The following is a 121,778-nucleotide window of genomic DNA, read 5'->3' on the forward strand; positions in this document are numbered from 1 at the left end:
CCAGACGTGTCCCCCTGCTTAAGCCAGTACATGTCCAGGCCCGTCTGAAGTTTGCTAGAGTGCATTTGGATGATCCAGAAAAGGATTGGGAGAATGTCATATGGTCAGATGAAACCAAAATAGAACTTTTTGGTAAAAACTCAACTCGTCGTGTTTGGAGGACAAATAATGCTGAGTTGCATCCAAAGAACACCATACCTACTGTGAAGCATGGGGGTGGAAACATCATGCTTTGGGGCTGTTTTTCTGCAAAGGGACCAGGACGACTGATCCGTGTAAAGGAAAGAATGAATGGGGCCATGTATCGTGAGATTTTGAGTGAAAACCTCCTTCCATCAGCAAGGGCATTGAAGATGAAACGTGGCTGGGTCTTTCAGCATGACAATGATCCCAAACACACCGCCCGGGCAACGAAGGAGTGGCTTCGGAAGAAGCATTTCAAGGTCCTGGAGTGGCCTAGCCAGTCTCCAGATCTCAACCCCATAGAAAATCTTTGGAGGGAGTTGAAAGTCCGTGTTGCCCAGCGACAGCCCCAAAACATCACTGCTCTAGAGGAGATCTGCATGGAGGAATGGGCCAAAATACCAGCAACAGTGTGTGAAGACTTACAGAAAACGTTTGACCTGTGTCATTGCCAACAAAGGGTATATAATAGGGGTGTAACGATCCATCTACTACATCGATGTAGCGATTTATATTCTTATGATCCAACTACATCGATCTGTGCTCGGCGAGTTGGCCTTTTGGACAACATATATCAATCTAACATCGTTTTAAAATGTAATAAATCGATTGTATCGATACTAGGAAATAACCCATTGGATTTAAGCACGTCAGACTTTATATGAATGTTTTTTCTTAGCACTTTTAATTATAAAGGCTTTAAACATTACTCGATTCAGTCTGCCTATCCGTGACGTCATCGCCCCGCGCCAGCAGCAGCGCAAAGGCGCAAAGACAACAAAACATAGCATGGCGGACGACAGAGGAGAAGCCGACGAGCGAGAAATTATCAAGCCACCATTGCGGTCCTTACAAGAAACAGGAATCTAGGAAACTTCACCTGCACTGTCCAGTATCCAGGTATTTATTTCAGTCACACTGGTTGAATTTTTGGCTAAAAGGTTACTGAATCGATTTCAAGTCACTGAATCATTTCGGATCGTATCGTTCTAAATGAACCAATATCGTCCTTGAATCGTATCGACAACCACGAATCGTGATACAAATCGAATCGTTGTTAAAACGAATCGTTACACCCCTAGTATATAACAAAGTATTGAGAAACTTTTGTTATTGACCAAATACTTATTTTCCACCATAATTTGCAAATAAATTCATAAAAAATCCTACAATGTGATTTTCTGGATTTTTTTTTCCTCATTTTGTCTGTCATAGTTGACGTGTACCTATGATGAAAATTACAGGCCTCTCTCATCTTTTTAAGTGGGAGAACTTGCACAATTGGTGGCTGACTAAATACTTTTTTTCCCCACTGTATGTGGATATATTGAAGCAACATCTCAAGACATCAGTCAGGAAGTTAAAGCTTGGTCGCAAATGGATCTTACAAATGGACAATGACCCCAAGCATACTTCCAAAGTTGTGGTAAAATGGCTTAAGGACAACAAAGTCAAGGTATTGGAGTGGCCATCACAAAGCCCTGACCTCAATCCTATAGAAAATGTGTGGGCAGAACTGAAAAAGTTTGTGCGAGCAAGGACGCCTACAAACCTGACTCAGTTACATCAGCTCTGTCAGGAGGAATGGGCCAAAATTCACTCAACTTATTGTGGGAAGTAGGCTACAGGGGCCTCATTTATCAAAGGCTCATGTGCACAAAAAATAGGCTTATTGTTTGTTTGGGGAAAATGGGAGGTGTTTGATGCACAGGAATTATAATGATGGTAGGCTAATAAAAATATTCAAACATAGGCCTAATGATAAAACAGATGCATTTGCCATTGGTAAGGAGATTGCATAGCAGCATGTCGTCTGTGTTTATTTTACTTTTATTATATAGGCCGAAATCATAATCATAATGCAGGACGTCTCCTTTTCTGACATAACTGGTTTAAATTATTTGCACTACACAACAAATAGTAGGCTACCATTTATCAATCGCTAATTCAATAGCCAAGCATGTACGAAAGTAAATAGACCGGTAGCCTTGATATGTGACAGTAGGCTATGGGTAGGCTACAGTATTGCAGTGCAATAGGATTAGGAGTGTGACATCATAGCCTACTTAATTTATTGACCTATACCAAGGCAGGAGATAGAAACACAATCATGTATTGATAAAGAAAATATAGCACATTTGAGAGAGTGATGAAAATGCATGCTAGCTGTTCCTGTACACTTCCAGTCATTGCACTAGTTCGCAATGGCTCCAGAAAGTACCTTAAAACTTCCTTCAAACTGCATGCAGAGATATACAAATGGTATCCATGAGTTCATCTGACTTTGGTAAGTAGAAAAAGGGGCTTAGTTACCAAAAAGTTATTACTTACAATCAGGGGCGCAACTTTCAAAGGGGACATGTCCCCCCCACATTCTGAAATTGCATTTTTGTCCCCCCCCCCCAGTTTTATCATTGGAATGTGATACAAAACGAGGCAACTGTGTGCTTTAGGACCATGTGGACGCCTCCGAGCGGTCGGGTAGGCTGTTTGGAGTGTTTATCCGACTGGATAAAAAAAGAATATGTTCCCCCCACTTCTAAAACCAAAGTTGCGCCCAATATACAGATTAGTTTGACTGACTATAATCTAATTAGGAAGGTGTTCCTAATGTTTGGTATACTCAGTGTATCTACAGACTAGATCATATCATGCTTTTCTCTCCATTTGCACAATATATTAATACCCTAAGGGCCGGTTTCCCGGCCCCAGATTAAGCCTACACTAAAAATCACTTTCAATGGGAGATTCTCCATTGTGGACTAGGCTTCATCTGGGTCCAGGAAATTGGGCCCACATAAAGTCCTATATTATTGCACCACAAAAAACATATTGCATAGGATGTAATCTGTTAACCAGCTCCTCATTGCCCAGCCATAATACTGTAATTATAAAATAAACAATAATCTCAACTCAGTGTAAACATAAAATGTTATCAACAACTATACTGCATGAGTAAGCCACTTATTAATGTGGTATAAAGTTGTCATGTCACTGTTTCAGTTACATAGTAAAATATTCTCAAACTTCAATAAATGCACCATGGATAAATTACTTAGGAGGATATGTCTGCAGTTCAACTGGCAGTTTTGTTCAGATATGAAAAGTTGTGGTTGTTTTTTTGCTTTTTTGAGGATTCATTTGAAAGTGTTTCAGAGTACCCAATATGAAGGCATTTTCATTCACCATGGTATAATCTGATGGCAAAGACACACGCTAGCACTCTTGGCTTTTGCTGCACGTAGAGGTGACCCCAGCCTTGGACAGGAACAGCTTTCCGCTGGGACAGACACACACTTCGTAGAGTCCCTGAGCATTTCCAGACACCCCTCCATGTCCCAGGGGGAGACTAGGCAGACGCACCGTCTCGGCATCCAGAATCACCTACACAGACAACACACAAAGGGCGGGGTCAGACGCAGAACACACCACTGCTGAAATACATACATTTACATGCCACTAGGGGACAGCATCACTGCTATTTATAGATATCAAGGCCAGTGAGTAAGTCGAATCAATTTTTATTGGCCACATGCGCCGAATACAACAGGTGTAGACATTACAGTGAAATGCTTACTTACAGCCCTTACCCAACAATGCATGTACTTTTTAATAAAAAAAGTAAAATAAAACGACAACAAAAAAAGTGTAAAATAAAATAACAGTAGGGAGGCTATATATACAGGGGGGTACCGGTGCAGAGTCAATGTGCGGGGGTACCGGTGCAGAGTCAATGTGCGGGGGTACCGGTGCAGAGTCAATGTGCGGGGGCCCTGGCTAGTTGAGGTAATATGTACGTGGGTAGAGTTAAAGTGACTATACATAAATAGATGGGGTGGGGGTGGGGGGGCAGTGCAAATAGTTTGGGTAGCCATGATTAGCTGTTCAGGAGTCTTATGGCTTGGGGGTAGAAGCTGTTGAGAAGTCTTTTGGACCTAGACTTGGCACGCCGGTACCGCTTGCCATGTGGTAGCAGAGAGAACAGTCTATGACTAGGGTGGCTGGAGTCTTTGACAATTTTGAGGGCCTTCCTCTGACACCGCCTGGTATAGAGGTCCTGGATGGCAGGAAGCTTGGCCCCAGTGATGTACTGGGCTGTACGCACTACCCTCTGTAGTGCCTTGCGGTCGGAGGCCGAGCAGTTGCCATACCAGGCGGTGATGCAACCAGTCAGGATGCTCTCGATGGTGCAGCTGTATAATTTTTTTGAGGATCTGAGGACCCATGCCAAATCTTTTCAGTCTCCTGAGGGGGAATAGGCTTTGTCGTGCCCTCTTCACGACTGTCTTGGTGTGTTTGGACCATGATAGTTCGTTGGTGATGTGGACACCAAGGAACTTGAAGCTCTCAACCTGTTCCACTACAGCCCTGTCGATGAGAATGGGGGCGTGCTCAGTCCTCTTTTTTTTCCTGTAGTCCACAATCATCTCCTTTGTCTTGGTCACGTTGAGGGAGAGGTTGTTGTCCTGGCACCACACGGGCAGGTCTCTGACCTCCCCCCTATAGGCGGTCTCATCGTTGTCGGTGATCAGGCCTACCACTATTGTGTCATCGGCAAACTTAATGATGGTGTTGGAATCGTGCCTGGCCATGCAGTCATGAGTGAACAGGGAGTACAGGAGGGGACTGAGCACGCACCCCTGAGGGGCCCCCGTGTTGAGGATCAGTGTGGCAGATGTGTTGTTACCTACCCTTACCACCTGGGGGCGGCCCGTCAGGAAGTCCAGGTTCCAGTTGCAGAGGGAGGTGTTTAGTCCCAGGATCCTTAGCTTAGTGATGAGCTTTGAGGGCACTATGGTGTTGAACGCTGAGCTGTAGTCAATGAATAGCATTCTCACGTAGGTGTTCCTCTTGTCCAGGTGGGAAAGAGCAGTGTAATAGAGATTGCATCATCTGTGGATCTGTTAGGGCGGTATGCAAATTGGAGTGGGTCTAGGGTTTCTGGGATAATGGTGTTGATGTGAGCCTTTCAAAGCACTTCATGGCTACAGACGTCAGTGCTACGGGTCGGTGGTCATTTAGGCAGGTTATCTTAGTGTCCTTGGGCACAGGGACTATGGTGGTCTGCTTGAAACATGTTGGTATTACAGACTCAGTCAGGGACATGTTGAAAATGTCAGTGAAGACACTTGCCAGTTGGTCAGCACATGCTCGGAGTACACGTCCTGGTAATCCGTCTGACCCTGCGGCCTTGTGAATGTTGACCTGCTTAAAAGTCTTACTCACATCGGCTACGGAGAGCGTGATCACATAGTCATCCGGAACAGCTAATGCTCTCATGCATGCTTCAGTGTTGCTTGCCTCGAAGCGAGCATAGAAGTGGTTTAGCTCGTCTGGAAGTCTTGTGTCACTGGGCAGCTCGCGGCTGTGTTTACCTTTGTAGTCTGTAATAGTTTTCAAGCCCTGCCACGTCCGACGAGCGTCAGAGCCGGTGTAGTACGATCCAATCTTAGTCCTGTATTGACTCTTTGCCTGTTTGATGGTTCGTCGGCGGGCATAGCGGGATTTCTCATAACCGTCCGGGTTAGAGTCCCGCTCCTTGAAAGCGGCAGCTCCTCCCTTTAGCTCAGTGCGGATGTTGCCTGTAATCCATGGCTTCTGGTTGGGGTATGTACGTACGGTCACAGTGGGGATGACGTCGTTGATGCACTTATTGATGAAGCCAGTGACTGATGTGGTGTACTCCTCAATGCTATCTGAAGAATCCCGGAACATGTTCCAGTCTGTGCTAGCAAAACAGTCCTGTAGCTTAGCATCTGCGTCCAATGTACATGTCTCTGTCACATGTAGTGTAAAATGTAAGTACAGTACTGTCAGTCAATAGCAAGTAAATCACACATTGCCTCACCAGTCCTTCACTGGAATGCAATAGAACATCCATGTTAGATGCCGCTTCGATGTTCCCGGCCAGTGCCTTGACAAAGACTCCCTTTGGTGCATCCATGCTGAGAGAGCGGGTTGGAGACTCCAGCCTGAAACACACAGGAGAACATCAGTTTGATCAGTTCCACATATGACTGACTGTGATGAAACAACAAGTTGCATGAAATTATGAGTTAATATTTCATATCGGCCTCTTCCAAGAGGTCAGTGATTATTAGATCCAACATCTACCTCAAGTCTTTGAAGGGCTCAGCTTTGATCAGGGGCGTCTCTACAGAGTGTTCAAACAGGGCACCTTCTGGACCTAAATAAAAACCAACACACAAGGTGCTCCTCATTAAGTTGATAGTCAATTACAATGAAACATCATTGGAGATACATATTGTAATATAATATCATATGCCATTTAGCAGACGCTTTTTCCAAAGTGACTTACAGTCATTAAATAGTGTTCTATTTAATTATGCTATGTACTGTGAGTGGTTCTACAGTTCTTGGCAGTCAATGTGGTCCTCTGTAGCTCAGCTGGTAGAGCACGGCGCTTGAAACGCAAAGGTAGTGGGTTCGATCCCCGGGACCACCCATACACAAAAATGTATGCACGCATGACTGTAAGTCGCTTTGGATAAAAGCGTCTGCTAAATGGCATATTATTTATTATTATTTAATAGTTTCCCTAGTTGCTTGTCAACTGGTGTTAGTGAGAGGATGACATATGCACAGGCTCAGAGTCACCTCCCACCACCTGGCTTGAAGGAAAGAGGGAATGTTTGCAGTGCTTTAATCACTGTGGATGACAGCTCCCTTGGCCATCTAATTACATCTTCAATACCATCAACTTTTGCCAATCGTATGTTACCATAGCATGCAAAGCTACTCACTAGACATCACACTATAGAGCCTCACTAGGTCTTAGAGTGCTATTTCAACAGTATACACATCTTTAGCTTTGTTCTGTTGGTGCATGGTTTTCTGGCCAAGGTTGTGTTAACTTCTGCTCAGGATTTCTGCTGTTGCATTATAGAGCTTCAGTGTCTTGCTAAAGTGAAATGACCGTCACCGTCCAGCGGTCCGTCAGGCTCCAGATGACCGAGATATAATGAAGCTATCAACGGGCACTCTCTTCAGCTAATTACCCCACACAGCATGAGGGCACTGACCTCTCATCAATTCTAAAACTGGACACAACTAAGATATTTAAGGAAAATAGGCAACTTGAGCATACAGCATTAGTTAGCTTCAATTTACATTATAAATATACTTTAATTATAAATAAACTTCAATTAAAAAGCAGTGTTTGTCACCTTTCCTGTAATTTCAGATGAATGAGCTTCTGACTTTCAATACCTTTTCAAGAACAACTTTTCTGAAAAAGTCAAACTGATCCAGTCCAGTAATTATGATGTCAAATAAAAAGTAATGACTTTAATATGTAAGAAAAAAACTCAGTGATTCAGCACATTGCTCTCATTCCTTTAAAATTACAAGAAGATTAATGAAAACAATGTTTGTAAAGTGCATTCGGAAAGTATTCAGACCCCTTCACTTTTTCCACTTTGTTACGTTACAGCCTTATTGTAAAATAGATTAAATAAATATAAAATCTTTATCAATCTACACACAATACCCCATAATGACAAAGCGAAAACAGGTTTAGACATTTTTGCAAATGTGTTAAAAACAAAAAAAACGTATTTACATAAGTATTCAGACCCTTTGCTATGAGACTCGCAGTAGAACTCAGGTGCATCCTGTTTCCATTGATCATCCTTGAGATGTTTCTACAACTTGGAGTCCACCTGTGGTAAATTCCATTGATTAGACATGATTTGGAAAGGCACACACACACACACACACACACACACACACACACACACACACACACCTGTCTATATATGGTCCCACAGTTGACAGCGCATGTCAAAAACCAAGCCATGAGGTCGAAGGAATTGTCCGTAGAGCTCCGAGACAGGATTGTGTCGAGGCACAGATCTGGGGAAAGGTACCAAAACATTTCTGCAGCATTGAAGGTCCCCAAGAACACAGTGGCCTCCATCATTCTTAAATAGAAGAAACTTGGAACCACCAAGGCTCTTCCTAGCGCTGGCCGCCCGGCCAAACTGAGCAATCGGGGGAGAATGGCCTTGGTCAGGAATGTGACCAAGAACCCAATGCTCACTCTGACAGATCTCCAGAGTTCCTCTGTGGAGATGGGAGAACTTTCCAGAAGGACAACCATCTCTGCAGCACTTCACCAATCAGGCCTTTATGGTAGAGTGACCAGACAGAAGCCACTCCTCAGTAAAAGGCACATGACAACCCGCTTGGAGTTTGCCAAAAGGCACCTAAAGGACTCAGACCATGAGAAACAACATTCTCTGGTCTGATGAAACCAAGATTGAACTCTTTGGCCTGAAAGCCAAGCGTCACGTCTAGAGGAAACCTGGCACCATCCCTACGGTGAAGCATGGTGGTGGCAGCATCATGCTGTGGGGATGTTTTTCAGTGGCAGGGACTGTGAGACTAGTCAGGATCGAGGGAAAGATGAACGGAGCAAAGTACAGAGAGATCCTTGATGAAAACTTTCTCCAGAGTGCTCAGGACCTCAGACTGGGGCAAAGGTTCACCTTCCAACAGGACAACGACCCTAAGCACACAGCCAAGACAACGCAGAAGTGGCTTCGGGACAAGTCTCTGAATGTCCTTGCTTGTAGCGTCATACCCAAGAAGACTCGAGGCTGTAATTGCTGCCAAAGGTGCTTCAACAAAGTACTGAGGAGAGGCTCTGAATACTTATGTAAATGTGATATTTCCGTTTTTTATTTTTGCAGATATTTCTAAAAACCTGTTTATGCTTTGTCATTATGGGGTATTATGTGTAGATTGAGCAGGAGAAAAAACGATTGAATCAATTTTAGAATAAGGCTGTAACGTAACAAAACGTGGAAAAAAGTCAAGGGGTCTGAATACTTGCCGAATGCACTGTAGGTCCTATCTGGAATGCTGTATACACATGTATGGCTAAGTGGTGTGACACTGAAACTGCAGACATGATTGTACCTGTGACTCGGAGCTTGTCTGTCCCAACAACCACCTCTTTGTCGTCGGCAGAAAACAGCATCTTGGTGTTGGAGCTGATGACAAAATTCTGTGCATTTCCCTGGGCCACATCTGGACCTGAAATGACACCAGGGAGAATTATTAGAAACCAGAAGCAGTCAAAGCAGTGGGACTAGGAGACATAGGCTTAGCATAATTGAGATATCATATGCTGTATCACTAAAACATGTAAACAATGCACGCAGCTTTAACATTTGAATGAATTTTTCCACTTTGTCACCTCTAATAGGAAATAAAGCCAGGGTGCAGGTATACCTACTGTAAAACTGACTCTGGGAAGTGAGATATTTAATACACTTCAATACCATCTTCTTTAGAAGAACAGAACAAGATGTTCTTTCCAAACTACTTACGTCTGAGGGGGAATAGACCAAATAACTGGTCTTTAAAAGCCTTAAACTTCCTTCAGAGAGTCACATAGATAGGTCAATGCCTTTTATGGCATAACAACCAAGAATACATAACAGCCTCGTGAAACACCGTAATTCGTTTAGTCGTTTGTTACCCTTCTAATTATGGCACACTCCTCAACGAACCCCGCTGGACAGCTATAAAAAGGTGCACAAATAGTCGTCTCTGTAGGCCTGAGGGCCTTGGTGTAACAGATAGCCCATTCTGGTACTGATGATAGAAAGCTGTGTTTTGATTAAATGGGGTTTTAACATTGCTAATGTTGTATTACATACAGTACAGCTGCAGGACAAGTCCATGAATGACATTTCTGAAGTCTCCATATATCAGTAGAATAGTGCAATTTATTAACATTGCCAGCATGCTGTTTGTGTGCAAGTGTGTGTTTTCTGTCCTCTTACCTACGGATAGACTTCCTGTGACATCATTATTTTCATTGCGGGCATTGAGGGTGACGTTTTCAGATGAGTGCACCAGGAGAGAGGAGTCCTGGAAAACAATAACTCTTGGATCATCAATGTGTGACGAGTACTGAGTATACGAAGAGGCAGGACGCAGGAATTAACAAGGTCAAGGTTTACTTAACAATGAGAAAGAGAAATAACAAACATAGAATAAACTACACAAAGCTTAACAATCACACACAACATCATCCAGAACAGTCCAGGGCTAAACAGGGGTGGTGATGAGATGATGAGGTGCAGGTGCGCTGGAGGTGATTAGGGTGCGTTGGATTTCCATTCCGGTGTTGCCGAGGTGGTGCGCTCAGACCGGTGGCTCAGTAGACCGGCGAATCAGAGTGCCGGAGGGGAGCAACAGGAGGAGACGTGACACAATGAGCACCCTGTGCACGTCATTATCAGATATCACTGGACAGGACTGTAATTGAACATGGGGCACAATCCAAAATGATGCATTGCCAATAAATGCTACAAAATGTATCGTTATGCTCACAGGTTCAAGTACCTGGTCATCACTCTTACCTTCCAGAAAACATGATTTAGTTACAATGGGCTAAAGAGATGTAGCCTATTTGGCCGACTCGTGAAAAGCAGGTTGTGTATAATGAACACTGAATCTCATTAGAAACTGTTGACTTCAGTGATGAATGTGTCAGTCTATAAATGGTGAATACATTGCCCTTTTAATGAAGCTCATAAAGATAGAGTGAGGGGACACAAAGCACAATGAGGAAAAACCATAACATGTAAACAACTGCTGCAAAGTGTTACCATCTGCTGCTGGATTGCACACCATCAACTGTTTTCCACCACAAATATTCAGGAGGTTAATAAGGAACTCGCTGCACTGTGCATCCACAGGGACTGCCAAAGCTTATTGAGTAAGACACATTTCCCAACTATGCAAGAGAGTGATATCAAAATACACAGTATTTAATGACTATACCTCAGAAAAGTTGTTTTGATGTAATTGCCCAGCGTTCTTAACTGGAACCGCTCAACAAACTTTGATTTCTATGGTTTCCTGACAGTGAGTCAGAGCTTGGGAAGCCATACCACTTTATTCCACACAAACCTATTGGACTGGGTGTGGGTGTTTGAGGAGGAGGAGGAGGATGAGGAAGAGAAGAAGGAAGAGGAGCCTGTTTGCTTACCTCTCTGGAGAGGATCTCTTGGGCGTAGAGAGGAAAGAGGAACTCTGACTCGCCGTCCTCAAGCCTCACTCCGTCCGATGTTACTTTTAGATGTCCCATCCCTTCCTGAAATGACAAGCAGAAATAATTTTCTCAGCAATGCATCAGAGAAAAGGCATTGCACAGGGTATCCTACAAGAAATTAACTCACTAACCATAACCATAGTGTCCCCAAGGATTTTTGTGACATCATGTGTTGTTTCTAATTCTGGAGGGTGAGTGAATCTTTTTAGGTGATGGTCTCTGCTGGGTACAGTGTTGGGAGTTAACCACACTGCAGTGAATATATGATTCATAGCACCCCAGGCAATAGTGACTGATAATGATCCAATAGTATTTACATTTAGATTTTAGTCATTTAGCAGACATTCTTATCCAGAGCGGCTTACAGTTAAGTGAGTGCATACATTTTTTTCATACTGGCCCCCCGTGGGAAACGAACCCACAACCCTGGCGTTGCAAGCGCCATGCTCTACCAACTGAGCTACATGGGGCCGTGAAACAAAAGCAGAATCTCTGATTTCAATTCCATCTAATAACTACTTCTCTCAGGCTATATTCCAAAAGGATGGAGGAATCATGAAAAGTGTATATAACTAAGCTTACCTTGCTAGAGGGCAAATATTGGATTTGATTCATCCAACCAGGCAGCCATTGGATGCCAAGGATAAGAGACATGTGGCTATACCCTCCAGGACTGAGGGTAAACTCAAACTAAAGCAGCAGAGATCGATGTGTTTTCTCTGCCAATGCAGTCACTATATTCCCAGGGTGCGTTGTGTTGTTTCAGTTACTCCTAAGCCCCGTTTATACCTGGTGCTAACATGAGTCCTTTGTCCTGATCTTGTCTACTTTCTGATTGTGCCCACATTTCCAGAAATGTGTCTACACATGGTATTAAAATGTGTCTGTTATACGTCTGCATTGTGACCAGATTTCCTGGTCTCTTCCTATATGTAAATTATTTCACAGCTATTCTTGTAAAATAATATTTATTTATTGTAAGATACATATTGATGTAATCAGTTAATGGTGCCACCTGTCAAGGATTTTAGAGGGTGGAACAATGATGATTTTAATGGTTTCTCTGTCCAGATCTGTCTACACTTGTAAGATATCCAGACACAATGCATGTCTGACTACCTAAGGAGGTGGGCAGGATGATCTGATCACAATCAGATCACAATGTGTCCTTTGATTGTCTACACCTGTCTAAAATGTGGGCACAATCAGAATGTGGACAAGGTCTCATTAACAAACATCTCACATTTTCATTGATGCAGGAAAGATTATATTATGTTTTGTCCATACAAGCACCCAACAATCTGTATGTAGTCTACTGTAAAGGTCAGGCAGCATGTGTTATTAATGAACTAGAGCTAAGTGGTCTTTGGAGAGCGATGTCAATGACCCCACATACTGTGTTAAACCACATGATCTGGAGGATCCATATGGTGAGGGCAAAGTTCACGGTGAGGATGATGATGAGCAGCAGGACAAACAGGTAGAGGCAGCGCTTCCTCCAACCGTAGATCCCGATCTTATAGATGGAGTCAGGGACCGGGGCAGGGACACTGCTGTCCTGGGTGGTGGTGACATTCTGCTCCCTCACCATCTGCTGGGGAATACACAGGGACATGGAAATAGGTAGTTTAGATCAATGGACATGTCTGACATCGACTATACATCAACCTGAAGTGGCAGCTCTTTATAATCACCATCATCATGCTTCATCTTATGGAAATTGCCTCATAGCATTAGCAACCATGTACAGTACAATGCCTGTTCTTATGACTCTAAACACCTCCGTCACTAATGATCTGCTGGATATCTGGCCAGAACACGGATGGAAAACTTTAGTATATTTCCCACATCTACTTAAAGATGGCTAACAGTAAGAGAGAGAAAACTCGTCCTCATTCCACTGGCTTTCGTTTTAAGTCCAGACCAAATAGAACTGAACAGAGCGTGATTCTTGGGTTCTATCGGAATGCATGGTCCTATAAATCAACAGTACCAGAGATCTAAATGGCAAAGGCATTGCTGCTTCTTCATATTTATGTCATATAAGAGCAGAGACAACATGAGTCATATATTTCACAAGGATGCGCTGAGAATATAGGCTGTGAGGGCTGAGCACATAGTCATATAGCTTTTTGCCCTACAGGAATGGAGCCAGAGCTGGTATCATATTTAATTTATTAATCAACATTTATACTTTCATTCAAGTCAATGCCTGAAGAAAATGTATTGAGTTGTAGGCAGTAGCTAAATAAAATGCCTTTCACGAACAATGACAATGAAACAAGCCCTTTCACCAAATAATCTCCACACTGAATCCTAGAATCATGTTCAACGCTCCTTGAGTGTCTGTGTAAAGAATACACAGACAAAATGATTAAATGTGACCAATAAAGGTGATACAAATGAATGAATCTGTTCAATTCATTTAATCTCTGTCGACACCAGTGGAGGCTGGTGAGGGGAGGACAGCTCATAGTAATGGCTGGAATGGAGTAGATGGAATGGAATGAAACACTTCTTTCTATTCCATCTACTCCATCACCAGCCATTACTATGAGCCGTCCTCCCCTCACCAGCCTCCAATGGTCGACACCAATACTGCAAAATGCACACATTTAATCAACAAACCATTCCACACAACATAGTTTCTGTATCATCGAAGTTTCCCCAAGATCTGCTGTTTACTTCATACTGACATCTCAACTTGTTGACAAAAACTAAACAAATGGTAAACTGACTGTCTGGTTGATTTGTTTCATGCCAGTCTGGAATGGAGACATAGCAGCTTGGTAGATTTACATATGGACAGATGCTCTGCCTCATTGCAGGAGTAAACATGGTTTCATCATGTTTAAAGATCAACTTTTCATTGTGGACTATAATTCTATCCTGACATGAACAGATGCTAAGCCAGTACAGCACCTCAGTGTAATTTGGCTGGCTCCCAACCAGTAATGTCCACTGTAGCTCAGTTGGTAGAGCATGGCGCTTGCAACGCCAGGGTTGTGGGTTTGTTTCCCACGGGGGGCCAGTATGAAAATGTATGTACTCACTAACTGTAAGTCGCTCTGGATAAGAGCGTCCGCTAAATGACTAAAATGTAAATGTAATGATAAGGTTTACCTGGAGAGGCTGGGGGAGTTAACTGGTAATGTGTGGTACTATTATAGCTCTTTGTTTTTTATTATAACTCCTCATTTTTGTTTGTTAAGACATTTGGTATAAAAATAAAGTTTTAAAGTTTTCTGTGGAAAATAAAACTCAAAATGTGTAACCTCCCATTCCAAAAAACTTGCCAAAGGCTTTTCAGATAAATGAATGATTAATTAATATCAACATGTTGCTCCCTCAACTGTATATCTTAGTGACTATATCAAAGGTAAATGGATGAATAGTATACATGCTCCCTGCTTGGGTCCGTCCCCTAGGAAGAGATTTTTCAGAGAAGATGATAAACACCTAGTCATTGTGGATTCAAAAAGCTTTTTTCCTGCTTTACATTTTTATATTTTAGCAGATGCTCTTATCCAGAGCGACTTACAGGAGCAATTAGGGTTAAGTGCCTTGCTCAAGGGCACATCGACAGATTTTTCACCTAGTCGGCTCGGGGATTAGAACCAGCGACCTTTCGGTTACTGGCACAACGCTCTTAACCACTAATCTACCTGCCGCTGTTACCATAAACATGTAAACTTGCAAAGGCAGCAAGCGTGTTGGCATAAAGGATACAGAGTATCTCTCCCCACCAGGATCCACCTCTCCCCAGGAACCTGTCACACTGTCTCCACAGCCCAGCAGTGATAAATAGCCCTTATTTCACAACAACACAAATGATGTAACAAAAATACCTAACCAAAGGATCACCTCGACAAGGGAATTGTGGAAGTAAACCTTGTTGTGTGAAATGCTTATTTTGCATACCAATGTTCTTTGTATTATTAATTTGACTGAGTCATCAGGATAAATCATAATGACAAATTGGATTTCAACAGTTCCCAAAATTGGTTTCCTCTTGACCCGTCTTATAGTGAATACAAACTACATCTGACTGAAAATAACCATGTACACAGGGCTTATACCCTTGCTTTAAAAAACGGCCCCATAGAATATAAATGACAGATGTCCATGTAGTGTGTTGGCAGTAAGAATTTAAGAAAGTGCATACATGTTAAAACAATTACATTTACATCATTTAGCAAATTGTTGCATTCAACTTATGATAGCAAGTGGACAACCACTTTTTATTTTTTTTCTTCTTTTTTTATTTTTTATTACACTGTAATAATATTTTGTAGAGTGCCTAAAAGTGCCTAAATGAATAATAAAGGTTGAATAACTCTGAAATGTTAATTGAGGTGTTAATGAATCTTCTCTACCTAATTAATTTAAAGAGAAGCATTAGGATGTCTACTGCTAAAACAACAGAGGGGGAGCAGCCTGGTGGCTGAAGGTTTTCAGGCTCCAGTTTCAGAGTACCAGCCACAGACCAATCCTATCATAGCAACCCAAATAAACATTCCTTAAACAACCTTGCCACTGGACTGCCATGGAAAGAATCCTCCTCAGCTAATGTGCTATAGGAAACAAAATGCTAGTCATGTCACTTTCACAGAACACAAGCCTAGTAGTTGAACGCAATTCTTTATGAAGCCCGATCACATGAAAGGGTTTTTAAACTAATTTCAAAAGTCCAATAGTCCCAAAAGATTTCACTGTCCTCCTGTGATGAAGAGTATTGAGTTCACCTCATTGACGTTTACCGATGCTTTTTTATCTTGGAGCCCTTGTCCATTAACCTCAAACCAGTGATGCTACTTTTACTGCCCTGTTCTGTCTTCACTCATATGAAGCTAAAGGGCTGTAGCAGTACTGTGTATACTGCTGACTGCCTGTCTAAATCACTAGGGTCTGACTCTAATTGAGATTCCAGGCTTCTCTTAGCACCCCACTTTGACCTGATCAGGCACCAGCAGAACTTAATAGTGAGTTACAAATTACTTTCTCAAATTGTTAGCTGGAGGATATTCACTTATAAAGACTGCTGGGGAAAAAACAATACTCAGAGGAGCTCAGATATGAGCTGTCAGAAAGAAGTCAATTGAAAACCAAGCCCTCTCCGTTCTCTGCTAAGTGTTTTGTCTCTGTCTAAGCTGCTGTGTCCATATCTCCCATCTGCTATAATGCTTCCACTTCTAAACATAGGGCATAGCATTGGGTTCTACATTTTAAAAGAGCCACAGGACATAACATGAGCAAAACTAATCAATGAACATAAATTATAAATGACATAAAAAAATGTCTGTCTTTCAATATTCTTGACCATGTATGGTAAAATTATTACCAGCACATGAAACAATAATTCTGGGGAAATAAATACACTTACATTTAAATTGAAGATTCTCTTTCTATGAAAATCACAAATCTAAAATAAAAACAAAGAAGCAAAACAGGACACCAATGTCACCACCAGACACATACAGACATGTCAAAGTTTAGACTGTAAAGACTTGAGTTGAAACACTAGAGCATTCAAAAGCTGCAGATATTCACAGAGCACGGACTCGTACAGTAGCAATGACATTAAGTAGTTAAGAAAGCAGAGCATGTTGCCTACCTTTGTGTGCTGAGACACAGCTTCCTCTCCGGTAGCAAACAGAGCTCCTCTGAAGCAACAGCAGCAAAAGGGGTAGCAGCGGTGGAGCCCTTGCCTCGGATGTGTCAGGCGTTCAACAGCTGCGTGCCATAAATCTAGCCATGGAACTGCCCCAACTAATCACCACGAGACGGCGCTCCCACTTCCTGCATATCCAATGTACCTCTCTCTCTACCTTGGGCTTCCCTTCTGTTGATTATCCTCTCAAATCATGTGTCTCTCTGAGCAGCCACTGCTCATTGATACAGCAGTGTCTGGGACTCTGGGAAATACATTCAAAAGTGTCGACGGGGGAAATCAGTTATCTGGAATCTGATTTGTGCCCGTAGCTTTCATGAATAACAGTGTGTCTGGAAAAGCATGCGCTTGAGTCTAATTTACGAGGCTTCAGTTATAGCTTTGACATGGGAGTTTGGCGGTGGTCTTCTTGACAGCTTCAGTATGACAGGTAGACCTAGTTGATCTTGTGGAGGGCTGTCAGTGACAGAAGAGACAGGCAGACCACATCTTTACAGCATGTATTAAATACTCATGCTAAAATGTTTATTCTATTCTACTACAATTTACATTATGTTACACAGGAGGATGGCGGCACCTTAATTGGGGAGGACGGGCTTGTGGTAATGGTTGGAGCAGTATAAGTGGAATGGTATGAAATACATCAAACACATGGTTTATGTGTGTTTGATGCCATTATATTGGCTCCGTTCCAACCATTATGAGCCATCCTCCCTTCAGCAGCCTCCACTGTCATTATTCTTAACTTGTATTATTGGTGTTGCATTGTCTAGAAGGAACCTGCAAGTAAGCATTTCGTTGGACGATATTTACCATGCGTATCCTGTACAAAAGACTAACAAAACTTGTATTGATAGGGGTGTGTTATTGTAGCAGAAGTTGAAATGGAAGCAGTGTGGGGAAGTTATGCATAGAGCTTTGTATAATTTCACTCAACCTTGATTCATCCTACTGTCATATCTGAAGACATGAGAAATTGCTACCAGTGAATACAAACACACAAATGGCTGGGTGCATGTGCTTATCTGTTTTTAGGTAAAATAGATTAATTTAAATGCATGTTTTGGTAATTTGACAATGTGTAAAAAAAAAAAAAGTGCTCTAGTCCAGAGCTGATGTGGATACTTTTTTTTTTTTTTTTAAACCACCACTCAACACAAAAGTGCCATTTGATCTGATGGTTTAGTTTCAAAATGAACAAATCTGGATAATAAACTAAATGAAAGTTATTCCGGAGTTGGTGAGATAAACAATTACACGTGCATATTGTTACATTTGGCCGCCGTAGCATACATATAGTTATTCATATGAATCAATCACTTATGAAAAGGACTATAATATTTATTTATTTTAAAAGGAAAAATGTTTTTGCTCTCTCCGTGGCAGGATGCCAGAGGACATCATAGTGGCAGATGAGGTTGTGAATCTGTCAGTGTGCGTCCTGCAGCCAGCTCGAGGTAGAGCTGTGCAATGACAAGCGAAAGCATCAATCAGGCTACCCTGCATCTCACACCCTTAGCTTAAGCCCCTAAGCTGAGGCAGACTGCAGAGAAGTTTTAGTTCATACCCTTCAGTTGCCTGTAGCTCTATACATACATCCATTGTTGACTAAAATGGATGAAAGCAGAAACGCATTGGTCCCTTGTTATCTTGGATCCTTGGGACATCCCCGAACCCCCATTGAAGTTGAAATGTAAAAAAGGTTACGGTAGGGTTCCAAGGATCCCGGGTAGCCCTACGAGAAAAGCATTGGAAACAATCCACCTTATATGGAATGCAGGAACATGATCATGGCATGAACTTGGATGTCCTACTGAATTTAATGGGTGACAAAATTAAATACAGCTCAAGTGAAAGCACAAAGGTAGGGTTGGGCAAGTCCCATTACAAAGGGAAGCGTTGATACTAATTGAACACAACACACTAAATGAGGTGTAAACACATCCTCGGCAGGGTGACGCCTCAGCCCGCTCGTCTTCTGTCCCCAAAGCACCATTTTGACAGCGTAATACCACCACAACACTTCAGTTTCATGTTGCACTCCACAGCCCTGTCCTCTCCCACCAGGATGACATTTTCTAACTGATTTGATGTGAGGGCAAGACTGAAAAACAACCAACAGTCAATGGCAGGTTGTGTTATTTGTCCTGGATTTTATTTGCCAATGACAGTCATAATGAAGTTCAAGTGAGTTAGTGTTTTTATGCACAGGCAACATTGTTATGTGATATTGTAACCCCAATTTGTTCAAAGTCAAGGTTTGTAGTCCTGTGTGGATTGAATGGCATTACCTTCTGGATATTGCTAGATCAATTGCTGTGTACATTACAATATATCAATTAGAGTTGTCATGAAACAATATGAATGAATCTCTGCCCTACATCTGGAGCTATAAAGTCTCTTCAAAATTATGAGTACACAGACATCAGTGAGAGTAAGAGAATACTACAAGGGAAATAAAAAAATTAACGGCAAATGTATCTTTTCAGAATTTTATTCACCTTACATCACACATCTGAATGCAGGAATCACAACAGCACAACCTGAAGAAGACAAGATGGTTTTAGATGTGATTCATAGCAGTAGTCCTCCAACCTGGCCTGTTAACATCAGGTAATATCAGCAACAGTGAATTGCAGTGAGGAATCTTCAGTTCTTTTTAATAGAACGTAGGCTAGTTCCATCAGGCCTACTAGCATAACACATACCGGTTTATGCTTTCTCTTCCTTCTCTGCCTTTGCTGCCTTTGCTGCCTTCTCAGGCTTCTCTGGCTTCTCAGGCTTGTCCGGAACCACAACGCCACCCTCCTCCTCAGGACCCTTGGTGTTACGTGTGTAGATCACCTGCGATCTGTGTTTCGACACCAACTTGATCATGCCTAGAGGGGTGGCAGAATGGAACGTGTCAGTTATTTTGTACAGATATTGAAATTCTATGGTTCCACATTACCAACTGACCCACTCACTGCCCTGACAAGTTAAGACAATATCCACAAGACATGATGCTGAAAGAGCAGACATCAAGTTGCAGTGCCAGTCTTGGTAGTCACTGATCAGTGCCAATGTTTACCAAAACGACAGTATCTTCAAAATCAAATTTTATTGGTCACATATTTAGCAGATGTTATTGTGGGTGAAGCGAAATGCTTGTATCTTCTTCCCCTGAAGGAGGACTTCTGCCGACTGGGGTTAGAAGTGATGTTTTAAAGAGAACAGAACTGATGTACATTAGAAAACATGTTCACTTTGTAGTAAGAGTTGTTGAAATGCTGGCTTAACAGCTTTGTAAAAGTATCTACCAGTTGGCTCTGCGGCAGACCCATGAGAGTCCGTGCCTTGTAGACTCAAACTTCGGGTTCACTGTAGCAAAGCTCAAAATTGAACCAGATAATATTGTAGATAGACATGACAGCGCAGTGAACCAGAAAGGAATCCATACAAAAGGGTGCCTGCCTATTCTGACAAACATGTACTATACGCACTTTCACTACGAGTGAACACTGCTTGAGAATCAGAGTAGGGTTCAGAGTTTACCTTTGCTGAGCAGTTCCTGGAGGGCAGCCCTGGCCAGAGAGCCTCTGATCTTTAGCCTCTCAGACACAACTGCTGGTGTGATGAGCTTGTAGTTGGGCACTTCCTTGTTCAATTTTTCGTAGGTGGCCTTGTCGAAGAGGACCAGGTTGTTGAGCTTATCTCTCACCTTTCCCTTGGACCACTTCTGCTCAGGGGAAATGGAGAGGTTGTTGATGTTGCTCACACTCCTGACAGTTTAACCAGTATGACCACAAAGTAATATCTAAACGCCCCCAAAAAGATCAAGATACCAGGACATACCTTCTTTTTGGCTTTGCCTCCAGATTTGTTGGCTGGATCCTTGTCCTTTTTGGACTTCCCGGAATCCTTCCCCTTCCCTTTGGCGTCCTTAGGAGGCTGGAATAATACAGATCGCAGTACCATTATCCAACTAATGCTGACTTAACCAACACACTTTTACCAAAACTAGCTAACGTTAGCTGGAAATGTTTAAGTGCACTAACTTCTTAACAGAAGATAAGAGTAACACGTTGGTTAGCGAATTCAGGTAGCCACGAGTCCCTCAATTGGAATTGAACCAAATAGGATGTTAACCTTGAACATTTTAGTGTGACAAATTTAAAACGTTAGATAAGCCTAAGCTAACTAACTAGGGCCTAGCTACATGTTGAAAGCTAACTTGTTAGTCAACAACCGGCTTCAGTTAGGCCAACAGTGGTCTGCAGAGAACTGGCGTGCAGTTTGCATAATCTGATCAATTGATTCTTTTGTGTGGGAAATGTCGGACTGAGATCTCTACAAAAGGGGCCACGATAGGCAACATGATCTTATGGTCGGCTGATCATGCAGTGCACCATCAGTACTGCCAGCCGCATGTAACGTTAACTACGAAGCATGGCCAACTGGAATATCAAATGGAGTTATTCCATCCATAACCACGGTCAGGACGCTGCGGACGAATAATATTTTCCAACTACGCATCCGGTTCTATCCAGACTGTCATTTTCCGAGTAAAATGTTTTGTTCGCCATCGAATTTAATGAAAAATCACGCTATGCCCTTACCATGATGTCCCACCGTCAAGATGTCGGAGTGAAAGGACCTTCAACCCGTGAACCAGCCTCTAAGAGAACCCGTACATGCGGATGTTGAAGTACGGTACTGGGAAATGTAGTTGTTTTGCTATCCTTTTTTCTATTTATTGGTTTTAGCATGAATAATAAACAGATCTGCAAAATAAATATAGATGCAATCTTTAAACAAAAAATCATACGAATGAACACGCAGGTAAAGTTACCTCTGTTGAAAATTTTACTTGATTTTGACTCAAATATTTCCTGTCACGTGACAATTTTGTCAGCTGTGAAGAAAAAGGCAAAGATGGCGATATTCAGTGTGTACGTTGTAAATAAGGCTGGGGGATTAATTTACCAGTATGACAATTATGTACCGAGAGCAGAAGCAGAGAAAACATTCAGCTATCCTTTAGATTTGGTTTTAAAGATCCACGATGAGAAAGTTGTTGTATCATTTGGTCAACGTGATGGAATCCGAGGTACAGTAGGTTGTCAGCCACAGTCAAGTGATCACATCAAGGCTTACAAAAATTATATAGTGATAACTGGTTGTGAATGTCATGGTTGGAACTCAAATGTTGCATTGTGCATGCTTCTATTTATTGTTAACATTGTGCAAGCATTATTCTATTAATATAGTGGGCCATGCTTTACTGTCCATCAATGGAGTGGATGTCAACGGCAAGTTCACGGCGGACGGGAAGGAGATCGTCGAATACTTGAAAGACTCAACAAACTATCCGGTGTCCATACGGTTCGGAAGGGCTCGTTTGAGTTCCAATGAAAAACTGATGCTGGCTTCAATGTTTCATTCGTAAGTAGTTACAGTTTAAGTGATTACAGCTGTCAGCTTCTAACATTAATAAATCCTTTATGGATGGTGACATTTGCTTTTCCATGATCTTGCTGCATGTTGTGTTGTACTCTTTCCTAGGTTGTTTGCTATTGGTTCACAGCTGTCCCCTGAAGTTGGCAGTTCAGGAATTGAGATGCTGGAGACTGATATGTTTAAACTGCACTGCTTTCAGACACTCACTGGTAAAGCCATGCATTCATACACCGCTATCAGTCACTGTGTGCGATGCCTACATGCAATGCTCTTGGTTTAAAAAACGAAATCTGCCTGTGTCAACTTTTAAAAAATTAGGTGTAAAGTTCATTGTGCTGGCAGACCCCCGTCAGTCTGGCATTGACGCACTCCTCAGGAAGATCTACGAGATCTATTCAGACTTTGCCCTCAAGAACCCCTTCTACTCTCTGGAGATGCCTATCAGGTAACTGTCACATGTCAAATATCTGCTCTCTGTCTCTGTCACAAGTCTTCATCAGTTAGCCAAGTCATTGATGAGCAACCATGGTGAGATATATTTTTTGCCCTCTCTTGTTACAGGTGTGAACTCTTTGATCAGAATTTGAAGGGTGCATTGGAGATAGCAGAGAAAGCTGGTAACTTTGGACCTGGATCTTGAGCAGGAACAAACCTGATAGATGTGTACCAAGGCAAATCCAGAGGATCAATTGCTCCTGTTTTTCTTTTTTTCTTTTTTTAAAAAACCAATCCATTGAATTGTGTTTGTTGTGACTGGGAAGCTACAGTACATTGCATGTCTCCAAGCAGTGCTGATATTTCAGAACTAATGTTGAATAACTTGTATATGAGAAGGATATGCTATACTGGGATACAATGTAAATACTGAATGTTTTGTTTTTGTACATACTTTATGAATAAATACCACTGTAACATTTTCATAATCTCTAGCCTTTCTTTCCAATGCAATCCTTTAAAAGTAACTAAAATCAACCACAACATAAGGTATTTTATTCAAGTCTTGTCTATTCAAACAGATTACACCCATATAAGAAGACGTGTTCAGTGCCATTAAAAAAAAGTGAACAGAACATTTGACCATAAAGTGTCTTGGTTTCAAATGATTAAATTAAAATCAAACTGACACATTTTCAATATGTGAATCTAGGATCTATTTTATGCCATGAGCATTGAAAATAGATTTAAGTAACACAACATGGTTGATGTACTTGCATCTGAACATTGTCTGAATACATCTTCAGTGAAAATAAATAATCCCTCGCTCAACTCCATGTCTCACCATCTCTTAAAACAAGAATATACAGGACCATGTCTCCCGTCAATTCAATTGAGCCTTTTTCAAATCAAAAACACTTCATAAATAAGAATGTACATTCTTATCCTAAATTTCCCACATTGACAGCAGACAGTTATGAGGTGTAGTGCTCAGTCAGCCTTCTTGGGGACGTGACCCATCTTGGTTCTGATGTTCCTCAGCAGGAAAAAGCTGATGGTAGTGACAAGACAGGTGATCTCTGCTACCCAGAAGGCCATTTCCCATCCATGGTGCTTGGCGATGGTGCTGAACGGCAGTCCAGAGCAGAAGCCACCAACTGAAAACAATACAGGGATGTAAATTCGGCTGGTTCTCATAAATAGGATATATGGATTTAGTTGTTGAACTACCTGTCTGGTACTGCTAGTAAATCCAAGACACCAGAATACTTTACAAAAAATTTTGAGAAAAGCATTCATTAGAATTTGAGAGAATTTGGTTGAGATAAACTTACTGTTGGCCATTAGGGCAACGATAGCATGTGACGTTCCACAATAGTTTGAAGGAGCACTCTCATTGGCTATCACGCCAAACAAGGCTATTGGTCCATAAGATGAGAAGCCAAATGTAGCCCCCAAGAAGAGGATCCACATCTGAATTTATAACACAAAAAAGAAAAACATGAACTAACAAACATAGACTAATAGTGTATTGGCTGAAATGAGTTTTGAGGAACATAATGTGCTTACTATACCTTTGGGCTGTCTGGCGTGACAGTGACCCGGAATAGATACATGGAACCAAACATCCCAGCCATCATTGAGATCAAGAGAAAATGACGGGGGTTTCCATGGCTTTTCATGCCTTGCTGTACAAAAAGAAATACGGTACCTTACAAACACTGCATTGATTTGTATAGAGCTCTGAATTAATGTATGATGCCACTGTCAACCTACTAGTGCCACAGCCTTGTCAGAGAAGTATCCTGCAGCTAAACTGCCCAAAAGGCCTCCCACCTCCAGGGCACTCATGTAGGAACTGCCTGTGAAAAAGAGCAGCATTCAGGTAAACTTAACAAGAGGCAGTTATTATTGAGTTATCAACAGTAGGCTATTGCATACTAGTAAAACAGGCAGGTTAGCGTTTTACGTCATGAATCTTGTTCTGTAGGCAGCTATGCAGGTCTTAATGTATCAGACTTCCATACCCATGAGTGTTGACTGGCCCTTGTCCTGGATGAGGAAGAGCTGGCCCCAGTCAGTGCAGGCCGTCTTCACCCCGAACACCACCAGGTAGCCCACAGACAGCAGCCACAGGTAGGGGGACAGGATGAACTCTTTGAAGGTGGTCTCATCAATGGATGAGCCTGGTAAGGGAGAGAGGTTTCAGTCACACTAGCACATCACTTAGAGTGTGCATGATCTTGAACTCGTTCACGCTAGCGTGTGAGGGGCACACTGGGTGCAGAGTCCATTCTCACAGAGTGTCACTGACCTTACACACAATTGCCCATGCAGACAATACACAAAAAGGCATGCGTTCAAACGAAAACCTGTGCACGTCACAGTCGCACACATTTTGCAATGTTTCAACCACAGGACAAGATGAGGTTAGGTCCCAGCTCTGACCTGCTTTGCCCTTGGCCCCCCCAGCGTCGATGTTGGGCAAGCCCACGTCTTTGGGCTCGTTCCTGATCAAAAGCAGGCAGACGAAGGAGACCACACAACAGGAGAGGCCTGAGATGGACAGGGTTGTCCTCCAGCTGTAGCTCTGGGCCATCAACGTTGCAATAATGGGGCCTAAACTCCCAGCCAGGTTCATACTGCAGGACAGAATCGCCCACCAGGTCCCAAACTGAGAGGGCTCAAACCACTGAGGGGCAGAAGGGAATGACATATCATAATATCAGACTAGTGATGTGCTGCATGGCTTGACATGACTGGTGTTGAATGTACAGGGATATACAAAATAGTACACTGACTAACCAATCTTTTAACAGTGCAGGCAGTTGATTGATACGTGTCTGACAGCTTCATATCCTGTGGAGTACAGTGTTACTTTGTGGTCCTACCTTGCGCAACACCCTGCCACATGGGGGCCACCCCAGGCCCTGGCCCAGGCCGTTGAGGAACCAGAGGCCAGAGAAAACGGCCACAGTGGAGGACCAGGAGAAGACCACATTGATGGCACCAACCATGAACAGGCCAATGGAGAAGAGCCAGCGGGCGCTGATCTGATCCGAAAGCACCCCGCTGATGAACTTGCTTATAGCATAGGCCAGAGACTGGCTACTAGTGATCATGCCTGAGGGGTAGTACACACAATACAGAGGCAGAACAATGTTTTATTGATTTCGGTACTAATATCAACATACACAAAGCATTAACTGATATCTCCCCATATGATTGTTGCTGGCTTAGAAATGTGGACAGAGAACGATTAAATTAAACCAATCAGTCAGACCACTATCAGCAGTATCTAAACTTTAGTTGTTAATTGTTGTTAGGGACATGAAAGACAGAAACAGAGTAAAATACAATAGTGAGGCTTCTCTTACCCAGGTCATCTTTGTCCAGCTTGATCTCTTGCATGAGAGAGGGCATCACAAAGGAGAAGGTCTTCCTATTGAAGTAGTACAGTGTATAGCCCACAAACATGGCCAGGAAAATTGTGGTGCGGTAGTATCCATACCCTGCGGTTGCCATGGTTTTTGCAGTTTAGAATAAAAGTGCTAAATAAAATAGGATTATAAAACAAAACTACAGAGGAGGGGAAAGGCTCCTCTTGTTCAAGGGTGTAGTACTTCTGCCACCAGTGACTGAACTTTGGTGTCCACAGTGCAGTACAGAGCTGGTTAGAAGAGGGAGAGAGCTGTAATCAATAGTTGGGGTTAATGGTCAACTTCTCTACTCAAAGACTGATTTCCCCTGCCTTATCCGAGTTCTACAAAGGCCAAAGGGAAGAGGCAAGAATGGAATTGACCTACTCAGATGCTGTTATCTCCAGTAACGCTGCTTGTATTGTCCAACAGTCTGTAAAAAAAAAATTAAGACACACTCCTGATTCCTCTTATATATCTTTCTCCCACCTCTTGCTGATCCCGACTGCCCCTCACCTGCCGGTGTGCCTGGATGTTATTGAGTGTTCTTAGTTAATGATTCATTGGAGAGTCCAATGGTGACTGCAAGCCCAGAGGGTGGATCCTCCTCAGCCCAGGGAGTGTGTGAAGAGAGATGACCATCAGCACAAGACACTACCCCATTATCACTGTGGGTTGTTCTGTGTGAAAATGCATAATTAGTTAGGTTTCCATCCAATTAGCAACAGATTTTCATGCAAATATTCTAAAATCCACATAAATGAAAATATGCGCATTTTCCCACCAGTAGTGTTTCCAAACTGACTTGTTGCAGATACAAATCTGTGCGTGATGACGTAGGGCACACAACATATACTTTTTCGCTTACATTTTCATGTACCGAATAAAAATCTTTAGTTAAATGTGTTTCCGTTGCATTTTCAATAGCAAAATGTGCCTACTCTGGTCTTTGCACGTGCGTTCTAGCCAACAGCTCGCAGATACAGTGCGGGTAGGCTGTGCGGGTAAACTAGTCTACATTATCAGATTATTATAGCGAGAATATTTGTATTTGTCGAACGGCAGTCAAGCATCGATCATCTTCTGGAATAGGCTAGTGAGAATGGGGTCGTAATTTCAATCACTGAATTAAATATTAATAATATGTATATGAACTGAATATGCTTGTCAACAGCCAGTGTTCTTTTTTGTATTTAAAAAAAAAACCTGTTGCCTAATCTGACTGACTGTTACCGTCAATCTAATGCCTTCTAACAATTGATCGTCAGTTGTGATAGAAATTGATTTGCATTGACTCCAGTGATATAGTCATTTCAACATATTTATTGTATCAAATGGTATTTTACAATGGCATAATTAAAGTTATGGAACTCCCTCGCGTGCTTCTATTATGGGAAAAGTCCTCAATTAAACTGACATTAAATGTGGAGAATGATACATTTGCATCTGTTGGCCATCAAGTAGCATCAAAATAAATAAAGTTGCCAATATTATGTTTATATTTTGTAGTTCAATAATTTTTTTGGTTGTCCCGCTTTACCAACCATAGCAACCGTAGGACAGTATGGAGTAGCTAAAGTGAGACAGTCTTATAGGCTTTTCCAATGGAAAATTGAGATCCAGTTTACATTAGGGATCCTGTACTTAGTTACAGTGCATTCAGAAAGTATTCAGACCCCTTCACCTTTTCCACATTTTGTGACGCTACAGCTGTATTCTAAAATTGATAAAATAAATGTTTTTCCTCATCAATCTAACACAATACCCCATAATGACAAAGTGAAAACAGGGTTTTAGAAATTTTTGCAAATGTATAAAAAAACAAAAACAGAAAAACCTTATTTACATAAGTATTCAGACCCTTTGCTATGAGACTCGATATTGAGCTCAGTTGCATCCTGTTTCCATTGATCATCCTTGAGATGTTTCTACACCTTGATTGGAGTCCACCTGTGGTAAATTCAATTGATTGGACATGATTTGGAAAGGCACACACCAGCCTATATAAGGTCCCACAGTTAACAGTGCATGTCAGAGCAAAAACCAAGCCATGAGGTCGAAGGAATTGTCCGTAGAGCTCCGAGACAGGATTGTGTCGAGGCACAGATCTGGGGAAGGGTAACAAAAAATGTATGCAGCATCGAAGGTCCCCAAGAACACAGTGGCCTCCATCATTCTTAAATGGAAGAAGTTTGGAACCACCAAGACTCTTCCTAGAGCTTGCCGCCTGGCCAAACTGAGCAATCGGGGGAGAAGGGCCTTGGTCAGGGAGGTGACCAAGAACCCAATGGTCACTCTGACAGAGCTCAAGAATTCCTCTGAGGCGATGGGAGAACCTTCCAGAAGGACAACCATCTCTGCAGCACTCCAACAATCAGGCCTTTATGGTAGAGTGACCTGATGGAAGCCACTCCTCAGTAAAAGGCACATGACAGCCCACTTGGAGTTTGCCAAAAGGCACCTAAAGGACTCAGTGTCACGATCGTCGGAAGGAGCGGACCAATACGCAGCGCGTGGAGTGAACATGATGACTTTATTAACTTAAAGCAACCACGAAGAAAACAACAAATGACGATACGTGAAGTTCTAAACTGAAATACGACTAACAGCAACAAAGAAACAATAACCCACAAAACAAAGGAGAAAACACACAGAATATATATGGCTCCCAATCAGAGATAACGAGCCGACAGCTGACACTCGTTACCTCCGATTGGGAGTCATCGACCAATCACCACATGACACAAACAAACTGAAACTCACCCATCCCCAACACCACCAAATGAAATACACCCAAACACAAGAAAATGAACAACCCTGGCTCAATATAAACGTCCATAGAGCCAGAGTGTTACAGTACCCCCCTAAAGGTGCGAACTCCGGGCGCACCAACATCAGGACTAGGGGAGGGTCTGGGTGGGCGTCTGTCCATGGTGGCGGCTCTGGCCCCGGTCGTGATCCCCACCCCACCACAGTCACAACCTGCTTCGGTAGCCTCCTCCCAATGACCACCCTCCACCTAACCCCACCTGGACTAAGGGGCAACCCCGGACTAAGGGGCAGCATCGGCCTAAGGGGCAGCACCGGGATAAGGGGCAGCACCGGGATAAGGGGCAGCACCGGGCTAAGGGACAGCACCGGACTAAGGGGCAGCACCGGACTACGGGGCAGTACCGGACTAAAGGGCAGTACAGGACTAAGGGGCAGCACCGGGCTAAGGGGCGGCACCGGACTCAGGGGCAGCACCGGACTAAGGGGCAGCACCTGACTAGATGGCGGATCCTGGCTGGCTGGCTCCGGCGGATCCTGGCGGGACGGCTCTGGCGGATCCTGGCGGGACGGCTCTGGCGGATCCTGGCGGGACGGCTCTGGCGGATCACGGCTGGACGGCTCTGGCGGATCCCGGCTGGACGGCTCTGGCGGATCCCGGCTGGACGGCACTGGCGGATCCCGGCTGGGCGGCTCTGGCGGATCCCGGCTGGATGGCTCTGGCGGATCTCGGCTGGACGGCTCTGGCGGATCCCGGCTGGACGGCTCTGGCGGATCTCGGCTGGACGGCTCTGGCGGATCCCGGCTGGACGGCTCTGGCGGATCTCGGCTGGACGGCTCTGGCGGATCCTGTCTGGCGGAAGGCTCTGGCTGATCCTGTCTGGCGGAAGGCTCTGGCTGATCCTGTCTGGCGGAAGGCTCTGGCTGATCCTGTCTGGCGGAAGGCTCTGGCTGATCCTGTCTGGATGACGGATCTGGCTGCTCATGGCTGGCTGACGGATCTGGCTGCTCATGGCTGGCTGACGGATCTGGCTGCTCATGGCTGGCTGACGGATCTGGCTGCTCGCGGCTGGCTGACGGATCTGGCTGCTCATGGCTGGCTGACGGATCTGGCTGCTCATGGCTGGCTGACGGATCTGGCTGCTCATGGCTGGCTGACGGATCTGGCTGCTCATGGCTGGCTGACGGATCTGGCTGCTCATGGCTGGCTGACGGATCTGGCTGCTCATGGCTGGCTGACGGATCTGGCTGCTCATGGCTGGCTGACGGATCTGGCTGCTCATGGCTGGCTGACGGATCTGGCTGCTCATGGCTGGCTGACGGATCTGGTTGCTCATGGCTGGCTGACGGGTCTGGCTGCTCATGGCTGGCTGACGGATCTGGCTGCTCATGGCTGGCTGACGGATCTGGCTGCTCATGGCTGGCTGACGGATCTGGCTGCTCATGGCTAGCTGACGGATCTGGCTGCTCATGGCTGGCTGACGGATCTGGCTGCTCATGGCTGGCTGACGGATCTGGCTGCTCATGGCTGGCTGACGGGTCTGGCTGCTCATGGCTGGCTGACGGATCTGGCTGCTCATGGCTGGCTAACGGGTCTGGCTGCTCATGGCTGGCTGATGGTGCTGGCTGGGCGGCTAGCGGTGGAGGCGGACCCCAGCCTCGGATTGCAGTCATCACCTCCAGCAGGACGGCTCCCATCCGCATGAGCCGCTCCTGCCGGTCACGAACCCGAGCCTCCAGTCCAGCATAGGCTGCGTCGGCTCCTGCTGATTCCATAGCAGGTGTATGATTCTGTCTGGCGGACGGCTCTGAAGGCTCATGGCAGACGGACGGCTTTGCAGGCTCAGTACAGACGGGCGGCTTATGCAGCGCTTGGCAGACGGGCAGTTCAGACGCCCTAGGGCAGACGGCAGACTCTGGCCGGCTGGCGACGCACATCGTGGACCTGGTGCGTGAGTAGGAACAGACCGGTCCGTACCGGGAACACCCACCACTGGCCTTAACTGGGGATCAAGAACGGACCGGACCAGACTGGGAACACACTTCAGTCTCTCATGCCGTGCCACAACAACTTCCCTCCCTCTACTCGCCAATGGCTCCCGTAATCCGATAGCCTTCTCTCCAGCTCTACCTGTGGCAGCCTCCTGCTGCCCAGGCGCCCAAGCCATGTGCCCCCCCAAAAATTTTTTGGGGAGTAACCACGGGCTTCCAGCCTCGACTCCGCTTCCTCTTCATACCACCTCCTCTCGGCTGCAGCTGCCTCCAGCTCTTCACGAGGGCGGTGATATTCCTCCTCATACCACCTCCTCTCGGCTGCAGCTGCCTCCAGCTCTTCACGAGGGCAGTGATATTCCTCCGGTTGTGCCCAAGGACCCTTTCCAGCCCGAATCTCCTCCCATGTCCAAAAATCCTTAGGAGGCGTCCATAAATCCTGCGTAGGTAGGTCCTGTTGCCGCTTGTTACGCCGCTTGGTCCTCTTGTGGTGGGTTATTCTGTCACGATCGTCGGAAGGAGCGGACCAATACGCAGCGCGTGGAGTGAACATGATGACTTTATTAACTTAAAGCAACCACGAAGAAAACAACAAATGACGATACGTGAAGTTCTAAACTGAAATACGACTAACAGCAACAAAGAAACAATAACCCACAAAACAAAGGAGAAAACACACAGAATATATATGGCTCCCAATCAGAGATAACGAGCCGACAGCTGACACTCGTTACCTCCGATTGGGAGTCATCGACCAATCACCACATGACACAAACAAACTGAAACTCACCCATCCCCAACACCACCAAATGAAATACACCCAAACACAAGAAAATGAACAACCCTGGCTCAATATAAACGTCCATAGAGCCAGAGTGTTACACTCAGACCATGAGAAACAAGACTCTCTGGTCTGATGAAACCAAGATTGAACTTTTTGGCCTGAATACAAAGCCTCACATCTGGAGGAAACCTGGCACCATCCCTACGGTGAAGCATGGTGGTGGCAGTATCATGCTGTGGGGATGTTTTCAGCGGCAGGGACTGGGAGACTAGTCAGGATTGAGGGAAAGATGAACGGAGCAAAGTACAGAGAGATCCTTGATGAAAACCTGCTTCAGAGCGCTCAGGACCTCAGACTGGGGCGAAGGTTCACCTTCCAACAGGACAACGACCCTAAGTACACAGCCAAGAGAACGCAGGAGTGGCTTCGGGACAAGTCTCTGAATGTCCTTGAGTGGCGCAGACAGAACCCGGACTTGAACCCAATCGAACATCTCTGGAGAGACCTGATTTGTTTAACACTTTTTTGGTTACTACATTATTCCATATGTGTTATTTCATAGTTTTGATGTCTTCACTATTATTCTACAATGTAGAAAATAGTAAAAAATAAAGAAAACCCCTTGAATGAGTAGGTGTGTCCAAACCTTTGACTGGTACTGTAAGTATTCAAACCACTGAGTCAATACATGTTAGAATCATCTTTGGCAGCTATTACGGCTGTCTTGGTAAATCTCTAAGACCTAGATTGTACAATATTTGCACATGTTTATTTTGAAAATTCTTCAAGCTTTGTCAAGTTGGTTGTTGATCATTGCTAGACAGACATTTTCAAGTCTTGGCATAGAATTTCAAGCCTATTTAATTAAACTGTAACTAGGCCACTCAGGAACATTTATGTCATCTTGGTAAGCAACTCCAGTGTATATTTGTCATTGTGTTTTAGGTCATTGTCCTGCTGAAAGGTGAATTTGTCTCCCACTGTCTGTTGGAAAGCAGACTGAACCAGGTTTTCCTCTAGGATTTTGCCTGTGCTTAGCTCTATTCCGTTTCTTTTATCCTAACAAACGCCCTTGTCCTTGCCGATGACAAGCATACCCATAACATGATGCAGCCACCATCATGCTTGAAAATATGAAGAGTGGTACTCAGTGACGTATTGTGTTGGATTTGCCCCAAACATAACACTTTGTATTCAGGACATAAAGTTAATTTCTTTGCCACATTTTTAGCAGTTTTACTTTAGTGCCTTGTTGCAAACAGGATGCATGTTTTGGAATATTTGTATTCTGTACAGGCTTCCTTATTTTCACTTTGTCATTTAGGTTAGTATTGTGGAGTAACTACAATGTTGTTGATTCATCCTCAGTTTTCTCCTATCACAGCCATTACATTCTGTAACTGTTTTAAAGTCACCATTGGCCTCATGGTGAAATCCCTGAGCTGTTTCCTTCCTCTCCGGCAACTGAGTTAGGAAGGACATCTGTATCTTTGTAGTGACTGGGTGTACTGATACACCATCCAAAGTATAATTAATAACTTCAACATGCTCAAAGGGATATTCAATGTCTGTTATTTTTTAAATATATTTTCTACACATCTACCAATAGGTGCCCTTCTTTGCGAGGCATTGGAAAACCTCCCTGGTCTTTGTGGATGAATCTGTGTTTGAAATTCACTGCTCTACTGACAGACCTTACAGATAATTGCATGTGTGGGGTACAGAGATTAAGTAGTAATTCAAAAATTGTTAAACACTATTATTGCACACAGAGTGAGTCCTAGCAACTTATGTGACTTGTTAAGCACAGTTTTACTCCTGACCTGAACTTATTTAGGTTTGCCATAACAAAGGGGTTGCATACTTATTGAATCAAGACATTTCAGCTTTTCATTTTTAAATAATTTGTAAAAAATTCTAAAAACATAATTCCACTTTGACATTATGGGGTATTGTGTGTATGCCAGTGACACAAAATCTAAATGTGTGATGAGGTGTAAATGACGGAGTCAGGCGCAGGAGGTAAAAGACCGAAATCCAGAGTTTATTCAGTGTACATGAATAAAGCGCAGCAAGCGTCAAAACGAAACTAGCACAAGGGAAAAATCCACCTTGGCTACATACAAGGAAAAAGTAATAATAATAATATATGCCATTTAGCAGACAAAAAGTCACTCTCACAATGAACAATCACTCACAAAGGACAAGGGGGCAGAGGGAACACTTATACACAGACTAATAAGGGAATGAGTACCGTGTGTATCTTTGGCTCCTGAGTGGCGCAGTGGTCTAAGGCTAACTGTTCCACTAGAGATCCTGGTTCGAATCCAGGCTCTGTCGCAGCCGGCCGCGACCGGGAGACTCATGGGCGGCGCACAATTGGCCCAGCGTCGTCCAGGGTAGGGGAGGGAATGGCCGGCAGGGATGTAGCTCAGTTGATACAGCATGGCGTTTGCAACGCCAGGGTTGTGGGTTTGATTCCCACGGGGGGCCAGTATAAAAAAAAAAAAATATGTATTCACTAACTGTAAGTCGCTCTAGATAAGAGCGTCTGCTAAATGACTAAAATGTAAATGTAAAATGTGTGATTGACAAGACAAGACAAGACAAATGGAGTGATGATAAATGGAGCGGTAATGGCTAGTAAGCCGGTGACGACGAACGCCGAAACCTGCCCGAGCAAGGAGGAGGGGCAGCCTCGGCTGAATTCGTGACAAAATGTAATCTATTTTAAATTCAGGCTGTAACAGAACAAAATGTGGAAAAAGTCAAGCGATGTGAATACATTCTGAAGGCTCTGTACAATACATTTTACTTTTTCCTAAATTGCATGCAGTTTGTTTTCCGCTCTTTACCTCTCTCGTTAGTCAACGTTTCTTGTTAACACAAACTGCCTCCCACTGGGCACACACTGGTTGAATCAACGTTGTTTGCACGTCATTTCAATGACATTACTTGAACCAACATAGGAATAGACGTTGAATTGATTGACGTCTGTGCCCAGTGGGCTATTTCTTTCAATCTCTGTACACCAAGCCCGATATTCAATTCAATAACCACGCCACCACATACATTAACTTTCTATCGAAAATGCCATGAACTACGATTTGTCGTCATGATGGTGTGTTACATAGTTGCTGGGTTGTCTCGTTTACAGAGATTAGGTACTTTGGCGCCACTTAGTGAGCACAAAGTGTGATGCACCACCTCCACCATAGCAACATGCATTGTACATTCTGTATATAATATCGACATGCTGCATGCGTGTATGCACTGAAACCAAACATTGTTGTATCAAATCACCTCTGATTCACCTTGATAGAAAGTATCCAAGACACGAGATGATTCATCTGTCTGTGTCAAGAAGGCAGGCACAGAGGCCACGTGGACTCTCCCTGTTAAAGATGGGGATTTCCATGGATACACAACAACAAAACACCTTATTTTTAGCGATATGCCAAGCACTTCTCCCACAATAAAGACCGAAAAATAGGTAACTAGGGGCTTCACAACCTTGGATATTCGTTGTGTTTTTATAATGGTGACTTTGCTGTCAATATTTATTTTACCTATTTATTTTGGTTGATGACAGTGGACTATTTCTGACGATCATCATGGTAAGTAGAATCGGAGACAGGCCCACAATCTTGCATGACATAAAAATTACATTCATGACAGTCATATGTAGCTACATGCAGCTAGCAATTATTTGCTGGTTTGTACACACTTTAAATTACTGTATAACTCTACCAGTACCAACACTGTTGACTTTCTCGCAGCCACAGAGTGTAGGGTGTTCATCTAGGCTCTCTGGTAGCTCCCATTCATGTCGCTATCGCACCCGGCCCTCACCTCTCATGTGGATGAGAGCCTCTTTGGAACCCCAAAACAGGTGGGCCATATGTCAGCCATTTCTTTGATCTGCATTAGATAAAACACATAGCAGTAAGATGTGACAATTGAACTGTACAAAGTATGTGTGTGTGTGTGTGTGTGAGAGAGAGAGAAATAGAGAATTGGTGTAAATGTATGTTGAATTTGTTCACTCAAGGCACTGTCAGCCTGCGATGTCAAGGACACTGAGATGGGTGGCCATTTCAGACCCTGGTGCCAGTCCAGATCTGCTCCAAGTCAGAAGACTCAGAAACCAGAGACAGTTCGCATAATCACAAAGGACCTCATCCGAGACCTGAACAAGTATCAGTCAATACCTCAATTTCTCATTCGGTTACTTGATGTGATCATCAAGTCTAATGCTTTGTGAACATACCAGTACTACACTTGGCAGTGTTTATTACTGTTTACTTATTATAAAAGAGAATGCTATCCAGTTCCATAAACCGACATTGCACCAATAAACATATCCCACAATCACATTTTACAAGTGGTGGTGAATTACAAAATAAAAACAAATCATGCTGTCATTTTGCCAGGATCCCAAGTAAGGATCCGTCTGGGCTGTCTGTCATCGTCCGCCCAACTGTGATCAAGTGGATCGCAACAGCTTCTTGGGTTTCAACCAAGGAGCAGGAGTCCACGTTGGAAGCCCAGAGGAGGGAGAGAGAAGCAGCTATGGTGAGAAAGGACGAATGTACCTGATGAATTTGTAAGCAACCTTTGCCACATGAAAGCTGGGTGACTAACAGCAGTACAGGGTCCCAGCTACAGCACTACACCCTTGTGGAGATGTAACAGCAATACATCAAACTAACCTCTGCACTGTTCCAATGTTGCTGTTTTTCCTGACCAGGATGCTGCTGAGGATAGGAAGGCCCATATCCGCCAGGCTGACCTGTCTCGTCAGAAGAACCAGGGCCTAAGTGAGCTGGAGGCCGAGGCCAAGGAAAGAGCTCAGTACCTGTGGAGAGGGCCAACACCATGAGGATGGAGTAGGAGGACGAGGTCAAGAAACTCAATGAGGTACAGCAAGAGAATCAACCGGTCACTCTCTCATTGCTCACTCTCTCTTTACTTCACTACTCTTTGTTATTTGTTTTATCTCAGCTTCAGTCCCAACATCACTGCAATATCACACATTTCCCCAGTTATTCTACCCATGCCCTGTCCAGACTCTTCCATCTCTGTGTCCTTGTGCGTGTCGTGTATGGTACCTTATTGTTGTGGCCAGTTGATCCTGGATGCACAGTGCCACGCGGTGAGGGATGCCCAGATCCTGGAGAGGCAGCAGACCCTGGCTGAGCTGCAGGAGGAAGAGAGGCATCTGGATGCCATGATGGAGGTGGACCGCAGGAGAGCCCTGGAGGCCCAGGAGCAGATCGACGAGCTGCGCAAACACCAGAGGATCCAGTGAGGGCACACATGCTCACACACACATACACACCAACACAATGGCCCATTTAAAGCCAAATACACTACATCTCTCTTCCAAACTGTAACGCCTCAGCTGTCTTCCCTGTGTGTGTCTATAGGGGAAAGCAGCTGATTATAAACCAGATTGAGGAGCGTCTGGAGGACAGGATGCTGCAGAATGAGATGAAGGAGCAGGAGGGCCAGCAGATGCTGGAGAACCTGGAGAAGATGCAGATGGATGAGCTGGAGGTATTATTAGTTAGAGACAAGTCTCCTTGTACAGTACAACATTCTTATAGCCAGGCTAATGTATTTCCACTTTGAATTTCAGTTAGAAATTACTCATGAATTAGCCTGGTCTCAGATCTGTTTGTACTCTTGCAACTCTTGCAATATCATTAATGAATGAATCGTAATGCAGTTAGGCATAACGAATAATAAACAACATAATGGTGTGGTTGTGATGAGGTGGTGTTGAAGGTGTCAGGCGTAGGAGGGTAAATCACAGAATAACAGGCTTTAATCGGCAAAATACAGGTTTACGCAGAAATGCGTCAAACACACTCCAGGGCACAAAACAGGCGCACTGGAAAATACAAGGCACACAGGAAATACTCCCTTCGTTACAAAATACACGAGCACCACCGAGCTTCACTAACCTCCACAATAAACAATCACCCACACAGACAAGGAAGTAGAGGGAACACTTATACAATGAGTAATGAGGGAATAAGGACCAGGTGTGTGTGATTGAAGACAAGACAAATTGAGTGATGATAAATGGATCGGCAGTAGCTAGTAAGCCGGTGACGCTGAACGCCGAAATCTGCCCGAACAAGGAGGGGAGGCAGCCTCGGCGGAAGTCATGACAGTAACCCCCCCCCCTTGATGCTGGCCTCGGGAACGGCCAGGAGGACGCGGAGCAGGGCGAGCCGGATGTTGACGGTGGAAATCCCGTAACATGGAGGGATCGAGGATATCCCTCACCGGGACCCAGCACCGTTCCTCCGGACCGTAACCCTCCCACTCCACGAGGTACTGAAGGCCCCCCACCCGACGCCTCGAATCCAGGATGGAACGGACAGAGTACGCCGGAGGCCCCCTCGATGTCCAGAGGAGGTGGAGGGACCTCCCGCACCTCAGACTCCTGGAGCAGACCAGCTACCACCGGCCTGAGGAGAGACACATGAAACGAGGGGTTAATACGGTAATCAAGGGGAAGTAATAACCTATAAGTGACCTCGTTGACTCTCCTCAGGACTTTGAACAGCCCCACAAACCACGGGCTCAGCTTCCGGCAGGGCAGGCGGAGGAGCAGATTCCGGGTCGAGAGCCAGACCCGATCCCCCGGTACAAAGACGGGGGCCTCACTGTGGTGGCGGTCAGCGTTGGCCTTCTGACGACGCACGGTGCGTTGGAGGTGAACGTGGGCAGCATCCCACGTCTCCTCCGCGCACCCGAAACCAGTCATCCACCACAGGAGCCTCGGTCTGGCTCTGGTGCCACGGTGCCAGAACCGGTTGGTAACCTAGAACACACTGGAAAGCCGTTAGGTTAGTGGAGGAGTGGCGGAGAGAGTTCTGGGCATATTCTGCCCATGGCAAGAACACCGACCACTCCCCCAGCCGGTCCTGGCAGTAGGACCGCAGGAACCTACCCACGTCCTGATTTACCCGTTCCACCTGCCCATTACTCTTGGGGTGGAACCCAGAGGTCAGGCTGACCGAGACCCCCAGATGTTCCACTGAAAACACTGCTACTCCTGCTGCTCTCTCCTCGTCTGACCATGTGTTCTCGCATACCCCGAGAGCATCTGGTCAGCGGGGTGGTGGCACAGGAATCCTCATCTCTCCCAAGTGGACATTCTAAATTTTTCCCCTGACCCATCTGTCTATCTCCTCATTTGAATTACATGCTGTCACAGTCACTAGCCCATTTAAGCTTAATATCCTTGTCATCTATCGCCCTCCAGGTTCCCTTGGAGAGTTCATCAATGAGCTTGACGCCTTGATAAGTTCCTTTCCTGAGGATGGCTCACCCCTCACAGTTCTGGGGGATTTCAACCTCCCTACGTCTACATTTGACTCATTTCTCTCTGCCTCCTTCTTTCCACTCCTCTCCTCTTTTGACCTCACCCTCTCACCGTCCCCCCCTACTCACAAGGCAGGCAATACGCTTGACCTCATCTTCACTAGATGCTGTTCTTCTACTAATCTCACTGCAACTCCCCTCCAAGTCTCCGACCACTACTTTGTATCCCTTTCTCTCTCCCTCTCCTCCAACACTACTCACTCTGCCCCTACACAGATGGTAATGCGCCGTCGCAACCTTCGCTCTCTCTCTCCCGCTACTCTCTCCTCTTCCATCCAATCATCTCTTCCCTCTGCTCAATCCTTCTCCCTCCAATCTCCTGATTCTGCCTCCTCAACCCTCCTCTCCTCCCTTTCTGCATCCTTTGACTCTCTATGTCCCCTGTCCTCCCCTCCAGCTCCGTGGCTTGATGACTCATTGCGAGCTCACAGAACAGGGCTCCGGGCAGCCGAGCGGAAATGGAAGAAAACTAGACTCCCTGCGGACCTGGCATTTTTTCACTCCCTCCTCTCTACATTCTCTTCATCTGTTTCTGCTGCTAAGGCCACTTTCTACCACTCTAAATTCCAAGCATCCGCCTCTAACCCTAGGAAGCTCTTTGCCACATTCTCCTCCCTGCTGAATCCCCCCCCCCCCCTCCTCCCTCTCTGTGGATGACTTCGTCAACCATTTTGAAAAGAAGGTTGACGACATCCGATCCTCGTTTGTTAAGTCAAATGACACTGCTGGTCCTGCTCACGCTGCCCTACCCTATGCTTTGACTTCTTTCTCCCCTCTCTCTCCAGATAAAATCTTGCGACTTGTGACGGCAGGCCGCCCAACAACCTGCCCGCTTGACCCTATCCCCTCCTCTCTTCTCCAGACCATCTCCGGTGACCTTCTCCCTTACCTCACCTCGCTGATCAACTCATCCTTGACCGCTGGCTATGTCCCTTCCGTCTTCAAGAGAGCGAGAGTTGCACCCCTTCTCAAAAAACCAACACTCGATCCCTCTGATGTCAACAACTACAGACCAGTATCCCTTCTTTCTTTTCTCTCCAAAACTATTGAGCGTGCCGTCTTTAGCCAACTCTCTTGCTATCTCTCTCAGAATGACCTTCTTGATCCAAACCAGTCAGGTTTCAAGACTGGTCATTCAACTGAGACTGCTCTTCTCTGTGTCACGGAGGCTCTCCGCACTGCTAAAGCTAACTCTCTCTCTTCTGCTCTTGTCCTTCTAGACCTGTCTGCTGCCTTTGATACTGTGAACCATCAGATCCTCCTCTCCACCCTCTCCGAGCTGGGCATCTCCGGCGCGGCTCACTCTTGGATTGCGTCCTACCTGACCGGTCGCTCCTACCAAGTGGCGTGGCGAGAAGCTGTCTCCGCACCACGTGCTCTCACCACTGGTGTCCCCCAGGGCTCAGTTCTAGGCCCTCTTCTATTCTCGCTATACACCAAGTCACTTGGCACTGTCATATCCTCACATGGCCTCTCCTATCATTGCTACGCTGACGACACACAACTAATCTTCTCCTTTCCCCCTTCTGATAACCAGGTGGCGAATCGCATCTCTGCATGTCTGGCAGACATATCAGTATGGATGACGGATCACCACCTCAAGCTGAACCTCGGCAAGACGGAGCTGCTCTTCCTCCCGGGGAAGGACTGCCCGTTCCATGATCTCGCCATCACGGTTGACAACTCCGTTGTGTCCTCGTCCCAGAGTGCGAAGAGCCTTGGCGTGACCCTGGACAACACCCTGTCGTTCTCCGCTAACATCAAGGCGGTGACCCGATCCTGTAGGTTCATGCTCTACAACATTCGGAGAGTACGACCCTGCCTTACACAGGAAGCGGCACAGGTCCTAATCCAGGCACTTGTCATCTCCCGTCTGGATTACTGCAACTCGCTGTTGGCTGGGCTCCCTGCCTGTACCATTAAACCCCTACAACTCATCCAGAATGCCGCAGCCCGTCTGGTGTTCAACCTTCCCAAGTTCTCTCACGTCACCCCGCTCCTCCACACACTCCACTGGCTTCCAGTTGAAGCTCGCATCTGCTACAAGACCATGGTGCTTGCCTACGGAGCTGTGAGGGGAACGGCACCTCCGTACCTTCAGGCTCTGATCAGTCCCTACACCCAAACGAGGGCACTGCGTTCATCCACCTCTGGCCTGCTGGCTCCCTACCTCTGCGGAAGCATAGTTCCCGCTCAGCCCAGTCAAAACTGTTCGCTGCTCTGGCACCCCAATGGTGGAACAAGCTCCCTCACGACGCCAGGACAGCGGAGTCACTCACCACCTTCCGGAGACATTTGAAACCCCACCTCTTTAAGGAATACCTGGGATAGGATAAAGTAATCCTTCTACCCCCACCCCCACCTTTACTCCAACCCCCCCCCCCCCAAAAAAAACAAAAAAACATTGTAAAGTGGTTATCCCACTGGCTATAAGGTGAATGCACCTATTTGTAAGTCGCTCTGGATAAGAGCGTCTGCTAAATGACGTAAATGTAAATGTAATGTTCCATGAACGCCTTCCAGACCTTGGACGTGAACTGGGGACCTCGGTCAGACACTATATCCTCTGGTACCCCGAAGTGCCGGAAGATGTGTGTAAACAGGGCCTCCACAGTTTGTAGAGCCGTGAAGAGACCGGGCAGAGGAAGGAGGCGGCAGGCTTTAGAAAAGCGGTCCACAACGACCAGGATAATGGTGTTACCTTGGGAGAGGGGAAGATCAGTTAGAAAATCAACACTTAGGTGAGACCATGGTCGTTGTGGAACTTGTAAAGGTTGTAACTTACCAGCTGGGAGGTGCCTATGTGCCTTACTCTGGGCGCACACTGAGCAGGAGGAGACATACACCCTCACGTCCTTAGCCAAGGTAGGCCACCAGTATTTTCCGGTCAGGCAGCGCACTCTACGGCCGATACCTGGGTGACCAGAGGAGGGTGACGTGTGTGCCCAGTAGATCAGACGATCATGGATAAGAGCAGGCATGTACTGTAGCCCATCTGGACACTGTGGTGGAGAGGGATCCGTGCATAATGCATAATGCGCCACAATGCAGGAGGCCGGCAGTATGGGGGTGTTGTTGCTGGGCCTCTCCTCTGTGTCATACAGCCGGGACAGTGCGTCTGCCTTCACGTTCTTCGTACCTGGGATGTATGATAGAGTGAAATCAAACCGGGTGAAGAATAGGGCCCGCCTGGCGAGGATTCAGCCTTCTCGCTGCCTGGATGTACTCCAGGTTATGGTGGTCCGTCCAGACGAGGAAAGAGTGTTTGGCCCCCTCGAGCAAATGCCTCCACCCTGTCAAGGCTCGGACAACAGCCAACAGCTTCTGATCACCAACGCCGTAGTTCTGCTCCGCCGGGCTGAGCTTCTTCGAGAAGAACGTACAGGGGCGGAGCTTAGGTGGCTTACCTGAGCGTTGAGACAGGACAGCTCCTATCCCAACCTCGGAAGCATCCACCTCCACTACGAACGGTAGTGATGAATCGGGGTGGGCCAGTACAGTTTGCTGAAGGCCAGGTCAGCCTAAGCAGACCAGCGGAGCCGGGACGGCCCACCCTTCAACAGGGAGGTAATGGGAGCTGCGACCTTGCCAAAAGCCAAGGAAGCACTGCACCTCCTTAACCGTGGTTGTAGTCTGCCAATTACGCACGTCTGAAATGCGATCTCCCTCCATCTCCACACCTGAGGTGGTAATGCGGTATCCGAGGAAGGAGACAGACTGCTGGAAAAACATACACTTCTCTGCCTTAGCATAAAGGTAATCTTCCAACAGTCGGGCCAGCACCTTGCGAACCAGGGACACATGCTCGGCGCGCGTAGCGGAATACACCAGGATGTAATCGATGTAGACCACTACACCGCGACCAAGCATGTCCCGAAACACCTCATTCACAAAGGACTGGCAAAACTGAGGGAGCATTCATCAAACCATAGGACATCACCAGGTATTCATAATGCCCTGTGGTTGTGCTGAATGCGGTCTTCCACTCATCTCCCTCTCGGATACGTACCAGGTTGTACGCACTCCTGAGATCTAATTTGGTGAAGAAGTGCGCCCCATGCATTGATTCAATCACTGAAGGAATGAGGGGGAGAGGATAACTAAATCTTATCGTCTCCCTGTTCAGTGGTCAATAATCAATGCACGGGCGCAGACCTCCGTCCTTCTTCACAAAGAAGAAACTCGAGGAGGCAGGTGAAGTGGAGGGACGTATACATCCGCCTCAATGAGATCAAGGAGAAGAATCTCAGGGAGCTCAAGTAAGTACAGGGACTGGGTGGGGACTAGCTAGTTACAGGGACAAGGTGGTACGTAGAATTGAGGGGAACTGAGAGGATATTACATGAAAGCAACAGTAAACCAGGTGGCTTTGTTTTGGATGGTCAGGTTTAGAGTTTTGTAATTCATGTTTGATCATTTTACTTGTAGGGCTGCTGGACTTCCAGAGAAGTATTGCAATGAAGTGGAGAGAAGGGTGCATGCTCTCCCTGCTCTGGCTCACTAGCATGACTGACATACTACAACACAACCCCTGATCTTTATCAAAGACTTCGCACTTTCTGACAGGGTAGAAAGGAGAAAATAATTGGTACAAGGTAGAAATCTAGTCTAGCGCGTTTGTATTAGTGATCATTAGATAATTTCTGAATAAAGATGACTGTATACATTAAACTATGAAAGTTTTTAATTGTACTGTAGGCGTGACCTGAAGTAGTGCACATGAACTATTCAACAACTGATTGAAGTAAAAATAAAAATTGATTATTTGACTTAAATGTGATGTGAAAATGCAAATTCTGTTATGCCATGTCTTTTTTGTAGGATAAAATAATTGGACTGTGCCTAACAGATTCCAGTCATACAGGACCCAAGATTCCTTTAGCTACAGGATATAATTTCCTCTATATGGCAATGTTGTATTGTTAATATGCATGATAATAGAAAGTTATGTTCAGAGATTAGGATGACACTTTACACACACAGCTCAAAAGCACTTTGGGAATACATCGAGGTAAATACAGGCTTTTATTTCAGACCATTCTTGACAAAGAACTGTATGCTGTAGTACTGAGATCTAATTCGTCATAATAACCATCGAAATACATAACCTACAGGAGTGTTACTGATCTAAACAAGTTGACATTAGGACACCAAAGGAGCACAGACCTGTCCTCCAGTTCTCAGAGCCAATCGCACTGACCGAACCAAACGGGACAGGGCTGTGGAGGAGGACGAGCCCGATCTCCACTTTTTTAAACGATCGTTCTTATGTACACACAAAAATATGGTGACCTACAACACCACAACACCTGGCATACACAGACCTCAGCACAAAGAGGGTGGTGAGTAAATACACACGTACAGGTCTGAAGTCAGCCTTCGATCCCCCTGCACATACACGGACACAGTCTCACACACAAGCACTGTACACAGCACAACAGAAGGTCACCTAGATTAAAACACACGGAGCCAACAAAGGAGGACTAACATCTACTGGGGTTGACTGGAGAGCCAGTATTGGGCGAGGGGGATTAAAATTCTTATTTAGATCATTAGATCACAAACATACACTCACACTCAGATACATACATCTATGCATTTAAAACTCCATAAAGCTACACGCCTGTGCAGAATATACTATTGTTACTTAGTGTTGCTAGCTATAGCCATTGTAGTGGCAATATATGTTCAAATATTATATGTAACCTTTTTTCAGAATATACAATAATGAAATGCATTATACAGACAGACAATGTAAGCTGTTCAGCACATCAAAATTAAGAGTTTCTATTAGTTCCTTCTCACGACAGTGCAAATCAGATGCCCAAACTACTTCAAAAGGTTACTTGCTTCTTTCTAAAGTCCACTTACATAACATAAACCCATTAAAAAAACATCACACACAAAAATCATCATTATAGTAAATGTTCAGTAGTCATAAATATGGAATGTGAAGAGAAAATGGTCAAATTTCTGTTCAAAACAATACAAATAAAAAGTCATTCATTGCAGTTAAGGGAGAGCAGAATAAAAATAATTTAATGAACGCAGGTTTGCTTGATGTTTATTCTGTGAATAGAAGAGCATGGTAAGTTGGTGAGGAACACAAGGAGAGACAAACAGGTGACTCAGGGGTCGGGGGTGGTGGGCGTTCACATGCCGTAGCCAAAGCCAGGCTGGGGAGGCTGGCCATAACCGGCGGGTGCTGCTGGGTAGCCGTAACCTCCGTAGCCAGGCTGGGAGGGCACGGCCTGACCAGGGCCTGAAGTGAGCATGAGCTGGGGCGTGCCTGCAACACAAACACGGAGGACACTAGCATGAGATCATGACAAAACTACTAACACAAACACTCTAAAGGGTTAACATTGCCTATGTGCTAAAACTACAAAGCAAAGCATAATAAGCTCAATTTTAACATATTCAACCAATAGAGGGGCAGGGTTATGTAGAGGTCAGGTCGTCGTACCATAAACAATGGGCTGGGACTCTGTGTTCTGCTCCTCCTGTTTCCTTAGAGACTCGGAGGCATCAAGCTTGTCGACCTGAGAGGCAGGCAGAGAGGTGAGCATGTTAACCACAGACACAACCAGCAAGGGGAGCTCTAATGAGACGCCCTTATAACTGACCTCTGGGTTATTTCACTGGCTGGCCGATGGGACCATTCCTGACAGGCAGAGACGAATAAAGTCAAGATTAAAACAGGCCGCAAGAGGCAGGCCATGCTACGGGTGTGGGAGGGTTTTTTAGTCAGGCACTGTCACTAGTGGCTACTGGTGTTACTAGCTACCAAGCTTGACCAGCATTAGGGTTGTAAATGAGTCTAATTTCAGATTAGATACACACAGCTAGGCCTAAACAAAACATGTATAATGGTCCCACCATCCAGCCACTAGATGCATCTATTTCCATGTGTTTGGACTGTATGTAGAGAACCAAACCCATTTCAACAGCTCTAATATGGGCCAACATCACAGAAACTGAACTACCAGGGATTACAAGCACTACCACAATGCTAACACTAACAATAAACATTCCCTGCCATAAAGTACAACAAACAGATACAATGAATCAACTGGAAACCACAATAATAAAAATGCTCTAAACGGAAAGATTATATTTATATTAAATTGTCAACCAGCAAATATGGCACATCTTTATCATGTCGGTCCTCTTGATTAGTTGTTAAGCATCTCAGAGCAGGAATTGTAAAAGACAAGACTGATAATTCACAGGATCAAGCAAGCAGCATCTTGAATATACAGTGGGGAAAAAAAGTATTTAGTCAGCCACCAATTGTGCAAGTTCTCCCACTTAAAAAGATGAGAGAGGCCTGTACATTTTCATCATAGGTACACGTCAACTATGACAGACAAAATGAGAAGAAAAAAAATCCAGAAAATCACATTGTAGGATTTTTAATGAATTTATTTGCAAATTAAGGTGGAAAATAAGTATTTGGTCAATAACAAAAGTTTCTCAATACTTTGTTATATACCCTTTGTTGGCATTGACACAGATCAAACATTTTCTGTAAGTCTTCACAAGGTTTTCACACACTGTTGCTGGTATTTTGGCCCATTCCTCCATGCAGATCTCCTCTAGAGCAGTGATGTTTTGGGGCTGTCGCTGGGCAACACGGACTTTCAACTCCCTCCAAAGATTTTCTATGGGGTTGAGATCTGGAGACTGGCTAGGCCACTCCAGGACCTTGAAATGCTTCTTACGAAGCCACTCCTTCGTTGCCCGGGCGGTGTGTTTGGGATCATTGTCATGCTGAAAGACCCAGCCACGTTTCATCTTCAATGCCCTTGCTGATGGAAGGAGGTTTTCACTCAAAATCTCACGATACATGGCCCCATTCATTCTTTCCTTTACACGGATCAGTCGTCCTGGTCCCTTTGCAGAAAAAACAGCCCCAAAGCATGATGTTTCCACCCCATGCTTCACAGTAGGTATGGTGTTCTTTGGATGCAACTCAGCATTCTTTGTCCTCCAAACACGACGAGTTGAGTTTTTACCAAAAAGTTATATTTTGGTTTCATCTGACCATATGACATTCTCCCAATCCTCTTCTGGATCATCCAAATGCACTCTAGCAAACTTCAGACGGGCCTGGACATGTACTGGCTTAAGCAGGGGGACACGTCTGGCACTGCAGGATTTGAGTCCCTGGCGGCGTAGTGTGTTACTGATGGTAGGCTTTGTTACTTTGGTCCCAGCTCTCTGCAGGTCATTCACTAGGTCCCCCTGTGTGGTTCTGGGATTTTTGCTCACCGTTCTTGTAATCATTTTGACCCCACGGGGTGAGATCTTGCGTGGAGCCCCAGATCGAGGGAGATTATCAGTGGTTTGTATGTCTTCCATTTCCTAATAATTGCTCCCACAGTTGATTTCTTCAAACAAAGCTGCTTACCTATTGCAGATTCAGTCTTCCCAGCCTGGTGCAGGTCTACAATTTTGTTTCTGGTGTCCTTTGACAGCTCTTTGGTCTTGGCCATAGTGGAGTTTGGAGTGTGACTGTTTGAGGTTGTGGACAGGTGTCTTTTATACTGATAACAAGTTCAAACAGGTGCCATTAATACAGGTAACGAGTGGAGGACAGAGGAGCCTCTTAAAGAAGAAGTTACAGGTCTGTGAGAGCCAGAAATCTTGCTTGTTTGTAGGTGACCAAATACTTATTTTCCACCATAATAAAAAATAAATTCATTAAAAATCCTACAATGTGATTTTCTGGAATTTTTTTCTCTCAATTTGTCTGTCATAGTTGATGTGTACCTATGATGAAAATTACAGGCCTCTCTCATCTTTTTAAGTGGGAGAACTTGCACAATTCGTGGCTGACTAAATACTTTTTTTTACCCACTGTAAGTGAAATACACAACCTATGCATCCTGAAAATTCACAATATCACTTCAACAAAACCATGATAAGTCATCTATGAATTTACTTCTCTCCTGTCAGATCACAACGTAGGGTTCAGTTCTCTACATACTTGCTGTCTGGCAAAACAGAGTCAATACGTTGTTTTAAGATACAGGTAAACAGGCTGTTGGTTCATTGAAGGGGAAAGAGACATGCTGAAGCAGCAGTAAGGTTCATTTCTCTGTTTAGAAGAGTGCATGAGAGAGGCAGAGAGCCACAGTGGAGGGAGTGAGAGGATGGAGGGATGGTTTGTACGGCCAGTCAAGGCGTCCAGAAGCAGGCACAGCCAACAACGATGTCTCCTAGCCTGTCCAAAGTGCTGCTAATGCTATGGAGGGGTAAACACATGCTTGCCCTGAACACTACAAATACGTTACACGCTTTCCACACACAGTACCCTGCTTGTCATTGAAGAGACCACACTTTACAGTTCTGGAATAGCAAAGAAACTACAGTGCAACTACCGTAATTTTCGGACTATAAGCCGCGCCTTTTTCCCAATTTTTCGACCCTGCGGCTTATATAACGGTGCGGCTAATCTATGGATTTTTACAGCTAACGGCCACTAGAAGACCTCCTAAATCTATGGATTTTACAGGTTACAGTCCACCAACTTTAACTCTATAGGCTCTATGACCGGTCCGCGCCCCCCACCTTTAAGCGGCGGGCTCCAGCAGGAAAAGCTGGAGGCCGGAAAAGAGTGAGACAGGTAGCGCGCAAAAGTAAAAGTGGAACCGAGAGTGGTACGAGAGACAGAACGAGAGACCGAACGAGAGCAAGACAGACAGACATTACGAGAGCGAGACAGTTTGTGCAAAGGAAGTTTTCAAGCAGCCATCTCTTTCCCGACAATCCCCTCTGTGCACGAACCCTTACATATGGTAATTAAACATTAAAACACCTGCGGCTTATAGTCCAGTGCGGCTTATATATGTACACATCATTCAATTTAGCTGCTGCGGCTTATACTCCGGTGCGCCTTATAGTGCGGAAAATACGGTAATAACAAATAAAAGGAACACAATTATAATAACATACAAAAAAACATCTATATACATGTTACAATTTGTTGAGGATATTTACTTTGAGAGTTAATTCCGTAAACAGTTACATAAGAAGGAACTCTGAAAAAATTGTCACTTCATCAATTTCCATAAAGAGTATGTTCTATACTCCCACTTTACAGCAGTCTACAGCTGTGCATAGCCCAAATATGAGGCTACATACCTTCACTATAAGGACAACATTGAACAATTCAATGTGGTCCCAGGGCTGTTTTAACATTAATTTCAGTACAAATCAAACCCCATTACCCTACAAAGGTTGACCACTAAATGGCAAGTGGTACAGATTCTCACAGACTCAAGCCAACAGCAGAATGCAGCTCAGTGATATTACAGACAGTGGTAGTTTTCCATTAGTATCTACAGTTCTAAGGGAGAGGATTGTCTGACTACAGTAGGTTATCCAGAGTAGAGCACTCCTTCACTGCTCCTGGACAGTTACTGAGTTTGCTGGTTTATGTGGACAGCCACAATGGAATGGAACTAAACATCCGTCTGTTTGGGTGTTGCTGGGGTGAATGAGTTCCTGAATCCTGATTGGTCAGTCACTGATTCAACCCTGGAACAAAGAACAATAGCTAATAGAGCCATTCCAAACCCCAGCATTCCCAGCAGCTCCCCAGAGGCAGGGTGGGAGAGCCCCACTCCAGACGACTCTGGGTGGGCTATCTAGTCAAGGTGTGGACTCAGAAGCAGCAGTGACATGGGGAGGGGACAGACTCATGCAGTTTCCTCTAGTTTCACTCCTCCGAACTACAGACTACAGGGGGTCAAAAAGAATCACTGGAAATTGATTGGGTTTTCACCTTTTCCTTAATCGCATCAACCTGAAAGGGAATTCAGAGGCAACTTAAGAAGAAAAACAAACTGAAACTCTCCCCCAACAGAGAGAACAAATGTAGAATCATCAGATCAACAGGGAAAACAGAAGACACATCACAGTGAGAGGTAGAAATAAGCCCCTTCTGATACAAATGCAAGCTCTAGTGAAATTGTTGATGTGGTACTTTTAATTTAGAATTACAATATTCACCAAACAAATAGATATTTTATATCAGCAGACTTGTTTCAAAAATATAATTATAGTAAGCATAATACAACATGCATAATTTTGTACAATTGGTTTACTTTGCGGTCTAATTTGTTCTGTTTGTCCTAGATCCCAGTAGACTATAGCCTATACTACCATGTTGTTCTGTTTGTCCTAGATCCCAGTAGACTATAGCCTATACTACCATGTTGTTCTGTTTGTCCTAGATCCCAGTAGACTATAGCCTATACTACCATGTTGTTTTATCACAAGAAGTGATATTTCTGGTATTTCTTGCCATATGACAAATACATATGGCATGGAGAATACTAAGCAGTATGAATCTCCTGACGTTAACATTTGTATGGAAAAGTAGCAGAGATGAAAACCCAAATCAAAAAGGAACACATGATTACCAGTAACATGATCGAGATAAACAGAACAGGATGCGATCGGCTGAAGTTGTGGTCGTTTAAAATATCCTAAAAGAAGGTGACCTCAAATTGCATCACCATGTTAACAGTATCTACTTTTCACTGGAGACACTGATAGCCTAAGCACTAAAAAACCCTTACCAGACTCTGTATAAAATACCCTATGGGTTGAACTGCCATCCGAGTCGTGGCCAACTTAACCCACCTTGGAGAGGTACTCCCTCATGACCTGGATGAAGTAGGGCATGGAGAAGTCCATGATGTTGTGCCTCCAGGCCGTCTCCAGCACCACGTCAGGTCTCAGCAGGTCGTAGCAGGTGAAGAGGCAGGCGGCAAAGCACTCCTTCTTGTCCTCCTCCAGGAACCACGCCAACAACTCCTCAGCCAGCTCGACGTCTTTCGACTCAGATGCGTACTGCATGGCGTCCTACACACAAAAAACACCACAGATATACACATCAAAACAGGGGAGACACAAGGGGAGAGAATTCAGACAGTGACATATCTAAAAGCAATGTTATGACCCACACATTTTACAAAAACAGCAGCAGCATGGGCATCTGTATGAGCTGATGGTCACTGGTCTGTAGACTAAATATGATTTGATATAAAGTTGAGGAGAAGCTGGACCTTGTAGAGTTTGTCCTTCTTGCAGAGTTCCACGCTCTGCTTCCAGCGGTTGTTGCCTTTGAAGAGGTAGGCAGCGATCCTCCTGAACTCAATCAGCTCATGCTTCTCCAGGCCCTGGGCCAGGGTGATGTTGTCAAAGTTATCGTAGGCGTCTATGGAGGCACGCAGGGCCTGGACAGGACAGAGGAATAACAACAAGAGAGAAAGTCATTTCTTTTTCACAAATGGTCATTTCAGTGTTCACAGTTTATTTTCTCCACTGTATGCAAAACAAAGCGTATGTTAAAATATCTTAGTACCGCATAGTCTTCCTCCGTGATGAAGAGGTTGTTAAGTGCTTCGTTGACACCCTTGTTGTTGTGGTTCTGCACTGATCGCAGATACGGCTTGACCAGTGACAGCTGCTTGGTCTGGAGGTGGACAGAGAAAAGTTCAGTCAGTGGACAGTCAAGCAGGTCGTTCTGAATGCCAAATATTGACATACAAGATAGATTGGAAGCTATCAACTACGGACAGAGTAGCGTCCCATTACCTTCATGAAGAAGTTGACTGCGCGGGTGTGGTCGAGTCGTGGTGACAGCACTATGAGCAGGTCGTTCAGTAACAATGGTTTGAACTCCAGGTAGAACTGGATAGCCTTGTAGTATAACTCCACATTGGCCACCTGGAACGACAAAGCATCATACATTCAGCTGCAGGATGTGGATTTCTATTCAGTGACAAATACTTGGTCTAATACAATGACCAAGGAGTACATCTTAACCTTGAGTGACGAACACGAAATGTTTGCAAATCTAAAACATGACATCCAGTCACTGCTGAGCTTGCGTGTTGTTGCAGTCAGTCAGTTACCTTGGTGACAATGTCTTTGAACTGTCCCTCCTTCCAGGCGTCTGAGGGGTGGCTCATCATGGTGATGATGGCGTTGTCAAACTCCTCATACTTGTCATAGAGGAAGACCAGTTCCGCCCACAGGTGGGCCTGCTCTGCAGCCCTCAGGACCTGCAGACACACATTAACATTATCTTCACCCCCCCCAAACAGCACACTAAGATACATTCCCTGAATCACACACACATTGCCGCATTCAAATAACATATGAACAAATATCAAAATAGGAAGACTACGCAGATAATTCTGCATATAAACCTCCTTGCATATAGGCATCTATATGGCAGCGTTCTTCCTCTCCCTCTTACCTTTGGAATGTTGACTCTGGACCAGAAGAGCTCCAGGTGCTCCCTCATCTTCTGGGGTTTGAACTTAGAGTAGAGGATGGCCAGCTCGGTGAACATGCCCATGTGAGCCCGCTCCAGGCCCAGGGCTGCCTCCAGCATGGTGATCAGCTCCTCAAAGTAAGCACGGTCCTAGGGACAAACAGCCAAACACAACCATGGCATCTTCAATCAACACAGGACCATTAAAAACACATTTATCACATGCTATGGTATGATTGGGTTAAAAACTCTTGCCTGGGTAAGGCCATTGCTAGGAGAGTGAATATTGTTATTAATTGAACCAAATGGGCCTTACCTGGTAGTAGTTGATGAGCTCCTCCAGTTCATCAGCATGGACAACGATGTGCAGGCCACACATCTGGGCCAGGCGAAACTCGTTCCCATCCACACAGGCAAAGCACACCTCTTTCCAGGTGCGGGTGCTGTTGGCCTTGCGGGCTCCATCCACGGCAGCCTGGTACTCGCCCAGGTGGACCAGGGTGGACGCTAGCCGCCCGAAGTTGGACACGTTGTTGTAGAGCAGCTTGGCCGCGTCATACATCCTCTCATCATAACACCTGTCACCCACCTGGAATAGAGAAAGACTTAATAAATAAAAGGTATGATACTGGTCAGCAGTGATGGAGAAGGATGTGTCAGGTAAACATGTGTGTGTGCCGGTGTGTGTATATCGTGTTTGGAGCGTACCTGTTGGATGTGGGCGTTGTTGGGTCCATTAATGAACTCCTCCAGTTCAGCCAGGCGGTTGGTCTTGGCCAGGGCGAAGATGAGCTCTGTCTCCACATAGGACTCACGGGACTTCTTACGGGCCATCTGAAGGAACTTCACCAGGTCCTCCCAGTTACCTGAGGATAGTACGGGAACATTTCTATTCACTTCACTAAGCCCTTTTCCCCTAGCCTGGTTGCCATCTCTGTTCAGCTATTACATTCCACTCCTTGTACTCTGTCATTTGCCAGAGACTGGTATTTCTTCAATTCTGAACATTCTATAATTTGAATCAGGATTTGATTGTGATTCAATAAACCTCACTGCTATCCTTATGCAAATATTGGAACTATCACTTTTTTTCTCTCTCAACAGATTGTTTTGGTGTCCGGTTGCTCGGCAACCATTTTGTTTGTCCAGACTAAACCAGTTGGTCAAAAGTTGCTAGCTCACATCTAAATTCTCAAACTAAATACATACTGCAATTCCAACCACAAAACATCTTAGCTTTGATTTTAAGCCTCAAAATAAAACTTGCCTAGCTATCAGTTAAATGTTTGTTTTTGACTGTTTTAAATTCTAATTTCGAGGCTCCACATGTTGTCATGGGAAATATGAATGATTTCCTACAACCAATGAGCAACTTCGCCGGAAATCCAGCTGCATTTTGAACTTTGAGATTGCAGAAAGGCCAGTCTCTTTGGCATATGACACAAGGAGTGGAATGTTACAGAGACTGGTACTCAGACTACTTTTCCTCCAAATTGGATACAGCATGTGAATACCTTCACCTCCAATGGTAAGCCTACATTGAAAAACCCTAATGTTGGTCATATGCTGGACATTACGTGGAAATATGTTGCCTCTTACCGCTCTGAGCTGCAGCCTGACCCACCTCCATGTAGGCAGAGGGGTCGTCAGCCTTGATGTAGGAGTCGATGGCCTCCTTCACCAGACCCTTCTGGAGCTGAGCCTTGGCCAGCTGGCTCCACACTGGAGGCTCATTGCAGCGCTCAGCAAACTCATAGGCCCGGTCCAGGTTCCCAATGTGCTCAATCAGAACCTAAAAACATACAGAAATAACTTTAGTCAAGTTCACCTCTTCATCTGTAGAATTCTGGCAGAACAGTAGCATTGCCCACAATGTGAATTGAACCAGCAACCTTTTGGTCAACGTTCCATTTCCCAGAGCAAAAGACTCAACCACTGACCTGCACGGCAGAGGTGTTAACGTCAAACTTCCTGAAGATGGCGAAGGCCTCCTCGAAGAGCTCATTGCTGATGGCAATGTTAGCGATGTCGGGGGCGTCGTAGTTGTCCAGGCGGTTGATGTACTCCATCACACGGGTACGGTCCGCCTTGATGGCTGTCAGGATCAGCAGGTTCTGAAGGTTTCTGAATAAAAACACAGATGAACTCTGCTCAGCATTGACAAAGTAAAACAACAAACAAGTTTAACGTTCCAAACCTTCCTGGTATTGAAAGAGCAGACACACAATGGACAGCTCAGTCTGCCAGTGAGCACAGGTAGCAGAGCTGCAGTAGCCCTAGTACCTGTGTTCACTGAAGACTGAGTTATCCAGAACGATCTTCTCCAGCAGCTCAATGAGTTCGTTGGGGAGGTCTGCAGTCATGAAGGCCTTGACTGTGACTGACACCTCCTCTGGGTCCTGGGTCTCAGACAGGGCAGTCTGAACAACCTGGATGAAAGATAGACACATAATTAACATTCATTACTCCAGAATGGAGGAAATACAGCCACCATTCTGCAAACTTGGAGCCAAAATGGGTCACAAATAACAATTTAACCATCATGAGAAATACGAGCAAAGTGTAGGTGGGACATCGCGGCAGAGGTTGGGACAATGGCTTTAGTGAGGATGATGTTTGCGTTTCTAACAGGCAGGAAGAGGCCCATACCTGGTCGATGAGGGGTCTTCTGAACGGGTTACTCTCCAGCAGCACGCTAGCCCACAGCTCAGGGTCTTTACGGCGAACCAGGTAGCGAGACAGACTCTTGAACAGAGAGTTCTCATTGCACACCTATACAGGAAATGTAAGATGATCAGTATTTGAGGCAAAACATATGCAAACACTGCTAAATTACCATTTCAATGTACTAGTCAAGTTCAAATGTATTTCTTATTTCCCCACTCACATTAATGAGCTCCTGGTCACACTGTCCTCTCTCGTAGGCCACGCAGGCCAGGTGGGGGTCCCTCTTCTCACAGTACTTGCCCACCACGCGGCTGTCGTAGAAGGTGTTCTCACGCAGGAAGCGCTCTGGGTTGTTGTTGCTGTCGATGTAGATCTTGGCCAGGGCATTGTGGGTAGCTGGCTCCTCACAGCCATCGTGGATACGGGCCTCCAGCCAGGGCAGGAGCAGCTTCAGTCTGGAGACAACACACAGATACATCTTCAAGTTTCAGCGCTCATAAACTCGATATATTTCCACTTTTACCTGGGTCAAACAGCACCACTTCATCCTACTTTCTCTTTCAGAAGTAATGTCACAATTAAATGCACTACTGCTGCAGTTGGGGACAAAAACAAGTCTTCGCAAGACAGGCCACTTTAATATAAAGCCAGTCTGGGCTGAGACCTTCTCCCTGTCCCCATGCTCCTTACCTGTTCCTCTTCTCTACTTCAGCCACCAGTTCATCAGTGGAGAACTGTCCTTTCACCACCAGGATCAGGTTCTTAATCACATCCTCAGCACAGTCCACATCCAGCAGCCCTCCAATCACCACCGGCAGACGGCTGGGGTTCACCTGATACACACATATATATTTTAGTTACAGAAAATTAACATATCGTACACTGGTAGTGACCCTTTAATTCAGTGTGTATAACAAAGCTGTAAAGTTCTACGCAGGTTAATAGGAGGTTGTGTACCTTCTGCACATAGATCTCAATGTATTTCTGCAGGGTGTTGCGGTACAAGTAGAGGACCAGGTCGTGGACAAAGTCGAAGCGGTCACACACGATGATCAGGGGGAGCTGATCAGTCAGCTTAGCTTCCTGTGAAGAGAGGAAAGATTCATATCAGCTCACAGAATCAAACTAACAGCCAGACCTGGCTTTCAGGGTAATTGAACAAATAAAGACTGAAGTAAGCTGAACTGTGATGTCATGTTATAGTATGCCTCCGTTTCTCCCTTACCTTGAGGAAGTTCTTGACTCGTTCGGGGTCGTAGCAGTTGCTCTCTCTGCAGATCCTCTCCACCTCTTTGATCTGTCCCGTCTTACAGGCGGCCTGGATGTACTTGAAGTGGACCTCTGGGTCCTGGCTGAAGTTAACGATGGAACCCAGGAAGTAGAACAGACCTGGAATGAACAGAGACAGAACTTAGTCCCTATACAGATAGAGAGGTAGGAAGAACAACTATGTGGTTGTTGAGACAGTCATGACCATGTTCCATGCAGGTGAGGACAAGACTAGGTGGTTTGCATTAGGTGTATGGTCTGCTTACCTTCAAAGCTCTTGAAGGATTCAAAGAGCTCTGTGAGGGAGTTGGTGGAGAGCTGCTCGTGGTACTTGGAGGCCACCTGGACACAGATTTGCAGGTTCTGACGGATGTTGGCCGACAGCATGGCCCGAAGACACTCCAGAGAGTCCTCCACTGACAGGGAGCCAAAGAAGTTCACCAGCCACTGAAGGACAGAGTCAATACACATCCAGAGTCAGTGCACAGACAGAAGATGCACACATTAGTCAATAAAGGTTATGTTTCTTAAGAGCAAAACACAAAACACACACACACTGCTCTCCAAGACTATGAACATTCTGGTCAAGGACATTCTATTCCATGCAGTGTGTGATTGGGTGTTAGGTAGTGTCCTATACCTCAGGGTTGAGCAGGTGTGTGTGCACCACGGCCCGTTTGATGTCGTACAGGTCGGTGTAGTGCTCCAGTGCCCTCTGCAGCAGGCCAGCCTTCTCACACAGCTGGGCAACGTGGGCACGGTCGTAGTGAGTGAACATCTGGTTGCCCAGGATGGCATCGGCCACCTGAAGAGGAAAAACATCATACATTAATTTAAAATCGAGTCCACGAGTCAGTGGAAGACAGGAAAATAAGAGTGACACTTATGACGATGTTAAATAAAAAAAAATAAAAAAACATAAAATTGCTGTGTAAGTGTTGTGTGAGTATGGGATGTGATGTGTGTGTGTACCTGTGGGGCATGGACCAGGTTCATCTCCAGCAGGCGTGTCTGCAGAGGCCCCTCAGCAGGCCTGTTGTTCTTCAGGGCGTCCAGGAGGAAGGAGGTACACTGCTGGATCAGGTTATACTCCATAAACACGTCAACAATCTGAACAGGGAGACAGACAGACACAATATATCAGCTACCACACATTATTAATGTTACTGTATACAGCCATCATCTGATACAGACACCTTACAGCGCAGCACTGAACCAGGTTTTTTTCCTTCAGAAAATGTAAACATAAGGGAAATAGGACGATAAATGAAGGGTTGAGGTGGTGAAGACGTTTGGCCCTTTGCCCTCTGACCTGTGTGATGTCAGCCAGCGGCTCCTCGTCCTGCACCAGCATCTGGGAGAATTGCAGACCTTGTTCTGGACTGATTCTCATCACGTTCCTCAGCAGGAACATCCAGTCTGGGGTGTAACCCACCTAGAGGAGAAATACGGAAAACACATCGTATAGTTCAAAATTTAACACAATCTAATTTGACCATGTTACAGAATTCCATTTTGTGTCAAGTCAAATGTTATATTGGAAAGGACTAGTAGATAAGAATAGAAACAACACCACTAACCTTTTTGGCATAGAGGACAATTTTCTGGAACTGTCCGGTCTCAGCGAAGCACTGAATTACTTTGTTGGGCACGTTGGCCCTAAGGTAGACGCTGAGGGCCAGAGTGGGGTCCACTGACTTCACCAGGTCCCCCAGCTCCTCTGAACACTCCAGCTGTAGAAAAATACATGCGATGTTCATTCATTGAGACAATTCACAACACGCTACAAGCTGTAAATTCCTAACCAACACTGTTTCTAACCAAGTTCTAACCAGCCCAATAGTTACAGGGATATTTGACCAGAGCAGTGCTATATGTTGAGCAACACATAATTGGAACATAAAACTGTAAAGCTCAATGTTGAACATCCAAACGTAACAACGAACATAGCTATAGTATCAGTTTATTATATTAACTATGGTTTCCTTTCCTTGTCCTCTTTGAGCCATTTCTCCAGCAGCTGCTTGCGTCCCTGCTGTAAGACGGGCCTGCACAGCTCCAGAGACTCAAACTTGTTGAGCTGGCCCTGGTCCAGCAGGATGCCAAAGTACTGCAGCAGGGGAGAGGTCTGGCCCGGCTGGGCCGGCACGCTCTGGAACTTACGGATGGTGTCTGGGGTACGCAGGATACCCTGGAGAGGAGGACAGTTTTTACTTTTAAAAAGTGTGATTATATGATGGATAGAAGACAGTAGTAGGAAAAAACATTATCCACAGGACAGAAATGTGTTTTGCAGCTGAAATATCATCCACAAAACAGTTACCAGATCATGATTCTGTCATCGTTTGGGCGTTTTGGTGCATTGGCAGTACCTTGGGAGCGTTGGCGGCCACCTTGGCAGCCTCGGAGTAGTTCCCTGCAGCGAACAGGGTGTTGAACTTGCGGGCGAACAGCTCCTCGGCCCCGGCCAGGTTGTTGCGCACGGCCATGCGCAGGGCCAGGTCTGGGTTCTGGAGCACGTTGGTGATGTAGGGGATGATGTTCTCCTCCTCCACACACACCGACAACACCTGGACAAACACATTAACACACAGACAGGGTTAGAGTCTCCACTCCTATACAGACATGAATATGTGTAATATTACATTAGTTTATATGTACAGACAATTGTAACAAAATTGGTAAATCATTCCTTTGTTAAACTCACATATTTATTCAGAATTTAATTGAATGTGTAAAAATAATTTGCTGCTAGACTAGAGAATGGCATTTGTGAATTAGGCTTGTCAGATTCCTGAAGTACACAGACAGCCATCCCCATGGAGCAGTGTGTGTGTGTATATATACAGTCATGGCCAAAATTGTTGGCACCCCTGAAATTTTTCCAGAAAATGAAGTATTTCTCACAGAAAAGTATTGAAATTACACATGTTTTGCTATGCACATGTTTATTTCCTTTGTGTGTATTGGAATAACACAAAAAAAAACAGGAAAAAAGCAAATTTGACATAATTTCACACAAAACTAAAAAAATGGGCCGGACAAAGTTATTGGCACCCTTTCAAAATTGTGGATAAATAAGTTTGTTCCAAGCATGTGATGCTCCTTTAAACTCACCTGGGGCAAGTAACAGGTGTGGGCAATCTAAAAATCACACCTGAAAGCAGATAAAAAGGAGAGAAGTTGACTCAGTCTTTGCATTGTGTTTCTGTGTGTGCCACACTAAGCATGGAGAACAGAAAGAGGAAAAGAGAACTGTCTGAGGACTTGAGAACCAAAATTGTGGAAAAATATCAACAATCTCAAGGTTACAAGTCCATCTCCAGAGATCTAGATGTTCCTTTGTCCACAGTGCGCAACATGATCAAGAAGTTTGCAACCCATGGCACTGTAGCTAATCTCCCTGGACGTGGACGGAAGAGAAAAATTGATGAAAGGTTGCAACGCAGGATAGTCCGGATGGTGGATAAGCAGCCCCAAACAAGTTCCAAAGAAATTCAAGCTGTCCTGCAGGCTCAGGGTGCATCAGTGTCAGCGCGAACTATACGTCGAAATTTGAATGAAATGAAACGCTATGGCAGGAGACCCAGGGGGACCCCACTGCTGACACAGAGACATAAAAAAGCAAGACTACAGTTTGCCAAAATGTACATGAGTAAGCCAAATTCCTTCTGGGAGAACGTCTTATGGACAGATGAGACCAAGATAGAGCTTTTTGGTAAAGCACATCGTTCTACTGTTTACCGAAAATGTAATGAAGCCTTCAAAGAAAAGAACACAGTACCTACAGTCAAATATGGTGGAGGTTCAAAGATGTTTTGGGGTTGTTTTGCTGCCTCTGGCACTGGGTGCCTTGACTGTGTGCAAGGCATCATGAAATCTGAGGATTACCAAAGGATTTTGGGTCGCAATGTAGGGCCCAGTGTCAGAAAGCTGGGTTTGCGTCCGAGATCATGGGTCTTCCAGCAGGACAATGACCCCAAACATACTTCAAAAAGCACCCAGAAATGGATGGCAACAAAGCGCTGGAGAGTTCTGAAGTGGCCAGCAATGAGTCCAGATCTTAATCCCATTGAACACCTGTGGAGAGATCTTAAAATTGCTGTTGGGAAAAGGCACCCATCCAATATGAGAGACCTGGAGCAGTTTGCAAAAGAAGAGTGGTCCAAAATTCCGGGTGAGAGGTGTAAGAAGCTTATTGATGGTTATAGGAAGCGACTGATTTCAGTTATTTTTTCCAAAGGGTGTGCAACTAAATATTAAGTTAAGGGTGCCAATCATTTTGTCCGGCCCATTTTTTGAGTTTTGTGTGAAATTATGTCAAATTTGCTTTTTTCCTGTTTTTTTTGTGTTATTCCAATACACACAAAGGAAATAAACATGTGCATAGCAAAACATGTGTAATTTCAATACTTTTCTGTGAGAAATACTTCATTTTCTGGAAAAATTTCAGGGGTGCCAACAATTTTGGCCATGACTGTATGAGAGTGAGTGTGTGTGTGTTTGTATATGAGAGTGAGTGAGTTTCACATGTTGCTCTCTGCTGGAGGCACCGTTAGAGCAGTTATATACAAGGCTTCCCTCAGCAAAGTTCACCAAGTGACACGCACATGTCAATCATACTTCTTAAGAGACAAAAGCACACTGCCACACAAACACACACCCTGTTTAGTAAATGGGACTCTCAAGGCATCATCACACAGGTACAGTATACAGTATTTGTGATTTCTGAGGAGGAGAGCTGGAGCAGTGGGCTCTACAGACATGGATCAGCTTTCCATCCTCCTGAATATTTAATGGCTCTGTGTGTTTTGGACAGGAAACTCATTGATCAGCCCACTGGTATCTGGTTACTCCTGATAAAAGGACTAAAAAACTCCCCTTTACTCCCGGCTACCCAGTGGAGACTTACCTGTCCTTTCCTGTTGACTCCAATGATGCCAGCGGTTGGTTCATGTGGGGCTGTAACAAAGATGGTCTCCCCACTGATCCTGTTCATGTAGATGCAGGTGCCAGTCTCCAGGTCATACAGGTGGATGTAGCCATATTTGGTGATGAGAAAGACAACATCCTGCTTAGAGCTGATCTAGAGGACAGATAGACAAGGCTTCAGTACCTGTGTCATAACGGGTATTAATGCTGAGGGCCTGCATGTCTGTATGGAACAGGTTTGAGTGCTTGTCCATCTACTGTGAAGTGGTTCCAGTACCTGCATGGCTACAGGGAAGTCATTCTGGGCCTCAGGAGGGAAGAACACATCCACTGCCTTTTTTGGAAATGGCTGATTGCCTGTTGGTGGGGTCCCCACTTCAATTATGTGTAACTAGAAAAGGAAAAACATATTCAGAGGAAAAACAACAACAACATCTCCTGGTCTTCTTCTTCCATTTTTCTTTTCCCATTCAATTACAGCCCTTCCTGACTATTCCATGTCCATGCTGAGCAGAGAGTCCTACCTTTCCTCCAGCTTGCCCTCGGACAGCGAAGCAGAACAGTGTGGATTCTTCTGTGTTACCCTCCATTTTGAACTGGGCAAAGCCGGCAGCATGGCCCTCAATGGGCTGGGACACCTTCCTGTCCACAGAGTACAGCTGCATGGCTCCCACCACACGATTTTGCTGAAATGAAGGAATAGACATACTGTATAAGAGCTTGTGCTACAGCAGTCTTTTCCAGTGGTACAATAAGCCTTATCAGGGCAGAACATTCATGATGCTGTTCAAGTTTTAATACAGCCAAAAAACAAGCAATAGGCCTCTATCGGGTCAGCGTATTGCTGTACATTACAGTGTGGACACTCACACGGATGAACTTCTATGACCAACTGATTTAAAAAATAAAAATGCAAGTCACTTTTCAGTGGATTACAGCTAGCGTCAACCAGAAATACATTATAATACTTCTATTTCAGTACCTGTGCTGAAATCCCAATGAGAAGCAGCCATTTCTGTTTGGCGTCGGTGCGGTAGTTGATGATTTGACAGCCTGCAAGGCTGGAGTGTCGGTCAAAGATTTTGACTGGCTGGGAGTCTCCCTCCATGCTCCAATGGTAGACGGCGTTGTCTGTGACCAGTGCTACTGTGTTGAGGGAGATCCACTTCCAGAAAGTGACGTCATCAGTCATGGTGTGAGCCTTCATCTTGCTCTTCATCTCAATGTTGAAGATCTGGAGGGTTTTGGCGGCTGAAAATTCACACAGAAAAAGATATGATGATCTAGCACTGTATCGCCACTAATGTCAATTTATAATCCCCACACACAAACATCAGACTATATGGGAAATGAAAATACTGTAATACCAAATTCTACTTGATTTAGAAATATTGGTAGTCATGGTTCGGTGCGAGTACCACCAAATGAACATACAAAACAGCACTTGCAATGTAGAAAGCAAGACCACAACGGACAACCAATAACATGGTAAGATCTGCATTCATTTATGAAAAGATTCAATACAAAAAGGCAAAAGACATGACCAATCCAGATGAGGCTAATAAGCAGCAACCTCTAGTGACTGGGTGAATTGACAACTAACTTACAAACAAGTGCCTTCAGAAAGTTCATACCCCTTGACTTATTCCAACATTTTGTTGTGTTACAACCTGAACTCAAAACGGGTTAAATAGATTTATCAACCATTTACACACAATACCCCATAATAACGAAGTGAAAACATGTTTTTTGAAATGTTGCAAATTTATTGAAAATGAAATACAGAAAACTCTCTTTTACATAAGTATTCACACTCCTGAGTCAATACTTTGTAGAAGCACCTTTGGCGGCAATTACAGCTTTGAGTTGTCTTGGGTATGTCTATCAGCTTTGCACATCTGGATTTTGGGATTTTCTCCCATTCTTCCTTGCAGATTTTCTCAAGTTCTGTTAAGTTAGATGGGGAGTAGCAGTGAAGAGCAATCTTCAAGTCTATCCACAGATTTTCAATGGGATTCAAGTCTGGGCATTGACTGGGCCACTCAAGGCCTTTCACATTATTGTTCTGAAGCCATTCCAGCGTTGCTTTGGTCGTATGCTTGGTGTCATTGTCCTGTTGGAACATACATCTTGTCACCAGTCTAAAGTTGTTTGTACTCTGAAGCAGGTTCTCATCAGTGACTTGCCTGTATTGGGCTCCATTCATTGCTCCCTCTTTACCAGTCTCCCAGTCCCTGCCGCTGAAAAGCATTCCCATAGCATGATGCTGCACCACCATGCTTCAGGTAGGGATAGTGTTAGATGGGTGATGAGCTGTGCCTGGTTTTCTCCAGACATAGCGCTCTGCATTCAGGCCAGAGGAAAAAAATCTCATTAGACCACAGAATCTTGTGCCGTATGCTCTGTCTTTCACATGCCTTTTTGCAAACTCCAGGCGTGAGGTCATGTGCGTTTTTCTCAGGAGTGGCTTCCATCTGGCCGCGCTCCCTTAAAGCCCAGATTGGTGAAGTGCTGTAGAGACTGTTGTCCTTCTGGCAACTTCTCCCATCTCAGCCAAGGAACTCTGTAGTTCTGTCAGAGTGGTCACTGGGATCTTGGTCACCTCCCTGACCAAGGTCCTTCTTGCCCGGTTGTTCAGTTTGGTCAAACGGCCAGCTCTAGGCAGAGTCTGGGTAGTTCCATATGTTTTTCCATTTCCCAACGATGGAGACCACTGTGCTCTTAGAAACTTTAAAACACTCTAGAAATTGTGTTATACCCTTCCCCAGATATTTGCCTCATCACAATTCTATCTCAGAGATCTACAGACAGTTTCTTGGACTTCATGGAATAGTTTCTGCAATGACATGCACTGTCAACTGTGGGACCTCATATAGACAGGTGTGTTTCTTTCTAAATCATTTCAAAACAATTGAATTTGCCTAAATTCAAGTTGTAGTGACATTTCAAGGCTGATCAAAGGAAATTGGATGCACCTGAACTCAATTTGGAGTGTCATAGCAAAGGGGTGTGAATACTTATGTAAATGAGATATTTCTGTATTTTATTTTCAATCAATTTGCAAGCATTTCTAAAAACATGTTTTCACTGTCATTATGGGGTAGTGTGTGTTGATGGGTGAGAAAAAAAATCAAATTGATTAAATTTGAATTCAGGCTTTAACAACTAACAACAAAAGCCAAGTGGTATGAATACTTTATGAAGGCACTGTATAAGGCCCTTCTATTCAAGTCCTAACATTGTATCTGCCTCGTCATAAGTGAACTTCAGGTGTGTGAATCTGGAGTTCAAGCAGCTCTACAGGATTCCTAACCCAATATTAATCCTGAGATGAATGAGGGAGTTTGGGTTGGGTCTGAATGCAGATTAACGCAAGACCACAAAACACAAACAGATGTGATGAGGTACAAGAAGTGTCCTGGGATCCACTGACTGACACCAATTCCATTTCAGGCTTTCCAATTACATTTTACATTTTAGTCATTTAGCAGACGCTCTTATCCAGAACGACTTACAGTTAGTGAGTGCATACATTATTATTATTATTTATTTTTTCATACTGGCCCCCCGTGGGAATCGAACCCACAACCCTGGCGTTGCAAACGCCATGCTCTACCAACTGAGCTACATCCCTGCCGGCCATTCCCTCCCCTACCCTGGACGACGCTGGGCCAATTGTGCGCCGCCCCATGAGTCTCCCGGTCGTGGCCGGCTACGACAGAGCCTGGATACGAACCAGGATCTCTAGTGGCACAGCTAGCACTGCGATGCAGTGCCTTAGACCACTGCGCCACTCTGGCTTATTATTGGAGCAATGAAAGAGTTTCCTATTCATTCATTTCTTGTGGCTGTAGCCTATGATGAACCAGCTATAGTTTTCAAATTTCACCACTGAAAAGCACAGCCTAAGTCTATAGGCCTACATGTCCTGTTGTGTAATGCTATACACTTGGACTACAAATCACAGAGCAAAACAAATATTCTATCACTTATCTTGCCTGACAAGTAAACAATTCAAATAGAATACATTCTATGCTACATAAAGACCAATACACAGGGGTGGGGGTGTCAATTCAACATTAATTAATCATCACAATTTTTTTGTGTACGGGTGGTCCTCTATAGCTCAGCTGGTAGAGCACGGCGCTTGTAACGCCAAGGTAGTGGGTTCGATCCCCGGGACCACCCGTACACAAAAACATTTATGCACGCATGACTGTAAGTCGCTTTGGATAAAAGCGTCTGCTAAATGGCATATTATTATTATTATTATTATTATCACAAATCTACAAAGGAATTTGGCTACCATAGTCTAGTATTGAAATAAATATTGCATTGCATATCTGATTTTCCTGTAGTCTGATTTTCCTGTAGGATCTGCAATAAATGTGTTCTCTGAATGCAAGTTTCTTACACTGCAGTCAAGGATGCACTGACAAAATCATGCAAACCATGACTACTTCGGCCTATAGGCCAAGACCAGCTCTCAAACTGGATTTAGTCATAATAGGGGCATGAATAATAAATTATCAAAAGTTATCACAAGGATCTTGCTTCAGAGGAATGTTTCACCATCTCAGCCTGTGCAATAGCCTCGATCTCTAGGCCATTGAGACAGTAGTGTGCAATAAGGGGGACTTGTCGACATAAAGGTGCACATTGGCACATGGCATACTCACAGAAGTTTTTACATTTTACATTTACATTTTAGTCATTTAGCAGACGCTCTTATCCAGAGCGACTTACAGTTAGTGAATAATTTTTTTTTTTTTTTATACTGGCCCCCCGTGGGAATCGAACCCACAACCCTGGCGTTGCAAACGCCATGCTCTATCAACTGAGCTACATCCCTGCCGGCCATTCCCTCCCCTACCCTGGACGACGCTGGGCCAATTGTGCGCCGCCCATGAGTCTCCCGGTCGCGGCCGGCTGCGACAGAGCCTGGATTCGAACCAGGATCTCTAGTGGCACAGTTAGCACTGCGATGCAGTGCCTTAGACCACTGCGCCACTCAGGTATTTGTTTCCTTAACCCTTGAGGTCTTGATGAACTTCCTTGTATTTCCATATTCTGTTTGCCATTTATCCTATATCCTGCTGTTTTTTAATCAACCCCTTGTGCATCCATTCTACTTTCAAACACTCCTTCCTATGTAAACATAACATATACAGTACTGGGCAGACATTCCAACACAGTGCAAACATGATTACAACTTCCACAACTCATGATATATAAAAATCCAACTCACCGTCTGCAAACATATAAGAAAGCATTAAGAAACGAAAAGAGCAAAAACAAGCAAAAATAGACAAAGCATTCATGATAGTATGACAATTTTATCAGTGTACAAAGGGGTTCAAGTGTTTCAAATGTAGACTATAAATAGCAAATTACAAGAAATGTTACTGCAGATTTTAACAACAAAATATAAATTATACAGGCCTGTATATGGTCATTAACACGCAAAGCAGAATGTGACAGGTCTAGATCAATAACTTGCTGACAAACACAAATGTACACAAATTGCCTTTTATATTAGGACAGCAACACACAGGGAAATGATGGTCTACAGCAGTCAATAAAGTTGTAGTTAACCACTTAGTTTGGGTGAATTCAGTTGTTAAAAACACAGCCTCTGTACATATTAGTTGAGTCAAAGGAAACAGGTCAGGCTGTTGGGGTCAGTGGAAGTCCTTACCTTTGAGGGCAATAACTTTGCTAGCAGGGTTCATGATGGCGCTATCTGCAGAGATGGGCCTACGGATGGGAGTGTTGGGGTCGGCCATATCAATGATGACCACCTGTGCCTGCTCGCCCACTTTCTCTCTTATACAGATAAACTTATCAGACTCCATAGTAAGGGTGCTGAATCCAATGTTAGCTGGATTGATCCCCAGGTTCTGGAGCTAAAGGAAATGGAATTACATTGTTAGAATGATTTATTGAAAAAACAATTGTTTGTATGACTGTGTTGCAGAGGTGGTTTGGTGAACTACACTTGCATAATGAGAGAGTAATCTTGTCTGAGACCTGAAAACGTGTTGGCTCCTGTCCTGGAACTAATGCCTACGCTTTAGTTCAGTGGGCTAACTGGCTTTAAGGCCCATGCACAGGTTCATTGATTATGATTTTATGTTGATGATGATTCGGGATGTAGTTAGCCATTTGTAAAGACTGAAACGCATTACCCTTTTATCATCTTATGGCGGTATAGCTAGCTACATCAAATTAAATAATACTAACTAGCTAGGTAACGTTAGCTAGCTAGCTATGTTGTTTTGACCATAGAACAACTGTCTGTTAATTAAGCCAATTTAGCTTACTGAACACCTGCGTTACTTGAATGAAGTGTCAAGGTAATCTAAGATCAGTGTCAGACTGACTAGCAGACATAGCAACATGCATCTGGCTGTTATTGAATGGACTGTTACGAAGAAACATTATCTATCTAGTTAAGTAACTAGCCATTACTTAACATGACATCTGTTTGAGTTAGCAGGCCAATAAAAATAAAAATAGTATCTATCATACGAAAGCAGTTTGTTAACGTTACGTTTGATGGCAACCCTAGAAAGTTAACTAGCTAGCTGACTGTCACTGTGGTAGTCTTTTCGCTAGCTAGTTAGCATAACATGACAACGGGGGAGGAGAGGTCATTCATTTCGTTGCGGGTGTTGGACTGCTAGCTACAGTTATCTTAGCTAACTAGTTAGCGACAATCGTCAAGCAGCCGAGAAAGATCTGGAGGTGTGTAACGTTAGTGCGATAGCTACGCTCCCTGGTCACGACTAGTATTTAACTATATTGTTTTCATACCTGCAGGTGCTCCTGGAATCGGATAGGTAGTATTTGAGCCATTGCGGTTATCCTTTGCTTCTACGGAGTCCTGAAATTCTAGCTAAGCAGCTACAGTAACTGGCTAGGTTAGCACTTTGTGCTAGCTACGACTTCCCGATTCGTAAATCTTAGTCAGACAAGTAATATTTACGTCAAATCAAGGTGTTATTTGAAATATTATCTTAGTCGTGATTCCAAAATCTTATGTCAAGTGTAGCCGCCGGATGTTTGTGCGTTTTCTCCACTGCCTGAATGGATGGCAGTGGCTTAAGCACTGATCTCAGTCCAAACCTGCAATGGCGGCGGAAACAGCTCACAATCAGAGACGGAAGCGAGACAGCCCACTCCCTAATTATTTTGTTCATAAACGGTCAATGAACTAAGCCGACAAGACCCAGCTGCTATCGCATTGAGAGCCACCCCTTAAGCAAACCGGAATTGTGACATTTTTTCCCCAAAGGTAAACTGCCTGAGTAAGACATCTTTATTTAGCCACCATCTTTGTCAGAACGTTCTCAATCCGGTAACAGCTGGGAGAGGACATACCAAAATGATCGTTCCACCTGTGATTTCAACTTTGCCTTTGACACGGAACGGTCTAAAACACACCTTAATGTAGAGGCCAAACACTTGACACTTATTTGAAATTGAGTTCACATTTTTGCCACACATTCACCCTTTTACATTCAGTTCCGGATTAATCACGCTTCAGACAGGCAGTTGATTTTGAAAGTGCATATGTCCCCTCTGCATGATGATGTTCATATGTTTCAATATCGTGTCTGTCACAGGGTCTCAGCTCTAGAATGACTGATTTTAGTCATTAAATAAATTCTAAACTCATAGGTGCTGTTCTATCATGCATGCTACTGTCCTGTAGTACTGTCCCATGCATGTCCTGTCTCTGAATCATTGTATAATTTTGTGCATAGCCTACCATTTGACCCCAGAAGATGCTAAGTGGGATCCTACCCTAACCATAGATCTAACCCTGACCATAACCCTTACCTAAACGTTTTAGTTGAGTTGTCCCAAGCATCCCACTTTAACAGCAAAAACGGTTTGATCCTGTACTCTGGAAGGAACATCAACCAGAGAAACATTCCTAAATCCCCAACCCCTATGCTGATGAGTAATATTGAAATACAGTATCAACATTAATACATACATTCTTTCCTATTCAAAATGTTCATAAATGCATGTGCTATTTTTTAAAAATTAAATACATGCACATCATCTTAATTCCATTCAATGCCATGAAAGCCAGAATATCCTGAAAAATATTAAAGTCTTGAAAAGGATTGGAATGAGCTTCAATGGAAAGCCCAAAAAAAGGAGACTCAAGAAGCTGATGCATTACAAGAAGCGGCTGTATTTGACTATAAAGGCATCTCTAATCCAGTGTCTCTACGCTGTTTTATTTATATTTCAGTGTAAAAAGCCTATACTCGATTAGAAAAACAAAAAAAACATAACAGTAACTCAAAATAACATCTCTTGAAAAGAAAACAATCAAAACAATTCCCCATTCACCAGTCATCTCAATTAAAAGAGAAACAGCATTTCATTTTTGCTAGCATCCCCCCCAAAAAAATATATTCTCCAAGGCAGTTGGTCATGGCCAAAAAAACAGTACAGTTTAGGACCACTGCACTGGCAAATGATTAGTGTCTCATTTTGAGCAGAAGGTAAAGATGAGTGTGAGTCGATACTTAGTGGCACACAAAAAACACACTTTCTCCGGGCCAAGTGCAGAAAGAACTAGGATTCCCTCCATAGCACAGAACCACAGCACTCTCCTCTCTCATGGCACGCCGGGCGGTCGTCCATCACATTCCCTTTGCATGTCTCCTCTGACTTCTCCTCCAAGTCTGTAGAATTGAAGTTTGTGTAGGGTCTCTTTTTTAGCCATTGACAGAGCAGTCCACTTGGGAGTGGTAGCCCTTGCTTCAAGGCAGTGGGGCAGTATAAGCTCTTGTGCACCAGGCCTGCAGGGAGCAGTGTGTGCTGTGGATGAAAGACCTCCACCATGGGGTCCCTGCACAATCTGGTAGTTTCCTCCCATCACCACACATTCTCAAGATGGGCCAAGATGACATAGGCCTATCTTTCAAGGGTTATCTAAATGTTTTTATTTGAAGGCAGTGTTTTGAGGTTGAAGCTGTGACAGGTTAAAGAGGATTCTTACAAAAGCCAACCAACCACTCTACCATTACAGTAACAATAATTCATGATCTTCCCTGAATACTGAAGACCCCAGTAAAAACACTGGTCTGTCTGACGAAGGGAGTGAATAGGAGCAGGATTTCTATGGGGTAGATACATGGGGGGAGAGATACAATTGTACATGACAAGGAGTAAGAGCAACAGCAGCCGTGATTATGTGTTCTACAGTGGTTCTCATGAAATTAAAGGAAGAGTTGGATACAAGAAGGGATGAGCGAGGAGAGGTTGTGTCATCACAGCTGGGGTGGTAGCAGGTGATCTAGTCCTGTGTTTGGATGTGGTTGTGAATCGGTTCCCTGGGTTAACATGTACGTGTCGTGTGCAAGTATGTAGGTGTGTGTGAATGTGAGAATGTGTGAAGGAGAGAAAGAAAAATCCCTGGGCTACACTGGAGGGGGAGACGGGGGAGAGCTCCACACAGGGCCATAACCTCCATCCATCCAACCCCCCCTGTTCCTCCCACCACTCTAGCAGAACTATGTGGAGCCCCTCTTCTGTAGCTCCTCAATAAAGGCTGTGGAACAGGAGAGAGACAAGAAACAATCAATACAACATCTGACAAAGAAAAGTAGTGCCTTTGTTCTTTTCCCCCCCACTTAATTTGGACTGTTATACAAATGTCATTGGATAGGTCTCTGTGTGAAACATGGTTGTGGCCCAAAACAAATATCTGCATAGTCTCACCTCCGATTATCTCCTCCTTTACTTTTTGTAACTCCTTCCGCATCTCGTCAAGAATCTCCTACAAGAAGAAACCAAAACCTTCTTTAATTTGCAGTCTTAGTATTGCATATGATTATATGTCTTTACTAGTCTTGGCATTAAAGGTGCTTCAGAAAATAATATTTACCTGTTTAATCCTCTCCATATCAGTCTCTTCACCACCTCCAGCATCATTACTACCACCTGCATGCTTCACCCTGGATGAGTTGTGGAGATGGGGGAAAGAAAGAGAGTGGGTAGGGGAGGCAGAGAGAGAAAGGGAGAGACTGATTAAGATCGAACATTGTACCATCACCGTGACAACCCACGCTGTCAATCCAACCCATCACCATAGCACCCCCAGAGGCCTCCGGAAGCACCACACATACACATTCTGTTGAAAACAGACAACCCAAGGCTAGCTTTCAAAGTTTCAATGACATTTGACCGTTGACCACACCACCAAACGTCCAGAAATTCCAGGCAAAACACACAAAATTCCATTCTATACTACATCAAGGGATATCAATTCACATATTATCAGAACGAAATCCTGCAGATGATAAAGGCTGTCACAGTAGTCATAGCCTTCTGCAGTCCACTAGGTGGTGCTGTTAACAGTACAATGGCCCAGCACCATGATCTGAAGCTGTGCCCCTGTTGACCTGACAGAGAGAAGGGAGGTGGGACAGTATGCTAGGGAGAGCAGGAAAGCATCAGTCCTGTTGTCTTGTCTTGTTAGGACTTTGTACCTGGGACCCTGGGGCAAGGGAGAGGTGGAGTCCATGTTCTTGGAGATTGAGTTATTCCTGTTTGTGAGACACACACACACACTCTGCTCTTAGAATGGGAAGCAACCAATTCATCAACACACACACCCCTCTTTCAATTCTGAGACTGACATCCGTCCACACAGGCTGCTCTTACTTCAGACGCAGAGAGAGTATAGGAAGCTGAAACCTTACCTGGGCATAGTAGCTGATTTCTCCCAAGGTCTTCTTCCAAGAGTGTCTAAAAAGAAGACAGGCATATTTTACAGCAAAACTGTATAAAAGTAAAGTATCAAGCAAATTTGTCTTCCTAGGTACAAACAAAACAGACTGGCACAGACACGCACAGTTCTCACCACTTTGGCCTTGAGACTCTGAGTCATCCTGTAGGGAGAAAGGAAACAGAGTTAGACCAGCCAAACTTGAGTGTTTTCTGACTACATGGAAATTGCTCAATTATGTATTCACGACATAGTTGGCCAATAAATTAACAAATACTTACATTATCTGCTGTCTTAGCAGGTGGCTTAGCCCCACCGTCTGCCATTTTTTTCCTGAACAAGACAGACAAAAGGAGAGTAAGAGTGTGATACAAAACTTAAAGATTCACTAAGCCGGATCAGAGCCATAGAGGGGCATACACAGCGCTCTAGACTGGGGCGTATGGATCTGTTCATTTATAGCAGTGCTCTCTTCAGTGCCACCTACCTCCGTGCCAGGATGGATGCCATCTCACCCATCAGGCCTCCTCCACCACCACCACCACCACCACCGATGGAGGCACTGGTGCGGCTTTGATCAGGCTTGGCAGCCGGTGCTGCAGCAGCAGAAGAAGCAGCAGCAGCAAAAGCACCACTACCACTATCATCCTACAGAGGGCAGTAGAAGACACAGGAGCAGTTAAGAGTATCGACAGAAAGGCTCGGCATTCAAAATGATTGGCATTGAAGTCCAAATCAGAAATGAATGGTGGTTGCATAAATGTGGAGATAGATACAACAGATACAAAACAACTGCTATGCAAATTCTTATCCTGAGGCCACTATTTCTCCTTTCTCTCTCTCACCTTGGCCACTCTGCGGAGCTTGGCCCCGGCTAAGGCTGTCGCCAGGCCCCCATCTCCTCCCGGGGAGGGCAGCGGTGGGGCGGGCGGGGGTCCTGATCCTGCGGTCGGGGGTCCTGGGGGAGGAGGTCCCGGGGGTGGAGGGGGCCCAGACGGAGGAGGTCCGGGGGGTGGAGGAGGGCCCGGAGGTGCTGGGGGGGCCAACGGTGGGGCTGGAGTAGTGGGCACTAAAAATAAAAACGTAAGAGACTGTCACAGTGTACTACGTTCAGAGAATGGGTAAAAATAATACAATAATTGGCTTTGTTCAAAAAGGCAAACGGTATTGCTGTCAGTGTGGCTGTTTGACCCAAGCTGGTGCCTCTGACCTGCTGCAGCTTGTTGTCTCTCTCTCTCCAGTCTCTCCCACTCCTGGCGCTCTCTCTCCTGCTGCTCCAGCCTACAGGGACAAAACTCATGGGGATTAACACAGAGACAAACAAACAGACACGAATACACCCAAACAGTCAACAAATCATATAACAATGTTGTATCTGGTGAAGGGATGAATGGGAAGGTACCACATCCTCCCTGAAAAGGAGGTATCCAGCCAGAGGTGGCCTGGCAGAGAAATTACATTATTTCGACAATAATAACATGGCAAGTGAACTGAACCAAGTGAACTGTACCAGCAATTCTTTCATTAAAGCAACAACCATTTTCAAACAATCCCAGTAGGCACTGTCTAATTGTGACAGCTGGCTCTGGAGCACTGCAAGACTGAAGAGCATATTTGTGATTCAATTGTGCTAACTATGCAGCCATACTGGGTCTGTGAAGGGGCATTTCACAGCTCCTGATTAGCACTGAAATTAAAGTCCACATCTGGCCAAGAAGTCCTAATCCGGGTCGCTCCAGGTCCCCTACCCCAGTACATCTGTCACCCACTGCACTGTTGGTTGACTGAGGGCTGGTGTAGACTTTACCGTGAAATGCTTACTTGATGCAGAGTTTAAAAATACAATTTTAACACAATGGAGATATATACAGGGAGTAACAGTACCAAATCAATGTGCAGAGGTACAAGGTATTTGAGTTTGATACACTACATGACCAAAAGTATGTGGACACCTGCTTGTCGAACATCTCATTCCAAAATCATGGGCATTAATATGGAGTTGGTCCCCCCTTTGCTGCTATAACAGCCTCCACTCTTCTGGGAAAGCTTTCCACTAGATGTTGGAACATTGCTGCGGGGACTTGCTTCCATTCAGCCATTAGTGAGGTCGGGCACTGATGTTGGGCGATTAGGCCTGGCTCGCAGTCGGCATTCCAATTCATCCCAAAGGTGTTCGATGGTGTTGAGGTCAGGGCTCTGTGCAGGCCAGTCAAGTTCTTCCACACCGATCCCGAAAAAACCATTTCTGTATGGACCTCGCTTTGTGCATGGGGGTATTGTCATGCTGAAACAGGAAAGGGCCTTCCCCAAACTGTTGCCACAAAGTTGGAAGCACAGAATCATCTAGAATGTCAATGTATGCTGTAGCATTAAGATTTCCCTTCACTGGAACTAAAGGGGCCTAGCCCGAACCATGAAAAACAGCCCCAGACCATTATTCCTCCTCCACCAAACTTTACAGTTGGCACTATGCATTCAGGCAGGTAGCGTTCTCCTGGCCTCCGCCAAATCCAGATTAGTCCGTCGGATTGTCAGATGGTGAAGTGTGCTTCATCACTCCAGAGAACGCATTTCCACTCACCCAGAGTCCAATGGCGGCGAGCTTAACACCACTCAAGCCGACGCTTGGCATTGTGATCTTAGGCTTGTGTGCGGCTGCTCGGCCATGGAAACCCATTTCATGAAGCTCCCGACGAATAGTTATTGTGCTGACGTTGCTTCCAGAGGCAGTTTGGAACCGAGGACAGACATTTGTTACGTGCTACACGCTTCAGCACTCGGGCAGTCCCGTTCTGTGAGCTTGTGTGGCCTACCACTTCACGGCTGAGCAGTTGTTGCTCCTACATGTTTCCACTTCACAATAACAGCACTTACAGTTGATCGGGGCAGCTCTTTTGATGAACTGACTTGTTGGAAAGGTGGCATCCTATGACGGTGCCACGTTGAAAGTCACTGAGTTCTTCAGTATGGCCATTCTACTGCCAATGTTTGTCTATGGAGATTGCATGGCAGTATGCGTGATTTTGGTGGTGGAAGCATGGTGGTGGCAGCATCATGCTGTGGGGATGTTTTTCAGCGGCAGGGATTGGGAGACTAATCAGGATCGAGGGAAAGATGAACGGAGCAAAGTACAGATGAAAACCTGCTCCAGAGCGCTCAGGACCTCAGGCTGGGGCGAAGGTTCACCTTCCAACAGGACAACCACCCTAAGCACACAGCCAAGACAATGCAAGAGTGGCTTCGGGACAAGTATCTGTATGTCCTTGAGTGGCCCAGCCAGAGCCCGGACTTGAACCCGATCGAACATCTCTGGAGAGACCTGAAAATAGCTGTGCAGCGATGCTCCCCATCCAACCTGACAGAGTTTGAGAGGATCTGCAGAGAACAATGGGAGACTCCCCAAATACAGGTGTGCCAAGCTTGTAGCATCATACCCAAGAAGACTCGAGGCTGTAATCGCTGCCAAAGGTGCTTCAACAAAGTACTGAGTAAAAGGGTCTGAATACTTACGTAAATGTGATATTTCCGTTCTTAATCTTTAATAAATGTGCAAAAATGTATACAAACCTGTTTTTGCTTTGTCATTATGGGGTAGTGTGTATATTGATGAGGGAAAAAAACAATTTAATCAATTTTAGAATAATGCTGTAACGTAACAAAATGTGGAAAAAGTCAAGGGGTCTGAATACTTTCCGAATTCACTGTATAGTCTAGTGAGTGTGTAGAGTCATTGATTATAGAGTCAGTGCAGATAGTTTGGGTACCATTAATTTACTATTTAGCAGTCTTATGGCTAGAAACTGCCTCGAAGCCTGTTGGTCCGAGAGCCGATGCTCCGGTACCGTTTGCTGGACGGTAGCAGAGTGAACAGTCTATGGCTTGGGTGGCTGGAGTCTTTTTTTCAGGCCTTCCTCTGACACCTCCTGATCTAGAGTTCCTGGATGGCAGGGAGCTCGGCCTGTGCGGACTATGTTATGTCCTTAGTGATGTAGTGATGTTGACGCTAAGGAGCTTGAAGCTCTCGACCCGCTCCACAACAGCCCCGTCGATGTGGATGGGGCTGTGCTTTCCCCGCTTTCTACTGTAGTCCACGATCAGCTCCTTTGTCTTGCTGACGTTCAGGGAGAGGTTGTTGGCCTGGAACCACTCTGCTAAGTCTCTGACCTCCTCCCTGTAGGCAGCCTCGTCACTGTTGGTGATCAGGGTTATCGCTGTCGTATCGTCAGCAAACTTGATGATGGTGGACACGCAGTCGTGGGTGAACAGGGAGTACAGGAGGGGACTAAGCACACACCCGAGGGGCCCCTGTGTTAAGGGTCAGCGTGGCGGAGGTGTTGTTGCCTACCCTCACCACCTGGGTCTGGCCAGTCACGAAGTCCAGAATCCAGTTGCAAAGGGAGGGGTTCAGTCCCAGGGTCCCTAGCTTGGTGAGGAGCTTGGAGGGGACTATGGTGTTGAACGCTGTGCTGTATTCTATGAACAGCATTCACATAGTTATTTCCCCTCTTGTCCAGGTGGGAGAGGGCAGTGTGAAGTGCAATTGAGATTGCATCATCTGTGGATCTGTTGGGGCAGTATGCGAATTTGAGTGGGTCTAGGGTGTCTGAAATGATGGTGTTGATGTGTGTCATAACCAGCCTTTCAAAGCACTTCATAATTACAGATGTGAGTGCTACAGGGCAATAGTCATTTAGGCAGGTTACCTTAGAGCTCTTGGGAACAGGGACAATGGTGGTCAGCTTGAAACATGTTGGGATTACAGACTGGGACAAGGAGAGATTGAAAATGTCTGTGAAGACACTTGCCAGCTGGTCTGCGCATTATTTGAGCATGCGCCCTGGTACTCCAACTGGCCCGGTGGCCTTGTGATTGTTAACCTGTTTAAACGTTTTGCTCACATCGGCCACGGAGAGCGAGATCACACAGTCATCTGGAAAACAAGGGCTTTCACGCAAGGACAGTGTGTTATATTCCTCGAAGCGAGCATAAAAGGCATTTAGCTCGTTTGAGAGTTCTGCGTCGCTGGGCAACTCATGGCTGAATTTTCTTTTGTAATCCGTTATTGTCTGCAAGCACTGCCACATACGACGAGCGTTGGAGCCGGTGTAATAGGATTCCACCTTCCTTCTATATTGTCCGTTTGCATGTTTGAGGTCTCGGAGGACGTAGTGGGCTTGTCTGTGTCCCGTTCCTTGTAAACAGTAGCTCTAGCCAAGCGTGGATATTGCCTGTAATCCATGGTTGTTGGTATGGATGTGTTCTTATAGTCACTGTGTGGATGACATCGTCTATATACTTATTGATGAAGCATGTGACTGTTGTGGTAAACTCGTCAATGCTATCGAATGAATCCCGGAACATATCCCAGTCTGTACTAGCAAAACAGTCTTGTAGCCTCGCGTCTACTTCATCCGACTACTTCCGTATTCAGCGCATCACTGCTACTTCCTGTTTGAGTTTTTGTTTGTAAACAGGAAGCAGGAGAATGGAATCATGGTCAGATTTGCCGAAGGGAGGACGAGGGAGGGCCTTGTAAGCGCTTCTGTGGGTAGAATAAAAGTGGTCTAGAGTTTTAGCGCCCCTAGTGGAGCAGCAGACGTGTTGGTAGACGTGAGGTAGGACGGTTTTAAGTCTCCCCGCGTTAAAGTCTCCGCCCACCAGAAACGCTGTCTCTGGGTGAGCGGTTTCTTGTTTGTTTATGGCCCCATACAGTTCGTTGAGTGCCAGAGTGGTGTTGGCTTGTGGAGGGATGTAGACTGCCATGATAATTACAGATGAAAACTCTTGGTAGATAAAATGGTCTGCAATTTACCATGAGGTATTCTATACTGAACAAAAATATAAACGCAGCATGCAACAATTTCAAAGATTTGACTGAGTTACAGGTCATATATTGGACGCACTGCCAAATTCTCTAAAACGACGTTAGAGGCAGCTTATGGTAGAGAAATGAACATTAAATTATCTTGCAACAGCTCTGGTGGACATTCCTGCAATCAGCATGCCAATTGCACGCTCCTTCAAAACTTGAAACATCTGTGGCATTGTGTTGTGTGACAAAACTGCACATTTTAGAGTGGCCTTTTATTATCCCCAGCACAAGGTGCACCTGTGTAATGATCATGCTGTTTAATCAGCTTCTTGATATGCCACACCTGTCAGGTGGATGGTTATCTTGGCAAAGGAGAAATGCATCCTAACTGGGATGTAAACAAATTTGTGCACACAATTTGAGAGAAATAAGCTTTTTGTGCGTATGGAAAATGTTTGTTTGTTTTTATTTCAGCTCATGAAACAATGGACCAACACTTTACATGTTGCGTTTATATTTTTGTTCAGTATATATCAGGTGACCAAAAGCTAGTGATTTCCTTCACACTTGAAGCAGCACACCAGTTGTTATTTATGAAAAAACACTCAATTTCCTTTCAACTTCCTCGAAGCCACTGTCCGATCCTGCCACTGCATGGAGAATCAACCGAGTACTACGTGCATAGCGTCATCATCCAGCCATGTTTCAGTAAGACATAACATTGCAGCTTTTCAAGTCTCTCTGATAAGAGTCATCTTATTCTCAAGTGACTGGACATTTGCCAATAGAACAGACTCCAGCTCGTCTCCCGCGTCTACACCTGCAGTGTTTTGGTAGCCCATGTAACAACGGTAATAGGGTCCGGTATGAACAGTGGAACAGCTGAGTCGGAGTTGAAGTCATATTTGAAGTCGATATCGAGGTTAGTAACTGTCAATCTGATTTCCAGAAGTGCTTGGCGATCATATGTGATAATAGTATGAACTTTCTGTACAAGAAAAGTAAAGAAACACGATAAAAGTCACTATATAGCAAAGGAGTTGGAACTTGTAAGATGTTGCCTTTCTCCGTCGGCGCCATCTTGACAATCATATCTGTGACCATTACTACCACCATTTGACGGACAACCTCACCAGCCTATCCCAGAGCCTCCACAGTGTGTCATATTGCCCATTAGACTAAATTAGATTAGGGGTAAAGCTGGGCGTATCCTTGGCGAGTGTGGGGTCCACAGGAAGAGGAGTTGGTAGGAAAGGATGGGATTTTAAAGAGGAGTTGACCTTCTTTAGCTTTTCAACCTCCGACCTCAAGAGGCTGGCTGAGGGCTAAGCGGCATAAGGCTAATGCTGACAAATCCTCTGAGTCAGTGTGCATGTGTGGTTATGTAAAACTGTGTCAGTTGGACCTCTGGTCATATGAAACTGTCTTGTCTTGACCCTTAATTACAACTCAATCTGGAAGTAAAGGTGAAATCCCACACTTGGTACCTCCGCTGCTGTTCCAGCTCCTCTGGGGAGGGTCCATTTGACACTGGGCGGGGGAGGGTAGCGTAACCTGGGGATAGAGAGGGGAAAGAGATTCTTAGTATGACTTACGAAGAAAGCAAGTCATGCTCATGTTTCCACACATGCATTTCTCTCAATTATTTCTCAGACAGTGCTGTGCCTTTAGGTATTGCAAAGCATGTTGTCATGTATGTTGAGGTTGCATGTAAAATCCATTCTATTAGTACCTGCGTCTGCCAGGGAGTTGAGCACCTCCAGTGCATGGGCCATTCCGTTGGCGAAGAGGGCGGCATCCTCCTTACTGCTGAAGTTGAGCCCCCACACCTGCCGCGCGTCCCGCCACTGGTGGAAGTTGGGCGTGGCCTCGTTGTACTTCAGGCCCTTCACAATCGGACAGTTAATCACCACCTTAGAGAGAAGGGGGTCGGAGTCAAGACATGAGTCATGAATAATAATAAATAATAATATGCCATTTAGCAGACGCTTTTTATCCAAAGCGACTTACAGTCATGCGTGCATACATTTTTTGTGTATGGGTGGTCCCGGGGATCGAACCCACTACCTTGGCGTTACAAGCGCCGTGCTCTACCAGCTGAGCTACAGAGGACCACAAACCATGACACTCCCAACATTGTCATATCATGGATACCACTTCTTTATCAAGAAAAAGGGTGATGCTCTGTACAGTTGAAATGGACAAACTGCAGATTTTAGGTAAGTGAAAGATCCTCACTCAGGTAGTATGGAAATAACTACATTGGTAATTGCAATTGTGACGACCCTCCCACTCTGTCTGCCGTATTCTCTCTTTGCTCTTGTTTCCTTATTAGGATGCCGGTGGGCGGAGTTGGGAGGGTCGTCAGCTACATGGGAAACACCTTGGCCGGGTGTGTCCCAGCATAAATGGAACTCTTCCACAGTCATTGAGGAGACTCTCTCCAGGCAGATACTTTGATTTTGGTTGTGATATTTTTGTGGCCTTTTTTGGGTTGTTTGCTTTGGCACTTATCAACACTTTTCTATATTACATTTATGCAAGCAAACACTCACTTACACTACTGATTACTGATTACACACCCCATTGTTATTTCAGTTAGTTACTTTAATTAATAAATATATACTTTGAGTACTCCTTGTCTCCACGTGTCTCCCTTTTGTTACGAACTTGAGCCGGTTCGTGACAAGTGGGGGCTCGTCTGGGATTTTGAACTGGTTGTGTTTGGGAGAACGTGGAGTTAATGTCCAATGCGGTAGGGTTTTTCTTTGTAAATTTTGTTAGTTTGTTTGAGTTTGATAGGCCAGTATTGGTTGCCTTTGGGTTTTGTACTGCGTTGGAGAGAGTACATTGGTTAGTTTCCAGTCCCTGCCCAGCCTGGAAACTCTTGCTCTACTCGCTGTTGGGACATCGGTCTGAGGTGAGTACAATCGGCTGTGTACCTCAGTGGGAGATTGGGTAGGGTAGTGACATTTGCTACCCGGAGCTATAGCTTTTTCCCCTGATAGGCTTAGTGACGTGTTTTGTTTGGGATACGTTGGGCATGGTTAAATGTTTGTTATTTTTGTGTGGTGTCAGTGGACTGAGCAGTTGTCTCGGGGGCACATCCGTGGCTTGGGGAAATCTACCAGCGTGCTGGGGGTTTAATTCCTTGCCAGCGGGCTACAGTGCGTAATTACCCACCGCGAATCTGCACGAAGACTAGGGTTGAGTTATTGTAGGTTGGGGAAGCTCCATATCCCAGCTCTCTTCTGTGGTGCTCGGTGTGATTGTCATTTCTCTTGTGTCTGGTGTGCTCAGCAGAGGGGTTGAGCAAGATTATTATGATCTATATATATATTTTTTTTTTCTTGATTATGGCGTCTAATGTAGATGAGTTCATTCGCTTTCCATCAGAAGAACTGTTAGAATTATGTACTAAAGAACAGCTGTTGAAGGTTGCTGAACACTACAAGGTTGAAATTAGTGATAAACGCCTAAAAAATTCTATTAGGTTAATATTGAAGGCCAATTTGATGGAGAGTGGTATTCTGGATGTTACCACTGGGGCAGCCTCTGCTGAGGACACGTTGTCTCCCCGATATGTTACAATGACCGCTCCATCGGTTAGTCATGGTGGTCTTCTTTTTGAACAGCAGAAAGAACTGCTTCTGTTACAGCTAGAGCATGAACAAGCTAAAATGGAGCATGATCGTGTAAAATATGAAAGGGAATTGGAATTTAAACAGGATATGGAGCGTGCTAAAATCAAGCTGCAACAAGAGCGACTAGAGTTGGTTAGGGAAGGAAAGCTCTCAGGGGAGAGTTTGCTCTGGGAAGGTGACCCAGAGTTACCTAGGGGTCGTTCCTCTTTTGGTCGTAATCCAGAGACATTTGATGTTGTAGGGAATTTACGGTTGTTGCCCCAGTTTAATGAAAAGGACCCGGAGATATTCTTTTCGTTGTTTGAGCGTGTTGCTGACGCTAGGAGTTGGCCTGATTCTGATCGCACTTTGATGTTGCAGTGTGTGCTGACTGGTAAAGCGCAAGAAGCATATTCAGCTCTTAGCGTAGCAGACAGTGTTAGTTATGAGAAGGTTAAAACGGCTGTGTTACAGAGTTACGAATTGGTCCCTGAGGCTTACCGCCAACGATTTAGAACTTTAAAAGGGATGATCAGCAGACTCATGTTGAGTTTGCGCGAATATTATCTTCACAGTTCAATCGCTGGTGTTCTGCCTCTGCAGTTATGACTTTCCAAGGGCTGTGTGATCTGATTATGTTAGAACAATTTAAGGACACAATCCCTGATCGTATAGCGACGTACATTAACGAACGAAAAATAAAGACTGTTGCTGAAGCTGCGGTTTTGGCAGATGAATATGTGTTGACTCACAAAAATGTTTTTGCAGAACCCCGTATTCGGAGTGAGTGGGGGCGTTCGCAGAGATTTGGGCCTCGCTCGCCGAGATACTTCGGTTCCCGGGCAGAGTTTCATTCAAATAGGGTTGAGCCTGATACCCGTGGTAAAACTGACGTTGGTCAAGAGTGTCACTACTGTCAAGAATTAGGTCATTGGAAAAATGAATGTCCGATTCTTAGGTCTAGGGGTAAATTCAGTACAGGTGCTTATGGTAAATCGAGGCCTGCAGCGTTAGCCGCGCCTGTTCCACATCAGTTCACTCATGACGCATTGTCTCATGCCCGGAGCCAGGTGAAGGGTTATATTGATCCCGACTATTTACCTTTCGTTACGGAGGGTTTTGTGTCTATGGTAGGAAGTAAGAACCTAGTGCCAGTAAAGATCCTAAGAGACACAGGTGCCTCTGAATCATTTGTGTTGGAATCTGTGTTACCCTTCTCTGCGGAGACTGATTCGGGGAATAGTGTTCTAATTAGGGGAATAGGTTTGAACACTCTGTCAGTTCCATTGCATAAACTGATGTTGGATTGTGGACTGGTGAAAGGTGAGGTTGTTGTGGGGGTGCGTCCTTCATTGCCTATTGAGGGTATTGACGTGATCCTTGGAAATAACTTGGCTGGGGAGCGTGTGTGGCCTATCATGTCTCCATCTTTAGTGGTTTCCACTAAGCCGTCAATTGTAGGGATTCCTGATGAGAGTGCGCAGAATTTCCCAGAGGTGTTTTCTGCGTGTGCAGTGACGCGTTCTATGATACAGGACGACCTGGTCACGGAGCTGGCTAACGAGAATACCATAAAGAAGTCTGTTACTGTTTTCCCTGTTATCCCGTTATCTGTATCCCGCTCCGATTTAATCGAGGCGCAACGGACTGACCCTACATTAGAAGAGTTGCGGGACCAAATTGTGTCTGTGGAACAGTTGGGAGATGTCGCACAGGGCTATTTTCTCCAAGAGGAGGTCCTGATGAGAAAGTGGATGTCTCATGGTAGTTGTTTTCTGGGGGAGGCGATTAGTCAGGTTGTGGTACCAGTTAAGCTTCGTGAGTTGGTGCTGACAACTTCTCACAACGACGTTGCTGGGCATATGGGTGTGAGAAAAACCTACAATCGCATATTACGACATTTTTTTGGCCAAGATTAAAGAGGGATGTTTCTGATTTCATCAAAACTTGTCACACCTGTCAATTAACTGGTAAACCTAATCAAGCTATTAAGCCGGTACCACTGTTCCCTATTCCTGTACTCAGTAAACCTTTTGAGTATCTGATTATTGACTGTGTTGGTCCTCTGCCTCGTTCCAGAAAGGGTAGTAATTATTTGTTGACGGTGATGTGTCAGACCACTAGGTTTCCTGCTGCCTATCCTCTCCGGTCTATCACGACTAAGTCTGTGTTAAAAGCTTTGACTCAGTTTTTCTCACTGTTTGGAATCCCTAAGGTCATTCAAAGTGATCAAGGATCTAATTTCACCTCTAATCTCTTTGGACAGGTTCTCCAACAACTCCATATTAAACACAACTTGTCTAGCGCTTATCATGCCCAAAGTCAAGGAGCACTGGAACGTTTCCATCAAACGCTTAAGTCTTTGTTGAGATCTTATTGTACTGAGATGGATAAGGATTGGGAGGAGGGGTTGCCTTGGTTACTGTTAGCTGCTAGGGAGGTTTCACAGGAGAGCACAGGTTTTAGCCCAAATGACCTAGTGTTTGGACATAAGGTGCGTGGGCTTTTATCTGTTCTCCAGGATGACTGGAGGTCTCCCGAGCCTCCTCAGTCCCTGTTATCATATGTGTGTGATTTTCGGCGACGCTTGTATGCCGCTGGTGAAATGGCTAAAGAGAAGCTATCATCTTCACAGGACAGGATGAAGAGCATATATGATCGGCGAGCTGAGCCTCGTCACTTTAGTCCAGGTGATCAGGTTCTGGCTCTGCTGCCAATTGTTGGTTCTTCTTTTCAAGCCAAGTTTCAAGGTCCATATACAGTGGTGCGCCAGTACACTGAGCAAAATTATCTAGTTGCCACTCCAGAACGGAGGAAAGCACACCAACTGTGCCATATAAATTTGTTAAAACCCTATGATGCACGTTCCTCTGAGACTGAACAGGGGGAGTCTACAGAGGACGGTAAGGCTGTTCTTTTGGCTGATACTGTTTATTCCCTGGATTCTGGTCATGCTAGGTCTGTGCAGGAGCAGGAAGATGTTTCTGGTCCCGACGATTGCATACTGCAGGGTAGATTGAAGAATTCAGAGACACTGGAGATTTTAGATAGTCTTCTTACTCATCTACCTGTTGATGGGCGGAAAGAGATGGTGGGTCTGATTCGGAGATTTCCAGGGTTGTTTTCTGATACACCAACATGTACAAATTGTCGGTTTGGGACGCAGGGGCTGGTACGTTGGTCCGGGGTCCTTGTTGGTCCCCGGTCTTATGGGGGGGGGTGTGACGACCCTCCCACTCTGTCTGCCGTATTCTCTCTTTGCTCTTGTTTCCTTATTAGGATGCCGGTGGGCGGAGTTGGGAGGGTCGTCAGCTACATGGGAAACACCTTGGCCGGGTGTGTCCCAGCATAAATGGAACTCTTCCACAGTCATTGAGGAGACTCTCTCCAGGCAGATACTTTGATTTTGGTTGTGATATTTTTGTGGCCTTTTTTGGGTTGTTTGCTTTGGCACTTATCAACACTTTTCTATATTACATTTATGCAAGCAAACACTCACTTACACTACTGATTACTGATTACACACCCCATTGTTATTTCAGTTAGTTACTTTAATTAATAAATATATACTTTGAGTACTCCTTGTCTCCACGTGTCTCCCTTTTGTTACGAACTTGAGCCGGTTCGTGACACAATATTAGACATTTATACAAACACTCAGTGATAAAAATCCATACCGGTATGTGGATCCATATCAGTATACCGGTATTCATGATACAGTGAGGGAAAAAAGTATTTGATCCCCTGCTGATTTTGTACGTTTGCCCACTGACAAAGACATGATCAGTCTATCATTTTAATGGTAGGTTTATTTGAACAGTGAGAGACAGAATAACAACAAAAAAATCAAGAAGAACGCATGTCAAAAATGTTATAAATTGATTTGCATTTTAAAGAGGGAAATAAGTATTTGACCCCTCTGCAAAACATGACTTAGTACTTGGTGGCAAAACCCTTGTTGGCAATCACAGAGGTCAGACGTTTCTTGTAGTTGGCCACCAGGTTTGCACACATCTCAGGAGGGAATTTGTCCCACTCCTCTTTGCAGATCTTCTCCAAATCATTAAGGTTTCGAGGCTGACGTTTGGCAACTCGAACCTTCAGCTCCCTCCACAGATTTTCTATGGGATTAAGGTCTGGAGACTGGCTAGGCCACTCCAGGACCTTAATGTGCTTCTTCTTGAGCCACTCCTTTGTTGCCTTGGCCGTGTGTTTTGGGTCATTGTCATGCTGGAATACCCATCCACGACCCATTTTCAATGCCCTGGCTGAGGGAAGGAGGTTCTCACCAAAGATTTGACGGTACATGGCCCCGTCCATCGTCCCTTTGATGCAGTGAAGTTGTCCTGTCCCCTTAGCAGAAAAACACCCCCAAAGCATAATGTTTCCACCTCCATGTTTGACGGTGGGGATGGTGTTCTTGGGGTCATAGGCAGCAGTCCTCCTCCTCCAAACACGGCGAGTTGAGTTGATGCCAAAGAGCTCCATTTTGGTCTCATCTGACCACAACACTTTCACCCAGTTCTCCTCTGAATCATTCAGATGTTCATTGGCAAACTTCAGACGGGCCTGTATATTTGCTTTCTTGAGCAGGGGGACCTTGCGGGCGCTGCAGGATTTCAGTCCTTCACGGCGTAGTGTGTTACCAATTTTTTTCTTGGTGAGTATGGTCCCAGCTGCCTTGAGATTATTGACAAGATCCTCCCATGTAGATCTGGGCTGATTCCTCACCGTTCTCATGATCATTGCAACTCCACGAGGTGAGATCTTGCATGGAGCCCCAGGCCGAGGGAGATTGACAGTTATTTTGTGTTTCTTCCATTTGCCAATAATCGCACCAACTGTTGTCACCTTCTCACCAAGCTGCTTGGCGATGGTCTTGTAGCCCATTCCAGCCTTGTGTAGGTCTACAATCTTGTCCCTGACATCCTTGGAGAGCTCTTTGGTCTTGGCCATGGTGGAGAGTTTGGAATCTGATTGATTGATTGCTTCTGTGGACAGGTGTCTTTTATACAGGTAAGAAACTGAGATTAGGAGCACTCCCTTTAAGAGTGTGCTCCTAATCTCAGCTCGTTACCTGTATAAAAGACACCTGGGAGCCAGAAATCTTTCTGATTGAGAGGGGGTCAAATACTTATTTCCCTCATTAAAATGCAAATCAATTTATAACATTTTTGACATGCGTTTTTCTGGATTTTTTTGTTTTTATTCTGTCTCTCACTGTTCAAATAAACCTACCATTAAAATTATAGACTGATCATTTCTTTGTCAGTTGGCAAACGTACAAAATCAGCAGGGGATCAAATACTTTTTTTCCCTCACTGTATATCGCCCAGCCCTAAGTGTTAATGTTTAGGGTGCATCACAGTCTAATGTAGCATGGTCTCCTCTCCATCTTCCCTAATTGAAAGCTTTTTCCATATTGCACTCAGCCTGTGCTTTCAGATCAAGGAGAGGAAGCCAGTTTGGACAAGACAAATGCACTCTATGTCTATATCAGCAGTGATGGAAAAAGTACCCAATTGTCATACTTGTGTAAATGTAAATGATACCTTAATAGAAAATTACTCAAGTAAAAGTCACACATTAAAGTACTACTTGAGTAAAAGTCTAAAAGTATTTGGTTTAAAATATACTTAAGTATCAAAAGTAAATGTAATTGCAAAAATATATTTAAGTATCAAAAGTAAAAGTATAATCATTTCATATTGCTTATATTAAGCAAACCAGACGGCACAATTTTCTTGTTGTAAATTGCTTACGGATAGCCAGGCACACACTCCTATACTCAGACATAATTTACAAACGAAGCATTTTCGTTTAGTGAGTCCACCAGATCAGAGGCAGTAGGGATGACCAGGGATGTGAATTGGACCATCTTCCTGTCCTGCTAAGCATTCAAAATGAAACGAGTACTTTGGGTGTCAGGGAAAATGTATTGAGTAAAAAGTACATTATTTTCTTTAGGAATGTAGTGAAGTAGAAGTTGTCAAAAATATAAATAGTAAAGTACAGATACCCCAAAAAACGACTTAAGTAGTACTTTAACCTCTATGGGATCGGTGTCCCGTATACGGGACGGTTGCGCTAACGGACTGTTGTAAGTAACAGCAAACTTTCCAGGACATAGACATGTCTTATATTGGCAGAAAGCTTACATTCTTGTTAATCTAACTGCACTGTCCAATTTACAGTAGCTATTACAGTGAGAAAATACCATGCTATTGTTTGAGGAGAGTGCACAACAACAAAAAACGTATCACGCCAACTAGTTTGATACATTCACCTCTGAAGGTAAATAATGTACTTACATTCAGTAATCTTGCTCTGATTTGTCATCCTAAGGGTCCCAGAGATAAAATGTAGCATAGTTTTGTTTGATAAAATCCATTTTTATATTCAAATGTAGGAACTGGGTTCTACAGTTTGAACCCCGGCCATCTAGATGTGTGGAAGTTAGTGTATAAGCTAATGATCAATCATGTATGACATTCCTGGGAGTGTGTAAACGTACATTTTGTATTACCATATCATTTTTGTATGTTCTCGAAAATGTATCAATTGACCAATTCGGCACATTCGGGCAGACTTGATACAAAATAGTCCAGTATTGCAATGCTTCACTGGATCAATCTGAAACTTTGCACACAACTGCAATATTATATTGTGGCCTTTCTCTTGCATTTCAAAGATGAAAAATAAATAAATAGAAAACACATGTTTTTTTGTTTGTATTATCTTTTACCAGATCTAATGTGTTATATTCTTCTACATTAATTTCAAATTTCCACAAACTTCAAAGTGTTTCCTTTCAAATGGTATCAAGAATATGCATATCCTTGCTTCAGGTCCTGAGCTACAGGCAGTTAGATTTGGGTATGTCATTTTAGGCGAAAATTTAAAAATAGGGTCCGATCCTTAAGAGGTTAAAGTATTTTTACTTAAGTACTTTACACCACTGTATATCAGTCCAGCAGGTGGCACCAGCCTGGTGATTCAATACAGGCCACTGTGATCTGGGTTTGAGTGACTCAGTCTGAATGTGCTGATGCATCGTTTCTCTGTTTGTTTTACAACCCCTGAATTCCACAGAGCGGAGGAGTGAGCGAGTGCCTAAACTCACCGCGCCAAAAGAGTCAGGGAGAGAGAGACGCACACACAGAGGGGACAGAGATACTCAGAGAGAGAGGGGGAAGGCTTCCTTAATTGTCAAAGGAAATGGTTGAGCTGGCCAACTACCTCTCAGGAAACATAATCCACTTTAAGATACGTCTATGGGGAACACTCAGGCGACTGGATGTTTAAAGAGAGAATGGTATGGAGAGAGCAGGAAGAGATAGAGGGGGATGGGGTGGTGAGATACTGTATCTATACTGAACAAAAATATAAATGCAACATGCAACAATTAACGATTTTACTGAGTTACAGTTCATATAAGGAAATCAGTCAATTGAAATAAATTCATTAGGGCCTAATCTATGGATTTCACAGGGCAGGGGTGCAGTCATGGATGGGCCTTGGAGGGCATAGGCCCACCCACTGGGTGTGCTTCAATTATTTATATTTTTTACTTATCCATTTTTTACTTAACACTTAATTTTCTAAAAACTGCATTGTTGATTTGATTTGACTGGGGAGCCAGGCCCAGCCAATCAGAATGAGTTTATTACAGACAGGACTACTCCTCAGTTTCATTAGCTGTCCGGGTGACTGGTCTCAGACGATCCCGCAGGTGAAGAAGCCGGATGTGGAGGTCCTGGGCTGGCGTGGTTACACGTGGTCTGCGGTTGTGAGGCCGGTTGGACGTACTGCCAAATTCTCTAAAACCGAGGCAGCTTATGATAGAGAAATTAACATTAAATTATCTTGCAACAGCTCTGGTGGGCATTCCTGCAGTCAGCATGCCAATTGCACCCTCCCTCAAAACTTGAGATATCTGTGGCATTGTGTTGTGTGACAAAACTACACATTTTAGAGTGGCCTTTTATTGTCCCCAGCACAAGGTGCACCTGTGTAATGATCGTGCTGTTTAATCAGCTTCTTGATATACCACACCTGTCAGGTGGATGGATTATCTTGACAAAGGAGAAATGCTGACTAAACAAATGTGTGCACAAAAGTGGAGCTTTTTGTGCGTATTGAAGATTTCTGGGATCTTATTTATTTATTTTTATTTTTTTTGTCATTTAGCAGATGTTCTTATCCAGAGCGACTTACAGTTAGTGAGTGCATACATTATTTTATTTTTTCATACTGGCCCCCCGTGGGAATCGAACCCACAACCCTGGCGTTGCAAACGCCATGCTCTACCAACTGAGCTACATCCCTGCCGGCCATTCCCTCCCATACCCTGGATGACGCTGGGCCAATTGTGCGCCGCCCCATGGGTCTCCCGGTCGCGGCCGGCTACGACAAAGCCTGGATTTATTTCAGCTCATGAAACATGGGACCAACACTTTACATGTTGCGTTTCTATTTTTGTTCAATATATATTGCTGTTTGTCTTGTTCTATTGTTAGAGCTGTGACAGTACAGGAGGTGTAAGTATTGATAGGCCTCATGTGCTCCGTGCCACCCAGGCCCGTACAAGTCTGCTGGCCCTGATGGGGGAACTATAGGAGACACAACACAGCTCTTTGACCCAGCACAGAGAACCTGGGGTAGGGTTTCTGTGCTTGCATCACAGAGGAGGTTAGTGGGTGTTAGTCTGCCTGCGGATGTCCACTGGTGGAGAAAGAGCTGATTCACAGTTCTACAGCTGGCAGGGCTTGTTGGTACTAGAGGTGTGCAGCTGTTGATGATGTACATCATCACACAAGACCAAACACAAACACATACGAACATGCACACAGACTTAAACCCATTGTCAAAGATTCTGTACATATAGATGCACACACACTACCTGTTGATCTGTCTGCATCTTGCGTCCCACCACTCTGAATGCGTTAGTGGAGGGGTTGTGGTAGATCTGGACCCTGCTGAAGGTCTGAGGCCCCGTTCCTGCTGGGAGCCACATCTTATTCGCATCATCATAGATCATCACCGTGGCCCGAGCCTGGCAGATACTGGATTCACTAAAGGGAGAGTCAGAGAAAGATAATTATTGTACAATGTAATGATTTCTTATGCAAAAAAAGCATATGGAGTTGAATAGATAGAGATAGAGAGCTAGAGAGAGAATGGGGGGCCTGGAAAAGGGGAAGAAGGGATGGTGTTGGGAGAGGAAGGAGGGAACCAGGGGCAAGTATGGTGGAGTACAGCAGGGTAAGAAGTGAGGGAGGGGAGAAGAGGGGACTGGGAGGTTAGAGGGGGAGAGAAAGAATCAGAAAAATGAGCTAGGTCACACGCTGCCATAAACAAGACATGCCTGAGAGTTGAGCCAGTCCATACAGGCCATCGTCCAGTTGCTCTGTTCAAACTCACCCAGCCACTGTCACACTATGGCTGTCAATGGACCCCCGAGCACTGATGCAAGCCAACTCAATACACTCTTAATGAAGGGGGGGAGCAACAGGTAATACACCATATTGAATGGTGTCTCTTCAGCACAACCAACAGGCCATTTATACACCTGTGAGTGTATAGTCTAAGTTTAGGTCCTCCCTTGACATGCATATTATGAGAATATGCACCGATGCTTTTACCAGATGTTCGTGCATGTATGAAAGAGTGAGACATCGTGAGGGAAGAGATGGAAGAAGAGTAGAAGAGACAGACCAGACAGACAAGGATAGAGAAAGAGAGAGAGGGGGAGAAAAAGAGAGCAGGAATGCAGTAGGGTCCTTCCACCAAGTCGGTGCCTTTTGATAAGTGTAACTTGGTCAAAAAATTTATGTTTTAGATAGATTTCACCTAATTTCAACTTCATAGAAAACATGTTTTTCCATCTCAAGAGGTTGAATAATAAATGACTATAGTAAGTGCCTATTAAGTGCCAAATAAAGTAACAGGGTTGACGATTTCATCTTAAATCAGCCATGAATCTTCTTGTGACAGAGGGAATAGAAACTTGCGTGCAACAGGGAGTGGCAATTGAATGCAAGCGTCACAAAAATGTATAAATTGCTGAAACATTTCTAGCCCGTCTATCTATGGGTAATAGGGTTGACGTGTTATACTCGACCCACTGAGTTTTCCACCACAAAACACCAGAAAATGACCAAAAATAATAGAACCAGCGCACCTGCTTTTACACTATGATTTGATCAATAGATGTTCAATGTTTCTTTTGAAAATAATATTTTTAAAAGGAATATTGAACAAGAGTTCAGTTCACGTAACAGGGTTGACCTTAAAATGAGGGACAGACCTAAATGAATCACTAATAACATTCAATAAATAATAATCTTCAGAAATTACTTTGTCAAAACAACAAATTATCTAGGGCTTTACAATGATGGTGAAAACGTTGGGGTTAAGTGGGTTAAAATCTTCCTAGAAGTCACAGAGGATGCATAGTGGGACATGTCAAAATGAAGGATTTTGGCACTTTAGCAAGTCTTTATTCATATTTAAGATCAGATGTATTGAATTCTCCATGTGGTCTATAATAAAATGCACTTCATTTAATATAACAGGCTTTTAAATTCAATATTGGTCCACAATTTCTGCTTAAAATATCAAAAGGGACGCAAAAGGCACTCTTTTCGTGGAACGACCCAATAAATGGCTAATTTAAGGAGAGATTGGTTTGATCCAAAATAAGATGGTTTGGGAACAACAACGGCGGCTGACAAAGACAGGAAGCTCTGCCGTGTTCCGGCTCTGAGAGGAGGCTCTGGAACCTTCCACCTGCACTACATCTCCTCCACACACACACACACACACACACACCCTAGAGATATCCGACTGCCATGTGGGCTCCTGGGGCAGCTTTGCATTAACTCCCACAGAAGAACAACTCAGATAGCAAAATAACACTGGAAATGCAACCTGTTCTTAGGGAATTTTACCAGCTAATAGAAACCTTGGCATTTCGCAGGCCCTGGTCTATAAGAGAAAGTAAACAAACTTTAGAGACTACTAGAAATACAAACCGATCTATAGGAGAGGACTGCAGTGTTATGCAAGTTGGCTTATGTGCAGTGGCACTGACAGACAAGTGTTACTGACTAGAGCCAGGCATGGTGACACTGGCAGACACAGATGGTGAGGGCCTCCCCGATGCCCTGGCTCATATCAAGGCTCACATTCAGGAGAAGTCCCTGATCTTCAGATAAGGCTGAGTGAGTGAGTGAAAGTGACAGAGTCCCTATTCCCACTATGAGAGATGAGTCTGAGAAGCGGAGTGGATAAATACAGTATATTTATCCTTTTCAAATCACATTATATCCTTGCCTTAACTTTCATTGCGGCAGCCAACGCAATAGTCTTATTCCGCAGCTCAATTTGACTGTAAATATAACAGCCACTAAGCATATCTACTTAGCAATCTGAGGAACTTTTCTTCTAAAGCACATTACAATATTAAATAATGCAACCAAACCATATTACACACTCTTGAATAATGCAACAATCCACAAGCATGTGCAGACAATTAAAAGGGTTTATTTTCTACTCCATAGACATTAAATTAGCTGACAATACACAGCTAAATTTGTATTGTCACGTGCACTAGTACAGTGAAATGCCTTTCTTGCTCTTTCCCAACAATGCAGTAGTACTATAAAAAAATTTAAACTATACACACAGGGTCAGTGCCTATACCATATTTACAATGTGCAGGGATACTGGAGTGGTAGGGTTAGATATGTATTGGGGTAAGGTGACTACGCATCAGGATATATGATAAACAGAGTAGCAGCAGTGTGTATGATGATTGTATGTGAGTGTGTTTGCGCGTGTGTGAGCAAATCAAGTGTGTGCATGTGTGGGTGTGTGTTGGTCATGGTGAGTGTGTGAGTGAGTTTGTAGAATGTGCATAGAGACAGTTAAAAAATAAAATAGAAGGGTCAATGCAGATAGTCTGTGTAGCCATTTTATTAGCTATCTAGCGGTCTTATGGCTTGGGGACAGAAGCTGTTCAGGAGACTGATGGTGTCAGGCTTGATTCTCCGGTACCGCTTGCCGTGCGGAAGCAGAGAGAACAGTCTAAGGCTAACAACATGCTTCATGATCAAGTAATGTTAGCATATCAGTAATGAATGTTTACCCCTCCCATACGAATATAAAAAAGTACAGTAATGTTATCATACGATGTCATTCATATTACAATATAGGCTAGGTAAACAAAACACACTGAACAAAAATATAACGCAACAAAAGATAAGCACAAAAAGCTTATTTCTCTCAAATGTTGTGAATACATTTGTTTACATCCCTGTTAGCATTTCTCCATTGCCAAGATAATCAATCCATCCACCTGACAGGTGTGGCATATCAAGAAGCTGATTAAACAGCATGATCATTACACAGGTGCACCTGGTGCTGGGTACAATAAAAGGCCACTCTAAAATGTGCAGTTGTCACACAACACAATGCCACAGATGTCTCAAGTTGAGGGAGTGTGCAATTAGCATGCTGACTGCAGGAATGTCCACCAGAGCTGTTGCCAGATAATTCTGTTTATTTCTCTACCATAAGCAGTCTCCAACATCGTTTTAGAGAATTTGGCAGTACGTCCAACCGGCCTTACAACCGCAGACCAAGGTATCTGTGACCAACAGATGCATATCTGTATTCCCAGTCATGTGAAATCCATAGATTAGAGCCTAATTTATTTATTTCAATTGACTTATTTCCTTATATGAACTGTAACTCAGTCAAATCTTTTAAAATTGTTGCGTTTATATTTTTGTTCAGTGTAATTTCTGCATCCTCACATAAACGTGCTGGCTGTAGCTGAATGCGGACGTTTAGCTGAACAATAGCTATATAGGAGCTCTTAGGCTTACACTAATTACCGTATTAAAAGTTACCTTAGAACAAACCAGGCTTCATTTTATCAATATCACGGAAGTCACTATATGAGGTAAAAGCAAATTGCGAATGAAAACGTGGATAATTCCCTGGTGAGTTGCTTCTTGCCTGGACCTCAGTGGTTCATTGCAGTCAAGCAAATGAAAATGAATTTCAGGTAAAAACTCAATAGAAATAAGTAAAATGTCCGTACATTTCAGCTGTTTCAAAAACATTGCTATGCTATAACAATTTGTACTGTAAGAGTGTTGGCTCAAGGAGCCAATTGTGTTTACACTGCCCTGCTTAGAGAGACGCAACTGTCAGGTAAGTGTCGTGGCTACCTCCGGAGGTAGCGGTCGAGACGTGACAAGTTCACATTGCAGTATATGTCTAGTCACTGAAAACCAGGAAGAGCAAAGGAGAGGGAGCAGACTCTCCTTTTCCTTCTCAATCTCTTTTCCCACTCCTCCTCTCCCTCCATCCATCCCGTGATACAATCTCCCACTTCCTGTGACACAGCTCTGTAGCCACAGCCCACTTCTTGCTCCCAGCAATGCCTAATAAGGGTTGACTCAGTCTGACTAGTGAACACACACACACTCATAGAAACAAACACACACCCTTTCAAGTTTACCCACTCATGTGCTAACTGTTGACCCAAATGTTGTTAGGTAAGGTAGGTGAAGAAAGAAGGAAGTTAATAGAAAGACAAATAAAATAACTAACTAGGGTGGTAAAGAGAAAAGGACTGGGAAACGGATGTATTTTAATATGAGCGAAAGCAGGGGCTCAGGAGGAGTGAATTATTGATACATCTACAGATTAGAGACTCCATGTTATAGCAGGCCGCACACACACACAACACGTGTGTGCAGCATGCTACATGGACGCACGTTTTTCACACGTTAGCATCTGAATGAACCATGGAAAAAAATGCCATAAACAACCTATTCCTGTGACAGTGTCCAAGCAACACATAACGCAGTCCTTGAAGGTTAGCTAAGAGTCTAGACTAGTAGTTAAGCGAAGTGTTAACTAGCTGACCAGTTCATTTAAGAGGTGTTGTACTGTGAGAGCCAATAGGTCACTGGCTGAGCATTAAAATAACTCAACCAGGGAATGGTCATTTTCAGTCTTAATCTGAGGAATTTTCACATACCCTTGAAACATTAGCTGTGTTGGACATGGCTACTGCACCAAGTGCTCTTGCAAAGGTTATGAAAATATCCTGTCTGTCAAGATGAATTATTGGCTTCTAGCAACCTAACTGATAACTTTATGATAATACATTATGATAAGTTTACGGCCTGAATAAAGACAGACAACGCCTACAGGAGAACCAACAAACTAAACTCAAAGACCAAGTTTAGCTGAGAATAAAAAATAAAAAGACAGAAACTCCAAGTTAGCCAACACTGACATTTGGAGCCAGAATGGGAGCCTATAGTTTCTCAGTCAGTGAGGGGTTAACAGGAAACTGCAGTGCATGACTGGGGCACACGCTCTAAGAAATGTCTGTATAAGGCTTTGCTCAGAGCTTGTACTGACAAGTACAGTCAGGTCCAGTGGCCCTCCCACCATGCTTTTCTCCACCCTCCTCATTTTCTTCCTCCCCCTCTCCGTCTCCACATCTGGCCCCCATCGGCCCTCTTAATCCCTCAATCCTCTTCTTCATCTCTGCGTTCATACTTAGGCTACCAGTTAATCAGTCTACCATTTCTTTGGCTCAAGTCCTCTGCCAAACAATTTTAGCAATTTGGCCTTTCCCTCCACTGTTCCACTTTGGCCTTCTATCCCTCTGTTCATCTGGCAGAACATGTTGGACACTCATACACTACATGGCCAAAAGTATGTGGACCCCTGCTCGTCGAACATCTCATTCCAAAAACATGGGCATTAATATGGAGTTGGTCTCCCCTTTGCTGCTATAATAGCCTCCACTCTTCTGGGAAGACTTTCCAATAGATCTTGGAACATTGCTGCAGGGACTTGCTTCCATTCAGCCACAAGAGCATTAGTGAGGTCGGGCACTGATGTTGGGCGATTAGGCCTGGCTCGCAGTCGGCATTCCAATTAATCCCAAAGGTGTTCGTGGGGTTGAGGTCAGGGCTCTGTGCAGGCCAGTCAAGTTCGTCCACACCGACTCGACAAACCATTTCTGCATGGACCTCTTTGCGTACGGGGGCATTGTCACGCTGAAACAGGAAAGGACCTTCCCCAAACTGTTGCCACAAAGTTGGAAGCACAGAATCGTCTAGAATGTCATTGTATGCTGTAGTGTTAAGATTTCCCTTCACTGGAACTAAGGGGCCTAGCACGAACCATGAAAATCAGCCCCAGACCATTATTCCTCCTCCAACAAACTTTACAGTTGGCACTATGCATTCAGGCATGTAGCGTTCTCCTGTCAATGTGCGGGGGTACAGGAAACCCATGGCAGAACTCAGTAGTGAGTGTTGCAACCGAGGACAGACGATATTTACACGCTGTGCTTCAGCACTTGGCGATCCCGTTCTGTGAGCTTTTGTGGCCTACCATTTGTCGGCTGAGCCGTTGTTGCTCCTAGACGTTTCCATTTCACAATTGACTGGGGCAGCTCTAGCAGGGCAAAAATTTACAAACTGACTTGTTGGAAAGGTGGCATCCTATGACAGTGCCACGTTGAAAGTCACTGAGCTCTTCAGTAAGGCCATTCTACTGCCAGTGTTTGTCTATGGAGATTGCATGGCTGTGTGCTCGATTTTATACATCTGTCAGCAACGGGTGTGGCTGAAATAGCCGAATCCACTAATTTGAAGGGGTGTCCACATACACTATCTATACAAAAGTATGTTGAGTGCTTGCCATGTCCTGTCAGTGTGCTCTGATGCCTTGGGGGTCATTCATGCCAGACAAACTGTCCTGTCTAGCACATCACATCAACACATCAATACAACATCTGTACTGCGCTCCAATTTGGTCACAGATACAGTCATGTACAAATCAATAATGGTGCTTGAACTCCAAAAGCTTTTCATTTTTTTGAGTCATATATCATGAGTCATATTCAACATGACTAAAGGGAACGAATAAGAGGCATCACAGTTCAGTTTATTCAGATCTCAGGAGGACTTCATGCCTAGTGGAAATGTGAACAAATGTTATTCCACTCATAGTTCCTCTTTCTTCTCAGCCCACTCTAAAGCGCTTTCCAAATGTCTACTTTGAAATGAGAGCTAAAACAATGAAAAGTAAAGCAACGCTAACTCCCCCACTCAGCCTTGATAAAAATAGAGACCCCAGTTCAATGTCGTGGATGATGATGCAGATACCGATATCACACATTCTTAAAAAAGGCAGAGTAAAAATAACCTGGTCCTGTCTCTCCAGGATACAGCACACAACCTGGGTCTCGCTCTCTAGCACCACAAGGTGAGTACACACACAAACGACAGGGGCATAGGTGACCAACCGTGTGTGACATCTTATCCAGTTTATGTACAAAAACATCAAAACAATTGAATTTGTTTTGTCTCAAAAATTACACTGGACAGTTGAAGTAACCAGTATCATCTGACAGTATTGTCCTCAATGAATGTACCCTCCAGTCAAGTACAGGGCTGTCACAGTGACGTCACAGACTCAGTGATACCCCTGGCCCAAGTGACACTGGCACACAGTGGGACACAGGCCGTAACTGCACTGAATAACAAGTAGTGTTAATCTGTCAAACACAAAAACACATAGCATCCTCTTCAGTGTACAGCCTAAGTAATTGAATGCTGTCCAAATAAACAGTTGTGAAGATGGACAGCATTCCTCAGACCCTTGAAGTACAGGTATTTGTAAGAGGCAAACCATATGGACCGACTGGCTGACTACTGAAGCCCCAGACTAAAGATTGAGGAGGACCAGGGCCTCTGCGGTAATCCTTGGCCTACTGCTGGTAACTTTCCTTCCTCTTTCCTTCTCTCCGTCTCCCTCCCTTCCGCGTGCCTGCCCCTCCTCACACAGGTCCTAGCATGCTGCTTCACAGACTTTAGGCTACTGCTTTTAGTCTCACCCCTGTCAGCCACACAGCATTAGGCACACACGAAGGTTATCTTTCTTTCTGTCTCTCAAAAGGTGTCGGACTCTCATTCTCTGTCTCTAATGTTCTGTCTCAAACGCTTTCATGCACCAACTCTCTCTTTTTCTCTTTCTCAGTCAGGTCCAAACCACTCAGCATTTTTTGTGTGCTGACTCATCGGTGCCTGAGTTTCTCTGGAATAGGTCTCTCCAACGTTGTGGAAACGTTTTCTGGCTGTCTGGGCCAGACCTCTGACACTTGAAAGAGGCTAAGGAGCAAAAGCAGCTCCTGAAGCGCTCTGGGGGGGCCGTGACTGGCACTCACTATGCCCTTATTTGGACCATCGAATCAGCTCTCTCCTCTCTGCGTTCTCTTAATTCCTTTTACATGTCGAAGCGTATTCTGAGGAGGAGGCAAACCCTCTTGGAGAAGATCCCCCTCATGGAGAAAAACTCCCCACTCTCTTCCTCGCTGTTGTCCAGACATGTAACTCTGTCCACATTGAGAGAATATGTTATGGGTATGAAACTGTGCCCGCAGTGCACAAAAGAGGGAGCGAGGAAGGATAGAATCTAAATTGAGTTGATACCTCACTTTTATGGAGGTCTGTGAGTGCTGTATGCCTGTGGCTTGACACTTAGCTATATATACAGTGAGGGAAAAAAGTATTTGATCCCCTGCTGATTTTGTACGTTTGCCCACTGACAAAGACATGATCAGTCTATAATTTTAATGGTAGGTTTATTTGAACCGTGAGAGACAGAATAACAACAACAAAATCCAGAAAAACGCATGTCAAAAATGTTATAAATTGATTTGCATTTTAATGAGGGAAATAAGTATTTGACCCCTCTGCAAAACATGACTTAGTACTTGGTGGCAAAACCCTTGTTGGCAATCACAGAGGTCAGACGTTTCTTGTAGTTGGCCACCAGGTGTGCACACATCTCAGGAGGGATTTTGTCCCACTCCTCTTTACAGATCTTCTCCAAGTCATTAAGGTTTCGAGCCTGACGCTTTGGCAACTCGAACCTTCAGCTCCCCTCCACAGATTTTCTATGGGATTAAGGTCTGGAGACTGGCTAGGCCACTCCAGGACCTTAATGTGCTTCTTCTTGAGCCACTCCTTTGTTGCCTTGGCCGTGTGTTTTGGGTCATTGTCATGCTGGAATACCCATCCACGACCCATTTTCAACGCCCTGGCTGAGGGAAGGAGGTTCTCACCCAAGATTTGACGGTACATGGCCCCGTCCATCGTTCCTTTGATGCGGTGAAGTTGTCCTGTCCCCTTAGCAGAAAAACACCCCCAAAGCATAATGTTTCCACCTCCATGTTTGACAGTGGGGATGGTGTTCTTGGGGTCATAGGCAGCATTCCTCCTCCTCCAAACACGGCGAGTTGAGTTGATGCCAAAGAGCTCCATTTTGGTCTCATCTGACCACAACACTTTCACCCAGTTCTCCTCTGAATCATTCAGATGTTCATTGGCAAACTTCAGACGGGCCTGTATATGTGCTTTCTTGAGCAGGGGGACCTTGCGGGGTGCTGCAGGATTTCAGTCCTTCATGGCGTAGTGTGTTACCAATTGTTTTCTTGGTGACTATGGTCCCAGCTGCCTTGAGATCATTGACAAGATCCTCCCATGTAGTTCTGGGCTGATTCCTCACCGTTCTCATGATCATTGCAACTCCACGAGGTGAGATCTTGCATGGAGCCCCAGGCCGAGGGAGATTGACAGTTCTTTGTGTTTCTTTCATTTGCGAATAATCGCACCAACTGTTGTCACCTTCTCACCAAGCTGCTTGGCGATGGTCTTGTAGCCCATTCCAGCCTTGTGTAGGTCTACAATCTTGTCCCTGACATCCTTGGAGAGCTCTTTGGTCTTGGCCATGGTGGAGAATTTGGAATCTGATTGATTGATTGCTTCTGTGGACAGGTGTCTTTTATACAGGTAACAAACTGAGATTAGGAGCACTCCCTTTAAGAGTGTGCTCCTAATCTCAGCTCGTTACCTGTATAAAAGACACCTGGGAGCCAGAAATCTTTCTGATTGAGAGGGGGTCAAATACTTATTTCCCTCATTAAAATGCAAATCAATTTATAACATTTTTGACATGCGTTTTTCTGGATTTTTGTTGTTGTTATTCTGTCTCTCACTGTTCAAATAAACCTACCATTAAAATTATAGACTGATCATTTCTTTGTCAGTGGGCAAACATACAAAATCAGCAGGGGATCAAATACTTTTTTCCCTCACTGTATATATATAACAAAAATATAAAACACAGCATGTAAAGTGTTGGTACCATGTTTCATGAGCTGAAATAAAATATCCCAGAAATGTTCCATGCGCACAAAAAGCGTATTTCTCTCAAATTTTGTGCACAAATTTGTTTATGTCCCTGTTAGCGAGCATTTCTCATTTGTCAAGGTAATCTATCCACCTGACAGGTGTGGCATATCAAGAAGCTGATTAAACAGCATGATCATTACACAGTTGCACCTTGTGCTGGGGACAATAAAAGGCCACTCTAAAATGTGCAGTTTTGTCACACAACACAATGCCACAGATGTCTCAAGTTGAGGGAGCGTGCAATTGGCATGCTGACTGCAGGAATGTCCACCAGAGCTGTTGCAAGATAATTTAATGTTAATTTCTCTATAATAAGCCGCCTCCAACGTCGTTTTAGAGAATTTGGCAGTACGTCCAACCGGCCTCACAACCGCAGACCACGTGTAACCACTCCAGCCCATGACCTCCACATTCGGCTTCTTCATTTGCGGGATCGTCTGAGACCATCCAACCGGACAGCTGATGAAACTGAGGAGAATGTGTCTGTAATAAAGCCCTTTTGTGGGGTAAAACTTATTCTGATTGGCTGGGCCTGGCGCCCCAAGTGGATTGGGCTGTTCCCTCCCAGGCCCACCCATAGCTACACCCCTGCCCAGTCATGTGAAATCCATAGATTAGGGCCTAATGAATTTATTTCAATTGACGGATTTCCTTATATGAACTGTAACTCAGTAAAATCGATGCATGTGGCGTTAATATTTTTGTTCAGTATAGATGCTGAGTAGTAGTAGTAGTAGAATTTCCTTCATCATTATCCTCAAAAGGGTCAAATTTTATTTAACCAGGTAAGCCAGTTGAGAACACGTTCTCATTTACAACTGCGACCTGGCCAAGATAAAGCAAAGCAGTGCGATAAAAACAACAACACAGAGTTACATATGGGGTAAAACAAAACAAAGTAAAAAAATACAACAGAAAATATATATACAGTGTGTGCAAATGTAGCAAGTTATGGAGGTAAGGCAATAAATAGGCCATAGTGCAAAATAATTACAATTTTGTATTAACACTGGAATGATAGATGTACAAAAGATGATGTGCAAATAGAGATACTGGGGTGCAAATTAGCAAAATAACAATATGGGGATGAGGTAGTTGGGTCGGCTAATTTCAGAATGGCTGTGTACAGGTGCAGTGATCGGTAAGCTGCTCTGACAACTGACGCTTAAAGTTAGTGAGGGAGATAAGAGTCTCCAGCTTCAGAGATTTTTGCAGTTCGTTCCAGTCATTGGCAGCAGAGAACTGGAAGGAATGGCGGCCAAAGGAGGTGTTGGCTTTGGGGATGACCAGTGAGATATACCTGCTGGAGCGCAGACTACGGGTGGGTGTTGCTATGGTGACCAATGAGCTAAGATAAGGCGAGGATTTGCCTAGCAGTGATTTATAGATGACCTGGAGCCAGTGGGTTTGGCGACGAATATGTAGTGAGGGCCAACCAACAAGAGCGTACAGGTCACAATGGTGGGTAGTATATGGGGCTTTGGTGACAAAACGGATGGCACTGTGATAGACTACATCCAATTTGCTGAGTAGAGTGTAGGAGGCTATTTTGTAAATCGCCGAAGTCAAGGATCGGTAGGATAGTCCGTTTTACGAGGGCATGTTTGGCAGCATGAGTGAAGGAGGCTTTGTCTGCGAAATAGGAAGCCGATTCTAGATCTAACTTTTGATTGGAGATGCTTAATGTGAGTCTGGAAGGAGAGTTTACAGTCTAACCAGACACCTAGGTATTTGTAGTTGTCCACATACTCTAGGTCAGACCCGCCGAGAGTAGTGATTCTAGTCGGGTGGGCGGGTGCAAGCAGCGTTCGGTTGAAGAGCAATAAATCAATGCTGGTCAAGACACAGGAAGTCACATTTTCAGCTTAAGTACACAATCAAATAATGGATCTATCAAATATTTCTGTCCTACTCTTTGTTGGTATGCACAGTGTCTTTAAAATGGTTAAACGTGCCTTGTGGTCACTAAGGTTCATGCATGAACATGCTTGTTACTTGAGACTGAAGCAATGGAATGAGGATCAGTAAATCTACCTTTTTAACAAGAAGGTACTTTTTACAGTTATAGCCCATTGTGAACATTCAATGGAGATGATTGATGAATTTACTACCCCATTGAAAATGTATCCAAATTACTAAACCTAGAATTATTCAACACAGATATTATCAGACGGAGAGATCCAACTGGGAGATCTGAAGAGGCAACCAGACCCGCGATAGCACAAAAGCTGATAGTTTCTGTAAACAAGATTACAGTCGCTTCGCTAATCATTCACAAAAATGTCACCCATGCAGGAAATAGTTTGATGTCCAAACAAAAAAACATCCCTATTTAACCCACAGTGGCATCGCTTGAGCCTCGATGTAAATCTTCCAACCAAAATATAGCTTTTATCCAGTCATTGCACTGTCTCAGCATCCTCATATATGGCTGAAGGGGAAAGTCAGTAGACATGACAGAGTGTGTTTGCGATGGCTGACACTATAAAGCAGTTTTCCACAGACACCCATTATGCCCCATTATGGAGTGGCACTCTCCTGAACCTACTCTGTGTGTGTGTTCCCATTAGCAATCTGATTCAGAACAACAGTGAATCACTAGACATTAATCTTTGCCTAGGGAGGAAGAGAGAGTTATGAATGGAGAGAGACAAAGAGGAAGGAGAAATAGCAGTGAAATGGCAGCCATTGCTGACCATGCATTAAATCATTACAGCATGGCTACTGCAACAAGCTCTGGTTTCACCCGCTCAGACCCAGCATGGCAAGCAACCACTCCAGTGACCACTGTTAGAGTATTCAACATAGAGATCCTATTAAATGACTATTCTAGGTCCTAATTCTATGGTATCTAATGCCTAGTGTTTAGTCTCTCACCTACAGCGCCACAGTGACGGTGCAATTTTACACTGTGTAGCTATGCTGAGGCCCTGGGCTTGTTGGGACAAAGCCAACCAAGAACTGGAGCTGTCCAGGGAACCAGAAGGAGAATATGATGACAGTTGCTCCAGACACACAACAGTGGCTCTGTGAAACCACTGTTTCCTCCTGACCTACAGCGTCTATATGGATCAGCTACAGCACTCCATTTCTCACTGATGGGATATAAAGGAGAAACTGGGAGCGTTGGGAATGAGGGATATGAGTGTGTGGAAGGATACTAGCTAGGGTGGAGGGAAGGTACTGAATGGTGTATATGGGAGTGTCAGGCTGAATCCCAAATCACCCCTTCCCCTCGACCATCCATTTGCGCGCGCCTCCGCTATATGCACAAGTGTCCCAAAGCTGAGGGAGTGAAAATGATTGAGGGTGTAGCGGCTAATTAGACCCTCCGATAGCCACTTCGACCGAGCCAGCAAGGCTGCAGGCTCCAGAGCGAAGTGCTACCCCAACACGCACTGCGATGTTTGGCATTTGTGCAATTTCATAGAAAGAATTGAGAGGTGTACCTAATTATATGACACGTGCCTTTGATTCACCGTCAGTGTACCATGGTATAGGAGGGTGGAGAGGATTCTTTTGTCAGTGAACAAAGCCCTACTGTTGCTTCCTGTTTACCATGCCCTACCCACCATTCTGCACCCGCCTAGACTGTATACATTTGAGTGACACCTCTGAACAAGAAGGGGGGATATTGTAATCTAGATGCTTAGTAATAGAAGAAAACCCACAACAACCACCAAGGAAACTGTATTTGTCACTATTGAGACAATAGGAGGTTTTGTACATTGTGCACTGCTTCTAATCCCAAGGCAGGCCCCCACATAAAGGCCTATTTATGTGCCCTAGAACAGGGAGCACCAATGGGGGTAAATCATTATGGGGTAGTGGTGATCAGGTGTTGACATAAAAACTCTGTCATAAGGCCAGTCGCTTTAAATGGGAGAGCTTGTGATGAAGCAAGCCACAGATTGCTCGGCCACAGTGTCATTCAGTGTTAATGTATAAATTATGATGCGCAAAGTATTTTTAGTGAGTACTACCACACACGCAACCACACGGTCTCTCATTGTGGTGCCGGGAGAGTCCCATTGATTTTTGTAAAGGGAACCCACCTGAATGTACTTTAATGAACAAAGGAATTAAGGAAATAGTCTACTTATGGAGACATGAAAATCACCATACCAACATAGACTAAATTATTAGTGATGACAAATTCACAATGATGTTGTGCCATAAAAGTCTTAGCTACAGGATTACAACAATGAATTTTACTAATGACTGTGTCATCAAACAGAGACAAAGTTAGACAAACACCTAAACATCAGCCATAATAGGTCCTGACTCCTCAGCCAGGGGTCATGGGGTCATAAGATCACTGATGATGGTAGAGGGGGAGGAGAGGGTAGCAAGTGGAATACCCTCACTGGGAGTCTACACAAGCCACTGGCTTCCAGTCTGGCCTCCATAGCCCATTTCAATATGGACAGGCAGGCAGACAGACAAAGAATGATGTGAGAGAAATAAAAGGAGACTGTAGGTGAGTCAGAGTCTGTGTTCCTGCTTTTAAGTAGATCAATACTATATGTGCTCAGCATGGAGAGAGTGAAAGGGGAACATTTTAAAAAGTGTTGAGAGCAGCCTTTTATCACTCTAAACACACAAGGCAGCAGGTAGCCTAGCGGTTAAGAGCGTTGGGCCAGTAATCGAGCAAGGCACTTAACCCTAATTGCTCCTGTAAGTCGCTCTGGATAAGAGTGTGTGCTAAATGAATCAAATGTAAAAATAATAAAAAATAATAAAAAATAATAATAATAACATGCTCAGCATGGAGAGAGTGAAAGGGGAAGATTTTAAACTGGCAAGAGCAGCCGTTTATCACCCCAAACACAGTTGCTTGCTAGACACAGTATATCCTGATGCCTAGACACTTAACCCCTGCCTACATGTACATATCTACCTCAATTACCACGTATCCCTGCACATTGATATTGTAATGGTACTCCTTGTATATAGATTTGTTCTTGTGTTTTCTATTCTTCTTTAACTCTGCATCATTGGGAAAGAGCTTGTACCCTACATGACCAAAAGGTATGTGGACACCCTTTGCTTGCTATAACAGTCTCCACTCTTCTGGGAAGGCTTTCCACTAGATGTTGGAACATTGCTGCGGGGACTTCCATTTAGCCACAAGAGCATTCATTAGTGAGGTCGGGCACTGATGTTGGGTGGCTCGCAGACGGCGTTCCAATTCATCCCAAAGGAGTTCGATGGGGTTGAGGTCAGGGCTCTGTGCAGACCAGTCAAGTTCTTCCACACGGATCTCGACAAACCATTTCTGTATGGACCTCGCTTTGTGCACGGGGACATTGTCATGCTGAAACAGGAAAGGGCCTTCCCCAAACTGTTGCCACAAAGTTGGAAGCACAGAATTGTCTAGAATGTCAGTGTATGCTGTAGCGTTAAGATTTCCCTTCACTGGAACTAAGGGGCCTAGCCCAAACCATGAAAAACAAACACATTATTTCTCCTCCTCCAAACTTTACAGTTGGCACTATGCATTGGGGCATGTAGCGTTCTCCGGGCATCCACCAAACCCAGATTTGTCCGTCGGACTGCCAGATGGTGAAGCGTGATTCATCACTCCAGAGAACGCGTTTCCACTGCTCCAGAGTCCAATGGTGGCGAGCTTTACACCACTCCAGCAGACGCTTGGCATTGTGCATGGCGATCTTAGGCTTTGTGTGCAGCTGCTCAGCCATGGAAACCTATTTTACGAAGCTCCAGATTAACAGTTATTGTGCTGACATTGCTTCGAGAGGCAGTTTGGAACTCGGTACTGAGTGTTGCAACCGAGGACAGACAATTTTTTACGAGCTTTGTGCTTCAGCACTCGGCGGTCCCGTTCTGTGAGCTTGTGTGGCCTACTACTTCGTGGCTGAGCTGTTGTTGCTCCTAGACGTTTCCACTTCACAATAACAGCACTTACAGTTAACCGGTGGTGCTCTAGCAGGCAAGAACGTTGACGAACTGACTTGTTGGAAAGGTGGCATCCTATGACGGTGCCACGTTGAACGTCACTGAGCTCTTCAGTAAGGCCATTCTACTGTCAATGTTTCTATGGAGATTGCATGGCTGTGCGCTCAATTTTATACACCTGTCAGCAACGGGTGTGGCTGAAATAGCCTAATTCACTCATTTGAAGAGGTGTCCACATACTTTTGTATATATGGTGTAAGTAACCGGGTTGGGCTCAACTCAAATTGAAGGCAATCAATTCAGGAAGTGATTTGAATTTAAAATTCAGACATTTTTAAACTTTTGAAATAAACAGCTTCTCCTTTTCAGTTTATTGAGAAGTCATTGAAAAGGAAATCCCTTTTTTTGATTATTGAATTGTAATTTTAGTTTACTTCCAGAATTGACTGCCTTCAATTTGAATTGACCCCAACTATGCATGGGAAGTAAGCATTTCACTGTAAGGTCTACCTACACCTGTTGTATTTGGCACATGTGACATAACATTTGATTTCAACACAGCGTATGGAATGACTTGTTAGATCAAATGTGGCATGTTTCACAACCACCTTACACCTGAAGGGTGTCCTGTGTAGGCCTACTATATGCTAGCCCAGCCCAGGGGGTAGTCATTTCGTACCAGACACCGGGAGCGAGTCACAGCAGGCGTCGGTTTGATAACAATGAATCCTCCAGCAGCCATTAAGACTGATGCATTTCCTGTGTGACAGTGTACATACAGTCTGAGATAGAGACACATGGGGGAAACTGGCCAGAAAGGCTCAACTGATTATGACTATAGGGAGTTATAGGGAGAATGTATGCACAGCCAGGGTGGACAGAGAAGATGGTTATCTTTGTGTAACAAACTGCCTTGGATGTATTGACTGAGGTTTGTATTTATTAGATTTGGGTCAGCTCAGGATCTAGGCCTACCTGTATTGGGAGAAACCATGGAACATTTAACCAGTTGGCTGCACTTCTGTGTCAACATTCACATACGGTAGATTATGCTGGAGAACAATGAACTTGATGATGTGACAGACAACATTACATTCCTCACCCATTATGTAAGCAAGGTAAATGACATGACCTCTTTAGGTGGGGCAGGAGCCCATTCATTTAGTAGGCCTAGAGGTCAGTGTTGGCTTTAACAAAGTAATCCAAAGTGACCAGCAACAGGTTAAAAACAATATAAGGCCTTACTTACCCAACTAGGTTTTACAAAAGCAGTGTGAGAGATTCAAGATTGGTTAAATATAAATAACTTGTTGCACAGGTTATGGAAACACTAAAAATATACCTTGTGGATAGAGTCAGAGTATACAAATGTCCATATGCGAGGGGCCATTGTGTTTGAATCAGGGAAAAAAATAACATTCCAGAGAAGGCCTAACCAGCGTCGGCTTCAAAGCTTGTAATTGCCAACTGCACAGGCTTCAACAGGATGTGGAATTTGTCGACTGGAGTGTTCCATGCTCGGCGCAATTTGGTTCCGTGTACAGCCCTGGTTGGCCAACTACCAGAGGGGAAAAATAGGGTCCTTGCATGGATACGTGGTGTTATACCGCAGGCCAGACAGCTCCATGCCTAGCCTACACAACAGCGTTCTCAACCATAGGACACCATTGTAGCCATAGCTATAGCAGTCCCATTTCCCAAATAGGCCACAATATATCTTGATTCCATGATTAACCTAAATCACCATGGGACACAAATTGTCATTCAAGTAAAGTACAAATTACCTGCTCTAATGCCCTCTAGGCCTAATGTGCTGGAATTAGGCCACTTCACAATATGTTCAACTATGACAGAGCAACAGGCTACTACGGTATGACAAGGGGACAGACAGTCATATACATTTTTGACTGACACAGCGCTCGAGCTGGCACTTCTCTGATTCATCTCTCACTCAATCGCTTTCCAAAATTCCACAGGACTACAAAGTGATACATTGTTTCAGGTGCTCTACATTGAAACAAGTTGGTCTAGTCTGGTGGTCACTTTGATAATGACATGTTTAGTCTATCTCGAGTCCAAACTAGACTACCGAAATAGTTCGATATCCATCGGTGTTACAATATGATAAATCATGTGATAGACTCCAAACAAAAACTTGCACCGTCCATGCTCGAGCACTACAAGCGCACAAAAACGATGTTGTATTGTAGTTCCAAAACAAAATGAACACAATGAACAGACCGATCAGATTTGACCCGCTTTACCTCATTGTTAGGCGTGAGTGAAGATCCTGTCCGATGCAGTTTTTTCGGCTTCAGATCTGAGCCCGGGGTTCAAAAGCAAAATAATTAAATAAAAAACGACGATATCTGCGAGATACACATGTATCTACCCGCAAAGGGGTAGCCTACGATCCACAAACAGGATAAAGATAAACACACCTCGACGATTTCCTGGTTTCGGAGAGAGGGGTTGAAAGACTGGATACAGTAGTGGAGCGCGCTTGTCAACTCCAATCAGGATCCGAGACTCATCTCTCCTTTCTAAACAGGCTACCATAAACGAGCGAAGGGGTCACCACAAACCGTGTCAGGACAAACTAAAGCCTCTTTCTTATTTTTTGTCACAGTGGCCACTACTCTTGATCTGTAATGCTGTGAATCTTCTCCAGACCTTCGTCCCGGTCTGCGTAATTTCATTGGTGTTTAAGCTCAACCCGCCGCCAGTTTTTAACTCGAAGTAGGCTTTCATTCATGTTCACCCGCCCCTCCTCTCTGTAGTTAGAAAAAATGTAATTGCTATCTGGGATCCTTGGGACGGGATCCCCGGTTGAAGTGGACATTTTAAAACGGTTTGGGTTTTGGGTAGTGATGTCCATGTCCCAAGTATACCGGATAGCACTAACCTTGGGGAAAATATCCACACCACTCTGCCTTTCCCTAGTGGTTGAAAGGCATAACTCCAATTCGGGTGTTCAATGCAGTTGATGGAAAGTTGGGAACAAACAATTTATAATTATTTAAGAAACATAGGCCTGTTGGACTAAACAAGCCTGCCCTATAATCAACGTTGTGCACATAACGTGAATAGTGGTGAGACAACAAATAGTTTAAGAAACTAGTTGTAGACTCTATGTAGGCATACATACATATATATATATATATATATATATATATATATATCGCCACGGTGAACTGTGTTGTTTTACAAGGTCAGCCATAGTAGTACAGCTCTCCTGGAGCAAATTACGGTTATGTGGCTTGCTCGAGGGCACGTTAACAGATTTTTCACCCTGCCAGCTCAGGTATTCAAACCAGCAACCGTTCGTTTACTGGCCAAACGCTCTAACTGCTAGGCTACCTGCCACCGCTATAGGCCTACTAACTTCATACAAAATGAAGGAGGAAGATAATGGGAAAGACTATAGCGATTTATACAGTGCTGTCACCACCATAAAATATTGCACTGCATTCCTAAAACTTCTTGAGCGATACTGTTGCCTGTTTTCTCCTTATGGGGGAGAGGGAACTGGAGCAGAAGAGGAAGGAATGCATTATGTCTCCATGGCATGTGTAAACATCTGAAGCACTGATAAACCTTAATACACACACACACGACAGCTGACCATTCTACAATCTACTGAGCAACTGTCTGCCTGTCACACAATTTGAGCTCCCCCCATTCAATCTGCTGTCTGCTGGCCACTACTAAAACTGCACCCAAAAAGAGAGTACACATTTTCAAGCAATTATATAAACTCATGTTATTTATATAATCCAATTTTCCACATCCAAGCATGTAATTTTGTGGAAAACTGGGGAGAAAATGAAAATGTGTGTGTGTGTGTGTGTGTCAAAGACAGTCCCTCTACTCCCAGAAAGGGGTTCACCCAGAAGTAGACTGTGCTGTAATGTTAGGAATCTCCCCTCCTGTCCTCTGTACCACAGTGTGACGTCAGCTCTTTCCATAGTTGGCACAGTTTCACATGGGACCTGTTGGACTTGGACACCAGTGATTAGATAATATGAGAGTCAGATTAAGGTGGAGACCAAGGTTATGTTAGAGCGGCTGGACAGTGAGAGATAAGTGGAAGACCCGAGTACATTAGGTGTGTTAGTGTGAGAGTTTTTTTGCCCTCTTTTTAGAGAGGGCATTATGTAAACAGGGAGGGGGGTAAAGAGATCTGGGCTGGTCGCCAGGCCGAGGGAAGCTAAAGAAATGTAGCCCAAATGAGCTGACTAGGTCTCTGACCTCTACTAGGGGAAATTGGGAGGATGACCTAAGGCACGAATATGTAAGTCACAGCACAGTGGAAGAAGATAGGTCTACGTTAAGGAGGATATACAGCTGAAACTCTTCATTTTTTCTTCATGAGGACAATGCTTTATCAAACCTGAGAGGTTTGTCCCTCTTCAACTGTTTGCTAGGTCTGTAGACTGGTGGTGTTTGACAGGCATTGAGTGTTGCTCAGCATTTTGCGCTCATGCAGCCTGCAGTAGTTAAAAAGTTTAAGCACGCCCTCTACTGGGCGGCCAAACAACATACACTACTAATATCCACCGCTAGATGGCGGAAGATACTACCTGTTTTTATTAAGAGGATAATTATTTTATGTGTTCATATTGATAATGAAGTGTAGGCCTACTATTTTGTTTGAGAAAAAAACATTCCAGTCAGGTTGTATGCAGAAAATACATTTATCGCTATGTAGTCTATAATTGCACCGCTATCTGATTGTTAACAGGAAAAAGAACAACACATAGCAGCTCAACACAGCTGGCCTGACCATGTAGCAGTACACACTATCTCCACATTTCCCTTTAGTCTGCCAGTAACATATGTGATGTGTATGTATTAATACTCCTATATGTAGGCCTAATTAAATGAACTAAAAATGATTCAATAATGTTTGTGTATGTCACAGGAGGTTGGTGGCACCTTCATTGGGGAGGACTGGCTTGTGGTAATGGCTGGAGAGGAATGTGTGGTATCAAATATTCCATTCGCTCCGTTCCAGCCATTATTATGAGCCGTCCTCCCTCAACAGCCTCCACTACTGTGTTTACAGAGTTTATACTTTCTATCACTCTCCTCCACATGCCTCGTGGCACTGATACCCTGACCATGGCTCTGCTTGGAAACAAACTGCGGCGGCTCGGGTTACCTGGCACGATCGATGGCGAGTGTGAGCCGCACGCTGGGCGAGGGTGTCGCGTTGCACGGAGGGGAGAGTATCGATGCATGGCCGATCGCTATCATAATCACACTTCCCCTCTTATCGCGCCTTCTGCCACAGCTGCCTACTGAATAAAACATCCCCCTTCCTGCTGAAGAGCCTCACCCCAAAATCTGGAGGGAAATGGACTCAAGAAGTCTCACTCATGCATAAAGACACATGGCACCCTTTTCTATAACTCATTAGGAATTAATGAATAGGTGTGCATGCTTGTAACTAAACAGAACACTCAAAAGATTGAATATACTGTATTATTGGTGATAACATGAACTATTGCAGACAGAGACCGAAAAAAGAGAAATAGGAATGTTTCTCCCATCTCTGATCAGGAAAATAATGAGTTGGCCTACAGATTACAAAGAGAGTTAGTTTGAGTTTATCCAAGTTCGTTTAAAGTTTCTTCTCCCTCTCTCTCTCTCTCTGACACACACATCCCAGAAGGCTTCACCTGAGGGCTGTAAATCAAAGACAGAGCAGGTTCATCCTGTTTCCATTGATCATCCTTGAGATGTTTCTATAACTTGATTAGGCTCCACCTGTGGTAAAATTCAATTGATTGGACATGATTTGGAAAGGCACACACCGGTCTATAAAAGGTCCCACAGTTGACAGTGCATGTCAGCGCAAAAACCAAGCCATGAGGTCGAAGGAATTGTCCATAGTGCTCCGAGACAGGATTGTGTCGAGGCACAGATCTGGGAAAGGGTACTAAACATTTCTGCAGCATTTAAGGTCCCCAAGAACACAGTGGCCTCCATCATTCTTAAATGGAAGAAGTTTGGAACCAACAAGACTCTTCCTAGAGCTGGCCGCCTGGCCAAACTGAGCAATCGGGGGAGAAGGGCCTTGGTCAGGGAGGTGATCAAGGACCCGATGGTCACTCTGACAGTGCTCCAGAGTTCCTCTGTAGAGATGGGAGAACCTTCCAGAAGGACAACCATCTCTGCAGCACTCCACCAATCAGGCCTTTATGGTAGAGTGGCCAGACGGAAGCCACTCCTCAGTAAAAGGCACATGACAGCCCGCTTGGAGTTTGCCAAAAGGCACCTAAATGACTCTCAGACCATGAGAAACAAGATTCTCTGGTCTGATGAAACCAAGATTGAACTCTTTGGCCTGAATGGCAAGCGTCACGTCTGGAGGAAACCTGGCACCATCCCTACGGTGAAGCATGGTGGTGGCAGCATCATGCTGTGGGGATGTTTTTGAGCGGCAGGTACTGGGAGACTAGTCAGGATCGAGGGAAAGATTAACGGAGCAAAGTACGGAGAGATTGATGAAAACCTGCTCCAGAGCACTCAGGACCTCAGACTGGGATGAAGGTTCACCTTCCAACAGCACAACGACCCTTAGCACACAGTCAAGACAATACAGGAGTGGCTTCGGGACAAGTATCTGAATGTCCTTGAGTGGCCCAGCCAGAGCCCGGACTTGAACCCGATCGAACATCTCTGGAGAGGCCTGAACATAGCTATGCAGCGACGCTCCCCATCCAACCTGACAGAGCTTTAGAGGATCTGCAGAGAAGAATGGGAAAAACTCTCCAAATACAGGTGTACCAAGCTTGTATTGTCATACCCAAGACTGTAATCGCTGCCAAAGGTGCTTCAACAAAGTACTGAGTAAAGGGTCTGAATACTTTATTTTTTAATAAACATCCAAAAATTTCTAAACCTGTTTTTGCTTTGTCATTATGGAGTGTTGTGTGCAGATTGACAGATTAAAAAAATAAATAGAATAAGGCTGTAACGTAAGAAAATGTGGAAAAAGTCAAGGGGTCTGAATACTTTCCGAATGCTCTGTACAGTATGCCACTTAAAGGCAAATAACCTTGGGACGGTCACTCAAGCCCCAAGTCAACCACACTGGTTTAAGTGCCAACTGTTTGAGAATAAATAAATATATGCTATTGAGACAATTAGCTAACAAAGTGGTCAGGAGGGGGGGAGCCGCAGCAAGGGACAAGATGATACAGAGAACGCAGAGCGGGGTGTGAAGTGACGGTCTGCACATCTGGTCTCATCTATAATGTATGGGTCTTTAAACGGCAGTTTGTCACATATTGAGCGCTGCCACCTGAAATCAACACTGACACCCAAGCTTCTGTCAGGGGAAACAGGCTAGAGGAGAGTGAGAGGATGGAGAGGAAGAAGGAGAAAGAGAAGTCAAGAGTCAGTTCTGTTCATCCCAACATATCCCTTGCTTTCGAGCCTGAAACTATTTGAGATAGAACATACAGTAAAGAATCCATCTGGCTAAGAGTGTGTAGACATATTCACAACACTGAACACTTTTAGTCTTTTATTATTAAAATGAAAAACTAAATGAGCGCCCTAAACAAAATAGAACGCCAGGAATGATCCTAATCAGCAATCCAAAGTGTGAAGGTATCATTTTCTCACACTAAATTCTAAACACACAGCTCAGCGACCTCTCTGATCCAAAACAAAACCATTTTCACATAATGACAGCCCACCCACTACCTGTCATCATCTCTTTGACAAAGAAAGGTGAAGTGGGCAAATGAACAGTCTATTTCCCTGTGATGAGGGGGTTTCTCAGCACTACAATCACAGAGTCTCCTCTCAGGAACATCTTGGAGATGTAACGGTCCTTGTTTACTGGTTTGGACTTCTTCTTGCCCTTGCCACTCTTGGGAACTTCTGTCCACATCTCCTTCACATTCTCCAGGACCATGTTGCAGTGTCTGCATTGAGAGGGGAATACAAATGTATGCAGTTAACTAAAAAAGCATTATGAATCAAGTCTTTGGGGGGGATATGGGTAACATGTGATGACAAAATGTGTCTATTTGTTGGACATTTGTGATTAACCATTTAACTCCAATGGATGACTTCCCAACTACAGTGGCCTAGCTACATAAATACCTGTCAAATGCCTTGACACGGCCAAGCAGCTTCTTGTTGTTTCGGCAGTTGACGAGGACCTGTGTGTTGTTTTTGACAGACTGGGTGAGCACAGACAGGGGACCAGTATTAAACTCCTCCTCCTCGCGTTTCTGGAGCTCCTCAGCAGTCATCTCCGACTTGGGTTTATTTAACAGGCTCCTTGAAGGATTATTGAGGATACTCATTGTTAACAGAGTTAAACTCCAGTCAATTCAAACATTGTTGATCGACATGATGATTGAGACTTGACACAACTAACGTTAATTCAGACCAACAGTTAGCTGCTAACAAAGTGGAAATAATAATATAATAATAATATGCCATTTAGCAGACGCTTTTATCCAAAGCGATTTACAGTCATCTGTGCATACATTTTTACGTATGGGTGGTCCCGGGGATCGAACCCACTACCCTGGCGTTACAGGCGCCATTTACATTTACATTTTAGTCATTTAGCAGACGCTCTTATCCAGAGCGACTTACAGTTAGTGCATACATTACATTATTATTTTTACTTATATATATATTTTTTTCATATCCCCCGTGGGAATCGAACCCACAACCCTGGCGTTGCAAACGCCATGTTCTACAAACTGAGCTACATCCCCTGCCGGCCATTCCCTCCCCTACGCTAGACGACGCTGGGCCAATTGTGCGCCGCCCCATGGGTCTACCAATTGAGCTACAGAGGACCAGTGTTTCACATGAAGTGGCCAAAGACAATATGTATTAGCTTGCTGGCTGATAACTTCCTATTTTTATTATGATCACCATGGGTCACCTACAATACATGTTAGTTAGCTAGCTAGCTACAGTAGTTACTATTGCTAGTAACGTTAGGTCATCATGACTGGCTATCGTTAGCCAACCAGCTAGCCAAATTTAGCTACACATCTTTCCATAGTGATAAGGCTCTGTTTTACTGTATCTAAACAATGCACACACTGGTAATTTAAAGTACTTACATATTTTCTTCAACGAATGGCGATTTTAGCTGGAAAATTAGCTAGTAAATATGTAAGATTTTTGCCAGTTTCTTTAATCTCTCCAACGCCAAACTCGTGTGTTGTCTGCACAGCTCCTACTTATTCTTCTTCGATGAGGTTTAACGGCGGTTGGCATCCAATTAATGTTACATTACCGCCACCTACTAGACTGGAGGACAACTCCCTTATACTTTGCTTGAAAAAAAAATAATTATATATACCCTACCATCTAACACTACACTCACAAAAATTAAAAAATAAATAAATAAATAACACCACCCTACTCCACTATTTACATATATTTAGTCCTACCTCAGGCCAACAACCTGAAAGGATGGGACACCATCATTTAACACACCCTGTAACTCTGATGTCAAGTCTCGCACACCCAAATACACTACTCTAACCCTGGAAACCTCAACCTGCCTCTCTCGCACCGGACATTTCTGATCCCCAAGCGTTTCGCTACACCCGCAATAACATCTGCCAAATATGTTTATGAGCAATACAATTTGATTTGATGGGCACCCCTACAATTAAGGAGGTGCAATAGTGATACAAAATGCTGCAGACTATGAAAAGGAAATTCTGATACAACTTACTGATGATGAAATTTACAAAAGACTCCCTAAGGACCCTACTAATCAATTCAAGTCTCTGACCCATTATTAATTGTCAACATTTTTGAATGAAGGGGAAATTACAAAGACAGAATATGAGTATATGAAAAGTAACTACCCAACCACACCTGTCATATACGCTCTACCCAAAATTCACAAGAGCATGACACCACCTATACCAGGCAGGCCCATTGAGAGTAGTAACGGATCTCTGACAGAGAATATCTCTACCTTTGTAGACTATGTTGTGAAACCCTGGGCGATCTCTCTCCCCACGTTTACCAGAGACTCAAATCATTTGGAATCTGTGGATCATATACCTGAAAATTATATTCTGTGTACTTTTGATGTTACCAGTCTATATACTAACATCCCCCATCAGGGTGGCCTAGTGGCCCTCAAGTTCTACCTCAATGAACGTCCCTCTAATGCTCTTCCCAGCACCAATTGTATTGTGGACTTGGCTGAACTGGTACTAAACTCCAACTATTTTCTCTTCAGAGGATACTTTTTCTTCCAGACCAAAGGGACAGCGATGGGGAGCACTCTGGCTCCTAATTATACTAACCTATATCTAGGAATGTCTGAAAAACAGGTGGTGCTAAATCCAGACCTTAACCCCTTTCTCTCCAATATTCTCCTAATTCTGAGATATTTGGATGACATTTTCATGATCTATACAGGGACCCAGGAAGAACTCCATTCCTATCTATTGTCCCGCTCGTTGAGAGACGGATTAGACCAAGGCGCAGCGTGGAATGCATACATGTTTATTAAAACAATAAACACTGACAAAACAACAAAACGTGACGTCGGAAGGCTATACACAAACAAGCCAAACACACCAAAACACAAACAAGATCCCACAACAAGGACTGCAACCAGGCTACTTAAGTATGATCCCCAATCAGAGACAACGAGCGACAGCTGCATCTGATTGGGAATCACACCCGGCCAAACATAGAAGTATAACAACTAGAATCTAAACATAGAACTAGAACTAAACATGCACACCCTGACCAAACTAACTAGAGTTCTATAGGTCAGGGCGTGACATCTATACTCTATGAATGAGCACCTTCATTTCACCATTAACTATGACCTATGGCAAATCAGTTTTCTTGATGTGATGGTTATTAAGGACAAAACCTCCCTCTCTACAGATCTCTATAGGAAACCTACGGACAGGAACACCCTCCTTAGACGTGACAGCTTTCATCCACGTCCACTTATTAAAAGACTCCCTATAAGTCAATTCAGCCGCATCAGAAAAAGATGCAGCTCTAATGCTTCTTACCAGAAACAGACCACGGACCTCACACAAAGGTTTAAGGAAAAGGGGTACAAAGACAATTGGGTGAAACATGCCAATGATCATTTTGAAGGGCTAACACAGTTGGAAAGCCTTCAAACGAAAGTTAAAGAAAAAGCAGAACATGTCCCCTCATGCTTCACCCAATACTCACCATTGGGGAAGGCATTTAAGGACATTATCAGGAAGCACTGGTACAATTGAAACCCATCTTTAAATATCCCCCACGTATGGTCTTTAAACGACCCCCAAACGGGAGAGACATTGTGGTCAAATCTGATTATCCACCAGAGAAAAGGGAAACTTTCTTGGACAAGGTTCCGGAGGGTGATTACAAATGTGGCCAATGTGCTCAATGCAGTTTCACGTACAAATGTGACTCATTTACCCACTCCCGAACAGGACAAAGATTTAAGATCAAAGGCCTGATTACCTGCATGTCCACCAATGTTGTTTACATGTTGAAATGTCCTTGTGGTCTGTCTTACATAGGGAAAACCCGTAGAAGCCTTAAGACCCGGATCAGTGAGCACCGCAGCAATATATGGACAGGTGAGACAATATTACTGTAAATATTGATCACATTCCTTGTGTATGATCATATATGTTGATACATTGAATGTTAATATTGTGAACCTATGTTATATATTTTTACCTCCTGTTTCAGGAAGTGATGTCACTGAATACTGCCCCTATATACAGTATATAAGACCTTCCACCCCCACATGGGATACGGATGCCTGATGAAGACCTAAGGGCCGAAACGTTGTTATAAATAAAATCATCTGGGAGCATGAGCAGCAGTGTGTGGCGTTTTCCTTTCTGTTTTCCATGGGTTTGCCTAGAACTCCAGCACCTGCGGAAAGTTCCTGGATGTGCATATATTCTTCAGCTTTTGTACATGACCCCTACAATTAACACACACAACTACTTTCCCCAATGCTACACATTCCTTTGTCTCATGCCCTTCTGCACACTTCTCACACCTAGGAACCTCCCTCCTACACACAGCTGCCACATTCCCATAAGCTTGACACCTGGAACAACATAATGTATTCGGCACAAAAGCTCGTACAGGATAACTTACATATCCTAACTGTAACGATCCCGGCAGTCTGAGTCGGGTCCTGTCTGTGGTCTAGTTGTTCTGCTCGTGATCTCCAGTTTCCCGAGGGTGCTGGAACGCTCCGGGGAGCTCTCTTGATTTCCGCACCTGCATCCCATCAGCAATCTGCACACCTGGTCCTGATCATCACCCTTCTTAGGCTCTGGTCTAACATCCATTCCCTGCCGGATCGTTAGCCATTAACATCATTCTCCCGGAACCTTCACCCAACCCCTGCCGTGCCATCGTTTAATCTGCCACTTCACCTCCACCTACTCATCTCCGCCACCCGCTCCGTCTCCTGGATTATTCTGCACCTTTTGAATCTGTAATAAACCCTCACCTTCGTTCAACTCTCCTTGTCCTGGTCTGCTTCTGGGTTCTGTCTTAGGGAACCGTGACAGAACGATCCGGCCATTAATGAACCCAGCGGATCTGGACTCTGTTCGCCATGCCATTTCCCATCAGGAGAAGATGTTGGGACAACATAGCACGGCACTACAGGAGATCGCGTTGTCAGTTCGGAACCTTTCTACCGGTCTGACGGAGGTCCAGAACCAACGCGAGTTTCCGGTGGAGGATCCACTACCGGTTTCACCCATCTCGCCTGCCGCTTCTGGAGCTGTGTCCTTCCGTGAGCCCAAGGTTCCGACGCCGGATAAATATGAGGGGGAGCTGGGAAGATGCCGTTCCTTCCTTATGCAGTGTGGATTAGTGTTCGATCTACAGCCCTACTCTTATGCCACAGACAAGGCTAGGATAGCCTTTGTGATTGAGTTGCTGCGTGGTCGAGCGCTGGAGTGGGCTTCAGCCGTTTGGGAACGACAGGATCCCTGCATGGCTTCATACCAGGGGTTCACGGCCGAGATGAGGAAGCTCTTCGACCATTCCGTCCGAGGGAGGGACGCAGCTAGGCGCCTGTTTTCGCTTCGCCAAGGAACTCGCAGCGTGGCCGACTTCGTGATCGAGTTCAAGACGTTGGCTGTGGAGAGTGGGTGGAATGAGGAGTCTCTGCAAGCGGCCTTTTACCAGGGTCTGTCGGAGCAGCTCAAGGATGAGTTGATCTCCTATCCGGAGCCTAGTGACCTGGACAGCTTGGTAGCCTTGTCTATTCGGGTGGATAATCGAGTCCGAGAGCGAAGGAGGGAGAAGCAATGGGGTCCGTCCAATCGATCAGCTTCTCAGTTCCCAGTCGGGTCGGGTGGTGGACCAGAACACGTCGATCATTCTCCACCACAAAGGATTAGTGGAGAGGTTCTCTCTCCCGATTCTGAACCCATGCAAGTGGGGCGGCACGGGTTAACCAAGGAGGAGCGTCAACATAGACGTAAGACCAACTGTTGCCTCTACTGTGGTAGCTCGGGACATTACATCTCCACTTGTTCCCGGCGGTCGTCAAACTGCCCGGCTCGCTAAAGTTGGGAGGACTTTTAGCGAGCCAGTTTCAACCTCTCAGTACCTCTGTCAGACCCCGTTTCCCGGCTACCCTTGTGAACAGGAATCAGAGCTTAGCGATTAACGCTTTTGTCGATTCAGGTGCCGATGGAAGCTTTCTTGATGCCGAGTTGGTGGAACAGCTGGGGCTTTCCAAGGAGCAATTGCCGGAAGCCATTGAGGCGACCACTCTGAACGGCAGTAGTCTGGCACGTATCACGATGAGGACTGAACCGGTTAAGATGCTGTTGTCGGGGAATCATTCGGAGATGATTTCATTCTTCATTCTGCCGTCTTCCCATGTTCCTCTGGTCCTTGGATACCCCTGGCTGAAGGAACACAATCCCACGTTCGATTGGGTGACGGGCAAGGTAACGAGTTGGAGCCTTGATTGTCATGCTAACTGTCTCAAGACTGCCTGTCCCCATTCGGTTCCCAGTCAGGTGGTTGAGGCTAAACCCCCAGATTTGTTCCTGGTTCCCGAGACATATCACGATTTGGGGGAAGTGTTCAGTAAGCAGAAGGCTCTGTCACTCCCCTCCCCACCGACCATATGATTGTGCCATCAACCTGTTCCCTGGAGCTGTCTACCCCAAGGGAAGGTTATACAGTATCTCCCGACCTGAACGTGAGGCTTTGGAGACCTACATCAAGGAGTCCCTAGCGGCTGGTCTCGTTCGTCCCTCGTCATCACCCCTGGGGCAGGATTCTTCTTTGTGGGTAAGAAGGATGGCTCTCTTCGACCGTGTATTGATTATCGGGGGTTGAATGACATCACGGTCAAGAACAAGTATCCCCTGCCCTTGATGAGTTCTGCCTTCGACTCCTTACAGGGTGCTACGGTGTTCACCAAGCTAGACCTACGCAATGCGTATCACATGGTCCCGGATCAGAGAGGGAGACGAGTGGTTGACGGGTTTCAATACACCGATGGGTCACTTCGAGTATCAGGTGATGCCGTTTGGACTGACCAATGCTCCAGCGGTATTCCAGAGTATGGTGAACGACGTCCTGAGAGATATGATCGGTCTCTTTGTGTTTGTTTATCTGGATGACATTCTGATCTTCTCGAAGGAACCTTCCGACCACGTCCAGCATGTCCGGCAGGTTCTGCAGCGATTGTTGGAGAATCGCCTGTTCGTGAAGGCCGAGAAGTGCGAGTTTCACGCCCACACAACATCCTTTCTCGGGTACATCATCTCCAGGGGAGAGATTAGGATGGACCAGGAGAAGGTTAGAGCGGTTCTGGAATGGGCCCAGCCCGGTACGAGATTGCAGCTCCAGAGATTTTTGGGGGTTTGCGAATTTCTACCGCAGATTCATCCGGGATTACAGCCGTGTGGCCGCTCCGTTAACTGCCTTGACTTCCAGTATCAGGAGCTTCAAGTGGAATCCGGAGGCGGATCGAGCGTTTC

At 44.7% G+C, this 121,778-nt stretch overlaps 7 protein-coding genes and 1 pseudogene across 19 annotated transcripts; 2 read left to right on the forward strand and 6 right to left on the reverse strand.

The window, feature by feature from the left end:
* Positions 1 to 2,667: 2,667 nt before the first annotated feature.
* On the reverse strand, positions 2,668 to 16,975 carry LOC121568031 (gamma-sarcoglycan-like). 4 transcript variants are annotated; one of them, XM_041878567.1, is made up of 9 exons: positions 16,890 to 16,975; positions 16,659 to 16,697; positions 12,672 to 12,866; positions 11,213 to 11,317; positions 9,999 to 10,086; positions 9,127 to 9,243; positions 6,298 to 6,370; positions 6,032 to 6,155; positions 2,668 to 3,567 (listed from the first exon to the last, which is right to left on the reverse strand). In XM_041878567.1, the coding sequence occupies exons 3-9, from the start codon at positions 12,864 to 12,866 to the stop codon at positions 3,400 to 3,402; spliced, it is 870 nt and encodes a 289-aa protein (XP_041734501.1). In that variant the 5' UTR covers positions 16,659 to 16,697; positions 16,890 to 16,975; the 3' UTR covers positions 2,668 to 3,399. The 4 variants fall into 4 exon arrangements, with proteins under 4 accessions (XP_041734501.1, XP_041734498.1, XP_041734500.1 ...); XM_041878564.1 differs by having other exon boundaries at positions 12,672 to 12,869; XM_041878566.1 differs by lacking the exon at positions 16,659 to 16,697.
* Positions 16,976 to 19,424: 2,449 nt separating this feature from the next.
* LOC121568034 (40S ribosomal protein S25) lies at positions 19,425 to 21,650 on the reverse strand. Of its 2 annotated transcripts, XM_041878573.1 has the most exons (5): positions 21,545 to 21,650; positions 20,781 to 20,876; positions 20,481 to 20,664; positions 19,655 to 19,825; positions 19,425 to 19,489 (listed from the first exon to the last, which is right to left on the reverse strand). In XM_041878573.1, the coding sequence occupies exons 1-4, from the start codon at positions 21,545 to 21,547 to the stop codon at positions 19,659 to 19,661; spliced, it is 450 nt and encodes a 149-aa protein (XP_041734507.1). In that variant the 5' UTR covers positions 21,548 to 21,650; the 3' UTR covers positions 19,425 to 19,489; positions 19,655 to 19,658. The 2 variants fall into 2 exon arrangements, with proteins under 2 accessions (XP_041734507.1, XP_041734506.1); XM_041878572.1 differs by having other exon boundaries at positions 19,425 to 19,825.
* Positions 21,651 to 21,829: 179 nt separating this feature from the next.
* trappc4 (trafficking protein particle complex subunit 4) lies at positions 21,830 to 23,303 on the forward strand. Its single transcript, XM_041878571.2, has 5 exons — positions 21,830 to 22,035; positions 22,196 to 22,370; positions 22,491 to 22,594; positions 22,704 to 22,830; positions 22,947 to 23,303. Exons 1-5 carry the CDS (start codon positions 21,861 to 21,863, stop codon positions 23,023 to 23,025), a joined length of 660 nt encoding a protein of 219 aa, XP_041734505.1. The 5' UTR covers positions 21,830 to 21,860; the 3' UTR covers positions 23,026 to 23,303.
* Positions 23,304 to 23,358: 55 nt separating this feature from the next.
* Positions 23,359 to 26,767, reverse strand: slc37a4a (solute carrier family 37 member 4a). 2 transcript variants are annotated; one of them, XM_041878570.2, is made up of 9 exons: positions 26,627 to 26,767; positions 26,198 to 26,490; positions 25,712 to 25,944; positions 25,269 to 25,512; positions 24,848 to 25,006; positions 24,597 to 24,682; positions 24,395 to 24,508; positions 24,155 to 24,293; positions 23,359 to 23,977 (listed from the first exon to the last, which is right to left on the reverse strand). In XM_041878570.2, the coding sequence occupies exons 2-9, from the start codon at positions 26,343 to 26,345 to the stop codon at positions 23,811 to 23,813; spliced, it is 1,290 nt and encodes a 429-aa protein (XP_041734504.1). In that variant the 5' UTR covers positions 26,346 to 26,490; positions 26,627 to 26,767; the 3' UTR covers positions 23,359 to 23,810. The 2 variants fall into 2 exon arrangements, with proteins under 2 accessions (XP_041734504.1, XP_041734503.1); XM_041878569.2 differs by having other exon boundaries at positions 26,198 to 26,767.
* An 8,843-nt stretch (positions 26,768 to 35,610) lies between these two features.
* On the forward strand, positions 35,611 to 37,595 carry LOC121568183 (annotated as a pseudogene).
* Positions 37,596 to 44,191: 6,596 nt separating this feature from the next.
* Positions 44,192 to 68,604, reverse strand: LOC121568035 (clathrin heavy chain 1). 5 transcript variants are annotated; one of them, XM_041878574.2, is made up of 33 exons: positions 68,167 to 68,600; positions 67,049 to 67,256; positions 66,599 to 66,601; positions 62,333 to 62,601; positions 61,875 to 62,036; positions 61,628 to 61,741; positions 61,331 to 61,504; positions 58,791 to 58,988; positions 58,409 to 58,609; positions 57,999 to 58,151; positions 57,731 to 57,853; positions 57,391 to 57,528; positions 57,059 to 57,223; positions 56,685 to 56,865; positions 56,375 to 56,538; positions 56,107 to 56,232; positions 55,840 to 55,982; positions 55,370 to 55,604; positions 55,132 to 55,254; positions 54,766 to 54,911; positions 54,423 to 54,606; positions 54,082 to 54,274; positions 53,191 to 53,348; positions 52,799 to 53,071; positions 52,465 to 52,632; positions 52,118 to 52,267; positions 51,798 to 51,929; positions 51,565 to 51,675; positions 51,266 to 51,436; positions 50,841 to 51,062; positions 49,978 to 49,998; positions 45,652 to 45,727; positions 44,192 to 45,474 (listed from the first exon to the last, which is right to left on the reverse strand). In XM_041878574.2, the coding sequence occupies exons 1-33, from the start codon at positions 68,206 to 68,208 to the stop codon at positions 45,338 to 45,340; spliced, it is 5,064 nt and encodes a 1,687-aa protein (XP_041734508.1). In that variant the 5' UTR covers positions 68,209 to 68,600; the 3' UTR covers positions 44,192 to 45,337. The 5 variants fall into 5 exon arrangements, with proteins under 5 accessions (XP_041734508.1, XP_041734509.1, XP_041734510.1 ...); XM_041878575.2 differs by lacking the exon at positions 66,599 to 66,601; XM_041878576.2 differs by lacking the exon at positions 49,978 to 49,998 and having other exon boundaries at positions 68,167 to 68,509.
* A 935-nt stretch (positions 68,605 to 69,539) lies between these two features.
* LOC121568036 (vasodilator-stimulated phosphoprotein-like) lies at positions 69,540 to 109,658 on the reverse strand. Of its 4 annotated transcripts, XM_045219568.1 has the most exons (15): positions 109,203 to 109,657; positions 109,026 to 109,081; positions 90,444 to 90,615; positions 79,651 to 79,831; positions 79,406 to 79,472; positions 73,317 to 73,387; positions 72,952 to 73,175; positions 72,594 to 72,754; positions 72,388 to 72,439; positions 72,233 to 72,269; positions 72,081 to 72,126; positions 71,868 to 71,924; positions 71,264 to 71,333; positions 71,098 to 71,155; positions 69,540 to 70,927 (listed from the first exon to the last, which is right to left on the reverse strand). In XM_045219568.1, exons 2-15 carry the CDS (start codon positions 109,028 to 109,030, stop codon positions 70,890 to 70,892), a joined length of 1,239 nt encoding a protein of 412 aa, XP_045075503.1. In that variant the 5' UTR covers positions 109,031 to 109,081; positions 109,203 to 109,657; the 3' UTR covers positions 69,540 to 70,889. The 4 variants fall into 4 exon arrangements, with proteins under 4 accessions (XP_045075503.1, XP_045075504.1, XP_045075505.1 ...); XM_045219569.1 differs by having other exon boundaries at positions 72,242 to 72,269; positions 109,026 to 109,656; XM_045219570.1 differs by lacking the exon at positions 71,868 to 71,924 and having other exon boundaries at positions 109,026 to 109,658.
* A 4,627-nt stretch (positions 109,659 to 114,285) lies between these two features.
* On the reverse strand, positions 114,286 to 116,012 carry LOC121568404 (small nuclear ribonucleoprotein Sm D2). The gene is made up of 3 exons (XM_041878946.2): positions 115,872 to 116,012; positions 114,886 to 115,065; positions 114,286 to 114,704 (listed from the first exon to the last, which is right to left on the reverse strand). Coding segments are annotated over exons 1-3 (357 nt in total). The 5' UTR covers positions 115,874 to 116,012; the 3' UTR covers positions 114,286 to 114,529.
* Positions 116,013 to 121,778: the final 5,766 nt, after the last annotated feature.

The sequence above is a fragment of the Coregonus clupeaformis genome, chromosome 6, assembly GCF_020615455.1.
Source record: "Coregonus clupeaformis isolate EN_2021a chromosome 6, ASM2061545v1, whole genome shotgun sequence".
Taxonomy (NCBI): Eukaryota; Metazoa; Chordata; class Actinopteri; order Salmoniformes; family Salmonidae; genus Coregonus; species Coregonus clupeaformis.

Excerpts from the sequence above, each read along its gene's own strand:
- LOC121568034 (XM_041878573.1), bottom strand. Across the intron at positions 20,665-20,780 it reads GAGGCAAAGCCAAAAAGAAG|AAGTGGTCCAAGGGAAAGGT; the intron begins GTATGTCCTGGT and ends TCCCCTGAGCAG. Across the intron at positions 19,826-20,480 it reads CCAGGAACTGCTCAGCAAAG|GCATGATCAAGTTGGTGTCG; the intron begins GTAAACTCTGAA and ends CCACCCCTCTAG.
- trappc4 (XM_041878571.2), top strand. The coding sequence starts at position 21,861 with ATGGCGATATTCAGTGTGTACGTTGTAAATAAGGCTGGGGGATTAATT. Across the intron at positions 22,371-22,490 it reads CTGGCTTCAATGTTTCATTC|GTTGTTTGCTATTGGTTCAC; the intron begins GTAAGTAGTTAC and ends ACTCTTTCCTAG. Across the intron at positions 22,595-22,703 it reads CTGCTTTCAGACACTCACTG|GTGTAAAGTTCATTGTGCTG; the intron begins GTAAAGCCATGC and ends TTAAAAAATTAG.
- LOC121568031 (XM_041878566.1), bottom strand. The coding sequence starts at position 12,866 with ATGGTGAGGGAGCAGAATGTCACCACCACCCAGGACAGCAGTGTCCCT. Across the intron at positions 10,087-11,212 it reads AAGAGATCCTCTCCAGAGAG|GACTCCTCTCTCCTGGTGCA; the intron begins GTAAGCAAACAG and ends ATTGTTTTCCAG. Across the intron at positions 6,371-9,126 it reads AGACAAGCTCCGAGTCACAG|GTCCAGAAGGTGCCCTGTTT; the intron begins GTACAATCATGT and ends GTTTTTATTTAG.
- LOC121568404 (XM_041878946.2), bottom strand. Across the intron at positions 114,705-114,885 it reads CGTGTCAAGGCATTTGACAG|ACACTGCAACATGGTCCTGG; the intron begins GTATTTATGTAG and ends CTCTCAATGCAG.
- LOC121568035 (XM_041878574.2), bottom strand. The coding sequence starts at position 68,208 with ATGGCTCAAATACTACCTATCCGATTCCAGGAGCACCTGCAG. Across the intron at positions 57,529-57,730 it reads CGCTGGCTGACATCACACAG|ATTGTTGACGTGTTTATGGA; the intron begins GTCAGAGGGCAA and ends CTCCCTGTTCAG. Across the intron at positions 55,605-55,839 it reads GAAGTAGAGAAGAGGAACAG|ACTGAAGCTGCTCCTGCCCT; the intron begins GTAAGGAGCATG and ends TGTTGTCTCCAG.
- LOC121568036 (XM_045219568.1), bottom strand. Across the intron at positions 73,176-73,316 it reads GAGACAACAAGCTGCAGCAG|TGCCCACTACTCCAGCCCCA; the intron begins GTCAGAGGCACC and ends TTTTATTTTTAG. Across the intron at positions 72,440-72,593 it reads GCATCCATCCTGGCACGGAG|GAAAAAAATGGCAGACGGTG; the intron begins GTAGGTGGCACT and ends TGTCTTGTTCAG.
- slc37a4a (XM_041878570.2), bottom strand. The coding sequence starts at position 26,345 with ATGGCAACCGCAGGGTATGGATACTACCGCACCACAATTTTCCTGGCC. Across the intron at positions 25,945-26,197 it reads GCTGGACAAAGATGACCTGG|GCATGATCACTAGTAGCCAG; the intron begins GTAAGAGAAGCC and ends ACTACCCCTCAG. Across the intron at positions 25,007-25,268 it reads GGGGGCCAAGGGCAAAGCAG|GCTCATCCATTGATGAGACC; the intron begins GTCAGAGCTGGG and ends CTCCCTTACCAG.